The sequence below is a fragment of the Puccinia triticina genome, chromosome 13A (assembly GCF_026914185.1).
Source record: "Puccinia triticina chromosome 13A, complete sequence".
Taxonomy (NCBI): Eukaryota; Fungi; Basidiomycota; class Pucciniomycetes; order Pucciniales; family Pucciniaceae; genus Puccinia; species Puccinia triticina.
Window position 1 is genome coordinate 1,928,991 of NC_070570.1, and position 139,797 is coordinate 2,068,787.

At 47.1% G+C, this 139,797-nt stretch overlaps 27 protein-coding genes across 27 annotated transcripts; 14 read left to right on the plus strand and 13 right to left on the minus strand.

Annotated features, from left to right (window-relative positions):
• Positions 1-953: 953 nt before the first annotated feature.
• PtA15_13A189 (uncharacterized protein) lies at positions 954-5,238 on the plus strand (the record flags this gene model as incomplete). The annotated part of the gene is made up of 11 exons (XM_053162361.1): positions 954-1,564; positions 1,675-1,972; positions 2,066-2,080; positions 2,154-2,645; positions 2,811-3,065; positions 3,123-4,058; positions 4,206-4,272; positions 4,342-4,457; positions 4,584-4,843; positions 4,911-4,937; positions 5,127-5,238. 11 exons carry the CDS (start codon positions 954-956, stop codon positions 5,236-5,238), a joined length of 3,189 nt encoding a protein of 1,062 aa, XP_053026345.1.
• A 1,968-nt stretch (positions 5,239-7,206) lies between these two features.
• On the minus strand, positions 7,207-9,346 carry PtA15_13A190 (uncharacterized protein; the record flags this gene model as incomplete). The annotated part of the gene is made up of 5 exons (XM_053162363.1): positions 7,207-7,299; positions 7,406-8,776; positions 8,848-8,950; positions 9,023-9,243; positions 9,314-9,346. 5 exons carry the CDS (start codon positions 9,344-9,346, stop codon positions 7,207-7,209), a joined length of 1,821 nt encoding a protein of 606 aa, XP_053026346.1.
• Positions 9,347-18,810: 9,464 nt separating this feature from the next.
• Positions 18,811-19,872, minus strand: PtA15_13A191 (uncharacterized protein; the record flags this gene model as incomplete). Its single annotated transcript, XM_053162364.1, has 3 exons — positions 18,811-19,347; positions 19,625-19,727; positions 19,778-19,872. 3 exons carry the CDS (start codon positions 19,870-19,872, stop codon positions 18,811-18,813), a joined length of 735 nt encoding a protein of 244 aa, XP_053026347.1.
• A 5,145-nt stretch (positions 19,873-25,017) lies between these two features.
• Positions 25,018-25,530, plus strand: PtA15_13A192 (uncharacterized protein; the record flags this gene model as incomplete). Its single annotated transcript, XM_053162365.1, has 2 exons — positions 25,018-25,288; positions 25,415-25,530. The coding sequence occupies 2 exons, from the start codon at positions 25,018-25,020 to the stop codon at positions 25,528-25,530; spliced, it is 387 nt and encodes a 128-aa protein (XP_053026348.1).
• Positions 25,531-27,833: 2,303 nt separating this feature from the next.
• Positions 27,834-28,914, minus strand: PtA15_13A193 (uncharacterized protein; the record flags this gene model as incomplete). Its single annotated transcript, XM_053162366.1, has 2 exons — positions 27,834-28,027; positions 28,752-28,914. 2 exons carry the CDS (start codon positions 28,912-28,914, stop codon positions 27,834-27,836), a joined length of 357 nt encoding a protein of 118 aa, XP_053026349.1.
• Positions 28,915-33,254: 4,340 nt separating this feature from the next.
• Positions 33,255-33,768, plus strand: PtA15_13A194 (uncharacterized protein; the record flags this gene model as incomplete). The annotated part of the gene is made up of 4 exons (XM_053162367.1): positions 33,255-33,280; positions 33,347-33,480; positions 33,547-33,674; positions 33,745-33,768. 4 exons carry the CDS (start codon positions 33,255-33,257, stop codon positions 33,766-33,768), a joined length of 312 nt encoding a protein of 103 aa, XP_053026350.1.
• Positions 33,769-34,106: 338 nt separating this feature from the next.
• On the plus strand, positions 34,107-34,637 carry PtA15_13A195 (uncharacterized protein; the record flags this gene model as incomplete). Its single annotated transcript, XM_053162368.1, has 1 exon — positions 34,107-34,637. The coding sequence occupies one exon, from the start codon at positions 34,107-34,109 to the stop codon at positions 34,635-34,637; it is 531 nt and encodes a 176-aa protein (XP_053026351.1).
• A 3,091-nt stretch (positions 34,638-37,728) lies between these two features.
• Positions 37,729-38,972, minus strand: PtA15_13A196 (uncharacterized protein; the record flags this gene model as incomplete). Its single annotated transcript, XM_053162369.1, has 5 exons — positions 37,729-37,911; positions 37,982-38,184; positions 38,233-38,262; positions 38,337-38,419; positions 38,785-38,972. 5 exons carry the CDS (start codon positions 38,970-38,972, stop codon positions 37,729-37,731), a joined length of 687 nt encoding a protein of 228 aa, XP_053026352.1.
• A 1,183-nt stretch (positions 38,973-40,155) lies between these two features.
• PtA15_13A197 (uncharacterized protein) lies at positions 40,156-40,772 on the minus strand (the record flags this gene model as incomplete). The annotated part of the gene is made up of 3 exons (XM_053162370.1): positions 40,156-40,222; positions 40,335-40,482; positions 40,604-40,772. The coding sequence occupies 3 exons, from the start codon at positions 40,770-40,772 to the stop codon at positions 40,156-40,158; spliced, it is 384 nt and encodes a 127-aa protein (XP_053026353.1).
• Positions 40,773-42,003: 1,231 nt separating this feature from the next.
• Positions 42,004-43,472, minus strand: PtA15_13A198 (uncharacterized protein; the record flags this gene model as incomplete). The annotated part of the gene is made up of 3 exons (XM_053162371.1): positions 42,004-43,002; positions 43,070-43,233; positions 43,298-43,472. 3 exons carry the CDS (start codon positions 43,470-43,472, stop codon positions 42,004-42,006), a joined length of 1,338 nt encoding a protein of 445 aa, XP_053026354.1.
• Positions 43,473-45,208: 1,736 nt separating this feature from the next.
• Positions 45,209-46,569, minus strand: PtA15_13A199 (uncharacterized protein; the record flags this gene model as incomplete). Its single annotated transcript, XM_053162372.1, has 6 exons — positions 45,209-45,342; positions 45,494-45,977; positions 46,085-46,216; positions 46,298-46,369; positions 46,454-46,482; positions 46,557-46,569. The coding sequence occupies 6 exons, from the start codon at positions 46,567-46,569 to the stop codon at positions 45,209-45,211; spliced, it is 864 nt and encodes a 287-aa protein (XP_053026355.1).
• Positions 46,570-46,900: 331 nt separating this feature from the next.
• Positions 46,901-47,849, plus strand: PtA15_13A200 (uncharacterized protein; the record flags this gene model as incomplete). The annotated part of the gene is made up of 2 exons (XM_053162375.1): positions 46,901-47,123; positions 47,836-47,849. The coding sequence occupies 2 exons, from the start codon at positions 46,901-46,903 to the stop codon at positions 47,847-47,849; spliced, it is 237 nt and encodes a 78-aa protein (XP_053026356.1).
• A 4,534-nt stretch (positions 47,850-52,383) lies between these two features.
• PtA15_13A201 (uncharacterized protein) lies at positions 52,384-53,544 on the minus strand (the record flags this gene model as incomplete). Its single annotated transcript, XM_053162376.1, has 3 exons — positions 52,384-52,418; positions 53,269-53,419; positions 53,488-53,544. The coding sequence occupies 3 exons, from the start codon at positions 53,542-53,544 to the stop codon at positions 52,384-52,386; spliced, it is 243 nt and encodes an 80-aa protein (XP_053026357.1).
• A 617-nt stretch (positions 53,545-54,161) lies between these two features.
• On the plus strand, positions 54,162-54,986 carry PtA15_13A202 (uncharacterized protein; the record flags this gene model as incomplete). The annotated part of the gene is made up of 1 exon (XM_053162377.1): positions 54,162-54,986. One exon carries the CDS (start codon positions 54,162-54,164, stop codon positions 54,984-54,986), a length of 825 nt encoding a protein of 274 aa, XP_053026358.1.
• Positions 54,987-56,375: 1,389 nt separating this feature from the next.
• PtA15_13A203 (uncharacterized protein) lies at positions 56,376-58,435 on the minus strand (the record flags this gene model as incomplete). Its single annotated transcript, XM_053162378.1, has 7 exons — positions 56,376-56,415; positions 56,598-56,836; positions 56,910-57,006; positions 57,083-57,156; positions 57,906-58,032; positions 58,138-58,309; positions 58,405-58,435. 7 exons carry the CDS (start codon positions 58,433-58,435, stop codon positions 56,376-56,378), a joined length of 780 nt encoding a protein of 259 aa, XP_053026359.1.
• A 1,185-nt stretch (positions 58,436-59,620) lies between these two features.
• On the minus strand, positions 59,621-60,511 carry PtA15_13A204 (uncharacterized protein; the record flags this gene model as incomplete). The annotated part of the gene is made up of 3 exons (XM_053162379.1): positions 59,621-59,976; positions 60,092-60,310; positions 60,406-60,511. The coding sequence occupies 3 exons, from the start codon at positions 60,509-60,511 to the stop codon at positions 59,621-59,623; spliced, it is 681 nt and encodes a 226-aa protein (XP_053026360.1).
• A 22,927-nt stretch (positions 60,512-83,438) lies between these two features.
• Positions 83,439-83,696, plus strand: PtA15_13A205 (uncharacterized protein; the record flags this gene model as incomplete). The annotated part of the gene is made up of 2 exons (XM_053162380.1): positions 83,439-83,510; positions 83,568-83,696. The coding sequence occupies 2 exons, from the start codon at positions 83,439-83,441 to the stop codon at positions 83,694-83,696; spliced, it is 201 nt and encodes a 66-aa protein (XP_053026361.1).
• Positions 83,697-83,766: 70 nt separating this feature from the next.
• Positions 83,767-85,434, plus strand: PtA15_13A206 (uncharacterized protein; the record flags this gene model as incomplete). Its single annotated transcript, XM_053162381.1, has 6 exons — positions 83,767-84,114; positions 84,188-84,348; positions 84,434-84,682; positions 84,753-84,878; positions 84,961-85,137; positions 85,212-85,434. 6 exons carry the CDS (start codon positions 83,767-83,769, stop codon positions 85,432-85,434), a joined length of 1,284 nt encoding a protein of 427 aa, XP_053026362.1.
• A 675-nt stretch (positions 85,435-86,109) lies between these two features.
• PtA15_13A207 (uncharacterized protein) lies at positions 86,110-87,818 on the plus strand (the record flags this gene model as incomplete). The annotated part of the gene is made up of 10 exons (XM_053162382.1): positions 86,110-86,152; positions 86,290-86,314; positions 86,430-86,568; positions 86,658-86,730; positions 86,836-86,879; positions 86,960-87,032; positions 87,111-87,261; positions 87,402-87,488; positions 87,574-87,617; positions 87,721-87,818. 10 exons carry the CDS (start codon positions 86,110-86,112, stop codon positions 87,816-87,818), a joined length of 777 nt encoding a protein of 258 aa, XP_053026363.1.
• A 789-nt stretch (positions 87,819-88,607) lies between these two features.
• PtA15_13A208 (uncharacterized protein) lies at positions 88,608-90,181 on the minus strand (the record flags this gene model as incomplete). The annotated part of the gene is made up of 3 exons (XM_053162383.1): positions 88,608-88,924; positions 89,004-89,584; positions 89,664-90,181. The coding sequence occupies 3 exons, from the start codon at positions 90,179-90,181 to the stop codon at positions 88,608-88,610; spliced, it is 1,416 nt and encodes a 471-aa protein (XP_053026364.1).
• A 958-nt stretch (positions 90,182-91,139) lies between these two features.
• PtA15_13A209 (uncharacterized protein) lies at positions 91,140-95,790 on the minus strand (the record flags this gene model as incomplete). Its single annotated transcript, XM_053162384.1, has 15 exons — positions 91,140-91,535; positions 91,607-91,713; positions 91,792-91,931; positions 92,010-92,155; positions 92,237-92,622; positions 92,692-92,863; positions 92,951-93,049; positions 93,141-93,608; positions 93,681-93,745; positions 93,819-94,060; positions 94,133-94,223; positions 94,309-94,381; positions 94,447-94,617; positions 94,721-95,253; positions 95,337-95,790. 15 exons carry the CDS (start codon positions 95,788-95,790, stop codon positions 91,140-91,142), a joined length of 3,543 nt encoding a protein of 1,180 aa, XP_053026365.1.
• Positions 95,791-95,976: 186 nt separating this feature from the next.
• On the plus strand, positions 95,977-97,481 carry PtA15_13A210 (uncharacterized protein; the record flags this gene model as incomplete). The annotated part of the gene is made up of 3 exons (XM_053162386.1): positions 95,977-96,067; positions 96,163-96,805; positions 97,004-97,481. 3 exons carry the CDS (start codon positions 95,977-95,979, stop codon positions 97,479-97,481), a joined length of 1,212 nt encoding a protein of 403 aa, XP_053026366.1.
• A 719-nt stretch (positions 97,482-98,200) lies between these two features.
• Positions 98,201-99,778, plus strand: PtA15_13A211 (uncharacterized protein; the record flags this gene model as incomplete). Its single annotated transcript, XM_053162387.1, has 3 exons — positions 98,201-98,297; positions 98,379-98,959; positions 99,305-99,778. The coding sequence occupies 3 exons, from the start codon at positions 98,201-98,203 to the stop codon at positions 99,776-99,778; spliced, it is 1,152 nt and encodes a 383-aa protein (XP_053026367.1).
• A 972-nt stretch (positions 99,779-100,750) lies between these two features.
• Positions 100,751-102,156, plus strand: PtA15_13A212 (uncharacterized protein; the record flags this gene model as incomplete). The annotated part of the gene is made up of 2 exons (XM_053162388.1): positions 100,751-100,841; positions 100,937-102,156. 2 exons carry the CDS (start codon positions 100,751-100,753, stop codon positions 102,154-102,156), a joined length of 1,311 nt encoding a protein of 436 aa, XP_053026368.1.
• Positions 102,157-108,381: 6,225 nt separating this feature from the next.
• On the plus strand, positions 108,382-109,802 carry PtA15_13A213 (uncharacterized protein; the record flags this gene model as incomplete). The annotated part of the gene is made up of 2 exons (XM_053162389.1): positions 108,382-108,487; positions 108,580-109,802. The coding sequence occupies 2 exons, from the start codon at positions 108,382-108,384 to the stop codon at positions 109,800-109,802; spliced, it is 1,329 nt and encodes a 442-aa protein (XP_053026369.1).
• Positions 109,803-110,871: 1,069 nt separating this feature from the next.
• Positions 110,872-114,573, minus strand: PtA15_13A214 (uncharacterized protein; the record flags this gene model as incomplete). The annotated part of the gene is made up of 6 exons (XM_053162390.1): positions 110,872-111,079; positions 111,175-111,998; positions 113,136-113,213; positions 113,293-113,452; positions 113,635-114,027; positions 114,260-114,573. The coding sequence occupies 6 exons, from the start codon at positions 114,571-114,573 to the stop codon at positions 110,872-110,874; spliced, it is 1,977 nt and encodes a 658-aa protein (XP_053026370.1).
• Positions 114,574-134,192: 19,619 nt separating this feature from the next.
• PtA15_13A215 (uncharacterized protein) lies at positions 134,193-134,843 on the plus strand (the record flags this gene model as incomplete). Its single annotated transcript, XM_053162391.1, has 2 exons — positions 134,193-134,204; positions 134,274-134,843. The coding sequence occupies 2 exons, from the start codon at positions 134,193-134,195 to the stop codon at positions 134,841-134,843; spliced, it is 582 nt and encodes a 193-aa protein (XP_053026371.1).
• Positions 134,844-139,797: the final 4,954 nt, after the last annotated feature.

Here is a 139,797-nt window from a genome sequence, read left to right on the forward strand (position 1 = left end):
CACCCCTCCCGGCCCTCCACGCCTCCCCGGAGCCCGAGCCCGAGCCCGAGCCTCCCAGACTCGCCCGCCCCGCCCGGCTCTCCGACGAGAACCTCCAGCGCCAGTCGAGCGCCGGCCTCAAGGAGCGCGTGCGCAAGAGCATCAAGATGCGCGACACCGAGCGCTGGGCCCGCCAGACCTCCGACCAGCACGCCGTGCCCTCGAGCCCCTCCCCCGACAGCCTCCCGCGCCCGAAGATCTCCCTGCAGCCCGTGCCCGCCTTCCGGCCCGTGCCCGTCGCCGCCGAGCCCCCCGGCGAGCCGAGCGAACACGCCTCCGTCAACGACTGGCACTCCGAAAACAACACCGCCGCCCTCCACCGCGCCGTCCTCCAGCTGTCGCCCGTCGATGTCCAGGCCGTCGGCCACACGCCCTCCACCGCCGACTTCGCCGCCTTCCCCCGGCCCGCCAGCGCCTCCGTGCCGCCCGGAACACTCGTCGGGCCCCTCTCCCCCTCCGCCCACTCGCCCGCCCAGATCCACGAGATCCCGCTCACCCCGCCGCCGCACCCCCAGCCGCCCTCCGACGCCGACCCGCTCGTCCGGGCCCGCCTCCATCTCCAGGAGGCCCTGTCGGCAACCCCGCAAGCCCGGTCGGCCTCCGCCAGCCCCGCCGCCTCGCCCGTCCGTGCGTTCCATCCCCACCATCCCGCCCACCACGCCGGAAGCGAGGAGGAAGACGACGACGAGGACGAGAGCCAGTCCGGCCTCAGCCCGATCAAGGAAGACCGCACCGCTGAGATCGCCGCAGAGCACAGCTGGCCCGTCCGGCACCTCCTCAGCCCCCGCCTCGTCCTCAGCCCCTCCTCGTCGGCCGCCGCCGGCCACCGCCGCGCCCCGCCTCTGCCCCTCGCCTTCGCCCTCTCCCCCGCAGGGCCCGACCATGCCGACCCCTATGTGCCCCCTCCCCCCCAGATGTCCGCCGCGCCGACGAAGAGCAACGACAGTCTCTCCTCCGAGGGCGACCCCACCCAGATCTCCATCAACCCGCCCACCTCCTCCCACTCGCCCTCCCGCCTCGTCGACTCCACCAGTCCCGGGCACGCTGTCGGCCAGCACCCGTTGCCCCGCGACGAGCACGCGTCTTCCGGCCCTCCCCCACCACCATCAGCTGCCCAGCCGCCCCCACGACCACCACCAGCTGCTGCAGCTTCCTCTCAACCACACCAAGCGTCAACCCCGCGCCCATCCGCCCCCGAGCCCATCCATCCCTCACCTCTCCCGCTCACCTCTCGCCGCCAAGTATCCGCCCTGACGGTGCGCACGACCGCAGGCCCAGCCAAGTCCGCCCCGCCTCTCTCGGTGCCCGCGAGTGCCCGGCGCCCGGGCCCCACCGACGTCCTCCACCGGCTCGAGATGGAGGAGTGGCGCAGCCAGACCGGCGTCGACGACCGCCTCGCCCTCGTTCTTCCCGCCCGCACTGCGGCCACTGCCTCTGACCCGGCCGCCGGCGAGGAACGCAGGGGGATCAAGGACCGCTGGGGTAACAGCTGGGGCTTGGAGTCGCACGTCTTGAGCCCCCTCAGGTCAGTCCTGGCTCACCCACACACTCTCAGTCCTGGCTCACCCACACACTCCCCGTCCCCTTGCCTGACAAATGTGCCCCCCCCCCCCCCCCCCCCCTCTGTTTTCATAGTGAACGCACCGAGCGATCGTTGACGACCGTCGGATCGCTGGTCTCCCTGTCCACAAAGAAGTCCACCCACTCGCTCGACTCGACCTCGAACTCGCTAGCCCAACGGCTCGAGCAAGCGGACACGGCCACGAACGCCCGGATGGTGCTGAGCAAGCTCGGGCCGAGCGCGGCCCCGATGACGCGCTCGGTGTCCAGCCCGCTGGCCTCCTCCCCGCTGGTCCGCGAGTTCCTGGGCGCCAAGGATCCGCAGCCCCATCTGTTGCTCGAGGAGAAGAGGAAGAGGAGGGAGGAGAGACGGGTGCGCAGGGAGGGCCAGGAGATGAGACGGGCCATCGAGAGGGGGCAGGCCGAGGGGCTGGCCAGGAAGCAGGAACGCAGGCGGCAGGAGAAGAAGCGCAAGGAAGAGGTCCGTCGGCTTCGTCCTGAGTCCTGGAGGGAGTCCCGGCTGACATTTTCTTCTTGTTTTTTGGGGGGAAAAGTTCCTGGAGAAGAAGCAGCTGATCTTGCAGCGGCTGGCCGAGGATGGAGAGAATGCGCATCTAGTACGAGACCTGGGGCTTCTGTACCTGCGAGCGAACGTGGGGGTAGCCGGGATAAAGCTCGCGATCCGCCACCTGGAGACGTCGTTACAGATGGACGAGGGGGACGCGTTAGCATGGTCGAGTCTGGGCCAAGCGTGGCTTGCGCTGCACGCGGTGCCCGAGGCCGAGCTGGCCAAACTGGGCCCGGACGGCCGGGACACGACCAAAGGACAGCAGATGCACAACGCGACGATCGGGCTGCGCAAGGCGATCATCAACAGTCGGACGGCCGAGGATGCCCGCACGTACAAGCTGCACTGGGCCCGCTATCTCGAGAAGCAGGGCCGCTGGCGAGACAGCCTCGGCGTGCTCGGCGAGCTCATCAAGCATGAGGGCAAACACAGTCCTGCCTGCTGGGCCGCACTCGGCTTCGTCGGGCAACGGCTAGTCGTCGGCTGGCCGCCCTTGGCCGCCCTGGACACCGACGACCTCGCTCAAGGCTTCCTCCCCGACCACCACCACCACCACCAGCAACAACAACAACAGGACCAGCAGGAGGGGGGCAGAGAGACGGAGGGCATCAGCGGGCCTGATAAACAAAAGCTGGTCGCGCAGGTCGACGCCGCCTTCGTTCGTGCTGTCGCACTCATCGACGACCAGATCCTTGCCCTCTCTGCTTCCCCTGGTAAGGGTAAAGCTCCCGTCGTCGGCCCTCATCATCAGGAGCCGGATCCACAGGAGATCGTCGTCGGTAGGATGCACGCTTATCGCGACCATTATCGGAGACAGATCGGCAGGCTTGGGCCGGCTGATGGGGCGGGCGAGGAAGGAGAGGCGTCTGCGCCCGGCGCCGGCGATCCATCCAAGAACGTGAGTATCTCTGTCGGATGCACAAATACATCGGCTGATGCCGACTTGCTTGCCCAGGCGCAAGCCCAGCCGGCCGTCCCGGCCGTTGCAGCCACCAAGAACGACGCCGACACGCTGGTGACCGAAGAGATCCGCGAATGTCCCTCGTCGTCGGTCTCTCGCCGGAGCACGCCCGACCACGCGGCGTGCGGTGTGCCCGTGTGCGAGGACCCGGAGCCGACGGACTACGCAGACCTCAGCGGCGCCCGAGCCGAGCCCCGATACCGCGAGATCACGGGCGCCGATTACGCGGACATGGATACGCCCACGACGCTCTCCAGGGCTGCCGGGGGCCCTCTGTCCGAGCCCTTCGACATCCGCACGCTCGCTGCCCAGCCCGGCTTCCCCCGCGAGCCTCGCCCTCTTGCGCCCTTCTCCGGCTCCGCCGCTTCCGACACCGGGCCCGACATCGTCGTCCAGTACGACGACCTCGACACCACCAACGACTACAGCGAATCCAGGACCTCCGACCCCTTCAGGCCCTCGTCCGCCCTCGCCATCCACCATCACCACCACCCGCTTCTTCCGTTCCCGAGCCAGACACCGCCCGGCTTCGCGCGCCCGGAGCTCGCGCACGGCTCCCCCGACCCTCCGACCCCTGGCCCTCACATCCCGCTCCCCTCGAACGGCAACGAGCATGGGGAGGAGGTGGGCGATAGGGAAGAGGAAGAGGCCGGCCCTGCCCCGCCGCCCGCCTCGGACCATACTCCCCCGGTCCATCCCGACGACGGCCACCCACATCCTCCGCCTCGAGAGGCTCGCCATTCGCACTCGGGCAGTCTTGCTAGCAAGCGCTCTCTGGGCCGGCTCGAGGCTGGCTCCTCGACCCACGCTCCTTCCGGATCCCTCGAGAGGACCCACACGCTTGCGTCGGCCCCCGACCGCGCCGGCGCGCAGGACTGCCCCGGCTGCTCGTCCCGCCCGCGCACTCAGTCGTCCCGCCACGATCCTTCCGCAGCCTCCCCCAATACCTCCGGGCCCCATCCCTCCCCCTCCTCCCAGCCCTCCGCCTCTTCTCCCCGCTCGCCCCGCCCCTGCTCCGCGTCCGCCCGCGCACCCTCCGCGCCCCATTCCCTCGAACCCGGCCTCGTCCTCGACGAGCACCAGGCCCATCTGGGCCCCCTCCTCGACCGCCAACCCACCGCGCTCGACAAACAAAAAGTGCTCGGTACGTCTCTCTCTCTCTTTTCTCCACAGCTCATGACCATCTCGCTGATGGGGATGGTTTCGGGCACAGCGTTTCTGGAGATGGAGAGCGAGTACCATGCACGGGTCGGCAGGCTGCGCAGGAAGCTGGTGCGCATCGAGGAGGAGCGGGAGGAGAAGCGGCGGCAGATGTTTTCGGCGCTGGGCGTCGGCGGCCCGGAGGGTGCCGGCTCTCCGCCGGAGATGAGCGGGCCGTGCTCGGAGGCGGAGGCGGAGGGGTGTGGGCGGAAGGACGGGGGGCGGAGGGAGACGGCGGCGGCCGGCGCGCGGCAGCGCCACTCGGCCAGCCTCTGCTCTGCCAGCCCTGCCGTGCCTTCCATCCATCGCCGCTCCCACCCGCTCGCCCAGCCCACTTGCTCGGCCGGCCGGCCCCGCACGTTCTCCCTCGACCAGCCCTTCAGCCACCCGCGCCGGCCCGGACGAGCCTCGCCCGCGTCCTCGTCGCCCGTCGCGCCCCTCGACACCTCCTTCGACTCTTTCTCCGCCGCCGCCGGGACTCTCGCGGACGGCCAGGCGAACATCGCCCTCCAAGGGTCCGTCTCTTTCTCTGCTCTCCGTAACACCCGCCCGCTGACCTGCGCCCCGCCCGCGTCTCGCCAGCATCGCCGCTATTCTCAAGCTCGCCTCGTCCGCCGCCGCCCCGCCCCAGGGCCTCCCCAGCGGGCCCAGCCCCGCCCCGCCCGGCCTCCCCCATCGGCCCTCGTCCACCAGCCTCCCCCTCCCCCATCCTTCCTCCACCACCACCACCACCAGCAGTAACCCGTAATCAAAAACAACCCGCGTCGCCGGGGGCCTGCGATCCTCCTCGCCGCTCAGTGCCCCGCTTCCTGCGGCCCGTGCCTGGCCGCTCGGCGGCTCCTGTCCTTCTGCATCGTGTGCTTGTATTTGTTTTGCTTGTTTTTATGTGGACCGCCCGGCGCACGCTTGACAAGCTGTCCCTCTCTCTTTCTATCTGCCTTGTCTCGTCTATCTCATGTCTTGTCGCGCGCTCATATCACATACTCCAGCGGTCCACATTGTTATCATCTATATGGTCTTGGCTTCTTGGCTATGTCAGTCGGTGGTTTCTTGAAACTAACTAGGTGTATAGAGTTACGGCGTTCAAAGTTGGACCTCTATGCATGCACACAAGTCGTGTGAATCCCAGATTCATCGAACTTGGTTTGCAGGGCATCTCGCCCATCTGCTGATGCAATCCTTGGCTTTCCCAGCCACCAAAGTTTCATGAATTTACTATTTACGCATCCATAATTTTCATCTTGAACACCATAATTGGCTGGTGTGCTGCATTCAGGAATCATGTGCAGCTCTGAAAGCCCCCATTCCTGGTGTGTGTGTTTCTCAAAGAGAAAATGCCCTGGCGGCTCTTTGGTTGCACTGCAACTTCACAGTGTGGCCATGTTGTACCCAGCAGGTACCTGGCTGCCCTTGCAGCTACAAACTTTGGCAGTACTCCCTTTGAAGTTGGCAGGCAGGCACCCCTTGTGCAAAGTGCAATCCTCCAAAGGGGGGACTTGAGAGTGCTTCAACCCAGTTGGCTGGTGTCAACCTTTGACACCACACCACAACATGGTATGAGCTGTGGCGCAGGCTCTGCAGCACAGGCTTCCATGTACATAGCTTACACGTACGTGTCACAGACGGCACTCTCAAGGCTCAAGAGCCTGGAGATCCCAGACTGCTTCCTCATCCTGGATCAGACCTCTGCTCCGCAGATCCTCTCTTGCTCATCCTGGTTGGCCCATTCATCACATATAATAGGGCATCCAAACAAGGCCATAGTCGTTCAGCTGGACAACATGAGTGAAATGGCTACATGCATAGTAGGGTGTTGCAAAGCTAGGCATGTGTGACTCTTAGTCAGTGTTCAAGTTTATTCATTAAAACTAAGTTGCAAAAGTGCATGCAAGCCATGTTGCATTACAACCCCCAGGCAGCCTGCTTGACTGTTTTTTTGTAAGAATGCACCCTTTATGTGATTCCAGAAATGATGTGCATCTTACCAAAAATTTGAAATTTTGTTGTTCATAAAGGCCTGAAGTTTACCTCCAACGTTTTATAAGATTCAACTGTGAATCCCCCTATTATGCAACACTGTGCTTTGTGAATTTGTTTTTTGAAGTGTTTTTGTGGCCACTACTCTAACATTACATTTACAATTGCAGCTGTAAAAGTTTTGAGAAAAAAGTGCATGCTTAGCTGCAGCAGCTAGCTGTTTAGCTGTAATTTAGTGCCAGAAAGGTTTAGCGGGATGATATTAAAGCTAAAGCTAATAGTCTGGGGATTCAGTGGCTCTCAGCTACATTCAATTTCTAGCAGAGCTAAAGCAATGCAGTGTAATATGTGTGGCCTTGTTCAACCAAAAGCCTCTTCCCTCCAACTATCTTACCCATCCATTTTGAAAGGTCTGCCAATAATATGATCTCTCAAAAATTCTTTGGACACTCACCTCATTCATCCCTACATAGTACAGTGTACCAGACTCTTTCTGCTATCGGAATATTCAAAACCAGCCCAACCTCTGAAAGACATCCATATCCCTCTTCTTCATATATTCAAAAAACATGTATTCTCTACCCCTCTCCATATACTGTTACAGCCATAGACCCAGCCATCCACATCAACCCAGAACACAAACCAAAAAGAGTTGAATAAATCTGATTAAGGATAAAAAAAGGGCGAGAGAGGTAATAACAACAGTAATAATGATAATCAAGGGATGAAATACAATACAACCAAAAGAAGGAGCTCGATTTATGTATAAATATGGATAGTAAAAGATAGAAGATCAGGTCCGCTCGACACTCTCAACCCACCCATCATGATATACGACCAACGTAGAACCCAACAAACGAAAACCAATCCATTCTTGTCTATATATAGGAGGAGGGGGGGATTATTCTTGAAAGTGATTCACGAAAGCGTAAGTGACGAAGCCTAAAAGGGCGACACCACCAGCGGCGGAAATGAACTTAAGATCAGAGAAGTTCTGTGATCATCCATCCGCCGAAATGAAAAAGGGGGGCGATGACGTCAGCGGGGGGGAGCAGATAAGGGGAGGGGAGGGGAGAGAGCGAAAGAGGAAGGAGACAGACGTAGATGAATGGCCGCACGTTTGAGTTGGTCGATGGATGGTTTTTGTTGGTGCTGTTAGACAGTGAGTTAGGCGAGGGTTTCTGGGAGTCGAGGGGGGGATCGGGGAGGTTATCGAGGGCGACGGGGGGCGGATGAGGTTTGAGTGGATGGAGGAAAAGGTCGACAAGGGAGGAGGGATGGTCTGTGTGAGCAGGCTCGGGGAGGGCTTTGGAGGATGAGAGGGAGGGGGACGAAGGCTCCGAGGGCGCGTCGAGGTCGGCCGACATCGTCGCAGAAAGCGAGGACTTCTTCTTGCGGTTGCGCTTCGAGGAGGTCTTCGACATCGACGAGGACGCGAGTGGCCCGGGAGGAAACGGCTTCTTATCCTCGACTACGCTCCCCGAGGGCTCAAGTGGATGCGGCTTTTGTTCAAGTAACTTGGCTTCGAGGTTGTGGATGATTTTTTGCAAGCTTTCCCGCTCGTGCTCCCAGCCGGCTTGCTGTTCTTTCCAGCCGGCCTCGAGACGCTCGGACCAGACGGAATACTGCTTCTCGACCTTCTCGATGATCCTTATCTCGATCGATTCGAGTGTCGACGAGTCGGTGTCTAAGCTTTTGGGCTGATCCTCACTGGGGGGCTGTTGGTCTTTTTTGAGCTCTTTGATCTCCCTCTCGAGCTCAGAGATCAGATCGCTAGATTGGTTGTGTCGTTCGAGCAGGCTCTGGCCCACTTGGACTGTCTCATCCAAGCTGACTGAGATCGCTTCGATCCTCTCGCTCAGCAGATGGTTCTGTTCGATGATCGATTCGACCTGTTTGAGATCGATGCCTTGCGGATGAGGAGAGCCAGGTGCACCGTTGGGCTGGTATGATTTGGATGGAGCCTTCCAGGTCATAGTCGTTTCATTGCTAGCCGTGCTCATACAATCGTCATCCGCCTCGCCCTCATGCTCCATCGACCCGCGATCCTGCTCCGATTCCTGGAGCTCCAGCATCGCCGCTACCGGGGAAACCCTTCCGGCGATGTCACGGTCTTCGGAAGACTCGGCCGATCGCGGATAGCTCTCCTGGGCTCGGGCCGGCTCGATCTGCTCTCTCAGCTCGGTGAGCTCGCGTTTCATCTGTTCGTGCTCCCCCAGGATCGCCTCGAGTGCCTTCATCTTCTCCGCATACATCGCCAACGAGGCCTGCGTCTCGGCCAGTTGGGACTGTAGTTGAGTTTGTTGCTGCCGCTGGGGCTGTTGGACTATAGGAGGGATCCGACCACCATAGTGAGGCGGCAATGGGGGCGGGGGCCCATTTCCTCCTCCTAATGTATCGTGTATCTCATTCATTGTTGAGTTGAGTGTGTTCAGTTCTTGGCCGGTTGCGCGAGATTTTTCTAGTTCACTCTAAGTAAGGGTTCTTTAATTAGCTTATTTTTCGGAGCTGGATTATATCTCGTTACATTTAGATATCTTACTTGTAATCGGTTCAGCACATGATCAAAGCCTCCGCCACCAAATACACCAGGCCTGCTGGCACGGCGATTGAGCGAGAGATCAGGTCCATTCGAGCGATAAAAGCTGGAGAGAGAGGGAAGGATCCGATCAAATCAGAAAAAAACACGGCGAAGAAGAAGATGGATCTGTGCTAACCTGGTGGCGGCTGCAGCATCTTCGGCGTTCAGGACCAAGAAGACCTTGGTGGCCACCTTGTGATGAACGATCGACTTATTATCGTCAGCGATGATGTCGATTCCGAACTCGACTAGATCGTCTGAATGGAGCTCGAACGCCTCCGATTCGACGCCCTCTGCTGATAATCGTTCGCCGTTGATAAACGTCCCGTTGGATGACTTGACATCCCTAATTAACACCTATTCAACAACATATGAAGTCAATATTTTTTAGGTTTTCGTGAACTGATTTGATCTTGATCGTCCTCACTTTTCCGTTCTCCGTCCAGACTTCGGCGTGCATCCGACTGAGTACTTTCGAGTCAAAGAATCCATTGGTGCTATTCGGAACCGATTTCTGGTTAGTCTGTCTTCCGATTTTCACTTTAGCGCCGTTCGGGTTGAGCACGATTTGTTTTGGGATGAACGTATCGTTAACCGGATGCAGATGGAGGGCAGGGAAGGGTAAGTGAAGCTGTTGCTGCTGCTGCTGTTGATGCTGCTGCTGGGCTTGTTGCTGCTGCTGCTGTTGCTGTTGTTGCTGTTGCTGCTGTTGCTGCTGCAGGTTCGGTTGGAAATGGTTCGGATGTTGTTGCTGCATCGTTCTTCTTGTGTGCTTTTTTTGTTTTTTTTTTTGTTTTTGTGATGAGATGGTCGTTGTTGGTGTTGTGGTTGGAGGGTGGAAGCTGTATGTCTGTGCTTGTGCCACTCCACCCGCGTCATGTCCTCAAACCCTAGCACAACACCATCAAACACCCCTCCAAAACTCATGTCTTCCTTAAACAATTATACACGTTTGCACGGGAAATCATGCGTTGCTCAATGCGACAAGCTCGAGTAGGACCAGCTCGCTGCTACACATCCCGCTTGACACAGGTCAAAATTGCTGTATGTGTCGATGGACGGCCTTGGATGGCCTATGCCCGTTCATAAAGTTACCGGCACCTCCTACTGCCATCACACAAAGCCCAGTAGAAGATGTTTTTCAATTTCCGTCTTCTCACCATAACAGCCCTCTGCTGCAGTGCCTTGCAAATTGCTTTGGCCCATCCAGCTTTTTATTCAACAGACAGTCCTTGGTTCACTCCCAGTCTTGATTCCAACACAGAAGACTTGGACCGGATAGTAAACGATGCCAAATCTACCAGCCAAAAACGCCCAGCACCAGGGGATCAACTAGCAGGTAACTATTATCAACAAGACCACTCGGGCAGTGATACTTGTACTCAAGAACACAATCGTAATTCTCAGAGTAAGATCTCTCAACTTTCTCCTGTCAGCTATGAGATGAAAAGATATCACCAGTATAGCCAATGTAGCTGATTGCTTCTGCATCTCTCATCAACAAAGTGAATTGGGAAAACTGTTTGTGTTTGAGCCCAGCAAAAAGACAGAAAACTGCTCAAAATTGCTATGATGTAATCAGTTTGCAGCCAAGTATGGTGAAAGCACCTTCATCATGTCAACTATCCGGATCCCCCATAACTGAGAAATCTCCACTTTCTCTAGTGTCAAATGTCGAGCCACACAATAGAGGATCTGTAGCAGCACACCAAACCAATCAATTTCCAATACTAGAATCAGCGTCTGTGTCCGCCACAGCAGGAATTGGGAAAGTTGGGAGCAAAGAACAAGCCCACAACTATTGGCTATTAGAACCATCCTCTGCATTGGGAGAACTTGATCAATTAGACTTATCAACATTATTTGATGAGCTAGAAAATAATCCAAATTCATCTGGTCATTTGGAAGCCTTTGGTCAAACCCATTATTCACCAAGGGAAGAGTTCAATGTACACCATCATACCCATCTTTCATCACATCCATCAGCTGAATCACAAGCACCCAATAATCTAGATTTTCCAACACTATCACCACCCTTCATCAATCAAAATTTAGATCCATATGTAGATCCATATCTAGATCCATATCTAGATGGATGTATCAATGGATTTCAACAGCAAAATCATCATTCATTTTTGGACTTGTTGAGCCAAGGAGATTATAAAAGCCAAAGTGAGACCAAACAATCTGGTCTAGCCTTGTTGAAGATAAACCTAACCATATTATGAAATTTATTTCCCATCTTTGTTCCAGGTCCAATTTCATGGCTGCAAGGAAATTTTGATAATTGTCTTTCTCCAGGATGTATGGAAAATATAGCAGTCACAAAAATCAATGAATTTGATCCTATGAAGAGTCAAAGCCATGATGATATGCAACATCAGGCTCAAGATCACCACTGCCAGGGAGAAAATCAAACAAACTATGGAAAGGTTTTCCCACAACTACCAGGGAATCTAGAAAAAATGGAAGCCAAGGTGAATCGACATAATCTTATGCAGAACCAGATTCATGACCCTAAACAACAATTTCATCATGATCAAGGTACAAATGATATGGGAGATGGTGAAAATCATTCTCTAGGAGATATTGAATACGTAGCAGCCACCAAAATTGATCAACCAGGGCCCATGAAGAAAGATATTCACCATTATATACAGAAGTTTCCCAATGAACAAGAGCCAGAGCACCAGGAAGAAGCTCATTCATTAGATGATGATCAAATTAAACTGAAGGCATATGTCCAAAGAATTCTTGGGAGTTTTAAGATGACAAGAAAATTGAATTCAAAAACAGTAAATCCTAGGAATCGCATCAGTGATGTATTTTTGTTAGGTTTTACCAAGAGATTCATTGAAAGAATCAGTTATGTAATGAAAATAAGATCTGGAGGAATCAACCTTTACAATCAGGGAAAATTTCCAATCAAGGTAACTAAAGGCTCACTTTTATATTTAATCAGAATTTCTTCAAAGAAAAATGAAGTTGCCAAGGCAGAAAGAAATACACGCCCTCAGAAGTCAACCAGACTGTTTACCAGAAGATTCAATTCATTGATTGAATGGCTCCTCTTGATCAACACATCACTCCTGATTAATCTCAATCCCAGTAGAAGAAATTATGAAAATGAGATGCATTCTCATAATTTGATGATTTCATGGCTTTTCCAAGAAACATTTGATCCTGGGGAAGGGCGGTTTCCTCTTATGGGTACTTTTGAGAACATGGACAATGGAATACATTTTGGGCCTTGCCAGCAAGTATTGCTTGAATTTCTAACAGATGATTTTGATGTGATCAAAACTATTGATCCAGCCGTGAAAATAGCTCAGATTTATTATGAAGATTCTCAGCCCCATATCCTGGAATCTTTAAGAAGCCTGATTAGTGACTTGAAAAATTTTGATGTGGAGAGAGCATTGAAAACTTTCACATATCATTCCATTAGATCAAAATTGAATATCCATCAAGCTCTAGATCAAGCTTCAACAAAAGATCTTGATCAGGGATCTACTACCAGAAAGTTTAAACCTATTCCATTTGAGAAGTTTCCAGGGAGTTTGCACCTCCGTGGTCTCAGAAGCAATTGGATAAACATCAAATATGACCCAGAAGAACAAGAGATAATGGATAAATTTAATCAGATTTCATTTTCAGAATACAGGAGCCGTATTCATCATGATAGTGAGAAATTCAATGGATTTCCCATTGTAGTGAACATGCTCCAGAAATACATGGTGGAAGAGGATTCATGGATTGGATTATTTTTGCTTTTCAGGAATAGAGGAGAGCTGGTCCGTAAAGCAGACCTTGATCGCAAACTATCCTCATTGATTGTACACTTAAAATTCTGTCACCTATGTCTGGAATTGTACTCCAAATTCAAACATCAAGACACCACTCACCAAATCCTACAGAAGCAAGCATTTTTCAGATGGATCCAAAGTCTTTTGATGCCAGAGTCAGTAGATGGAAGATTCCCAATATTTGGAACATTCTCAGCACCAAAGAAATCCAGAAATTTTGCTAAATATCCACTGACTGATTCAGATTTCTCAGAGGAACAAATCCTGTTAATTTATTTCTTTTCTGAATCAGATTCATATGCTAGAACCTTATATATAGCACTACGTTTAATTGGTTATTGGTATACAGACCAAGCTCATGACCTTAACTTTGGTTCACTATTTCATGATGAGAATGAGTATTGGGCTAAAATGATAGATCTTCTACAAAAATGTGTTTCTCCAGAAGGCTACTATGAAGTGAAATACATTACAAAATATTTATCAAGTTAATTTTCATGTTTCAACTCTCTCATCATTCCACAAGCATACATATATAATTCCTTTTATCTCTATTCCAAATCTGTCACTATAATAAAAACTCTAGAAACTATCAGCATTTTACATGCAGAAACTCAAAAGAAGCTTGGGGAAACAAAGAGTAGTTATGCCACACTATGTTATCCATGTTATTTGTGTAACATATCTTCCCTTGTTATCTGCTGCTACCCATTATGTTAGAAGTAACAGGGTCTTTTCTGGCCTTGGTTGTAAGCTAAAAGCCCTCATTGTTTGAGGTTTTTGTCAGCGTTATCCCGCCCATTGGGGCCAGGATAACACAATAAAAAGCATGAAAGGCTGTTTCAGGCCCAACCTTTATTCATTTATCTGGTACTCTGTGTGCTCTAACGTAAAGCTAGAAGAAAATAAATGCTCAGGCAACCTGATAACATACCAAACCATCATTAGGAGTAGTTACATTAATGTTATGTTACCATTATATATAATGCAACTGCCTGTTGTTGCTGGGGGTGCCTTAAGGTAATTCTCAAGCATTTATCAAAGTTTATGTCAACTAAGCTTCAATACATTCACTTTCCTCATTGTAAAATCACTGTGCTCATTTAACAGCTGCTGTGCTAATTGAACATTCACTGTGCTCATCGCACAGTCACTGTATAGCTCATTGCACATTCACTGTACTGCTCATTGCACAGTCACTGTGTATGAAATTTTATGATGTAATCATGGAGTGTTAAATTTACAATGACAATTGCAATGGAAAGGGTCAATAGCACACAAGTCCCTCCTGCCTAGGGATGTCAGAGGCTTGCTTTGCAAAACAAACACCCACATCTTGAAGACATCTGCATCCACTCACATAAATACAATTGAGCTCTGACGCAATGGTTTGTTGTTCACTACCCATTTCTGCTGTCGGTCTACAAGTAATACAACAGTATGGCTGTAGTATGTTAGAATCAAAGCTCCAGCACAGCTTCCAGCAGGCTGTACCAACTGCCCAAATGATTCCACCTCAAAAATTCTGTTTGGGACTTGGGAGGCTGGCTCTGTTCTTCCAGAAACTAGCAAGGATTTCCCCCTTGAATTTGATGCTGTCCTTGGCCAACATCCCCCTCAGGACAAATGGCCATTGGAAACAGCTTGCGCTCCACCGGCTTGGCCAGTTGCTGCATTTTGGACTTCAGCTGGAAATCCAGCTCATTTCATCCTGCAGAGCTACAAGCTCATCCGGCCTGGGAATCTTCCTGCTTTACTGGAAGCTTCCCAGAATATGTAGTTTGACAGGCAGGGCAGTTTTTGCCCTTACACCATCATCCAGAATATTCCTCCCTTAGTGCATTTTGAGGGGAAAGAAAATAAAATGTGTCACCAATCAATCCCAAAATGGTGTAGGTGAAGGACCAACATGCTATAGAAAATCTGGTTTATTTCAAATCCTTCAATTACATTATGGTTTATTTGGTTTTCCCCCTGTTGAGGGGGAAGGTAACTCCTTCATGTTTTCCAGCAGTCATCAGGATGATTTTGCCAGATAACAATAGCACATTATCTGGTAAGTGTGGGAAATTTGTTACAAAAATCACTCTGGATAACAAACTTAAGTAACTTGACATTTTTGGTTGGTTTCAGAGGATATATAAATACATGTTTAAACCCAAAATCTTGTGTTTATCAATTCAATGTGAAAAGCTTGCTACCACACATCCTGATTGACACAAGTCAAAATACCTGTAGGGTAGTTGGATGTATGATATGCACTGTTCACATCAAGGCAGCAACACCAAAAGAGCCCTCTGTATCACAGAAAACAAAATCTGTCCTTGCCACCATCACATAGATCCAGTAAAAGATGCCTTTCAAAGTTAATCTTATCACTCTATCAGCCCTCTTCTACAGGGGCCTACAAATGCTTTTGGCCCGTCCAGCTTTTCATTCATCAGAAATTCTTGGCTTCACTCCCAGTATTGATTCAAACCCAGAAGACCTATACCAAATAGTCAAAAATGTCAGATCCATCAACCAATTGCAAAAGCGCCCAGCCATGAATCAGCTTGCAGGTAGCTATTATCAACCAGAGAATCCAGACCACTCATCCATTGGGACATGTACTCAGAGAGACAATTTTGATGGTCAAAGTAAGATATAATTTTTCCTCAAGGCTTTTAGATGAAAGAAATATTGCAATTATACACAATTTATCTGATTGCTTCTTGCTCTGTCATTATTGAAGCAAATCTGGAGAAAAATGTGTGTCTGAGTCCAGCAAAAAGATTGAAAACTGCACAAAATTGTTATGATGTACTCAGTCTGCAGGAAATTATGTTGCCAGCACCTTCAACATACCAAAAATCAGGATCCCCTACAACTGGAAAATCTTCAATTTCTCTAGTGTCAAATGTTGAGCCACACAGTAGAGGCTCTGTAACAGTACACCAAACCAACCAATTTCCAAAGCTGGTAGCAGGTTCTGGGTCAGCTACAGGTGGAATTCATGGGGAAGGAGGGAGCCAGGAACAAGCCCACAACTATTGGCTTCTAGAGCCATCATCTGTCTTGGGGGAGCTTGAGAAATTGGACTTGCCAACATTATTTGACCAACTAGAAAATCAGACGAATTCATCCTGTAAATTGAAAGTCTTTGATCAACCCCAGAATCATCATCAAACCTTGCAACATTTGAACCAGGGAGAGTTTCACAGCCAATGTGAGATAAAAAAATCTAGTACAACATTGTTAAAGATGAATCTGACCTCACTTTGTAATATATTTCACATTTTGTTTCAAGGACCAATTTCCACTCTACAAGCAAAATGTGGCAATATTATTTCTACAAGCCATATGGAAAGTATAGCATTTACAAGCTTGAATGAACTTGACCCCATCAAGAGCTACAGCCACATTTATAAAAAGGATATTCCCAAACATTAGGGACAAGATTACCAGGAAGTAATAAAAATAGATACTAGACATGTTTTTCCACAAACTCAAGGGAATCTTAATAAAATGAAAACTGAGATGAATCAGAAAACTACCACAAAGAGCCAGATTCATAATTCAATGCAGAATTATCATAATGCACAGATTCCTGCAAGTAAAGGATCTGTTGAAAATCAAGCCCCAAAGAATAGTTTTAGTATGGCAACCACCAAGATCAATCAAATCAGTCCCATGAAGAGCCAGATAAATAATGATATACATATTTTTCCCAATGATCAGGAGAAGGATTTCCAGGAAGCAATCCATCTATTGTACAATAACCGCACACAAGTCAAGAGACACATTCAACAAATGCTTCTTTCATTCAAGATGTCTAGAAGATTAATTTCCAAAACAACCAATCCAAAAAATTGCATTAGTGATACATTTTTATTTGGTTTTACAAAGCCATTCATTGAAAGAATCAGTTCTATAATGAGCACAAGATGTGGATCAAACAATCTTTACAAAGGGGTAAAATTTCCAATCAGGGTATCTAAAGGTATGCTGGATAGATTTTATGCAATCAGAATTACTTCAAGTCTGAATCAAGCTGCTAATCCAGAAAAAAATACATGCCCTCAGAAATCCAGAAGAGAGTTGACCAGAAGAGTAAATACATTGATTGAATGGATTCTCTTGATTAATACATCACTATTGGTTAACATAAATCCTGGAGAAAGAAATTATAACAATGAAATGCATTCTCATCATTTAATAACTTTGTGGCTGTTCAAGGAAGCATTTGAGCCTGGGAAAGGGAGGTTCCCTATAATGGGTAGTTTAAAAAACATTAATGATCACATAAATTTTGGGCCTTGTCAGAAAGTATTGCTTGATTTTTTTTCAGGCAGTTTTGATTTTGTCAGAGCAATTAATCCAGCATTAAAGATAACTAAAATTTATTATGAAGATTCCCAATCCCCTATCCTGGAAATTTTAAGAAGCCTGATTTTTGATGTGAAAGATTTTGATGTGGAGAAAGCAATGAAAATCTTCACATATAATTCCATTAGATCAAAATTGAAATTCCATCAAGATCTTGAAGCTCCAACCAGTGATCTTCATGAGCAATCTGCTACTGAAAAGTTCAAATTGTTTCGATTCAGAAAATTTCCAGAGAGTTTGCAACCCAAAGTTTTCAGAGGAAATTGGATACACATAAAATTTGACGCAGAAGAACAAGAGATCATAGATAAATTTGATCAGATTTCACTTTCTGAATACAGGAACAGTATCTGTCATGAATTTAATAAATTAAATGGATTTCCCATTGTATTGAACTTGGTGCAGAATAATCTAACAGAGGAAGATTCAATGATAGGATTAGTATCAATTTTCAAGAATAGAGGTGAACTGGTCCGTAAACCAGACCTTACTCGCAAACTATCCACATTGGTTGTATATCCACATTGGTTGTAAACTTGAAAGTTTGTCACCTATTTTTGGAAAAGTACTTACAATCAGAAGATCCAGATACTACTAAACAAAACCTGAGGAAGAAAGATTTTTTTAAATGGGTCCGTAGCATCTTGATGCCAGAGTCAGAAGACAGGAAATTCCCACTATTTGGGACATTTCCAATATCCAAGGAAACCAGAGATTTTGATAAGAATCCCCTTACTTGTTCAGATTTCTCAGTAGAGCAGAACATGCTCATTAGTTTCTTCTCTGATTCAGACTCATGCACTAGAACCTTATATCTAGCACTCAATTTGATTTTTTATTGGTATACTGAAGCTCATGACCCCACATTCTATTTGCTATTTCAAGGTGAGAGTGATTATTGGGCTAAAATGATAGATCTTCTAGAAAAAGGTATTTCTCCAGAGGGTTACTATGATGTGAAAAAGGTTAAAAAATATCTGTCAATTTGATTTTCATCTTTTGACTGTCTCACCATTCAACAAGCATATTTTTATAAATCTTTTATCTCTAACTATTTATTTTGAAGATCCCATTGTATTATTTTATACTCAGAATTGTGTGATCATGTAAGAATTTCTTTCTGCATTGCCATGTATTTACAGATTTTCACAGAATCTGAAGTTTTGTACTCTGGAGTACAATTCCGGAAGGCGCTGTGTACAACAATTTAATATATCCTGTGATGATTTGAGCCTGGGATAATGGGAAAAGGACAATGAGAAAGGACTTAGGTGACACAGGATGGGTCTCAGTGTGTCATGACTCAAAAATAAAGAGGAGAAACCATCCAAATTCAATGGATGACTTCCTGTCAAGCATGGGAGCCTCCCAGATCTCAATTTATACACCCAAACTCTTAATTTTCAGTAAAAATGAAAAAAATCCTAAGCCTTTGGTTTGCTTTCATGAGCACTGTTTGTGGTTTTGGTAATTGTCTTAAGTTGAGATGTAGAGGTTTATATAGAGCTCTCTAGAAGTCATCCAATAAAGACAGAGAAAAACAGAAACAAAGATGAAGGTTTCCCCCTACAATTCACCAGAACACAAAAAAATGTACGGTTTTTCTTAGAGAATGTAAAAAGGTACCCGTTGCTACACACCGGGACAAGTGGGTCGCCCACCAATCGTCCTCCGTGGCGCCCGGCTGCCTCTGCAAAAAATTTACGCCTGCATGGCGTGATTTTGCCACATGTAGGCTGGGCGTTGCCACTCACCGTTCATATGTCGTACAGGTCAGGCGCCCCCCATACAACCATTGGGCGAAACCTAGAACTTGCAACGCAGAGGCGCGTGGCAAATCCACGACGGGCGCACACCCGCTGAGGTCGTTGGGATGCTGCCTGCATGGCGGGTGACTGGCCGCATGATGACATGGGCTCTGACCTCTTGGGGGGCGGGTGGCGGGCAGCTCTCCCGGGGCCTGGGGGTCGTTGGTTAGGGTATCATTTGGGCGGCCTCTGGGCTGACCAATTGGCTTCCCATCGACGCTTGCCTGGCTTAGTCCCGTCGGGTAGGACATAGGCGGGCCCAATAGAGGGCGGGGCCAAGGGCGCGGGTGAGCTGGCCATGTGGTGGGGCCTGGCTGGCCGCCGGGCGCCAGCTGCTGCGACATCGTGCACGACGATGGGGGATGGTCGCCCACGGCCCCGGCCGAAAGGGCGGGAGGACAACTGGTAGGCGGGTAACGCTCTCGGGCTCCGTCAGCCGTTTGGCCTGGGGCAGCGACCGGCAGACCAGCCACAGCCGGCTGGGAGGGGGCTCAGGGGGGCCATGTTAATCACACTGGATTCGTATTGCGCAGGCTCGCTGCGTGATTAGTGGTATGCCAATGACTGGCTGGAATCACATTCATTTCGCAGATCGCTGGGGTACAAATCATGCTACGTAATCATGGGGCGGAGGGGGGGGGGGGGCTATCTTCAGATGGGGAGCATAGGGGGGACTGCATGGCGGAGGTCGTGGGAGGAGGTGTCATGATCGCCGGGCTGGAGCGTTCATGCCATGAGCGCCACCTGCGCAGTCACCTCGGCATCAGTCGGGCACCGGCAGCTGAGCCTGTCGACCTCATCTACCAGGGGGGAAGAGCCAAACAGGTCGTGATCCTTCTCAACTACGAGTACGGTCCACCTGATAAGGTACGCAATGTCAGCTATAGTGTCACATAATAGACAACTTACACATTCACAAAATCTTCGCTTCGGGTTTGGTTGGCATTGAGCTGCGCGGTCATTTGAAACTGGAGGGGCCGAGGGGGGAGTGCACTCACAATCATCTTTGTTTGGAGTGGCCGGCCGGTGGGGTGGACAGAATTGGGATGAATGACATTTCAGAAGGGTGATGCAAGTCTCAGGCGCACATCGGTGGCGGGATACCGGGTGGTGAGTTGGATAACTGTGACAGCCTCAAAATATAGTATGTCGTGGGTGACTAAAGCTTCCACTGTGGGGGGAATGGGGTGTATATTGGATGGGTGGGATGGAAATTTTAGGGCTGGACCCCGGGTGATACCCAAGAGCCTCCAGCCCTGCTGTGGTAATACCCGTTGGGAATACCCAAAGAGTAAAACCGGAGGTTTTGCTCCCGTGGAAATACCCGCGGATAACGGGTTGGGTAGATGCGGGTATTTTTCGCGGTGGGTACCCGCGGATATCCCCCAGAACTATAGGGTATACCCGCGGGTACCCCGTCTCTTATGCCTATTTATCGGACTTTGGGACGTTTATGCCTGAGACAACTTCTCCAGGGCTTTGGCATCAGGTGTGAGCACCTGGATGCCTATTCATGCTGTGCCTCGGGCGGCCAGATGGCGCAAAAAGTTGAGCACACAGGCCTTGCGCCGCTGCAAGGCGCAAGGCCTGGCTCTCAACCCCTGAGACCAAATACCCGTTGGACCCCGTGAGATCAGCAGAGTGTCCCAACTTTTATACCCGAGAATGCCCGACGGGTATTTTTTGAAGAGAACACTGCCGGCCCCCGACCCGTTGGGTCGGATATCCACGTATACCCGTCCACCCCGTCTTTGGGGTCCAGCCCTAGATGGAATGCTGGCGGGCTGGATAGATCGCTGCCAGATTGACTCGGAGGGGACCTATCGGAGGACTTCCTGCCAATCTGGAAACCCAGATTTTCCCAGATTTTGCAGGGAAATCTGGGCAGATCTAGGATTTGGGAAGATTGAGCCCAGATTTCCCCGCAAAATCTGGAAAAATCGGGGTTCCCAGAATGACAGGAAGTCCTCCATTAATACCCTATGTGAGATGGGTTAGGGTTAAGTAGGTCTGGACAGTGCCCCCCTCTGTTTGTCACTACTGTGGTGCCCCCAGGGTTGTTTGCGGATGGCACGCATGGGGGCGGGACCCCCGGTGGGACTCCCGTGTCTAGGTTTAACTGTAGTAATACCGTGGGGCCCGGCCCACCTGGCTCGCGCGCCAGCCGGCCCGGGCCCGCCGGTTGATTTTGACTCTAAGTCCCAGCATCCCTGGCCCAAGGTAAATACACGTTGGGGGTACTTCCTCGTGAGCAGGTCCGTGGATGCGACAAGGAGCTGCTGATTGATGGAACCATAATCCGGAATGGTGTAGCTGCTAATTAGCCCTGGTTTGGATGTCTTGACAAGGAGGTCTGGTTTGAATCCCCCTGGGGACGTTTTTATGTGCCTGGCCTTTTTCACCAGCTCGGTACGCAGAGGCCGGTCGGCCCCAGGGGGATCAAACCACAACTCACTGGCCGGCGCATCCTGTTGCGGTTGAGCTACGTGAGCACTTGCATACACGTGGCGCCAAACAGTTGATGCCAACTGCTGGGCAACTGTGTGGCACAGCGCTCATGTCATCTATCACCGGCGCAATCATGACCGGTGCAAAACGGGAGTGTCATTCCCTGACGCTGCTGTGGGACGCCGCCCCAACCAAGACACTTGGGTGGCATCGCCCACGGGCGCCGGACTGATGGTGTCAAGGGCAGCTGTCCACCTGCGGCCTCTACTGGCGCCACCACGGCCCTCACGACCCAAGGCGTGTCATGGTTGCGTCAGTATGCCTCCTGGTCATCCTGGCGTACTGTACCGCCCACCTGGCGCATGTACGACTGAAGCGTCAGGTGGGCGCAGGCGCTTTGTAGGTACCCGGCACCGCCTGGCAGGTACCGCCCACACCCGCCCCGCACCCGCCCAGCGGTGCCGGATGCGGTGCTGGGCCCATTTTTTGGCAAAAAGCGGTGTGGTACCCGGGTACACAGCAGGTCGAACCCAACGCCCCGGGGGCGGCTTCCAGGGCGTCGCCGGGACCCTGCGGGCATGGAACGCCCTCAGGGCGCTTCGTAACTTGCTGCCCCCCAGACGCCCTGATGGGGCGCATCGGGGGCGAGTCTAATGGTCCCAGGAGCGCCCCGCCGGGTCGCCCATGATGCGTTTCTCACTTTGAGGGGCGCAACTGTGACGCCACCCAGAGCCAGCTCTGCTGGGTCGAGAGGGAGCCCCGAGACCAGTGAAGCCAAAAATGTGGCTACTGCGGGGCTCAAACCACCTAGTCTGTGGTCCGAACTAACCAAGAGGCCGCTCCTGACAGCTGCCACTACAGGCATGTAGCTGTTGCTGCGGGATGCAGCGTCACCCTGTCGTTGCAAGCCCACGTGACTGCGCAAGTAGGCGCAGTCACTGCGGCCGCGACCCCAAATGCAACGTCAGGTGACGCTGCGGGCCGCAACGACACCTATTTGCCCCTAGTGTGCACTACACTGTACAGCTACTGCGATGTAGGTCAACAGTAATTTGAGGGATGATAACGGACTTCCCTGTGTTTTGCAACACTTTTGGGAGAAAATCATGACAAGTCAAAAAAAAAAAGTTGTTTTCTCGGGCTCTCACGTGGCAGAGCATCTTTTGAGGTGGTTGTGAGAAGAAAAAAAAATGAAAAAAATGATGCGAGAGGCCTCAGCGACCTGCATCAAGGCCGTGTTGTTGACTTGCAGTGGTCACAAGGTGATCGTTAGGCCGTACCTGAGGCTGTGGGGGGTGGAAATCCCTCGGGGCGCTTCGGCAGTTTGCAGGGCCCCAAGGGCACAACAGCCTGACCGCCACCGGGGCAGCGACCAGGTCGCCCCCAGGCCGGCACCAGTCTCCAAGGCGTACCGAGGGCACACCAGTGTCGCCACCGGCCCCGGGGCCGAGCCTGGGTAGCCCTGGGTGCGTTCAGGGAGCGCTGACTGTAGGGCCTCAAGGGCGCAACAGCCCGACCGTTGCCGGGGAAGCCGCCCCCAGGCCAGCACCAGTCTCCGAGCCGTACCGAGGGCGTACCGGTGTCGCCACCGGCCCCAGGGGCGACCCTGGGTAGCCCTGGGTGCGTTCAGGGAGCGCTCACTGTTGGGGCGCAAGTGTGGCGTTTTGGGGGCGCGCAAGTGGCGCTTTGAGGCTGTGACACCCGCGGGGCGCGCCGCCAATTCTCGATTTGCCCCGCTGTGCAATTCTTGATTTGCCCCGCTGTGTACCGCCCCCAAGTACCGCTCATCCCCGGCCGGGGAGCGGGGTACTCCGGCACGCGGCCACCTTTGGCCGGCCATCAAGGGGATCAATTACTCCTCTCAATGGCCGGCAGGGGAGCGTGTCCTCTTCTCGACGCCATTGAGAGGAGTTAACCATTCCTTTGATGGCATCCAGAGGGGGATGGACTCCCATTGGTGCCATTGAGGGGAGTACAAACTCCCCTTGATGGGATCAAGGTGTGTACTCCCCTCAATGTCATCGAGAGGAGCGCCCCCCCCCCCCTTGATTTCATTGAGAGGACACACTCCCCTCCATTGAGGGGAGTGTGTCCTCTCGATGACAAGGGGATTGCGTCCTCTTGATGACACCAAGGGGGGTTGTGTATTCCCCTCAATGTCATCGAGAGGACACACCCCACTCGATTCCATTGAGGGGAGTGCACCATCCCCTCAATGACCGAGGGGAGCCAAGGGGAATATCTAGAGAGTAGAATCCCTCAATGGCATTGAGGGGATTATATCTTCCTCGCGATGCCATAAAGGGGAGTGTTTCCCCACCCTTAATTTCATTGAGGGGGTGCACTCCTCTCAATGACCGGTCTCTGCCGGCCATCAAGAGGGTAGTGAGTCTTCATGCCCTCCCTTTGGGGCTTGGGAGTGAGTTTTGATAAAAAAAAACCAGCTGGTACCCGCCTAAAAGACCGCTGGTACCCGCCTGGCGGTACCGGATGCGGTGCCGGGTGCCCGTTTTTCTCAAAAAACGCGCGGGTACCAGCGGTGCAACCGGTACCCGGGTCCGTTTTGACATTCTCTATTTTTTCTCTTTCCAAATAATAGGGGGTTTCAAAGTTGGCCAGGTGCAACTTGCATGTAATTTTGCAAGTCAGTGTTCAAGTTCATTCTTGAACACCCTAGCGGGGTCAAAAACAGTGGAGGACTTCCCATGCAATCTGGGACCCCCGCAGAGGATGGTTTAGACCCAAAAAGTTGTCCAAATTCTGACTTCATCTTCCGCTCACATTATCTGTCTGGCCAAGTGGCCCCTGTTTCCTGTCCAACCAAGTGGTCAAATCCTGTCTTGTCCTGTTTGACCGAGTGGTCCTCCTGTTCCTGTCCCCTGTCCTGATTTGTATGTCCAAGTGGCCATGACTTGTCTCCTGTTCCCTGTCCTGTCCTGTCCATGTCACCTGTTCAGTAACCTGTCCAGTACCCTTTTGTCCTGTCCCCAGTTCTGTCCTGTCCTGTCCTGTCCCCTGTTATTGTGGTTAGGCCCCCCTTTGGATCTTGCTGGGGGGCTCTCTAGTTGTCTGGTTAAGGTCTGCTCCTCGGACATGAAATAAATATCATCAAGTCTGAGCCTCAACAACCTCAACCCTGCTCCTTGGTCCTATCTGTTCACCTCAAGATAGCCCCCCCCCCCTTTTTGTCGCCTCCACTTTTAGAGTTGAAATCTTAACAAAAGTCTAGATTTTTGCAGGGAAATTTAGCTTTTTGGGCTCTAGAACACTTCTGGGAGACCCGCAGATCCCGACGGGAAGTCACCCAGGGGGTGGATGGCCCCACCACATTTGACTGCATCTCCCCTACTACATAGCCCAGATACAGGGCATTTTGAGCCTATGTAGGGGGAGACACCCCTTGCAATCCCTCACACGCGACCCTCTACATTGCAAAAATTTACATATCTACATACAACATCAGCAATCAGTCTGATTCAAAGTCCAGCCGGACCAAACACCTTGGGGCAGATCCGATAGCAGTTAACCGCCGGGATGATCATACCGGCGGCCCGCCCAGTTCCACAACATTTGGCCTCGGCCCAGCCTTCGCGCATCTGGCACCACCAGACTGAAAACACTCCATCATCCAACCACCTCTGGCTACCTGAAACGCTCTTAGCATGTCTCCCAGGACGACAGGTCACAGGATTGTTGGGACGATGGCGAGTGGATCCACCAGACGACCTCAAGCCCGGAGACCCACCCAAACCCAGATTGCTGCCGAAGCTCGCTTCCTGCAGAACGTTGAAGCAGGTCGTCGAATGGGTCTGATTCCTGAAGCGCAAACACCTCCAACAACCAAGGCAAACGGTGACACAGCTATGGGAACGGAAGAGGCAAACGAACCAGCTCACCAGCCCGCTTTTAAAGACAATCAACAAAATCAGTGGGAAGATTACGACCCCATTTTGGCCCATGCAAACTATCATTGTATGCGTTGTTATGCCAAGCGGCAAGAGTCAATCAGTGCACAATGGGCCCAACTAGAAACCGCAGTAACATCAGCATTTTTAGATTGTCAGTACAAAAAATTGAACTGGACCTGTGTCCCAACAGCGGTGGATGTGCCCTTGGACTCGTGTACTTGCTTGCCCAATGAGATTGAAAACCATAAAGTGGACCTGATTGACCTGCTCTGTATGTTCTTCAGCTCCTCTCATGATCTCCCTTAAGACATACTTTTCTCATTGGTGATTGCACATCTTGCTGTAGACTATTGTCCACACTTCTTGATCCCTTTCTGCAAATGCATGCCTGATGCAGTTTGATTGATTCACTACGGTTATTTTGCCTCATCTGCTGACAAACCACAGACAGCCTTTGGAATCCAAATGATTCAGTTTCATCACCATCTATGGGAATCGGCCATTGTATCTGCTTCTGCTTTTGTAAAAGCTCTCTTGTCCTTCTTGGATACTCGCAGCAGCCCAATAATGTTTGCTTGGGGGAACAAATTCAGAAAAAGGAATCTTCTGATCCCATTCAACTTCAGTGCCAACCTTCATTCCCGCATCCTTGCATGCCAGAAAAATATTCTCAAAGATGGATTAGAGCTCTCAAAAGCCAAACTTTGGTCAGACAAGTGCCCTCGATGTTTTGGGCCCAACTTACATGTAGTCAAATCTAATCCAAATGAACCCAATGTGATCATAGCCATGGACAGAAATTTTCAACAGCGCCACTATGCTCACGCCAGTAAAGACTCTCCTTGCAAAGAAAATTATCCGGTAGATTTTGTCCGACCGTCTGCACTTAATAGGGATGTTGAAGCTGTAGAATCAACTGAGGCTGATGCTATCGGAATTGATGTCAGTAGTGTAGTTTCTTCACACTCCAAGGCAGACACATACACTTACTCATCTTTATGCTCCAGCCACCGTGTTCTGATTCCCATAAGGCCGCCAATGATACTCGAAGTGGGACCAGCTGGGAAAAGTGTGATGATAACGGGCTGTTTGCCAGTGCATGTCATCACAATGCCCCGTTTCTCTTTGCCAACATCTACCAGACCGGAGAAAAGTGAGTCAAGCTATCCCCTTTTCATGGTTTGAAAACATATATTTATGCCTTACATTTATTAAAACCTACAGGCTTTTACACCGAGTATTGATCATCAGGAAAATCATAGCTGAGTTCCCCAATCACAAATTTGGGATTCTCTACGACCTTGGCTGCCATCTAGAGACCCATGTGAGGAAGGTAGGCAATATTTAAATGTTACTTGTGACATGTGTTCTAACCATGCTGACCAAAATTTACACAGCAGGGTTTATTGGATGATTGAATTGACGAACTGATCTTTGGAACATCAGTGTTCCATGCTTTTGTACATGAATGGTCATGTCAAGTTAAATACAACCCCCATTTGAATTCGTGGTGGGGTTTGTCAGATGGCGAAGGCCTTGAGCGACTCTGGTCGTTTCTTTCATTGCTAGTATCTTCACTTCGGGTCTCAACTTGGCTACATCATCTCACTCAACTCCAGGCCAGAGCCGCATATTACTCTCAACAACTCAGCTTCTTGTCAGCACAATGGCTGTTCAACAAGTTAATCTATGCTACAGATGCAGTAAAAGCCTCTGTTTTGGCTCTCAGTCAGCTACATGGCCAAGCAAACTGCTTTGCCCCGGGAGAGGACTACACAAACCAGTTCTTTGAGGAGCAATGGCAGCTTGAACAGCAGTATCACCGTCAGCAGGGAAGTTGCGCTATCCGTAACAAAAAGTAACAGATAACGTAACTGAATTGGTGCCGTTATTGTTGCGCTAACGGCAGTGTTGTTTTAGTTACGTTATTTTTTTCTCTCATTTTTTCTGTTTTATTAGACCTGTTACGTTATCCCCTGCAATCTGAGGAGGATAACGTGCGGATAACGCGTTTTTTTTGGCAATTTTACGGTGCTTGTGTGTAAGCTCTCAACGAGGAGAGCTTCACTGTGCGATGACGAGGGCAAGGGGACGAGGCTGAGGACAAGGCTGAGGCCTTGGGAGGACTTCTGGAATCAATTTTTCCTTTGATTGCGCAATCCTAGCTCAGGAGAGATGGAAGGAACATCTCTGTTAGACTATGTACAAGCTGAGAGGAAAGGAGAGAGAAGAGGAAACTGGGCGGACTCACCTATCTCAGGAGAGATGGAAGGAACATCTCTGCTGAACTAGGAGGGGCGGGGGAATGGTTGGACTAAGTATGGGTCTGTTTGGGATCCTGTGATCCATCTTGTGACACCCCGAAGGCGGGGGGTTACATTCTCCCCCCCTATAAAACAAAAGGGAAGATAACAATGTTGTGCATGGGGATGGGAGGAGGGGGGACATTGGGTGGGCTGGAGACTTGGATTGAATCTGGCAGTCGGGGCACAGGAAGATCTGAGGATGTGGGTGGGACAGACTGGGGAGGGTGTTGGTGATGATGCTGTCGAGGAAATTTGGTGCGGCTGGGGTGTCGGGAGCAGAGAGCAAAGGGGCGGGGAAGCAAATCAGGAAGTGGATGCAGGAGTGGGTGTTGCGGGTGAGGCTGAGTCAGTCATTTCATCTTTGAGGCTTTCTTGATACTGGGAATTGATGTTGATTTGGTAGGGTCCAGTACCATACTTGAGGTCCAGTTCAGCCTCGAACGCCTCCCATGCTTCGTCCAAGGCCCTGAGATATTCCTCATCCTCTGAGTTGGGGTCTGCTTGAGGAGGAGGCTGGGGGCATGAACTTGAAGGAGGTGGGGGTAATGTTTGGATGGGAGAAGCCAGGGACTTGGCAATCTTGTTGGTGGAGATGATGGTGTTGATCTTGGGCGAGCTCAATGGGGCAGGCGAGGAGGTAGGCGGCGAGGGCGTTGAGGGTGTTGAATATATTAGGAGAGCCTTTGAGTCTGAAGGGGTCGACGGCGCGCTGGATGAGGAAGAGGGGGCGGGGGATGAGTCTGAGGATGAGTGGGCCGCTGGTGCGTGCAAGCTGGCAGGCAGCGGAGGAGACGAGGGCGGTGAGAAGACAGCTGAGCGGGGCAGCAAAGCAGATTGGGTAGATGGCCCCGATGAGGATGTTGAGCAGGGCGGAGAGGTCCTGCTTGCTCTGGATGAGCTTGAGTGAGGTGGGCAGGGCGTGTTCAGGGATAGAGTTGATGGCGGGTAGCTTGCTTTAGAGGTGGCCAAGATCAGCTCTCGGAAGGCGGAGGGGGAGTTCTGGGGGGTAGGAGGGCGTGTGCTTTCTTTGACTGGGGACGTGGCTGACGGCGCGGGCCGCAGAGAGGGCTTGTTTGGAGAGGTTGGAGGTGAGTTGGGTGAGGAAGCGGAACACAACGGAGGGGATGAAGAGCAACACAAATCTAGCGATGCCGGGGAGATTGATGGCGTAGGCGGCGTAGGCGGCGCAGGCAAGCGCGGCAAGCAGACAGTCAAGGGTACCGTCCCAAGGCTGGTTGGCCCTGGACAGGTACAGTCGGGCGGCAAAGGCAAACGGGAGGCGGTGGTGGGGACAGACGGGCTCAAGGATGGCCTTCTTGCGGTTGCAGGTGCCCGTGCTGGGTGTAGAGCTGGAGGCGGCAAAGGTGCTGGGCGGGAGAACCATGGTGGGCGAGTTGGCCGTGGAGAGGCTGCGGTGCCATGGCGGATTGGATGTGGAGCTGCTGGGGGGAAGGGGTGGCTTCAGGACAGTGTTTGGTTGGCGGGAGGTGGAGTGTACCCAGGCTGGGCGGGGAGGCAAACCAGATTGCGGAGATGGCACCAGTGAGGATGTTGAGGAAGCCGGTTCCGTGGCTGGAGAGGATGAGGAGCCGCTTCGGCTGGGAGAAGAGCTGGTGGATGGTGCCCCGGAGTGGCAAGGAAAGGATGGCTTTGAGTTCGGGGTTAGAGTGGGTAACGGAGGAGTGGGTGGGGAACATGCTGAGGCCAACAAAGGAGAGCGCAACGTAGAGGATCTGGGGGTGGAGTAGCTTCTGTAACTGCCGGCCCAGTGCCTGGCAAAAGGAGTGGTAGGCGGCAAACGTTGTGGCGCCAATCGCCTCTCTTGCCAACTAGTAGCCAAGTACGTCACTGTCTCATTGGATACCAGGGGCTCAAGGCCCCAGTCAAGCAAATATTGAAATGATCCAAAGGCCTTCAATGGTGGCAAGGCTGACCAAGGAGAAGGAGTGGCGGAAAGGGCAAGTAAGGCTTTTTCCATGCGGGCAATGCGCTCCTTGTGGTCGGCAGCGGTTTGGTTGGAGGGAAAGCAGCTCGAGGCAGGGCCGAGGTTCAGATTCCTGGCGCCTTGAGGGTGAAGGGATGGCTTCTGCTCAGGTTTGATGCGTTCACACCACTCGGATCTACTTCTCGGCGGGTTATTGGCGGTGGGAGATGCTGGTGTTGGGACTTTTCGGCAGGTAGGACACCTTTGAGTGTAAATCTTGATTTCATCGCGCATGCGCGGCCAAAAGAACGGCCCACAAAGATCACGAAACAGTTCAAGGAACCTGTAAGGGTCCGGTGGACCCTCACTGGAGACGATGAGGAAAGCGGGCAAGTGGGACAAGGCCGGAGCCTTTTGAGCTTCTAGTTCCAACCAGTGGGGCTTTGGATTGCAGAAGGCTAGCCGGGAGAGATGTAGGGGGCAAGATCTCTGTGGTAAGTACAACTAGAAATAGAGGAGAAAAGGAGGAAAAGGAGGAAGGCTTACCTAGCCAGGAGAGATGTAGGGGGCAAGATCTCTACCGGCTAGGATGTGGAAGGAGGTGTGGGCTAAATACTGGAGTCTGTGATACTCTTTGTGAAAGCTTTGTGAGACCCCAAAGGAGGGGGCTTACACTCTCCCCTCCTATAAAAGAAAAGAGCTTAAGAGAGGGAGAATCATAACTGAAGATAGGGAAGGGAGGCAAGAGTTGATGAAGTTGAGATGTCACAATTGATAAGGTGTGAGGCCGAGGTTGAGGTTGAGGACAAGGTCAAGGGTGAGGTTGGTAGTGGGGTAGGTGTGGGGGACAGAGGATGACGGTATCAAACATAAAATAAAACCGGGTTGTTGGGAGTTGAAGTAGCGTTAGGTGACTTCTTCTTCTTCTTCTTCTTCTTTGAAGTGTTTGTGGTACCGGCAGGTGGGGAAGTGGGGATGTTGGCAGTGCAAATTTACAACATTTCTTCGTCGGCTTCTTCATAGCATAACTCTTCAGCATTATACTCTTTGAGGAGTTTGAGATACTCAGCAATGTTGTCCTTGTAGAAGCGGGTTGTCCTTGCATCTTCAGATTTTTCAATTCCAACTGGTGAAATATCATCATCATCCACTATGGATATGCCTCCCATGGCAACTGTCTCCAGATAAGAAGTTTGAGAAGGAGCGGGCGACAAAGAAGGTATTTTTGGAGAGATCGGGGGCGATTTGGGTGATGGAGCGGATTGTGGCGGAGATGATAAGGAGCAAGGCAAAATTGGCAAGGGCGATACGGTAGGCGGTGGGTGGTCAAAAGGCGGTGAGCAGGTAGCCGTGCGGTTTGACGAGCTAGGGGTAGAGACGGAAGATGGCCGTTTGGCGAGGGCGGGCTCGGGTTTTGGAGTTGGAGGCGGTGAGGGCGCTGAGCGGGGACAAGGCCGGAGCCTTTTGAGCTTCTAGTTCCAACCGGTGGGGCTTTGGATTGCAGAAGGCTAGCCGGGAGAGATGTAGGGGGCAAGATCTCTGTGGTAAGTACAACTGGAAATAGAGGAGAAAAGGAGGAAAAGGAGGAAGGCTTACCTAGCCAGGAGAGATGTAGGGGGCAAGATCTCTACCGGCTAGGATGTGGAAGGAGGCATGGGCTAAATACTGGAGTCTGTGATACTCTTTGTGAAAGCCTTGTGAGACCCCAAAGGAGGGGGCTTACAGAACCCCGGGTGTCCCATTTTTCTATTGGCTCTGAAGACCAATTCAAGTAGGAGTGCTGAGTCTGCTGGGAGGATCAGACGTCCATCAAAGAAAAGGAAATTGTCAATTATTGTGTAGTCTGGACGCAAAGAGGTGGCCTTCCTAGCTGCTTGACAGAAGGAATCAGCGGCATAGCCCGACCTAATCCTTTTCTTGAGACGGTCAGAGAGGCGGGAAAGTAATTGAGATTTTTGGTTAGGCATTGGACAGGCGAGGGCGGGGGGTCAATCGGGAGCGGGCAGCAACGGGCAAAGGGCGAGGGGCGAGGGGGCCTTATGGGCCGGTTGCAAAGTTTGAAGGCAAGGGGCTTTACGGGCCAGTTGCGAGGTTCGAGGGCAAAGACAGGCCGTATGGGCCAGTTGCAAGGTTTGAGGGCAGGCCGGGCTTCTTTTGGAAGGCGGCCACGAGGTTGGTTCAAGAAAAAAAAAATGTAAGCTCTCAACAAGGAGAGCTTCACTGTGCGATGACAAGGGCGAGGGGACGAGGCTGAGGCCTTGGGAGGACTTCTGGAACCAATGTTTCCTTTGATTGCGCAATCCTAGCTCAGGAGAGATGGAAGGAACATCTCTGTTAGACTATGTACAAGCTGAGAGGAAAGGAGAGAGAAGAGGAAACTGGGCGGACTCACCTGGCTCAGGAGAGATGGAAGGAACATCTCTGCTGAACTAGGAGGGGCGGGGGAATGGGTGGACTAAGTGTGAGCCAGCGTCTCTTATGTGACGTGCGGACACAAAGGAAATAAGGGGCAATATGTTGTAATTTCAAAGATAAAGGTATTACAACTTGTAGAAGAGGAATAAGATGAAAGTTTAGACTTTTATCAAGCTTTTAGTTTTTCTTTGAGCGCTTTCAACTTAAAGTTGAGCGTGTATAAGCGAGGAAAGAGTCACTAGCCTCTTCTTCAAAGGAAACTGAAGAAGGTCTGATTCAGGTAAACCTGTAATCAGCCCTAGTTTTTTAGACTAAAGGAAACTAGTCAAGGCTTTTTACTTGGAAACCTATGTGGTTTTCAGGTTGTACCACCAAACACAGAGAAAATAATAATTGTCAAGTTTGATTGGATATTCAATTTCAAGTTATTCAGGCGCAAGGCGCATAATGGAGAGGAGAGAGGAATAAGGGGAGAGGGAAAAGAATGGTCAAAACATGAAGGGGACTAGGAAAGAGAAAAGAAAGGTATTCATAGTTACTAGGGAGGTTACTTACTTGCAAGTACTGTGCACTTTAGTGGGAGTACTTGGGAGTAAGGCCTTCGAGTTTAGCGGATGGAAGCGCTGGATGTAACTGGTGAATATTTTCTGGTCTGATTTCGAAGTGGGGGAAAGTCTGCCCAGGTCAGGAGGGGCGGGTATAAGTGAAAAATTGAGGAACTTCCTCTATTTTTCCGGAAATTCCTATTAGTTTCACATAATAGTGCGCTCTACATTGCGCAATAGAATATGGATTGAATACAATTCAATTACATTGAATTTATATGTATATATAATATATATATGTAAAAGCACTTATGTAATCCATAGCGCAGGTCGCGGAACAATTCTATAGCGCTCCTGTGCTTCAGAATACAATAAATAATAAAGTAATAAAATAGAATAAAATAAAGTATAAAAACATTAAATATTATCAATAATTCATTACTATTATTATATCAATATTTAAAGGGATAAAAGGAAGACTTTTGGACATGTAAACATGTCTCTAAGGCTGACACTAAGTATGGGTCTGTTTGGGATCCTGTGATCCATCTTGTGACACCCCGAAGGCGGGGGGTTACATTGTAGGCCAGATAACGCGGTTAGCGCGTTATTGGCGTTATTTTTTGCGGCATCAAGTCGGAAAGTCCCCTCCGTTACGTTAACCAAACAAGCGCAGGAACGTTTCACCAGATAACAATAACGCGTTATCTGGTAACGGTGGGAAGTTACGTTACGAAAATCCCGCTGGATAACGTAACGTAAGTAACTTCCCATTGTTGTCACCGGCGTACCAACCTCAGTGTGAAGAAGCAGAAGGTTGAAATTGGGCGGCTTTTATGCATGGAAGAATCTCTTGGTACTGCGTGGTAAGCTAATCAACCACAATCCAATCCCACATGATGCAATTCCCTGAGTCCCTCCTCCAATCACAGGAGGAAAATTGCTATTACGCCTGAACAAGCACTTGCTTGTGCAACTACCTGTGCTACTATAACCCGCAAGATTGCCGAACAAAGGGCAAAGGTAGTTGAAGACTTGCTGACCGCTTTGAGTGGGATAGAAACAGGTATGTAGTTATTATGTCCCAATAAATAGGTCTGTTGAAACTGACAAGTTGATTGAATAATGGCAGTGGAAGAAAGGGACTTGCTCTTAATGGTTTGGTACAACAAGACAGAACTCAGGCAACGGTTCTTAGCTTTAATGGAGGAGAAGCAGCCGTTGTACGCGTCCGCCGTGCAGGAGAAAGCACCTCAATTGGTATGTCATTGCAAATACTTTTCATTCATTTTAGTTTTTCTTGACTGACAGTTCTGATTTTTGTAATTAGGTACTCGTGGCCAGCAAAAGCTAATGACGTTGCTGCGCAAGCATGCCAAGAAATTGCAAGTTTTACTGGCTTCTTACACTAAGCAAGTTGACAAGTACATAGCTGTGTATCCAACTTGGCCAGCTCCACCTTCCATTGGGTATTCCGAACTACTCAAGTTGGATTCCAATGACCCATTCTGGAATGATGGGTTGTTTACTGAAGGTAATGGACCATGGGCAATTGACCGGACAACTCAACTTGGCATTTGGCATTTGGCACCTGGCTTGCTTGAAACGTGGCAATGAGGAAATACGTCTTTGGGATGGGAAACTAGAAGGGTGATGTGATGGGCCATCAAATGCCACAAAAAACTCAAGTTGATGATCAGCTTGGTTCAGGAACTACTTTCAGGCGATCCGGATGATGCGGTTGAGCTCCCAGATTCACTGCGCGCCATTGTAGGTCATGCTTACCTCATAGCAAATGGCGGCATGATCAATAGGCTCAAACGTGTTTGGGTACTCTTTCATGGGGCGTATATCCAAATTATGGATCTTCAGTTGGCCTGGGACCCCCTTATCAGCAAGATTCTGTCAATTAAATTGCCTCAGGATGACGACAACAACATCCATTCATCTTGGGAACACCAGATCAAGCATATACTTCAGCTTCATCTCTCAAATTGCTTCTCCGGAATCCCAGGCGACATGAATGATGAAACTCTGAAAAGAAATTGGACTGAAATGGAAGAAGAAATGCTGACAGAACAACCCTCACCCAATCCGCCAACACCCGCAGAGGATGACCTAGATCTAGAGGAGGAGGATGGCCAACAGCCCTACCTGGAGGAAATGGAGAACCAGTTATTGGCTACCATGCTTCAAGATTTAATTCAGCAAGATGAGAGTTGATTTTTTTATTCATGTTGTAAATTCAAAATCTTGTTTTTACTCCCAGCCTTGTAGCTTCCTGCAGTAACAATTGAACTTTTTAAATGCTATGTTTAAATAAAAATTCCAAAAATCAGTATGCAAAACAAATTACCTGATTACACTTGCAATGGAGTAAAAGAAATTGGTACAATTGGGATTTTTGAATGTGACTTGCAGTGCATACTTGAAATGACTATGCAATACTGTGTTGAAGGAGTACAGAGCCAATAGAAATGTGCAGATTATACAAAGTGTTCTACTAAGTTGCTTTAAAAATTTTATGAATTAAGACTAGAGGAATTGGAATTTTCTTTTCATGTGTATGATTTGGCATGATAGAGAATGTCAACCGGTACCTGTTTGGTGGTACCCAGCACCCGCGGGCGGGTACTGCCCGCACCCGCCGCGCACCTGCCAGGCGGTGCCGGATGCGGTGCCGGGTGCCTGTTTTTTTGGAAAAAGCGGTGCGGTACCCGGGTACCGCCCCCAAGTACCGCTTTCCCCGCCGGGTTAATCAGGTAACCCTTGGACCCCCGGCCCTTGGCCCGCTTTGAACTGCTCCCAATGACTGACAATAGACTGGTCATCGGCCAGGACCGGCCATCAAGGACGGTCCCTGGTGAAATCATTGAGGGGAATTGTTACTCCCCTCCATGACAAGTGTGTGCTGGTCGTTGGGGGAGAACCCTCAACAACCATGACCGACCTGGTTAATGACTGGAACAGGTTGGACATTGCTGTTCTGGTGTCCTCCCCTCAATGACCAACCTGTTCCGGTCATCAAGGGGAGGACCTCTTGATGACGCGTCCATTCCAGTCATCAAGGACACCTCTTGGTGACCTTTTTGATGAAAAAAAGCTGGAGCGGGTACCAGCGGTACCTGCCTAAAAGACCCGTGGTACCCGCCAGGCGGTGCCGGATGCGGTGCCGGGTGCCCGTTTTTGGAAAAAACTGCGCGGGTACCGGCAGTGTAAATGGTACCCGGGTACATTTTGACATTCTTTATGGCATGATGTATTCCATGGGATGCCATTATTACTGTGAAATATGAACAACTGCCAGTTAAACTGTACACAGCACCCTGGGTGAGTTTAAAATAAGTTTTCATTTATTCAGATAGTTTTCAAAAAATAATCCCAGCCTTGGAAGGATGCAGTTTTGATGAATAAGGCATGAGTGGCTAGTGTTCATTTATTGTGTGTTGTCTTTGAAGAACATCTCATTTACCAGCAGGCACCCACCATGCAGACAACATAAAGTCAGACTGCATCTTTCCAAAGCTGTGATTAATTTTTGAAAACTATCTGAATAAATGAAAACTTACTTATTTTAAACTCACCCATGGTGGTGCGTACAGTTTAACTGGTATTTGGTCATATTTCACAGTAATACTGGCATCCCATGGAATATATCATGCCAAATGACATAAATCACAAGAAAATTCCAATTCCTCTAGTCTTAGTTCATAAAAATTTTAAAGCAACTTGGTAGAACACTTTGTATAATCTGCACATTTTTATTGGTTTTTGTACTCCTTCAACACAGTATTGCATAGTCATTTCAAGTATGCACTGCAAGTCACATTCAAAAATCCAATCTTCATCACTCTCAAACCATTCACAAATCCTGTAATTTTATTTCAGATTCAAAATCAACTACCTTAATCTATTAAAACATGAATTGTGTGTCCTTTTCAACACATTGATTCTCCTTCTACATGATCCTACACACTTCAATTGACCAACTTCCCTTAGCCGCATCCAAACTTCAAACCTCCATAACTCCCAAGCCACTCACAAATGCTGCAATTTTATTTCAGTTTCAAGATCAGCTCTTGTGAAATAACATTCTATTAGGTGTATGTCTTTAGCATAGCATTAAGGCTACTCAGAGAGGTTCATTTGAAGATGTGAGATGAACTCATCAGTTGGAGCTTAACCCAGATAGTGACAAGGTCTTGAATGGGAATTGAACCCTTGACCTGGGGGATGGCTATATGAATTCACAAAAGGGGCCATTTTCAAGTGTCACTACAGGCATGTAGCTGTTGCTGCGGGATGCAGCATCACCCTGTCGTTGCAAACCCCAAATGCAATGTCAGGTGACGCTGCAGGCCGCAATTACACCTATTTGCCCGTAGTGTGTGATGTGTTTGGTCAGTAATGGTGGAAACACAACACCTTCTGTACACAATCTTGTCTAGAGTCTGCTCAATGCATGGGAATCTGGAGATGTGCAACATTCCTGCTCAGCTTAATAGCCGGGCAACAATTATTTTTTGTGCCACGCTTCTACTGAGCGCGGATGGCGATGTGATACAATGTAGATTTGGTGGTATTGGCCTTGATACAGACTGCATTGCATCAGTGACACATTGAATCTGTAGCGCATTGGCAGGCCGATGCAATGCGCTGTATTGGCCAGCCGATGTGATGAGCTGTATCGGCCAGCCAATGCAATGAGCTGTATCGGCCTATGCAATGGATGTATTAAATTGCTTTCATCTGGAACTGTTGGTCTTTTTTGCTTGATTTTTTAATCATTGTTGAGTTTCACCTAAGTATACTACTACTAATTGCTTCCAATAAATAAAACAAAGATTTCAACTAAGGAGTGCATGATCATCACAAAATATCTGACCGAGTGCAAAACTACTCATCAACAGCCACATTGGTGGTATGCAAACTTCTGTTACTACGTACAACATCAATCAAGTTGTTGTCCAGGTCAAGATGCAGCATTTTTACATGATTGGCAGCAAGGCTCCTACTTGGCTTCAGAATCCATTCACGTTTCACCCGTGCCTCCGGCGCAATGACCAATTTGAAGCCGTTTTTAGCCATGTAGAAGTCGGTCCTTATCCAAGGCCATTGTTGCATAACACCTTCAGTTTTGGAAACTTGAAATGAGAAGCAAAGCTCATTCAGTAATAATTCTGTGTTGGATGTAAAAAAACCTACAAGCTTACCAATCAGTGCTTTCATTTGCTCGGTTATCTTGGTACAGTGGGAAGGGTCTTTTTGTTTATCTTTGACTAAATTTGCTGCTAGTGTGGCAAGCTTTACCAGACTACACCCGGTGAGACTGGAGGCGAGCTGCATAATGTTGTTTGGCATCAACATCCTGGGTATAATCCAATGCAGTGCCTGCACCAGGGGTACTTTGCGAGATCTGGAACATGCTTGGACCGAGGTGCTTTGAAACTGCAAAGATGGCGAACTCAACATTGCGACTTGCAGCAATGTGAGTGGACTGCAATGCAGAACAAACTCAGTTGGTGGTGTTGCTAGCTATTAAAAGTTGGTGGGGGAAAGAGGCTTACCTTTTTAACAAAATTGTTCACATAAGACTGGACAAATGCATAATTGTTCTTGAACGAAGCCTCTCTGCGAACATTTTGACCTCCATTAGTGCCAGGGGTCTGGTCAGCCGGTGGGGATTCATCCGAGTCATTGTCATCCAGGGCACGTTCCTCAGCAGTCAGTCCATCATTGAGGGGGTCCGCCAAAGACACTCGGAAGAAAGCTTATTTTTCCTCAGGAGTGAGCTGTTGCCACAGCTCTGAGACCTTACGCATGGCCGACTCATGATCAATCCCATTAGCTGTACAGTTTCAAATTAAAAGTGGTTTGATGTTACTGGATAGAATTCAAAAGCAGAAAAGATGAACTACTCACTTTCTCGGAATATAGCATGAGCTTCCGGATTCTTGAGGTAGAGATTCCAGCAGTTGGGCCCCTTGAGGGCTAGCCACTTTCCCCTAATTTTTGGATGATTCAGTCAGTTTTACAGTAGGGTAGGATTGGGTGGATTGGTATTGGAGTTACTTACAACAATCCGTCAACCATGGGCATTGATAGAGAGTGTTCAATAGCTTTGATTACAAACAACTTACTCTGCTCCTCAAAGAACTCAAGAAAAAATTGACGGTCAGCCTCAGACATTGATCCTTTGGAATTTGCAAAGGCCATTGCAGCAAGTTCTTGATACGTCTTCCCAAGCAGTTTCTCGATTGACTGGGGCTGAGAAGTTTCATGGTCAGGGTTACACTTGCATTTCTTGCTTGCCGCTAGAGTGAGAGAAGAGGAGAATGGGGTTCAATCAATTGTCTGGGTTGGCTCCAACCAGTTTTTCGTAGTCATATTGACAGCAGCATTTTCAAAGCTCTCTACAGTCGCGACGCTAGTACCAGTGCTGAGCATGGCTGAATGGTTGAGTTGGCTTGGAACTGGGGCACGGCCATCTTGAACAGGTGCATGGGAATGATCTTGGTACTGCGGTGGGAGGATGTGATTTGCAGAGTGAGGTGGCATGCTGACAATGAGATGAGGGGCGTAAAGGTGAGGCAGAGTGGCGAATTTGAAAATCCAAGCCGGCCAACGGGGAACAAAGACACAAAATGTGGTGGGGGAACTGGCGTAGATGTGGAGGACTTGATTCCAGCGGGCTGGGCCTTGAGAGAGGGGCAAAGTTGAAAATCCAAGCTGGCCAACAGGGAGCAACGATAAAAACTGGGCGTAGACTGTACTTGATTCCAGTGGGCTGGGTGTCTGTACCGGTTGGTGCGCAGCCGCATCCTAACCCAGGTGGGGTCACCCAAACTTGGACCATTCCTTGTATGTAAATTTTTGCAATGTAGAGGGTTGCGCGCGAGGGATTGCGAGGGGTGTCTACCCCCCCTACATAGGCTCAAAATGCCCTGTATTTGGACTATGTAGTAGGGGAGATGCAGTCGAATGTGGTGGACAGCCCCCAGCGCGCCGCAAAAGCATTATGCAAAGGGGAGCATCAAATTAGGGGGATTCAAAGTTGGCCATGCACGACTTGCATGCACTTTTTCAAGTTGATGTTCAATGCTTTTATTGAACACCAAATTCCAAAAAAACATTCAAGAAGGCTTAGGGGGTGTAGTGTAGCGTGGGTTGCATGCACTTTTTCAACTTGGTGTTCAAGAATGAACTTGAACACCGACTTTCAAAAAGTGCATGCAAGTTGCATCTGGCCAACTTTGAAACCCCCTAATATCTCCTCTCAGACTGTGCAAGTGCCACTGGCACAGCGCAGGCTTGAGACCGACCCCAGCGTCTGGAATTACAGGGCTAGGCCAGTCGAAAAATCCGGAATGCACTGTAAATACTCGTGCTCAACTTGGTGTTTTCATTATTTGCTCCCAGCTTCCTCTGAGAAACCCACGTTGATGGAATTGGCCAGTCATCTTCTTGTTTTTGTCTCTCCAGCCAAGCTTTGTGAGTGGATATATTGGGCGGACTGGGCGCAACCCTCAATATGACACGGCAATCTGTTAAAATGCACGCGGAACATGATCGAAGTTGGAATGCATACTACGATTACATCAAAGTCTGTGATCTCCGACCGAACTGGATTGAGTGGTAGCCAGGTTATAAACTCCAGCATGACTTGAATTCTAAGAAGAGTACAGTATAGTATAATATGTTTTCTTGGCCACGCTGAGAAAAGAAGGAAGGTAAAAAGAATTCAAGATTTCTCATAAGTTGGCTTTTCCATTTTTGCTTCAGCTTCTTGTCTTGCCCAAGTGGTTATGCTATAGCAGGACATGTGCGTCGTCGTTGTCAAGGAGGGGGGAAATGCAGGGTCGGTTGAGCAATACAGTCAGAATGGTAGAGTAGATGATGAAAAAAGACGCGGGACTCAACGATCGATCAGGCTTGTAGATTTGCATGATAATTCCGACGAAAGTGGTGCCCCAAAAGCCGATATACCAAATCAATTCCCAATCTTCTCGGACTCTTTTCTGGCCTGGTTTCAATGGCTTTTCGCCGAACAGCCAACCTGAGGGTTGATCTAAAAGAAATCGGGCCAATACAGTTGGTTGGTAAATAGTAAATAATATGCGTCAGTCAGTCTTCTACTTTCCTTTTTTTTCCCAAGAAGAGAGAGAGTTGAAAGAAGAAGGATACTAAACTGTAATGCGGTTCGCCCGAGCCGAACCTGACTAACGACGGCAATGATCCCGTGATGTGTTGCTGAAGGAGAGGGGTTCGATGGAGCCGAGGAGAGGCGGAGAGGCGGCTGAGAGAGGATGATTGATGGTTCAGCCTGTTCAAGATTCGAGGGATCTGGTGAGAAGCCATGGTGTGAACGGTTAACCTGGCGTCGACTGTCGGGTGGTGATGTCTTTCTTGTCGGCCAAGGTCCGGATTCGACGAAAGGGGTTCTCTGAGAGAGGGCCAGGCCCTCCCCGCTGCCTCGCGTCAGGCCCCCGCCGAGCCCTTTCTAGGGCTTGACCACAGCCACTTGACAGCTCACCACCCCAATAACACTCCATAACAGGAACCACATGTGTTCAGTTTTTCCCCAATTAGGCGGAGAATCGAAGAGCACCCCAGTACAATGTCGAACAGACCTGAACTGGTGTCAATTTGATTAGAATGCAGATGCAGCATCCCGCCATCATCCAGCAAGTGATCCGAACCATGTTGAAATTACTCATATATTCCAACAAACCATAGATATCTCTTGGCTTCATTGGTTCCGGGAGATTTTCGTTGGCTAATCTTTTCTTGCTTCAATTCGCATATTGTGCGTTGGTTTCAAAGCCATAAAAAAGAGACCTTATGCGACCAATCCTTTTCATTTTAACCGTGTTGTAAGAGGCTCATGGTTTGAGCTTTGCGGAAAATACATAATCCAGATGGAAAACTTGCGCACGCAACATGAGTGCCCACATTTATGTGATTGAATGCACGGAAAAAACTTAGTTTTAAATTATCTCCTTTCTTCATAAGTTTGATTAAAAGATGTATATAATAGAAGTGATGACGGCTCCTAAGTAAGTACAAAATGCTACCGTCTAGATACAAATGATAATTCCTAAATCAAAAATGAGAAGCCCTTGAGTAAATGGTCTTTAAAATGGTTCTGTAATCGAAAAAATTAAGGAAAGGAGCCGGGTGTGCAGGCTGTTCAGAATAAGTAATATAAGCTATAATTGTATCTCAAAACTCGTCGTGCGATGGTAGGCGGTAATTGTACTAGTGTTGACGAATCACCTTGAGGGCCAATTTTTAGCGACCGCCATTTAGTCGGTCGGTAGATGTGGGGGGGGGAGGGGGAGGGTTTTAAGAGAGTGCCTCGGTTTTTTTTCGTCTGCACGATCTACTCGAGTAAGCGGTTGGCTTGTGCTCATGTGTCTTTTTTATCCCTTTACTTTCTTCCTCTATTTGAAGTAACTTGGCTTTGAGTAACTTCGTATTTCTTCCGTGTGGGTTGGCGTGCGTTTTGAAATGCTGGGTCAAGTTGCTACAAACATTTTCATTAGATCAACCTTCTTGTCATCATTGTCGAGGGAGGAAGTTCAATAACTTACTCGGATCTACCAAAATATCTCTCACAAATCTCGCATTGAAAAGGCCTAACTTCGTCGTGAGTTGCCCAATGCCTCTTCAAATGTTCCAAGCGCTGAAACGTTTTACCGCAAGGCTCTTGAGCTTCCTTCGAGGTCCGAAGACAAAGGTATTTACCGTCGGCGGTCTTATCGACGGCATGATGATGATCAGACCCTCGCGATAGTGAACGACCAGATCTTTTGGAGCCGCTTGGAGCGCCATCACCTTTAGACAAAGTCCTTGTCGTGGATTTTTGAGTTCTAGATGACAAGAGCTTCCCCGTTGAGGCGACTCTTCTAGCTGGTGGAGGGGAATCGACAATCTTCTCCTCGCAGAAGATACCTTGTGACTCCCAATTTCCGGGCAAAAACGAGGCTTTTCCGTAATTGGCCGCATGACTTGATTCGATTCCTGAGTCCTTTGGTTTCTCGCTGGGAGGTTGAATGCACGTCAAGCTGGTAGGCTGGACATATCTTGTCGTAAAACCCTCACTAGTTGAGAATGTTCGCGGTGGCGGGGGGTGTGATAGAGCAGCAGACCAGCAATTTTCTTGTGATATGATATCAGTCGGGATAGCGGGGTTCGCGGTAGCTGAACCGTTTAGTGGAAAGGGGAGGTCGAGTAGTGACTCTGGCAGGGGCTTGACAGCCTCCTGTGGCTCGAAGATACCATCGGACGGCTGTATCAGGGATGAAGAAGTGTAGTGGAAGGGCGAGCTGTCGGTGGGGTGAGTGTCTGGAGTGCATTTCGGTGATGGATTCCACTCGACTCTAGTTTGATCAAAGTCGGAATAGAATGAAAATCCATGACTGGATCCGAGACGACAGCCATGGGATAAAGAGGAGGAGAGCTCAGTAACAGATGGTGAAAAGCCCATGTCATCGTCTGCCGTGCAGGGTCGTGACGATGAAGGGGACGCTAAAGCCTCGTAGCCAATGGTGGTGGACAACAGGAAGTTGGACGATGACTTGTTGCACTATGTATCCAGTTACACAGTTCAGTTGCACGGCCAACATATTCATCACCAGAGAAAATAAACAGACCTTCCGATAAGCATCATAAATGGCCCCATCCTCGAAGTTGAATGTGGTGCCCTCCGACGCTTTACAAGATTGATCCACCTGTGGTAAAGCCAATGAAAGGGAATAGATGTTGGGCATCATTTGACTTGGATCATCGCGGAGAGGGAGGATGACTTCATGGGGGCCTGCAGATTTTCCCCAAATGTGAGTGTTAATGGCGATAAAGATTTCCTTGCTAGCTCAACTTACCAGAATGAGTATCGAATCCAGTTGAGTAGAAATCTGACATATCATCCACGCCTGCAAGTTTTGCCGCCGAACTCTCGTAAGATAGCAAGCCCGGCGTCAGGTCAAGCCAGCTATCAGGAGAAAACTGTGGTGAGTTACCGTCTCCTAGTGGTACTAGATGGGTAGAAGGCGACATCTTTCCAAACAAAAAGGTAAACAAAGGAAAGAGGTATTGTAAAGATTGTGTGTTATCTTTCCTGAGGAAAGAAGCAACAGGGGTTTTTTTGTATGCGACTTTTGTGTGCAAGTTGAAGTAATGGCGAAGAGGAAGATTTGCTGGTTCTGCAGCTAGCTGATCGGCAAGCCAAGAACCAAAGCAGTCAAATATATAAGTAGCATGATCCTTCCTCGGAGTCGACGGTGTTCAAGGTATGCAAGTAGTACACTACTACGTACCTTCTTGTTGAACACGCGTAGAGCACACAAATTATTACCCGATATATGCAGAAAAGGGAAACATCATCAGATGGCCGATGGTTAGCCTTTCTCGAAGAATATTACATGCACCTGGTTGGCTGGCTCTACATACCTCGCCTTTCGGTTCACTCTACATAGTCATCTCACGACAGCCTGAGTTGCATTCCGCGCCACAGACGGTTGGGCCTTTCTACGAGACTATACTTAGCTCTTAGTAGAAAGAGTAGAAAAACCCTCACCATCTGTGGTGTGGAATGCGTGTCTGAATAGGTCTGAATGTATCCTCTACGAGATCATGCGCAACCATCAGCTACTAAAACTAGCATACATGAGTAACTAACGCAGCAACGACTGTGAGGGGGGATAAAGCGTTGCTCGTCGGTAGATTTTTGTTTGCCAACAAGCAGCTATGTACGTGAAATAGGCTAACAATGCATGAAAGGCACATAATGATTTGAGTGCCAAAGTCATGACGGAGCCGAGCTGGGAGGAATCCCTCCCGGTCAATATGAGGCTTGTATGTATGCAAAGTCTTGTTGACCGGGAACAATGTCTCCCAGCCGGCGAGGTTGTGCAATCTCATCGACCCGGACTGTACGACCTCGCCGACTGGGAGCATTGCATTCTGGTCACCGAGAGTTAACAGTTTGATGACCGGGAGGAATGCATCTCGGTGAACGCTAGCTGTACCTACCAGTCGCTAGCTCGCTCCGCCTTAGTTCTCACTCACATGAAGCTAAGTTGTAGGCTGACCGTTGGCCTCAACCATTGCCGCAGCTCATCTTTTGTTCAATAGGCATTCAATCTTACTGATTATTGTCTACCAGCGAGCCAAAATAGCCATTCATGCATCTGGGGTGGGTACCTTTTGTCAGCTGGCTACAAAGCACGAGCCATCATGACATTAATATGAATAAAATAGCAAAACACAATCATCTATAAAACTAAATAGTAAGGCCCTCTTTGGACACACCGTTGTGTCGGCACATTTATGACATGCAACCCAAAGTTTCGTGAACAGCTTTTTAAAAAGTGTAGCAGTTGCCTAACTTAACCAAGTCCCTCTATTGGAGGCTATTCACCGTCCCGCAGGGACCCTCCTTTGCAGCTCGCTTCGCTCCCCTAAGGAGGGAATTAGCTAAGTTAGAGAAGTTGCTCTGATTGCCAAGGAACACCCAAATGTGTGGACAAATTTTATTTTTATGAGGACAAGAAAAATTCCCTCTGTTGGCCAACAGAAAAAAATGATAATTTCATGTTTTTTTTTTTTTTTTCATTTTTAGTGCGCGAAGCGCTTTGAGCTACCGCGCACTGTGGCCGGGACATCAAGTGGATAACCCCTGCAGTGCGCAACAAGTTATTCACAGTGCGCGAAGTACATCCGCTATGATAATGAATCAGAGGTTTTCTAAGAAACGCCACATACATCTGAGTAAAAAGGAAAGATAAAATAGTTTAAGACATGCTGTGGATCGCCATATTAGGCTCAAGGTGCACGTTCTCCACGATGGCCTCGATGGGGCGAGCCACGCCGATGGGACCTTGACGAGTCCTCGTCACGGCGATGTGGGCGTGGCGAAGGAGAGGCCCTTCGTTGGGACCGTCGAGAGGGGGGAGAACGAGATCGATAGCGAGAACGAGAAGGAGAGCGAGACCGATGACGAGAACGCGAAGGGGAACGAGAACGTCTGGAGCTTGTAGCAGTTCCTTTCTGGGTTGGTGCGTCGCGCCGCCGGGTACGAGAACGAGAGCGAGACCTCTCGCGTCTCCTAGTAGACGATGGCTCTCTAATTGCGCTATCTGAGGCTCTGGCCCCGCCGCGACTCCCCCATCCTGAATCTCTGCCACGAGGGGGGACGAAGTTGCCTCGGGGAGCATAGCCACTCGGACCATCATCTCTTGATCCATTTCTTTGCGAGTTATCATAGCCGTAGTAACCACCTCGACCATTTCCTTGGCTTCGTTCACGACGTCGGATTTCTGCCAGCTTGCGCTCTTTTTCTTCCTCCAGCTCTTGCCGTCGTTTGATCGCAGCTTGGGCCTCGAGATCCGCTTCCTCTTTCTTGCGCATCTCTTCTTTCTTTTGCTCGATAAACAAGGCAGGGACTTTGAGGGGTGACTGCTGAGCAGAGATTAGTAGCGCCCAGAGTTCTGCCATGAACGGTCCAGTCTTCGACTCCAAAAACCCGGTCAGATTTATTTGCATTTTTTTGGGATCGACGATCTGAAAAACGGAAAGAACATTTCAGTTTCAACCTATATGGAAACATAGTTAGATGTCGAAGATTCCTCAGCAAAAAGAAAAAATGATAGCAAAATCGAAGCAATTACGGGACTGGTGGGATCATCTAGCAAGCCATTAACATATTCGACCACTACTTCGTCTTCGAAGCCGAGTAACTCCATTATTTTGTCTGTGATCCACGGTCTCATGACCGAAAGCTCCACCTTCCGCATGTCGACCTAGAAACTCGATGTGCGATCAGCTCTTGATCAATCTTAGTAGCAGGAGAATCGAGATAGAGCAGGTATTGTGCTACATACTTTCTGGTCTAGTTCTTTGGGAAAGTTGATCGACTTGAGAAGGGATTTCTCCTTGTCTTTGAACCGAGTATCCTGAAGAATTAGATCAAAGCAATTGCATCATGATGGCTCAGCAAAAAGAGAATTGTCAGGCTTGTGGGAAAGGGGTGAGCTCACTTGTTCGCTTGATGTGCCTTTGAAGAACCCTGTAAATTATCAAGAAGAAACAAGGAGAATTTTTCAGATCCAAGGGCGAGAAAATCTGTTCGATCGCGCTTACCTGCATCGCCCATTGCTGAGTGAAGTACCAAAATCACGTTGGAAGAGAGGATAAGGGAGGATGCCGAAGTTGGTCAACCGGTCAAGCTGAAATCGACCCTTGGACACCGATTTCACAGCACATTTCACAAGATTTCCTGGGGTGACAACACTGCGCGGGGTAAAAACGAGTGACACCCCAGGTTCGCCTGAGGTTCACGGAGGATGCACATCACTCGTTCATCAGCTCACCTTTAAGGCTGTAACCCGGGGTTCGGGTCGGGGCATGAGGCTCAGCCCGCACCCTGAACCCCGAACTTCCCGAAGTATGCCCCGAGCCCCGAGGCATACCAGCCATTTTTCATGATGTCCGATGGGCCCCTGGCCCGGCTGGCCTTCAGAAGGATTCGCCACTCAGTCAGCAACGTCGGACAGTCTGTCATGCCGCCAAAGCGCAAGGAACCCGATTGCTCCCCACCTCCTAATCGAAATTCACGAAATTCCAAGTCGGCAAAAGTGGTTGAAATTGACGATGAAGAAGAACGCATAATCAATGTCTCCAATAGCGATGGCGAAGCTACCACCAGCAGTCAGATGTTGAAGAGAAGTTGGGTCTGGAACCACTTCATCAAGTCTTCCGAAAATGTCGTCATCTGTCAAGTTGTCCAGAAAACCGGGCGAATCTGTGGGGCTAAGTTGAAGAGAGATAAGACCTGAAATTCAAGCCAAGATATCTCGCTATTTGAATGAAGATCCTGAAACCGAAGGAATCAAGATACTCGACTACTGGCATACACGACAAAAAACTTACCTCCAGTTGGCGTTGATGGCGCGACGCTTCCTCGCTATTCCTGCAACAAGCTGCTCCTCCAAGCGCGTGTTTTCAAAAGGCCAACACATCATTTCTTGGCAGCGATCTGCCTTGGCACCAAGCAGCATTGAGCAGCTTTTGTGCATCAAGGACTGGTATCAGGCCTTTGGTGGGCCTTTATAGCCACTTTTATCGCTCATCTTGTCTCCTTTTCACTCATATAAACACAAACTACATTGTATATAGACACCCGATGGCCAATACTCTGCATACACGACTACAAGCAGCCCAATAAAAACTTAAAAACCTCAATCATGTGCCATTTCCGCATGCTCCCCCCCCCTCCAGCATATTCATCATGCCCCGGGGTTTGGGGCATGGCCAGAGTCCGTCCCGAACCCTGGACCCCGGGGCTCAAACCCCGGGGCATGGGTTCGGGACATGGGTTTGGGTTACAGCCTTACTCACCTTGCATCCTCGGTCAACAAAGAGAGCCTCAACTAAGTCTACTGTATGGGAAAATCCAGGTTTGGGATACATGCAGAAACTGTTTTTTTTTTTCAGCTGAACCCAGAATTAGATATGTCTTGCATCAGTTATGGTATTCAAAATTGCATAAGATTTTTTTACATGAAATCATAAACTGCAATTTTGGCTGGGAGATGTCAGTTTAATTTTATGCACCCTGACATCTCCCAGCCAAAATTGGCTTTATGATTTTATGTAAACAGTGACATATGTATGCACTTTTGTCCTTAGGGTAAAGCTAGTTGAAAAGGGTGAAAGTGCTAGCAGATGATTTTTGAAGATTCTTGTGGTTTCTATTGAAACCAGTTGCAACAGGTTTCAACCTCATGCAACCCTGTACAGTGGGTAGACTGAAGTTTTATCCATTTTTCTAAGGAGAGAGAGGCAACTTGGCAAGGAGTTCTAGCAGGACTTCATTTTATTTTCTAAACCAGAAAAATGGTGGAAACTTCTGTCTTATTGTGAGCAATAGCATGGACCCTGCAGTGCAGGCTCTCATGTACATACCTAAAATTTAAATGTCATAGACCACACCCTCATTGAGAGTCTAGAGATCCAAGCTCCTTCCTCATCCTGCAATATCTACCAACTTAGGATCCAGAACCCCCAGACTCCATCTTTCTCTCCACAGATCAGACCATAACATATTGCATGATCTACATCACCAAGACAAAGAAATCTAATCAAAAAGGACACCAGAAACCAGATTACTCTGCTTCCAAGGGCAACAATGGTTTGCTACATTACACTATATTATCTGGGTCTCCCAGTAGTACAATTATTTGAGTGACTGCCCCACTACTTTACTGCTACCTGTATCAGGGAGTTTTAACTTTAAGAAGTAGGGTAACTTCAGGGGTCATTGATACCCCTGGAAACCAGATACACTGGGAAAAAAAAAACTCAAGAAACTGCTGCAAGTTGACATGCAATATCACAAAGGCACCTTTGTAATAATGCATGTCAACTGGCAGCGGTTTCTTAAGTTTTTTTTCTTTTTCTTTTTTTTTTTTCACAGTGGAAGTGTTGTGCATACTACTAACTAGCCCAAGAGTGTTAGCTTGTCTTCCAGGGCTGAAACATGATTTTTTTATCCAGGATAAAATGGTATGGGTTGATTCAAGTGTGAAACAGGCTCAAACAGCCCTAACCTTGTGAGAGAATGAGATGGCACTTTGCACCTGGGTACCCGGGGCGGGTGCAGGTACCTGCCCAAATTTTCACAAAATTCAGACACCAGCACCTGCTGGCGGGTACCTGCAACGCCAGACAGGTACCTGCCTACAGGCAACAGGTGCCTGCCACACCAGACAGGTACCCACCTACAGGCAACAGGTGCCTGCCAACTGGTACCCAGTGCCATCCCTACCCTGTAGGGATGGCACTTTGCATGCAGGTCCCTGTGGCGGGTGTGGGTACCTGCCTGAAATTTTACTGATATTGGACACCCACACCCGCACCTGGCACCCGTTTCCGGGTACCTGCTCCTGAAAGCAGGTACCTGATGCCATCCCTATTCAGAGAGATCCCCCTTTCTCAAGCCTTATGTGGCGTTGGGATAACATCCCTCTGATGGGGGTTTTCTCTGAGGCAGGGAAAGTGTAGAAGTCATTGCTGTTGTCCAAAAAAATGACTTTACATTATTTTTAAAAATTTGTGATGCATTCCGTAGTGTAACACAAAAATAATTTCCTACCATCCCAATAGTGTAGTTGCAATTAAAAATCAGCAAAAATGTGCACCAATAATTTATTGCACAAAAATTACACATAAGGTAGCAATAGAGACCCAAAATTTGTGGTTTTACCATTGTGAAGTTTTGATTTGAATTACTGTAGATTTAGAGCCAGACTGGAGAAACAAGATCAGAACAGTGAAGAAGGGGAAGATGACATGAGAGAAGAAAAGAAGAGAGAATTACCACCACAAAAGAAATAAGATTCTGAGACAACCAAAGACAGGAGAGAGGAGACACGGAACAATGATACTGGACACTGGAAAAGATAGGGAAAGAAGGAAAAGATAGGAGATTAGCCGAGGAAGGGATGTTCCGAGGTGATTGCCGTTCTTTTCTCACCAAATTGGAGAGAAGAGCCAATTGAGAATTTGAGAGAACTCAAGCGATGTCAAGCAGGAAGGAGTTTGAGTCTTGAGCGATGTCGAGACGAATTGAGAGTTGAGTCTGATCGAAGTCAAGACGAGGGAGAGAGGCAAAGGAGAGAGTTGGATGGGAAAAGGAAAGGGAGACAAGGTCGAGATGAGAAGGGATCAGGAAGGGAGCAGAAGCCCGGGAGGATCTTCTGAGAGTAGATTCTGCTCCTGACTCAGTGCTTTCACATAGCTGTCACAACATGTGCAGCGGAAACTAGCGGAAACTCAACAACCATTACACTCCTGCTACAAGTGTAGTCACCCATTTTAGCCATAACCTTGAAGATACCAACTAAAAAACCTTGTCTATCATTACATTGCACCTCTCCAACCCCATCATCCACTCTCCAACTCTAGAGCAGACCTCAAAGATCAGAACATTGAAGCCAAACCCCTGAAGCCAACAGAAAATCAGAACCTAAACTGATTTGACTCTGGAAAACAAACCCATCCAAACCCATGAAAAATTTTCCATCCCCGATCTGCCCCTAAATCCTAAGTCTCCAACCCAAAATCACTCCTCACACCATAATGGTAGCCAAACTAGCGTAGATGCAATATCAATTGGCAGAGGTGACATGGATGCTAGACAAAAAACAAGTCCGCCACGCCCATGCCAAAGCCCAACTAGCCCATAGTCGCCACCGCTGCAATACCTACAGCAAAAGGACCAAAGATTGGTGTCCCCAACAATTTTGATGGTACCCACGGAGCAAAGGCGTAAAAATATTTTCCCCAAGTGGAGTTGTACATTGCCCCAGTCCTGCAATGCTTTCCACCCACTGGTCCAAGCTGATTTTTTCACTATTGTATCTGACTGGAGCCGCCAACAGCTGGGCCAAGCAGATGAACATACAGCTACTGGGAGCAAACCAGACTTATCTGCTTACCTACCAGCACTTCAAGGACCAATTTGAGGCTACATATGAGAATCTGCAGCAATATTCCAAGGTGGCAAAAGCCCTGTGGGAATTGAAGCAGACCACATTGGTGGGGGACTACACTCACCACTTCATTTTCCTTACCACCAAATCCAGATAGGAAGAACAAATACTCATTGAGCTGTACAAGCAGGGCCTGAACAAGTATATACGACTTGGGGTGGTCATGTCCTCCCCCACATTACCTGAACTAGCGGGAATCTCCAATTTTTCCATCAAGATTGATGTGGAGATCCATCAAGATTGATGTGGAGATCCATCAAGATTGATGTGGAGATCCATCAAGATTGATGTGGAGATCCATCAAGATTGATGTGGAGATCCATCAAGATTGATGCGGAGATCCACCAAGATTGATACAGAGATCAACACAGCGGGTGTGGGAGCATTGGCACCAGTCCAGAACCCAACACAATTGACATCTCATAGTTCAAAGGCCGTCTATCCAACTCCAAGAAGGAGTGCATGATGCAGGAAGGCCTCTGCTTCTGTTGCAGAGCGCAGGGCCACATTTGCCATGAATGTCTAACTTTAACGGGAAGGGACACAGAACTGCTAGGATTTCTGCAATGGAGGACCAGATCTAATAACTTGTAGATGGATGGTGGCACTAAAAGACAATTTGTCAAAAAAATGGAGGAGCTCTGGAATGAAGGTTGTGCTTTTCCTGAGTGGGGTGGAGTTGTCTTGTAGTATTGGTGCTAGTCAAATTTTACATAAGAATCAAAATGATTCCCAATGGTTCATTCCTTGCACCATAACAACTCCCAAAGCCACAACCCAGAGCCCCCTACCCCTGGCCTCCTTCCTGATTGACTCAGGATCAACCCATGATGTCTTAAGCAAATACTATGCCTCCCTGGCGGGGCTGCTTAGTGGCGCCGCTGCCTCAAAATCATATAACAAACCACGCGTAAACACATCAAACCACCTGTTTTCCGCAGCAGGTTTGACGTTGCCGGGCCATCAAACCACTTTTTTTTTTGCGGAAAGACCACATTTTTTTTAGTAAGGCCCAAAAATTCTTACTCAAAACCATTATGACTTGATGTTTTGAAAAATTCATGGTTTCAACTTTGAACACCCCTAGTGCATTCAGTTTGAGTAAAGGCCCTTACATCTAATCTGCGGGCTTTGATGCAAGTCTGCACTGCAAAGCGGGTTAATGGGGCGGCAGCAGTGGACAAAGTGGGTGGAGTTCATGCGCATGGACAGCGGGCTGACATACAATGTGGCTTGCGTTTCTGGTATCCACTCTCCCTGGCCCCGCCAGTTGGCTATGTGAACCTGCATAAAATATTATGTGTCCTATGAGAGCTGAACCCAGGTCTCTTACATCCATGTCAAGTCTACTAACCACTGTACTAACACTGCAGGCATCTGGGTGTTGGTCCTGTATGCCGTGACATCATGACAAATCAGGCCCACGTGACTGTGGCAGCAGGTGCAGTGACTGCGCATGTAACCCCGATGTAAGCAACATGATGTCACAGCAGGCAGCACCAACACTGAGATGTCCGCAATGTAAGGACCTGCAAGGACACTTGGATATTGTTATGGCCTGGTGTATACCTCTCCGGGGGAGAGTTGATGCCCGCTACAATCGTGTAGTCGGGTGGTACCTTTTCTTCCTTCCCCGGGGTTTTTACAGGTTATGAGCCCAGCGTTGTCTCTGTCGCATGTTCAATTCCCATTGCCTGCATCTCGCACATGTCACATCTCCACAGCTTGTAACCCTCACATTACATGACATAACTGTGTTAGCTACTCCTAGTCTTACATACAAGCATATTATTGATTATTGATTTAGGAGTGTGGTTGCCTTAAAATAGTTCCACGGTTCATGGGTGCCAAAAGTCCCATTTTAGGATAAATCATAGTATAGTCTTTAAAAATAGCATTAGTATAGTAGCCAGTATGCGTGAAAGTTGACAGTTAACAAGTCTGTCGGGGAGTAACACTTAGATTTGTATGTAGTTTCACACCAGCCCATTTGGTGTCCAATCCAATATCACCTCTGTTATCAGTGATATTGGCTTGCGGGGGAGTGTTATGGCCTGGTGTATACCTCTCCGGGGGAGAGTTGATGCCCGCTACAATCGTGTAGTCGGGTGGTACCTTTTCTTCCTTCCCCGGGGTTTTTACAGATATGAATGGCTGCAGGTGGGTGAATGAACATCCACTGGTGTCACATGAAGATCCCTAATTGAGGGTAAGACCTGTAAATGACAGGTCATGAATGAGTGACACCAGCAGGTATGATAAAGCCAAGAGTAGCAGAACCACAACCTGACAGGCTACACCTTTGACACCATCAACAAGGTCCTTGTCATCGGCCTTGATATGGGCGGCACTAGTACCAAAGTCACATTTGTGGTTCTTCAGAGAGTTGGATGCGGAGGTGAGCCCGGGAATGAATTGACGGGCGCATGAAACCGAACTCGGTCGGACAACCTCGTGTTGATGGGTGAAGATGGAAAGTCGGTATCAAGCCCTCCCGAGTGCATGCCGCAAGTCGCGACGTTTCCCCGGGGCGGAAGACAAGGCCGGTTCGGGTCAGTTAGAGGGGCGGTTTCCATGGTCCCGCCAGCTTCTAATGAGCACTTGATAGCATGATTAGAAGAGGATGAGCTGGTTCGTGAGTGAAAGAGCAGGGGTTCACTTGGCGACCTTCACGCTGGATTTTATTTCATCGCTCACGGTGCTCCTGTCCGCCTCCCAATCAACAAACATCTTCACACACCATCGTTATCATCGGCCATCTGACAAGCATCCAAGAGCACTTGGAGAATGCCTTATAAGTGCCCCGTTTCTTTTTCCTCTTTACAACCCCATCCCCTCATCCGAAGCCTACCTCCTGCACACATTCAAGTGCAATTTCCCTTTCCTGTCTATTATCTTCTGGTTCGTCCTCTAGCGGCCGACTCTTGTCCATCTTGTTCATTTCCTGTTATCAATACCCTCGGAACTTTGAAAGTTAAACCACTTGTTAGAAACAAGCTTGCAGTATCCAGCGGAACCTCTCGACCCGGCCACTGACTTTGACAGTCGTTCTCCGTGAATCTTTGCATCCTTCGCAATCAGACCCGTGTCCCTCAAACAAATTTTCTGTTAGTCCTTTTTTTCATCCGCGTTCCGTCCCATTTTTCGACTTGACGCTAACCAAGAACCACCATGATTCAGAAATTTGCCCACGATGTTGAAGATGAACGTTAGCTCGATGGTGATCATTAGCCTTGCACTCATGACCGTCGGAGTTTTCGCCTCCCCATCAAACAAGGATACACGCAACACTCTTTCCATCTCCAGCAAAGGCCGTCGAACGACCGGGAACAGGATGGACAGACGGATGGTCCCCCCGCCGGTCGGGCCTGGTGTAGGAGTAGCCGCAGGCCTCAATGCGGCGACTGGTCTGGTTGGGGCAGCTCTTGGGGGACCCGGTCCAGGTCCCGTCGGTGCTTTTGGCGCCGCCCCGATCGATGGTCCGCCTCCGATGGGCGCAGTCGTGGTCCCCGGTGGCCCTCCAGGCGGCATGGTCGGCGGCAGCGTTGAAGGAGGAGCGACCGGTAACGCGGCCAATGCAAATGCTGACGCTGCTGCTGATGCCGCCGCCAAAGGCCGCGGCCAGCTCGGCCCTACTGCTGGCAACTCGGCCGCAAGCGCAGACGCTGCTGCTCACGCCAGGGCAAACGGTGCACGTCCAACAGGTTCGGCCGATGCGAATGGCCCAGATAATCTCACCCAGGAAGGCCCCTACCCCGGCCCTGGCAGCTCGGCCACAAACGCAGACGCGGCTTCCGGCGCCAGGGCAAACAGTCCACATGGAACAGGTTTGGCCGACGCTAAAGGCTCAGCGGATGCCGCTACCGGAGGCTTTGGACGCGGGGCCGGCAAGTCAGCCGCAAGCGCAGCCGCGGCTGCCCATGCCAACGCAAATGCCCAAGGCCCAGGGGCTGTCGATGCAAACAGTTCCTCGGCCAGCAAATCTTCCTCCTCTTCCAACTGGAAACGCCAGTCCTGAAAATCTGCTCCTCCAACTCAACCTTCCTAGGCTTGACCACTCTCTTCGGCCCAACCAAAGCTTTTATCACCTTTGTCTTTTCAGATTGTGGCTATACTGACAGTGTCATTCTGCAATCTCTTCTATTCTCTTTTTTCACCCGAGTATGTAACCAAGAGTTGTATTTATCTGTAAATAAAATCTTTAGATGCTTGAATGCTATCTCCCTTTTTTTGTTTGATTCTTGTGCAGTGTCAACAATGTCAGTAACAGGGTGTTGATCCTGCGGATACCAATTCACATAACAAGAATGTATGATTTCGACACAAATTTCCTCCATGTTGTGCTAATACGCACTGTCCGCTTGAGTTAGCCCCCCCCCCCCCCCTCCCCCCCTCCCCCCCAGAGTTCAAACCCTTTCAGTAACTATGTAGACCACGCCTGAAAACACACAAGACCCAGAGGTGTTCGAACTCAGAACCCGCCTGTGGTGAGCTGGGAAGGTACCCTGTATTGAACGTGGTAGACCAGTTATCTTCTTCCTTGTTGCATTTAAGGTTTGGATTCAGAGTTGAGTCACTGGAGGAATTCCCATGGCCCAAGTGGCTTGATTGAGCAACAGCCACTGGAGCTTATTTGCTGGTGAAAACTCAATCTCAATCAATTCCCACCAGCCGTACTTATTCTCCTCGATGACTGGTCCGTTCCAGCAGTTAAAGCATGTGCCCGCTTCCCGGGGAGGCTACTCGGCATGTCGGTTGTTTTTTTTTGTTGCACATATTTTTTTAGCTGTTGCTGCAAATGCACAATCAAATTGGTGATCTTTGTTTAGGCTTCATTCATGTTTGCGCCAGTAAGGTTGAGCCTTCCTCCAGATCAAGCATTTTCTAAGGCCTTACTTGGAGCCAATATAATCCAGGCAACATATGAGTTTTTGTGCCTGACATCTTATGTGACATCTGATCAGGCCCGCCAAAACTTGATCAGATGTGACAACAATCCACATTATGTCGCGCAATTATATCAGCTCCCAACGAGGCCTCAGCCAACAGGAAGTCCTCCACTTGAGAGACTTGGCCTGACAGGTGTGTTCCAGATTTCTTGGTGTTTTGGCAGGGGAGGAGGAAATCAATTTATTTGATTATTGGGCCGATCCGACGAGCACATTAAATCATTTGATTCCACTGCTCCTGTAGAGACCAAAAAACATGCACAGGACACACGCGGAGGGCCATGTCGGGCCGACCATCGAAGCGGCCAAAAAGTGTGACTAACATTTTGCGGGCGCGGGGTGACAGAAAAGAGGGGGATGGGGCACTGTATATATCGATGGTAGAGCAGGAGGGGACAAGTCTTTGCGGCATGAATTACGGTGGGGTTCGCTTGAAGGGTGTTGGGAACGTGTGTGGTCTAATCAGAGGGCGATTTCTTGGAGACTGAATCGGCTCGCCTTTTCGAGCGGCATCAACCAAAAAAAAAATAGGGAAAGAGGTGTATATTAGTTTTGGATTTAAAAAAATGGACTCCGATGTCAGGAGAATCGATGGATTTTTCCGGTCGCCAATGTAGGAGAGGAGGGGTTAAGGAAGAGGAGGTTGTGAGGGGAAAGCAGTGAAGACATCGGGGATTTACACATCACGGCGAGGCGAACGCTCTCTCTCCTTGCGATCGTAGCCGCGGTCACGTTCGCGGTCCCGGTCGTCACGTGGGGGCGGGCTGCGTCTGCGCTCCCGGTCGTAGCGACGGTCCCGAGGACTGCGTTCACGTTCCCGGTCACGACTGCGGTCACGTGGACTGCGATCCCGGTCTCGCGAGTCACGGTAGCCGCCCGGAGAGCGTGAGCGGTCACGTCGGCCTCCTCCTCCAGGACGCTGTTATCAGCCAAAAACATCAGACCTCAGTCAGCGACCTTGATACTTCGCTTGAAAACAGATGCATACGTACATCTTCGATCAGTGTGACCACCATCCCTTTGAGCTCGGTGCCGTCGAGCTTGCGGATTGCATTGTCCGCATCATCCTGAGATCCGAACTCGATAAGCCTGCCAAGAAGAGAGCCAAAATATTTTTGAGCTGCTGCGTGAAGATTGCTCAAGAAAGAAGAGAAAGGTGACAGACCCTTCACCAGGGAGGTTACGATCGACGTCAGCGCGGGTGACGTTGCCGGCTTGACGGGCAAAGTCTTTCAAGTCCTGTTGGTTCGTATCCAGATGGGGCCAGGAAAAAACGGCAGAAAGAAAGAAACGGTAGGTTAAACGCCAAAATCCGACCAGAGTGTGTGCAAGATAACAGATGTCGATCCAGTGCGGTCAGGAGTGGCCATCCCCAGGTGAAGTAGAGTGAAAAGGGGGAATGAGAGTCGATTGCGGGCCAAGCTTCTTTTAACTCGACGCTCTGGTTGTGAGATTCTTCATTGGACTCCATGTTCCTTTCGCTCCACTCATCCCGCAGGCCATAGAAAGAGGACAGGACCACCCCAAGGCAAGGGACATTATCGCTCCTCCGCCAACCAAAGACCCGCCAAGGAAAGTAAGCCTGGGACCACCTCGTGGACTGACAATCAACTCCCAAGAGACGTCTATTCGATCCACCAAGAATCCGAGACAAGCCAACCAGACTAAGGACGCCTCTTTCGGACTCTGCCACGAATCATCCAAGAAGACCAAGGAGTGAAGTGTTGATGTACCAGGCGACATAGATAGCCGTCGGGTGGAAACATAGACTGAGCTCCTGGTCAGGGGAAGAGAGAAGTGAGGCGGGGCAAGCAGACCGACAGGGAAGTAATGCGAGCAAGATCCACGCCGGCCACTCTAGCCACTTGGGAGCCATGCCTTAGGGAGGGCTTGAGCTAGTCAGAGAGGGATGGGGAGGTAGCTTCGAGGATGGCCACAAGCATGGAGAGTCGTAGGGGAGTCCAAGAGCGTTAAGATCAGAGTCGTACCTGCCAGCTAGTTTCGTGGGATAAACCCTTGACGAGAAGTCGGAATCCACCTCGACGGGGACCACCACTATGGCCTCCACTGTGCATGTCCCGACCTCTTGGGGCCTTGGCAAACTCGACGATCAAGCTACGAAAAAAAATCACACCAAACAAAAATCAGTCTTCTTGATGTTTTTCATCAATGTGTACTACGATGAATAATAACAAGACGATGATCGATCGATCGACTGACCGTTCACCCATAAAGTCACGACCATTCAAGTCGTGTACTGCGTCTTCGGCATCACGAACGGAGTCGTACTCCAAGAAGCCGAAGCCTGCCATGATTCGGACATCCATCAGGGTGCCATAGCGACCGAAGTACTTCTCGACATCAGTCCGAGTAGCGTCGGGTGGGATTCGGCCTGGAGGGGGCGAGGGGGAAAGGACGATGATGATAAGTCAAGAGAACGGAGGATAAGAGACAGATGCAAGAGCTCGGGCGAGCGATCTGACGAACCGATGTAGAGTCTGCGACCAGCGGAAGCCATTTGACGAGGATTATTTATGATGAGATACGAGCTCGACAGAGGACACAAGGTATGTCTTTTGTGAAGAGAGAAGTCGAGACTCCCGAATGGATAGTGTCCTGGGGATCGGGTGGATGAAGAGTGGATCAAGACACCGGTAGTGGTTGTTTCTCAACGAATTCCTCGGTGGAAAGAAGAGGGGGGAAGGCCGAGGGGGGAAGAGGCGGAGGGAGGTGGGAGCAGGGCTGTGATAGCCCAGGTGACACTGGCAATCGGTGACAGCCTGCAAGCCTGAGACAGTTGGCATCGTGGTGAACCACCTGTGACATGGGACTGCAGGCCTCAACACCTCCGGACTCGGTCGTACAACATTAATGAAAACTGGTGATGCCGTGGATGTGCGATCGGATGGATACGAAATAATGACAAGTGCCTTCGGCGGTTGGGAGCCGAGGCCATCCAATCAAGCAATTGTTCTGATGTCGGGAGGCGGCAACAACCATTCTGGAGCACCATCGAAGTCGACGCTGCTGGCGGCAACAACAGCACCTCGGAAATCGACTTCGATCGCACCGCAGCTTCCATGCCATTTGTTGCCTTCAGTTGGTTAATTGTCGGCTGCCAGGCCTGTGCTGGACAATCTGTCATGGCAACAAGTTGGTGTGAGAGGTCCAACCTGCTGGACTTCAGGCAAGGGAATCACTATTTGAGTAACTCGGGCTCAGGTCATGCATATATTTTTATGAAGCCCATCTTACCATGGTTTGGGCTTTCTAGAATTAGGCGCAACAATAAATAACAAAGTAAAAAAGGGAGAAAAGATTATGATTGATGGAATCAGAAAACAAAATCACTCACTGTTTGACCTTGGATTCGGAACTTGTGTTGCAAGGCCACCGTGTCTCTTTTGCCCGTCTCATACGGCATTACAGTTTCCAGGGGCACCACATGGTCGTCGCTGAAGTTTTCTCGACGAATTCAAAGGCAGGTGAGATGGAGTAAGATTGGGCGGGGTCCATGAGTTCCTGGCCTTCAACTTAGATCAATTCTCCCTTTGAGTAGAGCTTAGCTGAGTTCGAAAGAGCCAGCAGAACCCCACGTAAAGAAAATTTGCTTTGAGCATTCAGCCGGTAGATCACAGCAGTATGAGATGAATTTGATAATTTTACCACCAGCCCGGCGGACAGTATTGATCATTTTGACGGCTTAAAGGTGATTGATTCCAGAGTCCAAGCCAATCTTGTTCAAGCCAATGATACCAGCCTTCTTGGGTTCGTCATCAGGCGCTTGCATAGCAGGACTGACATAGCTTGTAGTAACAACGTTCTTCTTGAACTCAATGGCGCTATTGATGATTTTGGCATGATGCATGTAGGGTACAAGGGAGATGATCAAATCATGCTCGGAAACCGCTTTGTCTAAAGCCTCCGCGTTGTTGAGATCGAGGGAGATGCACTTGACTTCCCGGGGCAAGTCAGTGGCGAATCGCTCGGCTTTCCAGAGGTTCAATGAAGCGACTGTCACTTGGTATTCGGGGCGTCGGAGAAGATAGTACGAGCAGGCTGGGTTATAAATTCAGGACCAATGGGCAGGATTTTTTTGCCGGGATCAATCAGATGATTGAGCTGAGGCAGATTTGTCGGGCGTGTCGAGGTTTGCTTTTGCGGCCTCGATGACTTTGCGAGCGAACTCGGGCAGTGCGAACGCAGCGGCGTGTGGGATAATCCCGCCGAGCAGGAGCGAGTTGATGCTCCCGGGAAGAAGACCTCGAAGAATTGCATGTTCCAGGCGGGCAGCGCAGAGCGGATGGCGGAGGTGAGCGCCTAATTGGCATGATCCACAGCGGGGGCAGGTTGTTGCACAACGGGACACCAAGGACGAAGGAGGACAGCGAAGCTGCAAACAAGATTTTTGCGCTTGGACTTGCAGCAGCGTCAGGTTTCCAAAACTTCTTTGGCGATTACAAGTTGCCCACATTCGCCTAAACACACACACAGATCCAGCATCAGTTTTCAAGATTCTGGGTCGGTACAAGAGAGAGTGAGGGGGGGGGGGGGGAACGGACGCTGTTGTTGAGCTGCGCGGCGAGGCACTCATGTCGAGGTGGCCTTGAGGCTCATGAGCACAGGGATCAGGGTGTAGAGCTCAGGGATGGTGCGGAAGGCGGGCAAGTCGCGGACATCGTTGAGCAGGAGGCCTATGTCACAGCTGCTGAGGACAAAGATCCGGAGGGAGGGCAAGGTCTGGACTCTGGAGACGAGTGTGGGTGCGGAGACGGTTGTCGGCTGCGGGTGATGCTGGTTGGGCTGTGGAGGGGCCGGGTGTGCCAAACTTCAATTAGGATAGATTGGGATATGGCCGGTAGTTTTTCTTGACCAGGATATGCACGTAAAGGAGTACTTTGTGATTTTGAGGGGAGGGGTTTGTTAGGGTTTGTTAGATGAAAAATTCAAGCTTATTGGGTAGTCTAACTTAACTAAATCATTGCTTTGCTCCCCCAAGGAGGAGGGAATTTAGTGCACTTGGTGTGGCCAGGTGCATGAAGCCGGATGTTGTTGAGCGGATCAATGGGGAGACCGTTGGGTCTAGCCCTACTTAGGTCAACAGTGATGTAATCTTCCCAGAGGTTATGTTGAGCTGCAAGTTAGAGGCATTGTAAGGTAAGATATTGTAAAGTTAATTGATTGGTAGGTTATATACAGTTTTACATACATTGTAACATACATTGTAACATGCATTGTAATGTGGCAGGTTGTAAAAGTACAGGATAGAGGTCACCAGGGTGTGAATTACAAATTGTGATTTACAACCTGTTACTTTACATTGTGTGGTTGGTAACACATAAATTGCAAAACTAATTTAATTTGGGGTTTTATATATTTTTACAATGCCCCCACTTCACAATGGGGGGGCATTGTAAAAGACAGTTTGTAAAATTCACCCACCCCTTTTTTTTTTCTTCATTTTGTGTAATTGTAAGGGAAGACCCTTGATCTTGATTTTTTTAGTTTTGGAAAAACTGTGTCTTTAATAAACTTGGATTAATGTTTTTGCGTAGTTTTACATATGTAAGAGTAATAATGTCTGTTTCATATGTAACACTACTTTTTCTATTTTTATTTTACTATTTTATGTCACAGTGGCTCTGCCATAGTAGCCAGCTTACAGCAGTGGCATCACTTGCTGCCTTGGACTGGGGGACACTGACATTGGAGGGGAGATCAATCTTCTTGGAATTGGAGGGGATCTTGCTCTTCTTCTGCTCAAGTTGCTTGCAGTAGCTAAGCCATTTCATCAAGGGTGAAAGCACATGATAGCATTGTAGATGCGTGTAGCTGCGCTTCTCAAGCAAATGGTAGAGCTTTAACGCTGCAGTCAATCAATTGGAGTTGGTTGTTCCACTTTGATTTGCGTGAGTGACCTGTTTGAAGCAGCTGTGGAACTTGTTTGTGGCTTGATTGCCACCAATACTTGATGTTGTCAATAGGGTGATCATGCTCGCGTATTTGGGTCATGTATGTAGTGCTTGCAAAATCAAGCCCAGGAAGTAGTGGCCGTCTGGTTTGTGGGATTGAGAGGATCTTCACTTACTTTGAGCCAAGAGCAACAAATCTGCACTTCCTTGTCTTCTTTGTAGTTTGGAGCTTGGACTTTCTTTTCATCACCCTCCCGACCTCAACTTCTACATTCCAAGGAGTGATACCTCCCCAGCGACCCCCCCCCCCCCCCCCGGGTGGGGTACCATTTTGAAATGCAGGGATGTAAAAGGTGTTTACACTTGCAATTTACACCCCGCTGTGGAGATGCTCTAATCTCACAGTTAACTGCCTGGGTAATTTGTATGGATCAATGCAGGTGCTCTGAGCAATGTGAATCCAGGTCAGGATGGATTGGTACAAGTTGCTCCAAGAGTGAACTTTAACACTGTGAGCATCTATACCAGGGGGGTTAAGAAACCCCTGCCCTGTCTTCACCCTTCACTCCTTCCCGCTCCCTACCCAAATTGGCAGAGAACTTGATGCGCTCTCTGCTGACGTTAGGTCCTGAAGGCCCTCCAACGCTCCAATCAACTTGCAAATCATGGGGTTGGAAGTATCTTGTCAATGAAAAAAGAAGGTACAATGCACGGCAATTTTGAAGAAAAACAGCCGTTCATGTAACACTTTGCTAACCCGGGACAAATGCTTGAGCACAGAGCCTATTAGTGAGCTTTTATCTTGCAAACATCAGAAGATGTCCAATTGGTTCATTGAGCAGCTGTCCTCTTGCTGTCCTCTCAATGACCGGTCTGCAATGGTCATCGAAAGGTTTGAATCCCCTTGATGACCACTCAGACCGGTCATCCAGCAGCTTGAGTCTAGTACTGGATGATGGGTTTGTAGCCACTCACCCACCCTTGGAGACCATATTTGAGCAGAGAAACAGGCTGCAGAGGCTGTTTCTCCCACTTGTATTGCCATCCATATTGTTTCAGTCACTTCAGTCACTTCAGTCTGCAGCTGCGCAAAAGCTTTGCAGCTGCGGCCAAAAGCTTACATATGAATTTGCGACCAAAGTTGCAAGCAATTTTGGATATGCTGTAAATGAAAACTGGTGCTGCCGTGGATGGTTGTGCAATCAGATGGATACAAAATAATCACAAGTGCCTGCGGTGGTTGGGAGCCGAGGCCATCCAATCAAGCAATTGTTCCGATGTCAGGAGGCGGCAACAACCATTCTGGAGCATCACGGTAATTGACTTCAATTGCACCACAGCTTCCAGGTTGATTAATTATTGGCTCCCAGGCCTGTGCTGGACAACAATCATCTGACATGGCAACAAGTTGGTATGAGTACCAATGTTCGAGGTCCAACCTGCTGGACTTCAGGCAAGGGAATCACTATTTATGTAACTCGGGCTAGGTCAGGCTAGCTCATGCATACATTTTTATAAAGCCCATCTTGCCACATCTTGCCATCACCAAGGATTTAAATAAAAACCCGCATCACCAAGAATTTTGAAATCTGTACATTTTAGAAACAGCAAAAATGATCTCCTTTAAATTGTTATTCATTGTGATCAGCTCACTCGCTCACAGCGGTATCTATCACATCCACTCTCAGGTGACAAATACTTGATGCCCAAGAGATCCAGTGACTCAGTCTGTCAGCCTTAGAGTCATCACAGCTGACCTAAAAGCTGCCTCTTTTCTACTTATTACATATGAAATTACTTCATATCTTTTTCATATTAAGAGATATCATTGTTTTGACTTCATCTTCTGTTTCCTCAGGCAATTTTAACCCTAGTTACAACTTATCAATTCATTGTAACTATACTCCTTCCCTGAGTTACTGAGTTGTGGCGCGCTTGCGCAGTTGTGACGTGTCAGTGCTACCAGGCGCGCCAAACCACAGGTACATATGTAAATTACATAAGCAAACTGTGAAAATTTTCGTAGTCAGAATCCCCCTTGCCTGAGGCGGATCTACAGACTTCAGCACACCAGAACCACCACCCAGATAACTCCAGGATCACCACCAAAGAGCCTACTATACTCCCAGTATACCTACCGTCACAGGCGCCTAGGATATTGACAGTAAGTAACCTCTTTCACTGAACCTTGTTTATCTCAGAGGTACAACTCTGTGTCTTGCTTGATCTGCTCTTTCTTCTGGTTTTGCCTCCTTCTTGATCACAGGGCTGTCCCTCCAAATCTACAGGCCTTTGCCTCTATCTTGATCACAGGGCTGTCCCTTATTATCACTTGGCCTTTGCCACAAATCTAGGTTGCAGGGCTGTCCCTCAGGTTTCCCATTAAGAACCTTGACTGTCCAGAGAGAAGTCTAAAAAACTGTGGCTGGTTTAAACTTATCTAATCCAGATACCCTCCTGAGAGGAAGCTGTAGCACTTCTAGCACAGATAAGCAGCACTCTTCAGAAGAGTAGCATTGCCAGTGGACGTGCATTCCCACTAGAATAACCTAGTACTTCTCTTCTTCCTTATCCTGCTTGGTTTCCCTTTTCTCTTTCTCTTTTCTCTTATAGTTGTAGTTTCTTTATCCCAAGAAATCCAACCATTGCCCCCCCATTTCTTGTGTCCTGTGGTCACTATAGAGACCCAGGCTCACAATTGGGGGCCTCATCAGGAAAATTACTCACCTTTTCATAATTCTAGACTGCCATAAAGCCAAAGGACTGATCATCCTGACTAAATCAAACAAAAATTCTTAAAAATTTGAAAAAATCTCTTAAAAATTTTTTTTACATATCCTACTAACGCTAAAAATCTTCCAAAACTATCCAAAATTGCTCTTATATTGATAAATTTCCTAACTGAACCCTTGAAAAAAATTTTTTACGTCTTGTGTACTCGTGAAAGTGCAGAATTGCGACTCCTCCGCGCCGCTATTCATCCCTTCGTCGGACTTATCCTCCCCAGAACCCTCCATATCTTCGAATCAAGAGGAGATAGAGAAAAACGGAGTACGCTCAAAAGATTCTCCGCCTTCTTATCTATAATTACCGAAGTTGACCGTAAAAAAATTCGTAACGGCGCAGACTAGCGCAGAAGAAGAAAATTACGACGACAACCGCGTAACTGATCCGAAAGAAGGAAACTGGATCAACAGTTCTTCTTGGACCCCTATTGCTACGACGAAATACCCGAAAGTTCGTCGCCGTAAGGTCACAGCAGCCGTTAATATCTCTGATTGGACTTCAAAATCCTCCGCAAAACCCAGCGCAAAGGAAATCAAGAAGAAAACCTCTGTTACTACGCGTAAAAGCAAAAGGTTATCTTCTAAACCTAAATCCAAAGGTATTTAACCTTAAAAATTCCTCATTCTTTCTTTCCAGCTTAAAATATCTTTATTCTTACGTGTTACCACGATGCCTCCTCACCTTAGAAATGGCCGAGACCTCTCCGAAGAGCTCCGCCACCGGTACCGCCTTAGCCCAGCAGCCGAAGAACGGCTTCGAAGGGCTAGAAGCAGCCTTGCCGCCTCTACAGGAGGATTTCCTCAAGCTCCCGGAAGAGGAGCCGCTCCCCCCAGATACCGGGATACCTCCGGCTCTATACCAGCCGAGAGAGACGTCTATAGCTCTAGCGTCGAGCAGATCCACGCCGGTCCCACGGCCCATAGACAGGGAACAAATAGATTTGACGGTGAACCCTCCTCAGACGAGTCAACTGCCCTCCCAGCCTATCAACCCAGAGGGCATGAGACCCACGGCGCCACCCAATCTAGCCCTCCTTCCGTACACTCAGAGCCCTCGACGGGAGGCGTCCTCCGGTCCCATGGACCTTATCCCGGAAGAGGAAGAGCTTTCCAGCCTCATCAGCATGTTCAACGAACAGTTCGACCTATTTGTCCGCGCCAGGGAGGCGCAGAACACGTTAACCATGAGGCGCCTCCTCTCCCAAGCCTCTATGACGCAGGAAATGATAATAGAATTAGTTGGGAGGAACGACGGTATCCGTCTTTGTCAAGAATGGATACCCAGAGACGAGCTACACAACCTGGAAGCCTCTCTAATGAACCAGAACTCCAAGGCGCAAGTGTCCCGAACTCATTCGCAGCTAGCCTTAGTGCCGCACGCCAGCCAGCAACCCATTCTAGCGACGCCAACGCCGGAACCAACGGGTTCTCAACTACGAGCTATAGCGCAGGAGTTCCAGGGTCCTATCCCCTCCAACCAGGCTCAGTTTCAACCGCAGCCTCAATCCCAGCCGCGTCTAGAGAGCCAACCTTACCAGGGAACTCCTTTGCCGCCGCCGCCACCGCCGCAAACGCTCCAAGTGAGGCCGCCACCAGCTTCTATACCGCGAGAGGTGGTTCAGTTATTCCGCCCCAGCCCGCATCTTCAAACTGGCGGCTACAATCCACCCCCTTATCCGCAAATGCCGCAAGAATTCGCAGGCCACAACCCCCCTCCTCCTCAAAACAACTGGAGAGGATCAGGGAGGAACTGGAGACGCCCTCAGGACGACACTCAGAGAGTTCTAGAAATAGGAGAATACCTGATGAGAGCCACACGAGGAGTGAGGAGAGGCTATGGACGAGGGAGAGCCAGAGGGAGAGGCCCTTATTAGATGAATCTTTACCTAAAAGCTCTTTAAGTACTGATTCCCCACTAGGCCTCAGTTTAGATATTGACAATCTTTCTGATCCTTCAAATAGAGAATTTTTCCTCAATAATCTTAACTCTGAAATGTCTAGAAATGGTCCTTTGTTTCTAGAAGAAAAATTACAAGTCTTGTTCTCTAAATTTCTCTCTGAATTATCTGGCACTGTTGAAACCATTCCTGGTACTCTTCTTGAATCTTGTGTCAGCAATTTTAAAGATGTCCTGAATCAGTCCATTCTTGATCTATTTAAAAATGAATTCATTCCCTTTCTGCTTGACCAAATCCTGAACAACATAGGTGAAAGTGCCAGAGAGAAGTCCGCAGTGAATAACAATGTGTTAGAACAACTGAAAAAACACATAGATGAGAAGTTTGAGACAGTTCAAGATTTAATCCTGGTAAATGAATCACAATGTCATTCTAACATGGATACAATTGGCCAAAATCTGAAAGATTTTGAAGAGAAAGTGGGCAACAACCTTACTTCCATTGGTAATCAGATCAATGACCTTCATGCCAATGAGCACAACAGATTTGAACAATCTAAGAGAAGATTCAGTGACATATCTTCTGTAGTAAACACTGTGAGCTCAAAGCTGGATTCCGTGTTGATACCAGATGACAGAGACCAACCCCCTCATCTCTTATACAATAATCCCTTCCAGAATTTACACCATGAGCAACAACAGGAACACAGACCACCTCCTCCTGTTCCTACTCCTGAACCCCAGAGACCTCCAAGAGATAACTTTCCTAAGTCTGCTAGCAATACTCCTGATGCTAAAACCCAAGAAGAATTCCCCTACATTGATCATGGAGCAATAGACTCTGAAATGAGGAAGGAAATGTGGAAAGGTATCCCCAAAAATGGAGACTGGGAGAAATTCTCTGGAGAATTACCTTACAATCATGAACTTTGGATTGAAAACACTGATATCTTGGTCAGAGACTACTTAATGCTGGATAACATGATAATCAGTAGATTAACAATCCTGTTAACTGACACTGCAAGGAATTGGTACCTGGGCATCAGAGACCAGTATGGGAACAAATCTTGGGCTTGGTGGAAGAATGCCATCAGAAACAAGTTTGGTACTGAGAACTGGAAATGGAAAATGCAACAAGAGTTTGAGAATGATCACTTTGCCTATGATGGGAGGAAAATCCATAAATGGTTTGGTAATCAGAGAGAAAGACTGAAGGCTTATCAACCTGAACTCAGTGAGTATCTTATTTGTGAAAAAATCTTGAAGCAATGCCCTCCAAATCTTGAGCATGCTATTAAAAGCAGATACAAAAGAGATACTACTGAAATGAGTTTTGAAGATATGGTTATAATTGCTGAAGAAGTCATAGACAGAGTCATGAAAAGGAACAAGCCTGTGACAAACAATTATAACACTCCTAATAGATCCCAATGGAGGAACAATACTGCCCCTGAGAAAACTGATAAGCCAACTGACTCCTCCACTAAAAGGAATCCTGTCTCTGCCCCTGAGAAAGAAAAACTCATCTGCCATTTCTGCAAACAAACTGGCCACTTCTCAAGGGAATGCCCTAAGAAGAAGAGCAGAATCAATAATGTAGGAATGGATGATGATGATGATCCTAAGAGTGACAATGGAGAAGATCAAGGTGAACCACACAAATCTGAAACAGACCTAGATGAAGAAGAAGAAAATCATAGAACCAATCACATGATTCTTGCCATGGACAATGGAAATGGTGCCAATTATGACCCCTTAGTTGACTTTGATTTTGGAGCACATGCTGTAGAGTGTGAGATAAACCAAGACTTCTCCATTGCTGAAATTCAAGCTGAAACTCATCAACCCCAGACCTGGGACAAATCTTGCCAGTCTTCCCACATAGAGGATGCTAGACTGATGAAGTGTAAACCTGATAGAGGAAAAGCTCATCTTACTGGAAAAGCAAATCTTACTACTGTCCTCATTTAATCCAGAGAACAATCATGTCTTCTTGATAGTGGAGCCTCTTGCTCAATCATCAGCAACAAATTGCTAGATTCTATATTACCAGAATGGGAAAACAAACTCATGCCAATTAACCATGCTAAATTTCACAGCTGTAGTGACCAATTACAGCCCATGGGCATAATAGAAATGGCTTTGATTTTTCCTCACACTAAAGGTTCTATTAGAATTCTAGCAGAATTTGTAGTCATGAAAAATGCAAGAATTAACTATCTTATCCTTGGAAATGATTATATGTCTCTTTATGGCTTTGACATCACAAACAGCAAAGAGAGATTCTTTACCATTGGAAATGAGAACAAGAGGAAGAAATTCAGCTTTAAGTCTCATCATCTGGAGAAAATGAGCCCTTCAAATGAAATTTCTGCTGTAAAGAAGTCCCATCCTCAACTGCAGAAATTTATTACAGAAGAACTCTGTGAAGCCAAGTTCAGTGATAAGTTGACTATTGAGCAAAAGTAGAAGCTGTTTGAAGTCCTCTACAATAACAACCTTGCCTTCTCCAACACCAACCAACCCCTTGGTGCCATTAAGGGTCATGAAGTTCATATCAAGTTGACAACTGAGAGACCCTATCCTCCTCTCCTCAGGAGACCTCCTTATCCTGCCAGCCCCAAAAGCAGAGAAGCTCTTGAGCAACACATTGAAGAGCTAGTAAAACTGAATGTTCTAAGGAAAGTTGGTCATAATGAAGTAGTTGAGATCACTACCTCTGTAATCATTGCCTGGCATAATGGAAAGTCCAGAATGGTAGGAGACTTCAGAGCTTTGAATTCCTACACTGCTTCAGACAGGTATCCCATTCCTAAGATCAGTGAGACCCTGAACAACCTGGCCAAAGCTAAGTATCTGACTAGTATGGATGTACTCAAAGGTTTTCACCAGAATGTCATTGCAGAAGATTCCAGACATCTACTCAGGATTATTATGCACAAAGGAATCTATGAGTACCTGAGAATGCCCTTTGGGATCAAGAATGCCCCCTCTCATTTCCAGAGAATGATGGACATTGAGTTCAGAAAGGAAATTGATGAGAAGTGGGTCATTATCTACATTGATGATATCATCATTATGTCCAACACGTGGGAGGAACACCTCAATAGGATAGACAGGATCCTGAAAGTTGTCATTAACATGAACATGAAAATCTCCTTGAAGAAGTGTAACTTTGGATTTGATCAGATCAAAGCTCTAGGCCATCTTGTGTCTGGTATTGCCATAGGAATAGACCAGAATAAAGTAGCTGCTGTCCTCCAAAAGCCTGTGCCTAGTAGTAGGAAAGAAATGCAATCATTTCTTGGTTTTGCTGGCTACTACAGACAACACATTGAGAAGTTTGCAGAGATAGCAAAACCTCTGACTGAACTGACAAGGATTGATGTCATATATGAGATGACTCATCATAGAATAGTAGCCTACAACTTGTTAAAAGAGAAACTGACCACAGCTCCATTGCTACTGTTTCCTGACTGGACCCATCCCTTCACACTATATGTAGATGCTAGCATGACTGGTCTAGGTGCTGCTCTACATCAAGTCCAAGTCATTGATGGAGTGAGAAAAGAAGGACCCATTGTTTTCATATCCAGACAACTGAAGGACAGTGAAACAAGATATGGTGCTAGTCAACTTGAATGCTTATGTCTGGTTTGGGCCCTGGAAAAACTCCATTACTACTTAGATGGCAGTGTCTTTCATGTTGTAACAGACTGCACAGCTTTGAGATCACTGCTGAACATGAAGACTCCCAATAGACATATGCTCAGGTGGCAGATTGCTATTCAGGAATACAGAGGCAATATGACCATAATCCACAGAGATGGGAATATTCACAAGAATGCTGATGGACTGAGCAGATGGGCTTTGCCAAATGATCCTAGCAACCCTGCTTATGACCCAGAAGACAAGGATGATGATAGATTCCCCATCATGGGCATACATGTCTCTACTTTCAAGAATGAGTTCTTTGACTCAGTAAGAGAAGGCTACAAGCAAGACAAGAACACTACCATATTGTCTGAACTTTTGTTGAAAGATGCTAAAGATGCCCAACTGAAAAATTCTTTACAAGACCCTTGGAGAAAGCTATATGATGAAGGAAGATTCTCTATATTTGATGGCCTCATCTACTTCAGAGAGAAACACAACTCTGTCCTAGTCCTAGCTGACAAAGAAAGTATCAACACTATCTTGCATGAATGCCATGACAGTGTCTACTCTGGTCATCTTTCTGAAGATAGAACTTTGGAAAAAGTAGCTGATACTGCTTGGTGGGCTAACTGGAAACAAGACACTGGTGAATACTGCTCTTCCTGTGATAGATGCCAGAAAGCAAATAAAGCCACAGGTAAAAGATTTGGACTGCTCATGAAAATTGAGGAACCTTCAAAACCATGGGATGTTATTAACATGGATTGGGTAACTTCCTTGTCCCCTGGAGGAGCTGCTAGTTTCAATGCTTGTCTGGTAATAGTGGACAGATACTCTAAGACCCCTATATTTGTACCCTGCTTCAAGGATGACTCTGCCATGGACACTGCCATACTGTTTTGGAACAGGGTAATGCCTAGGACTGGCATCCCCAGAATCATCATCTCTGATAGAGACCCTAAGTTCACATCTGAATTCTGGACTGGTTTACATAGTATGCTGGGAACAAAACTCTCCTTCTCCACTGCTTACCACCCTCAGACTGATGGATTAGCTGAAAGGATGATCCAAACACTTGAAGATATGATCAGGAGGTTTTGTGCATATGGTCTAGAATTCAAAGACAATGATGGTTACACTCATGATTGGGTTTCACTTCTACCAATACTCGAGCTAGCATATTGCACCAGCATACATTCAACCACTGGAAAACCTCCTGCCATCCTGGAAAAAGGCTGGATCCCAAACCTTCCCAGGAATTTCTTGAAGCAAGACTCTGTAGACATTCATCCTACTGCTCTTGCCTATGGAAAGATCTTTGAGAAAGCTAGAAAACATGCTGAGCAATGCATAACAGAAGCTACATCTTACAACAAAGAGAGATGGGACAAGAGTCACAAAGAACCATCTTTTAAAGTTGGTGATAAAGTCCTAATATCCACAGCAAACTTCAACAACCTGTCTGGCCCTAAGAAGATGAGAGACTCCTTCACTGGACCATTCCTTGTGAAAGCTTTACATGGGAAGAATGCTGTAGAAGTGATACTGACTGAAGAGTTTAGCAGGAAACATCCCACATTTCCTGTCAGCTTGGTGAAACCATACAAAGACCCCAATCCAGACAAGTTCCCTTTGAGACAGAAAGTCAAAGTTGTCATTCCCCCCATGGATAAGACCCCTCAGAGTAAAGTCATACAAAAGATTCTCAGATACAATAGATTGAGAGTGGAAAACAGAGATGTTATGATGTACTTAGCTAGATACAAAGGTATGAGTGCTGATCATGATGAATGGCTCCTTGAGAAAGACATCCCAGACTCTGCTATCCTTCTCAGGAAATTCAGAAGTGAGAAGAGGTCTAACCCTGTGGTTTAATTTCTGACAGAAATCCAACCCTTTTGGTGGTAGGGAATGTCAGCCTTAGAGTCATCACAGCTGACCTAAAAGCTGCCTCTTTTCTACTTATTACATATGAAATTACTTCATATCTTTTTCATATTAAGAGATATCATTGTTTTGACTTCATCTTCTGTTTCCTCAGGCAATTTTAACCCTAGTTACAACTTATCAATTCATTGTAACTATACTCCTTCCCTGAGTTACTGAGTTGTGGCGCGCTTGCGCAGTTGTGACGTGTCAGCGCTACCAGGCGCGCCAAACCACAGGTACATATGTAAATTACATAAGCAAACTGTGAAAATTTTCGTAGTCAGGATCCCCCTTGCCTGAGGCGGATCTACAGACTTCAGCACACCAGAACCACACCCCAGATAACCCCAGGATCACCACCAAAGAGTTTACAACACTCCCAGTATACCTACCGTCACAGGCGCCTAGGATATTGACAGCAAGTAACCTCTTTCACTGAACCTTGTTTATCTCAGAGGTACAACTCTGTGTCTTGCTTGATCTTCTCTTTCAGCTGGCCTTAGCCTTTCTTTTGATCACAGGGCTGTCCCTCCAAATCTATTGGCCTTTGCCTCAATCTTGATCACAGGGCTGTCTCTTATTATCATTTGGCCTTTGCCTCAAAATCTAGGTTCAGGGCTGTCCCTCAGGTTTCCCTTTAAGAACCTTGACTATCCAGAAGGAAGCTAAAAAATTGTGGCTGGATTAAACTTATATAATCCAGATACCCTCCTGAGAGGAAGCTGTGGCACTTTTTAGCACAGATTAGCAGCACTCTTCAGAAGAGTAGCATTGCCAGTGGACGTGCATTCCCACTAGAATAACCTAGTACTCCTCTTTTTCCTTATCCTGTTTGGTTTCTCTCTCTCTTTCTCTTTTTCTCTTATAGTTGTAGTTTCTTTATCCCAAGAAATCCAACTATTTCCCCCCCATTTCATGTGTCCTGTTGTCACTATAGAGACTCAGGCTCACACAGTCCAATTGCAAAACGTATGTCAAGTCTTGATTCTCTCCTTCCTCTGGCTTCACTTCAAGCATTAATTCCCAAATTGGCCAACACATGCATGGTTTGGCTTACCTGCTATGAATGAATTTTTAATATTGATCTGAAACAGGGCTTACGGCAAGATTAAGTATAATAATGACAAGCTTACTGTAGATGAACCCAAAATTGATGTCAATGCTGGAGACTGCCTTGTGAGAACAAAAGTTTTGCTGTTGTTTTTGATGCTTTGAACCTGTAAAAACAAATATGTATTACCCAATCAACAACTATGCTAAGGAAAATTTTGCTTTTCCATCAGATCATTGTTCTAAATGATAAAAAGGGGTAATTGAATCTTCCTCCTCCAACTAATTCAGGTCCTCAGGAGATGGCAGGTATGTATTGATAGAGCTTCATATGTCCTCATTTACCAGTGTTGTCACAAGGAAAGATATAGAAATTTCTATAAATGGAATTTTCAAATGTCCTGCAGTATTTGTGTGTGATTCCACTACTTGACAAATATTATTCAGTTAATCAATCAACTGACCAGATTCAATCTTTAATGTTTTTAGCCAGCAGAAGTTAGGAAGACAAACTTTGCAGTTAATGTTAGAAAGATTAAATCTGATGATGCACCATTTGGTAGCAATTCAAAACTTGGAGTTCCAACCTGTGGATTCAAAAGCAATTATATGGTCACAACAAATCCAATTAAACCTGAAGATTGCTTCCAGTTTGTGACTGTATATTTTAACAAAAATAAACATGAGATTTGTGGTTGGCTTGTATCTGACAACTTCTTATTACAGGGCCTTGGCTACAGTGAAGAGAAATTTGGAAACTGACGTAATTTGGAGTCAATTTGGAACATGTACTGTAAGTCATATTTGATGTTGAGCAAATTTTTAATCATCCTCACTAACAAATATATCTACTATTCAAAAAAAAAAAAAAACTGTTTATATTCATAGCTTAAGCTTAAATCAACCAGCGGTTTGCCTATTACATTGTCAGTATTTTATCAAAAACTCTAAATAGCTGTTATCATAAGTAATTTATCCTCAAATTGATATGAATGATTTTATCTATTCCTATATTTCTGTGGAGCAGAAATCAGGGAGGTTTAAATGTTCTTCTCAAGAAAATAACAGATCAGTGCAAAACTCAGGTAAGTAAATTGGAATCTGATCTGCATAAGTAAATAGGAATTGACTTTTATAAATCAATTCAACAGAATGGGGTTTTGATGAATATTGGTGGTAGCCCTGCACCAAATGCAAAAATAATAGTTGAAATAGGCAATACTCCTATTCAACGTTAGAATTTATCACAAGCTCCGGGCCTGATAAAAACAGCCCTTCCTGTCTATTGATGTACCATCAACCATCAATTCTAATGAAGTTGTGTATGATAGCCAAGATTTCTTCACTCTTGGTCCTTGTATGTGTTTTTTCTGATCAAAACTCACAGGGTGCAGCACATTTCCCCTAACCTCTAGGCCAGCAAACCTTTTTGTTTTTATTAAATCATGGATTTTCATTTTGTTATATAGTTTCAAACTATATTTCAAGGTTGCTACACCACTGCAATTGAAGGGTTTTATGCTCCCCCTTAGATATCTGGACCCTTAATCCAGAATTCAGAGAGGAGGGATAAAACATTTTTATGCTTCTTATCATCTGAACCAGATGTTGATCTAGGGGATACAGATTTTTGTAAACCAAATCATTCTGTCAGAAAACAATGACAACTGTTTATTCACATGCGGATTATAGCCAAAGATTGACTGGAGCTTCTGCTTCCAGCTCCACAATCCCTTAATCAATTCCCCTGACATAGCATTTTTCCAAATTTAGTCAGCATAGGTTCAGATCCCTCATACCATAGTTGCTTAGGCAGCCACCTCCACCATCCCTTAATAAATTCCCATGACATAGCATTTTCTAAATTTAGTAAGCACAGTTTCAGATCCCTCATATCATAGTTGTAGGAAGCTCACTGTATTCCATTTTAGCTGCAATATTTGTATAATTTTTTGGAAAGATTGCAGCTAGTCAAAAAAGGGTGGGAAGGCATGGCATGATTTTTCAAAAAAGTGGCAAAACATTATGGAGGATTGAAGGGGAAATCTGATGGGCTTGTCCAGCCAACAAGGGCTGGTGCATAATGAGCTAATAGAAGTGACTGTCACATCACTGCCAACATAGCTCCGGGTGTTGTGGTGATTTATATTGATGAGTGTGATAGAATGTCCACTTGGCAGTAGCCCGGGTGGGAATGCACAAGCAGCTGAGCTCAGTGCGCATTTGGTGACATAAGCACTGAGGATGATGTAAGAAAAGCTTACAGAAAGCACGGATTGTGGACCAGGTGGTGGATTGGAGCAGAGGGTGAGAGCTGGACTGTGGCAGACCAAAATGCGGGGGTTGATAGCAGCAGCGCGTCAGCAGGTGAGCCAGAACAGCTGGGGCGGAGGCGCTGGTGAGAGACTGACTGACAGAGGCTAGACAGAGGACGTGGGAGGTCAAGTGTTGGAGAGGAGTGGAGCCTGGGAAAGTGACATGCAGAATTTGGGCAGAGATGGCAGACTAGTGCGGGAAAGAATCAAATTGCAGGATCAAGTGGTAACAGACGTGCATGGAGGGCTCATGGTATATCTTCTATTTTTCTTTCTCATAATCTAACTTACTACTCATCATCTAAGTTTATTAAAACCACAGATTCACCAAAGAATAATTCAAGGGTTTCCCCTGTACATGAGTTTTTCAGAAACAAAAAAAGTGTTTTCCCCACAAGTTAAACAAAAAAACAAACTAAAATAACAGTTTAAAAATTTCTAATGTACATGATAAAAGCAACTGATTTTACGAACTCCCAGCCTGTGACAGGCCACAGGTGAAATGTGAGCCTGAGTCTCTAAAGTGACTACAGGACACAAGGAAAATGGGGGACACTGGTTGAATTTCTAGGGATAAAGAAATACAAGCAGTGGAAGGAAGAGAAATAGAAGAGAGAAACTGAGAAGAGAGAAACTTTATCTTTTGATTTATAATTTGATATGGGCCAAGCTCTACTTAGAAAAGTAGGCTGCCAACTGTGCTAGAGATGCAACAGTCTCCACTTACACCAAGGAAACGGTGGTGGGATTCAGAAGTAGGTTGACTACTCTGCTCTGGTTTTAAAGGTCTTAACAAGAGATAACCTATAGATCTTTTGAAGTAGAAGAGAGAAACAGAAGCAAGGGAGAGAGCAGTCAAGAGCAACAGAGTTTCCTCTGAGATAAACAAGGTCAGCAGAAGAGGGTACTTACTGTCAATATCCTGTAGTGATACTGGGAGTGAAGTGGCCTCTGGTTAGTGATCCTGGGTGTCTCTGGGGTATGGTTCTGGTGTGCTGAAGTCTGTAGATCCTCCTCAGGCTGTGGGGGATCCTGACTTCGAAAATTTTCAGAGTTTGCTTACATAATTACATATGTACAAGTGGTTGGCGCGCCTGGTAGCGCTGCCACGTCACAACTGCGCATGCGCGCCATAACTCAAGAACTCAGGGAAGGAGTAGAGTTACAAAGAAGTGATAAGTTGTAACTAGGGTTAAAATTGCATGGGAAAACAGAATATGAAGTCAAAACAAAGTTATCTCTTAAGATGAAAAAGATATGAAGTAATTCATATGTAAAAAGGTAGAAAAGGCAGCTTTTAGGTCAGCTGTGTTGACTCTAAGGCTGACATGAAAAGAGACCGGATTTAACCCGCTCAGCCTGGCGCAAGTGCGTGGGGCAAAAGTCAGGGCTGGAAACCCCTCAGCCGAGTGCAAATGCAATCGGGGAGGGGGAGGATGACCACCAGTCTGCTGCAAATGCAAGCGGAGGGAAGGTCACCAGGGGGGAAAGCTATCCTGAAAGATCTGGTGAGGTTACATACCCATCAGACCAACTGAAGTGCGCATGGTAAGTTGTACCTTGCAGTACATCCAATACAGGACAACGGTGGCGCGGGTTGTGTGGCTGATGCATGGTTATGCCTGGATGAAACATCAATCTGTTGCGCCCTGCTGTTGGTCGGTCCGCACCTCCCTGCCACAAATGATCAAAAACCATGGCAACAATTACATTCCCTGCGAGGTTCTTCGCCATCTTCAACTCTTATCGTGGCCCCGCCTCCTTATTAGGCAACCTGTGGCGACTCATCAAAAGCCCGGCTAAGTCAAGTGGACTCCAACTACCTCAACACATCCTCACTCCGCCGACACACCGAGACCCACACAAAGTTTACCAAGAGGGCTGAAGATGGCGTGCAGCAGCTGACAGGGCCACCCAAATTCTGTGAGGCCTGCTGCGAGGGCTAATGACCAGACACCTGTTCAGGAGAGCCCGGAAGCGCCGTTTGAACTGGCTTGAGCTCCACACCCACTTCCATTCGCTGCTCATCGACCACTTCAACCCGAGATCTCTGCACACGCCAATCTTCCTTGCGTGGCCCTTGTGAACCGCCTGGCTGTTGAGCTACCTGTCTCTCCTTCACTATTTCTCTCTACTTATAACTGAAACCGCTTTGCCTGTTCTATTCTCTTCAACAGTCATCCACAGAGAGGGAATGCGGAGCCAGGCCGTATAAGCAGAAAAGACTGGCAAGTGTTGATACTGGCGAGTGATCAGGTTGCTAGATGGCAGCCAGATTTTTTATTAAATTCTCGCCGCCGAACCAATTCTCAAACAAGCATGACCCAACCCCGACCTACATATTGGCTTTGAGGGAATCAGCTTGCTGTGGCAAGGGATTCTTCCTACCCCATGGTCACCATCCCTGACCCAGACCATGTAATTTATCTGTTTGGTCATGATATGCTCCGCTCAGGCTTACCCAATTGACATTTGCTTCTGACGACCCTCCCACTTCCCCCTCACTCTCAAGGCTTAATCCAGAAGGATACTCGGTAGAGGGGTGAGCTGTGTGGGAGTATATTTGGAAACTAACGTCTTCGCGCACGGGCTAATTTATCTTACCCTCTCCCGCGTTGCCAACCTAGAAAACTTGCTTGTGGCGAGGCAAGAGGGGAGGATTGGTATCATCAATGTTGTTCACAAATCAGTCTTTGCTTTCAGGTTGCACTTAAAAACTATGTGAATTGTGTCTAATGTGGTCAATTAAGGGCGTATTTGATGGTTGCAATCTAATTTGGGGTTTCAGCCAGCAGGCTAATGACTAAATTTAGACAACTTAAAGTTGGAGGTAGGACCTGACTGGTCATGCAAGGGAGCAAAAAAATTGTTGGATCTTGTGTAAGATTATTTCCAAAATTGAACATTTGACACACATTGGTTATCATACTTTGTTGGTGTTTATAACATGACCTAACCGTTGATAGTAATTTCCCATGAAAATGGAGTTGAGATTTGGATGGCTGTTGCTCCGGCCACAAAGAGCAAGCTCCCTCAATGACCGGGACTGACTGGTATGGAGCTCTGCTTGGTGCTAGGCCGGCAGCAGCGCTGGGAGGGGAAAAGGTGCTCTGGAAGCTGCCCTTACAGATGGTCTGGATGGGTCGTAGGGATTTGGGTTGATAGTGTTGGGGAAGTGGTTTTGAGATGTTTTGCCGGGTTTGGATCCTCCGCGGCAGTTTGGTTTTGTTGGGAAAGGATTCTCAATAGGGAGTTGGCCTCTTGGAAGGGAGTCTTGATGATTGGACTCAGAAAAATATCAATAATATTGATAACCCCTGACTTGGATCAGAACATGATGCTATGGCCTCCCATCATCCAAGCCCGCGCTGGACTTGGAATCCTGGAGGCCTGTCACATACATTTCATCATCTCCTCCGCGCGCTACGCGCACGCACACGCACAACAAAACAGCAGAGAGAAAGAAAGAAGAGAACAAAGAACAAAGAAAACACAACACAAAAGAAAAGAGGAAAGAGAAAGAGAACAACCAGGACCGGAGAGGGAGAAAGAGAAGGGAGAGTAAGATGAAATGGAAATCAAAAACAAAACAGAGAATAAATCCACAGCAGATGCTGTGTTAGGACCAAGAAGGATGGAATGGAAGTGGGTGAGGGGGAGACAGTGGAAAGAAAAGAAAGAAGTTTGAGGATGGGAATGGAAAAGTGGGGGGGAAAGAATTTGAAGGATGAGAAAGAGATGGGGAAGGGGAAAGTTCTTGAGGATCTTGAAGTCTTGAGGATGGGTGAGAATCTTGATGGCTGCTTTTAGATCTTGATTCTTGCTGAGTATCTTGCTGATCTTGATGGTGGTGGCGGCAGACTGCTTCTGAATATCTGAAAACCAAATGGGCCATCACACCAGCTATCAAGTGGGCATGCACACATTCATCTAACTGTGTTCCGGTCACCCGCGGTTTAGACAGTTTTTGTTCTTGAGGGGTAGATGTCCACCTAAGTTGTGTAAACGTATCAGTGAACTGTCATTTATTGCCTTGTCTTGAGGTTGCACCTGGCTTAACTTGAATAATCTGTTACTGCACCTTGGAACTTTGGAAGTGCAGCGGCGAAGCCGCCTTGGGTGCTAGTCTAACTTACTACTCATCATTGTACTTATACGGACGTACTAGAGTATTAGAAGATTTTTACATGACCCTTATTTTGCTTACTTGCTTCAGTGCTGCGGTGGACTTTGTGCTAGCAGGTTGCAGAGCTTCACCACTTGCAGATTATTACGCTATAGACCAGGCTCATTGGGGAGCGCTGAAGGCTAGCGGAACATAGCAGTGCAGAGCCAAGAAATCAATAATCACTCAAGCCTGGATAAAAATTCTTGAAGGAGGCAGAAGCAGTAATTTTTACACACTGCCCAACCTTTATTTCTACGGTGTAAGCTACCCAGTTGTCAAAATACATACAGGGGATTTTTCTGATTCCTCCTTAACTTGATCATCTCAACACCCATAATTTCAAATGCTCACATGCTCAATTGAGGCAGGAGATTTCCTGAGCCTTAGGTTAAGAACCATCAAGTGTACTGAGGCTAGGTCAGAAATATGGCTTCTGTTTTGGTAACAGGGTGTTATAAACCTGCTTGCAAAATCCACCAGACACTGTCTTCCTGTTAAACCTGTGACCATTTTTTACTGCTCAAAGACAAAGACAAGAACGTGAGATGACTAATTTAAGATAACAATGTCAAGAAAAAAGAAAGAGAGACCAACCCTGGAGAGAATATAGCTATATCTATGACAGACAACTGAAATAGAAGATGACAAGGACAAGGAAGCAACTGATGGTGGATTTGAATAGGATTAGCCAGGTTTCTGAGAATTGAAGAAGAAAAATAAGAACAAACTTTATGTAATAGGTAAAATAAGATCCAAAAGTAAGAAGATGAGTGGATAGGTGTCAGCTGGCTACTATAGCAGAGCCACCGTAACATAAAAATAAAAAGTAGTATTACATGTGAAAGAGATATTATTACACTCTTACACATGTAATACCATAAAATAAAAACATAAAAATAATTACCTATGAAAGAGACATTATTACTGTCTCATACATAAGTAAAAATCTGAATATTATTTTATATTCTCAATCTACGCCTAAATTAACCTAGGGGATCCCACTCACAGGTACCCTTAATTCTCACTGCTTCATTGTGTAATCACCCAATTAAGAATTTACAAGGTATCCTAGAATTGAGCAACCTCTATGCTTGTATACATATGTACATATGCTTATAACACTTCAATAGCCACAAAACTGAAGTGTTATGTAGTTTAGAAGATAGCCCAACTCAGGTTGAGTTAACTCTAAACCCGCGGGCTGCGCGCTACACCTGAAGACGGCGCAGAGCTCTAAAAATGAATGAAACCCCAAAAGGGCTACCTGTACATTACAGCACGCCCATCAGGGAAGTAATGACATCAATTCTGCCCCTCCATGTGAAACACTACACACATTACATAAGCTGTACATATGTAATGATGTCACATGGATGCAAACAGAATATTCCTGACGCATTAAAACAATTCAATACCTAATGCATACACAGTACAGACCAATTGGGAAGCACTGTGGCCCATTTGAATAAATATGAGACATGTAACAGCTCATCTGCCTGGATGAGGGAATCCTGAACTGTAGGCGCCCACAAATGGCCAGTACACATTCCCAAAGAATACTAGCTTCTATGGCGCCATCAGCCAGGATAGAAATCCGCCTGAAGGCGCCCAAATAGGCTAGTACATCTTCCCAAAGAAGAATTAGCCCTTGTAGCGTCAACAGCCTGGCCAAAAAGCGCCCACAAGTTGGCCAGTGGCCCTGTAGCTCCCCCAGGCGCCCCAGAGAGCTGCCACGGGTATTTAAAGGGCCCTCTGGCCGCCCCAAAAGGCTTTTCCTCACGCTTTTACATACCTACTTGAATTTACCCGCCTACAACACGTGCTCAATAGCCTGTTTCTAGCCTGGTAAGTCCCTTAGTAGTTGTTTTTAGCCTCATTTTGTCGCCAGAAACTGCCCAGTGTCAACCCAGCCTCCAGAATCAACCTCTTCAAGCGCTTTCAAGTGCCCAGTTTCTACCCTGAGGAACCTCAAGACTTCAAGGGCTTTTTACTAGTAAGTTCAAAACCCTTTCTCTTGAGATTCTCCGCCATTCCTTGCTGGGATTTAAACCACACCTGTTTACAGGCCCCAGTGTTTGCTTTTGAGGGATTAAACACCCCTGATTTTATCAGGCCCCTCTTTATTTAATTATCTTAATTTTATTACTATAATTACACCATTTTTCATATATTTTACGCCATAATTACCAATATATCCATTGGAATTATCCCTTATAATTTTGTCTTAGAGTTTTATACTCTTTCATCTTATTCTTGCACCACGTGTAGCTAGAAGGGTTTGTCCTTGGCATCACGTAGGCTGACAATAGGGATCTGAGAGATAAAGAAGAAGAAGTTAGTATGGTTGAGTGTGAAGAGGAAACCATTGATAAGAAATCCAATGAGGTTCATTTCTCACTGAGTTGGAAGCTAATCAGGCTGTCTGAGGTAACAATTCGCCAAGAATTTCCAGGGAGTGATTCAAGTGAAGAAAGTATGAGCAGTGTCTTGATCTTTGAGTAATCAAGGATAGCAGTGTTGGCAAGTGAGTTGCCAAGCTTGAAGCTCCCCAGTGCACAAGGTGAATTGAGTTTGTCAAGGGAAAAAGAGGATCCTTCAACTGAGAATAGAGAAAGGTCGAGATACCTTGAGATTAGTTTTCATTGAGTGAGATTTGAGTGTGCAAGTGTTGAGTGGATCCAAAGCTGCACCTGTGCTCTGTGAGCAAGAGTTTCAACACTTCCCTCCATTTCCTGTCTACTCTGTCAGCCACTGTCTTCCCTCCATTTTCTGTCTACTCTAGTCTCTGTCTCATCCACTTAACTCACCTTAAGTTTAACTATGTATCTGGGCAATTTGTATGGATCAATGCAGGCGCTCTGAGGAATGTGAAGTCAGTTCAGGATGGATTGGTACAAGGGGTGAGGCTTCAAGACTGAACTTGAACACTGAGCACATAGAAATTATGAAAGCTTAAAGCCCATTTTGAGGTGTTCATCAACAAATTTTCAAAAAATGTAGAAGTTGCTCTGACTGCCCAGAAATGCCAAGATCTGAACATCTTGTAAGGGCCATAAAATTGGCTTTAGAGTTTTGTGTGAACCCAAAAGTTGTTAGTAAGGGCCATAAAATTGGCTCTGGAGTTTTGTAAAATCCTATGGAGCCTTGAGCTGGGGCAACCATAACTTTATCAATAACGTTAACGTAACACTATCAAAACGGGTTTTCGGGCGTGATTGTTTTGTTACATACTGGTAACAGCGGTGCAATCAATACTGCATTGCTCCACGATGAGACCTTTTCTTGATGGTTGTTACGATATCTCAGCGTGGAACTGCTGATACTGGATCCTCGTTGCTTGTTGTGACGAGCGTTCCTGAACGAGTTACAACCTCCTCAAAAACAGATACATATGTACCCGGTACGATACGCACCGGGCCAGAAGGTCGGTTGTTCCTGAGCGGCGGGAACGGTGCCGGCGCACGGGCGCACTCACGGTCCGAGGAGATCAGCCCCGGACATCGACGGCAGACAAGGTTCAGAAGCTCAAGTTCCAGTGGTGAACCCAACAAAGTTTGGGGCAAGTGGATCTGTAAAAACGTACCACCGACTACACGATTGTAGCGGGCATCAATTCTCCCTTGGAAAGGTATAACACCAGGCCATAACAGGATCGAGTCGTCCCCCGGAAAATCTTTTTCGAGAGCTCTGAGATGAGTTGATAGGGCATTGTTTGAATTTCTGTAGGACCCGTGCTATGCCATTGCGAGGTGCGATGCAGGGTAAACGTGGATGATCGGTAGTTGCTTGGGGATTGTGTAGTAGACCATGAGGCCTTCTACTCAGCAGAGACAGCCATTAATCGATGGTGAAACCGACTGGTTCAGCTCCAAGGCGGATGTGAGGTGGTGTTGGGTTATGTCCGGTGACTGGGGCTTGAGGCTGACTGATCTTTAGGGGCGGGGGAGTGATCGGTCGGGCAGGCCGATCAGCGCGGCAGATGCCGGGTGGACTAGGATGGTCATGGCGGATGACGAGGGCGTGGCCATGGCGGCAGCGACGAGCCCTGGAAGGCCAGCCGCATAAAAGAACCCAGCCAGAGCCACGACACGAACCCCATCCCCCACACGACGACAGCAAACCCCCCAAAGAAACCATGGCCGCCTTCTTCTCCTCGTCCACCAAGGACATCCCCGACTCGTCGATCAACTGGTCGCTCCTCGCCGGCGCCGAGACAACCAAGCCGCCCTCACTCACAGCCACCAGCAAGTCCTCCGCCTCAGATGACCAGGACTCGCACGACCTCCTCTCCGCCCCCTCCGCCGCTGCCTCCCCCATCCCCCCCTCTTGCGCCACGAAAAGTGCCCGCAAGGCCCCGCTCAAGGCCGAGCCTTGGATGCCTAAGATGGTCGGCTTGTCCCAAGACCCCAACGATTGGCTGTGGCAAATGACCGAGGAACCCCATCGGAGTCGGCGCAGGGCCATCCTCAAAGACCATCCCGAAGTCCGTCGTCTCTATCACACCACTCTTAATCACCCATCTTATTTACTTGTCTTTTTTTTTTTTTTTTTCTTAGGTGCGCAAGCTAATGGGATATACATGGACGACTAAATGGGTCGCCTTGTTCGTCGTCTCCGTCCAACTCTCAATCGCCGTCTTTTTCGGTCTGCGCTCGAAGCACCAGATCGAATCGGCATGGAGCTGGAAGTTTTTCGTGACTGCATATGTGATCGGAGGGTCAGTCGTCGTCCCCGGGACACGCCCGTTCCCATTCAACACGACGATGATATGCTGATGTTGAGTTACCGTTTTGTTTTTCCAGGACGGCGAACCAAAACCTGTTCCTTGCGATCCACGAAATCACGCACAACTTGGCATTCAAGAAGATCGTACACAACAAGCTGTTGGCCCTGTTCGCCAACCTTCCGATCGGCGTGCCCTATGCCATGGTATTCAAACGATACCATCTCGAACACCACAAATCGCTGGGCGAGGATGGAATCGATACCGACCTGCCCACCCGCTTCGAGCTGCTGTGTCTCAAGAACGTGCTCGGTAAAACCTTCTTCGCGTAAGCTACTGCACTCTCAACCTTTGTGTCTACACACAATCACTTGGTTCCTAACCCCTGCTCTCTACAGCACTTTTCAAATTCTATTTTACGCGTTGAGACCCGGATTCGTCAGATCACAGAAGATCACCGGCTGGATAGTTGCAAGTTTTGCGCTCCAACTAGGGTTTGATTACGTCCTATACAAGTATTTCGGGTAAGCCAGCTTTGCCTTTCCTACTCTTCACCTTAAAAAAAACTTACGCTGAGATGTGGATTTTGGTTGGGCAAAATAAAAGATTGGCGGCGTTGATGTATTTGATACTATCGTCGTTTTTGGCCGGCTCGCTGCATCCATGCGCGGCCCATTTCATCGCCGAACATTACGTATGGAACTTGACAGGCGGGGAGCAAGAGACGTGGAGCTACTACGGCCCGCTGAACATCCTAGCCTACAACGTCGGATACCACAACGAGTTAAGCATCTCCCTCTCTCTTTCAACCCGGCCTCCTCATTAACAAACAAAATCCTCTTTCTGGGTGTGTCCAGACATCACGATTTCCCATCGATTCCTTGGACTCGGTTGCCCGAACTCAAGGCAATCGCCCACGAATATTACGATCCTCTACCCCAACACTCCTCGTGGCCTATGGTCATCGTCAAATTCATCTTCGACAACAATGTCGGCTTGTTCTCCCGCGTCAAGCGGCTCCCTATGGGCCCTCATCTTCCTGTCGTCCCTTTCGAACAAGAAAATCGCAAGGATATTTGAACCTTCTCCCTCTCTCTTCTTGCTTGGCATGACTTTCTCGTCTTCTATAAGAGCTTGTTTATTCCCCTCACCCCTTTCTCAACCATTATGTGTCTATTTGTCTTTCTTCTACATGCCTTATGCTTGATTTATTTTAAATAGATGCGGCATGTTGGTCGAATCGTCCCAGCTATCTTTAACATTGTATCTACTCCCCATTGGTATTATAATAATACCCACTCCAAAAATAAAAAACCCACCGTGAACATGGTTACCACCCAATGAGATATACATACGAGAGGATGCTTGATGGTCATTTCATAGCAGGAATTAAATCAACGAGTTACTTATAGCTCTTTGAAGGATACAAGTCCCAATCGACAAAGCATTTGTTTTACATTTTCGTGTTTTCTGTTTTAAGGCCAGGAGATGGGATTAGCAGTGATTATGTAAGCGAGTTACAATGTATCACATGACGTCATAACACCAAGTCCCCTCTGGTCCGCAAACCATTGTAAAGAACCCAGAGAATCATTTCAACAAGGTGAGTCCGTTTATCTTTTCTCTCATCATCAGATCTAGGTAGACGAAGAGAAGAATGGAATACTGATGGACGTGATAAACACTCTGCTGGTCTATACAGAATTTCCTCTTCGCATTCCCTTGGACTCCAGACCAAAAAATCGGCGAAAAGTAATGGCTAATCGGGTGCCGATCACGACCGTCATTTTCGATATCGGTCAGTCAGCTTTTAGTGGAATTCGATCAGCACAACATCCATGGAGAAGATTTTGCGATATGCTCGAGATTTGATTGGTTTCTGATACTTTCCCCATTATTCGACATTGTCTTTTTGGTATCAACGGAGGAATATAGGAGGAGTGGTCGTCAAGTCACCTCTGTGAGCCTTCCTTTGCTCTCAAAGAGCCATCTATTTTTGTGGAGAATACACGTCCAACTCACCTTCTTGGTCCTCGATTTATAAAACAAATATCGTGGACTACATGGACTGCAAGTCTTGGGATAAACAAGTTCGAGAAAACCCACGGCTTACCGCACGATTATCTGAACGTTGCTATCACTGCTCGAGGATCTGGGGGGGCGTTCCAAAGGCTTGAAGTCGGAGACCTCGAACTGTCCGAATTCTATGCGCAAGTTGGGTCTTAACTGCTACTTTGTTCACTTCTTTCGGGCTTGAATCTCCAAAATACGAGTTCCGGGTCTGACGCCATTGACTATGGCAGTTTGGGAAACAGATGAGCGACTTGGATTTTAATAACGCGGCGTATGTTAGGTTCTGCTCGAAGTCGAAGAGAAGTAAGGTGACCAAACTGCCATATTCCTTTGTCTATTAATCCGCTATGACATTCACTACTCTGCCTGACATTCCTCCTCGACCTTTGCTGATGGATTTGGCCTTAGGTTGTCCCCCTTTACCGAGTAGCTTACGTGTAGACGGAAAACAGGTCAGTCACGACCTTCGACCCCCCCAAAAAAAGACCGAGAGATTGGTGTTGATTTCTCTGATCCCGATACCATCGAGTAGCTATGGAAGCAGATGATGAGTGAGGCATCAACTCATAATCTTCCGATAATTAAGCTCATTAAGCGTTTACGAGGTAAAATTCATCTTCTCCGCATCTTTCCAGTGGCGTTTGGTCTGTCATTAACATGATCTCCTTCAACGAGCTCCTTAGAATCGGGAAAATATCGAGTGGCCGCCTTGACAAATAATTTCCAATTACCGGCTGGTAAAGCCGAGGGTGACCAGGAAGCATTGGGGTCAGCTCCTATGGAGATCAAAAATCTTTTCCACGAGTTCATTGAGAGTAGTCAAGTAGGTCTACGGTGAGCCTCTTTTCATTCTTCATTTGAAATCTGTCACGGAAAGATACTATCTGTGTGTGTGAGCCTCAAGTAATAATGACGAAAGATTTTGGTTTGATTGTGGTCACCCAAATGGCTTCTCGTGTTTTGAAAAATCTCAGCAAGCCGGATCCCAAGTTTTTCGAGTATGCTCTAGACCTTCTGGAAGTGAGAAGTCCCAAAGAGGTCGTGTTTTTAGATGATCTGGGGTAAGTTAACCTACTCATTTCAATATTGCCACTTTTCCTGTCTCCACAGCTAGACAAAACAAAAGGCTCATGTTGGTGTTGAAAGTATTAATTTGAAAGCAGCTGAGAAACTAGGCATCAACACTATCAGTAAGTTCCTTTTTTGATTCTCGTGTTCACTCATCTCATTCAATCCGAGCGCTCATCCCATGTTATCTCTCTTTGACACTTTTTCTGCGACAATCAATAACAGAAGTTGGGATATATGATGTCAAACCAGCATTAGAAAACTTTCAGAAATATGTGCCAGACATCGAGCTCAGCGACATAATCAACAGTGCAAAATTGTAACATGGAATTCAGATTTGCATACTAGCAATGGCGAGGATTGTATCATTAGAAAGGCTCAACATCTGGAACAAATACACCCTGTATCCTTAACTCCTCATCAAGCAAAAATGCGGACTCTGATTGATTCTACTGCAGTACCATCTTGTATCCTTTGTGAATCCGGATCCTTGGATAACATTGAAGAGTAAAGACAACAACAAAATAATAATAGGCTTAGCCAGCAGCAAACACCTGGAACTGGGGTATTTCATTGACAACAACTTGGTTACTATTTGCTCAAATATTTCTTCCCAGAGTCAAAATTATCTCAACCAGAGGGAAACTGTCTAGTGCTTGAGCTGCATGAATTTTCCAAACCATTTGGTGGTTCTTAAGTCCACATCAACAACTCAACTTGCTGATGATCTAGTGAGCCACTTTGGTTTTGACGTTGTTTTCATCTACAGGTGAGTGTTTTTTGTTGCGTCTACTGGATAAACATTTCTCCAAAAATAGCCCAAATATACCAAATGGTGATTTTGTGGGCCTATTTGTTTATGTGACACAAAGTCCGGAGAAGGATGCCATTGTACAGATTTCATTGATTTCTTCCAAAAATAAGATGACAAGGACCAATGTGTAATAGAATATTTTTAGGTTTGATGGAAAGAGCTTGTTGCGGTAAAAAAACGCTGCCAAGGGATCACGAGAAAGAACTGTTGGGCAGTATCAGATCTGAAGCAGCCTGATTGGAATGGAAAATAGAAATACACGATTACATTTAGCACTGTCACAGGAAGCAAATTTTGACTACTTGGTGGCAATGGTCCGAGAAGAGAGGGGGCCTGGGATAAGGATTTCAACCCATGTCCATTCTTGAAGAGGTCGAAATTGGTTGAACAATCCCGGAGGGCGACAAGCATCACGAGTGAAGAGTGGAGCGGTAAGCAACAAGAACGAGGCCGTCCAAAGCTTGGCCCCACCCAACTTCTTCGGCACATGTGGGATAACAAATGGCTCGAGAATCACCCCGAGTGCTTGAGCAAAGAAGAAAATGAAAGTGCCTGGTAGGGTCTTGAACAATTCTCGAGGATATGGATGGGGCTCCCGTTGGAAAGCATGCAGGGCTAGATAAAATGAATCATCCTCCTTTTAGATCAACAATGGTGAACCGTTTCTCAGAAATTCTGTCAGAGAGCAGCTCACGATATTCATGAAGAAGTCCACTGACAGCAAAGACGGCGAAGACCCCACAAACCTTTTGCACCTCAGGCGAGGCACCCAATGCTCTAGCTAGTGAGATTGCCGGTTTACCGCCGCAGAAGAGGAAAGCACGACGGAACTTCTGGTGCCAAGACTTCCCCCAGAAATGAGCCAAGGAAGAGAGTTCGAACAAGGAGCCGAAGTAGGGAGGCAAGCCTGCTGGATTAACCAACTCGGATAACTTGGGAGAAAGGCCCATTGTTTTGGCGATCGAGTATACCAGATGAAAAAGTAGTACCGCGATGGCACTCGGAATCTCGACAATGGTGCTGAGCGCGGTCATTGTGCCAACGGAGTGCAAGCATCCTGCTATGAAGCCGAGACCCCGAAATGAAGGGACACCCAGCCTTAGCAGCGCTCCTCGCGGATCGATCTCGTAGTTGGCCCAGTCCTCAGAGTAGAGCACGAAGCCTAAACTTGGCAAGAGAACCATTTGAAGCCGTACCAGTTCGAGAAGCGCTTGCGCGAACGAATTCGTGTTCCCTTTGCTCTCAGGTCCCCACGACCATCTCAACCCGCGTTGACTGTTGAAGGAGAAGGACAAATGTTAACCAACGTGGCTAGAAAAGCTGTAAATAGTATTGCACAGATACCGCAACGCACGAGGTAAATAGCAACACCGTCCATAAGGCAAAGTCACCCAAACCAGACTGCCTTTTTTCCAATGAAAGTTCGTCCGTCGAATCCTTCTTCCAAACGGGCACGCCTTGGACAATTTTCAAACTACGGATGTGGTATGGCCCGGAGGCGAAAGTCCATTCGAGCGATTTGAAGATCATGATTGCGGCCATTATCCCGGGAAAGACTGATCGATCTTGGATCGGGAGGGCGGGCAGACGAAAGGGATAGGATAGCCACCACCCAATGGTCAGTGGTCCCAAAGATAATCGGGTGAGTCGGGCGGAGGTCGAGCCTTGGAATTTGGGATGAAGAAGGGCGCATTGGATAACCATCAGACTGATGATAAAGCTCTTCTCAAATATCCCGGCCGGTGCTATTCCTCGGACTGGTTCTGCTGAGCTCGATTCCCAGCTTGATAAAGTTGCATTTACCGCTGACCAAGGGGACTTGAGACCTTTCAGAGGGAAGAAGTTTGTCTGATGGGGATTGACACTCTCCATACTGCAACGAAAGTAACAAAAAATTGATGGTTCTTAGTGATATGTTTTTGGGGTTTCTGGGAATTTTGTCCCTTAGACTGCTGGATAAAACAAGCAGGAAGGGCAAAGGTCCTTTTGAAAAAAAAAATCGAGCACCTAGCGTACGAGCACGTAACTCGGAAGGCAGCCAAGTAGAACAGGGCTATCCTCTTCCGAAGGCACCTTGATCCAACCCATCCTATTGGGAAGCAAGAAACGCTGGAGATCCTCGGCTTGTTTATCCCCTACTCCCGTTCCGGCAATTTGTAGTTGAAAATAAATGAATAAAAGCTTGCGGCCATTTATAAATAAGGGTGTGCGCTGGCCTAACTCGTAGGGTCTTTGTGGCATGGCGTGCCCCTCATACATAAAGAGAGGGATTCATTTGGTCAAGTGATAGCTGGACACGGCCCTGAATCGACACCGCACAGCTCCGATTCATGGAAAATTGCTTGGTGGCGGTACTCACCGTTCCGATGTGCAGTAGTACAGCCGGCTGCACTCGGCCACAATCTTCACAACCTTTCACAACACGCTCACAATTTCTTCATCTTTCTTCAGGTAGAAGAAGCTCGTTCGGTTTTTCCGTACCGGGGGATAGTGGAGCCGGCCTTGCCCGTCTGTCAGGGGTTTTCTAGGGTATAAAAGAACCTGCCTGACTCGCACTGCAAGTGCCTCTGCAATCTACATCAGCCAGATACCATCGCACCAATTAGCGCTCTACTTCTAACTTAAGACAAATTCCCCCTTCGGAGGGCCCTGGTACACAGCCTGGGCTGGCGCGAAGCGTCCGAAGGAGGGACTTGGGATTAATGTCCAATCTGACTTGATGTTCTCATCAGCAGGTTTGCTTGAGCTCCAGATTCCAATCTCTTCTCTTTTCTTCATTTCCTTTCAATCGTTTTATTAACTTCATGATGATGTAATGTTGAAGATATCATCAGAGCGATGATGGATTGAAAACAGAAGTAGTCAACTGTCTTCTTTCAACACCAATCCCAGCCAAGAAGATGCAAGGATTGTGATTTGATCGATAAGCATGTTTGCCAATCTGATGCGTAGAATGATTTGTAAGATCAACTGCAAGATCTATGGAAGTACAATCAGCGACGTCGGTGTGGAAGATGTTTAGTAAATCGATTTGCGGCGGACTGTTTGCCTTGGGCGTCGAATTGATAGACCAAACCTTGAGCTTTTGGTCGGCGGAAACGCTGAATAGTGTTATTCTATCTTTAATCCCCTGCTCATCGTCGAGAGAGTGAAAACCTAACATAAAAACATCTGGAATCATCGCTTCATTAGATTGAGGTCTTTGGCTGAATCCAGAAATATCATCCTTTTAGTAATTGGGAAGTCAATGAACAAACCATTAATACAACTAGCGTGTGCATGAAGCTTCTTCGCTACAATGACATTTGCTTCCAGCGAACCAGTCGACCCCCTTCGAAAGAATTCCAGGCACTGTACAACTAAAGAGTTATCGTCCCCTCCAGTAGCAATAATCAGTCGCTTATCTGTATAGATGCGTATAGCAAAAGCCTCTATTCAACGAACTGCTTAAGAGTAATTTTGGGAAGTGCGAGAAAACTCACTTTGTGAATAGCTTTTTACACACCTCACACCACTTTGATGGTGAGGCAGAGTCAACAAAAGTTCTATGGTCTGAGATTCTAGAATCTTGCCCTCCTTGATTGCGGCGAAGTCAATTTTTGGCAGGGTCAAAACACGGACACTTCCCATTCATCAAAAAGAAAATCAGCAAATTGATGATATTATGGGCGAACAAAAAAACAGCTCAAGAGTAACATACGTCCCGTCAGCCAATCCGGCCAGTATCAATATTTCCCACACATTCAACACTTCGAGATGAAGCAGTTGGATGGAGAAGACGCAATAATGAGTTTTGTATTGAAAAAGAAGCTGTTGCTCCTTTTTGTCTACGTCCAAGGTCCATACCTGTGCTCAAGATAGATAGACAATGTTCATTCAGCCGGGAGAGTCAATTATGGGCTTAAAAATGACTGGATAGGTATTTACTCTGATATTTCCATCGCTTTGTGAGGTCGACAATAACCAGACTGCATCACCCAAATGTAAGGGATCCAAATCCATGATTCTAACTTCGCTTTCTTCCGCAGAACGTTGACTAAAGCATGACCATGGCATGACGCCCAAGTCGATTTCGTTTATAGAGCTCGCCTTCGGATGCCAATCTAAAGTGATTTGAAATATTTGAAACATTTCTCGGGAGCCAGATATAACCAAAAAGAGGGAGTCCCTTTGAACCTGAAATCCATTGCAAAACTTTTGCGTAACACCACATTGAGAAGAATTTTTCAACCATGCCAGGCACTTGACTGCAAAAGGAATTCTAGCATTCCTATATACTCTGATTAGTGGCTCAGAAGTACTCTGGCGTTGATCTGTAAGAGATGTATCGTCAGTTGAATAAATCTGGAAAGGAAGTATTGGGTTTCCATGCGTTCACTCACTCAGAGACAGCTCCAAAACTCCGTTCTCAGAACCAGTGGCTACTATTTCAGATAGGCCTTGAAAAACAGATGCCACTTTTAGACAATTAATCTCTCGACCATGAGTCCCGAAGTCGGGCATAAAGCTCATGGGACTACTTATGCTCGGAAGCGATAGTTCGTCTACCAAAATCTGTAAGAAAAAAAGTGAGACCAGAAGGTCAATAATTTGATAAGACACGTGTCCGCAAGAAGTCGCGCAAGAAGCGATAAGACTTACAGATCCTTTTTGCTGATAGAAAAGAAAGCTTCGATTTGCACGGTTCCGACAAACCCACATGTTCGGCTTTCCGTTGCAGGCAACTTTACAACTGCCGATCTAGTCGAGGGAAAGAAAATTGAGGACATGTTTTTCAACAACCTTCTATATCCTTTAATTCAGAGGTAAGTGCGGTGGGAAAATAAAATACCATCGAACCAGTGTGACGATCGAAAATCTTCCACCAAGCCTTTTCAAATCCAGCGATGTAGCGCAAGTTGTGAGGATAGTCGAGAAATGTTTCAAGACTGCCTTTACTGATCGGATTTTGATGGATCTGTAAGATTTTGATTTCGTTGTTCACGACTTCCACATAGCATTTTGTTAAATTTCCATCATGTCCAAGAGTGCTTAAGCTCAAGCAATTCTTGTAGCAATTGAATGAGTGATCTTGTTTCTGGTCAAGATCAATATCAAGAATGCCGTTTTCGTGCAGTGATGCAATCGGACCAATGCAGCTCTCCTTCTGCGATACCTCGCTCACGGCTAGACATCCGGTGACATCACCAGCAAAGACCAATAAACGTGCTGGGTCCTTGGTTTCCAGAAGCTTTATGCAGGTGGGAGTCTTCATAGACCGGAGGCACATCCGAAATATTAGTTCTGGATCCCTGTTTTCCTAGACGCTTCCAGAAAGCTAAAATATTAGTGAAATCTCTTGATGTGTTCAATCATGGGAAGACAAATTTACCGAAATCTTGTAAAGAAGACAGGCATTTTGCTTGCAGTCATATATCAAAGCAAATACGTTTAAATCTAACATGATCAGTAGCATTGCACCTGAATCAGTATTCTTGATCATCAATAGCAAAAGGTTTTGTGTACTTGCCTGTTGTGACGCAAACCGTAAACATGGTAATTGTATGCCCGAGATCATGAAGTTGAGTCTTTGGATCAGATTCTCCTATGTCATGAATAGAAAGCAGATGGCCTTGGTTGGTGGCAATAAATGCCGCGCGATCGCATCCTGGTACAAATCGTACATGGCATTGTGAACGGAAAGCGGAATGATGACGGTAGACCAAAGTTTCGGGAGAATTCTTATCGAAAAGAAAACGTGTATAAATAGATCTAGAAGACAATTTATCATTGTGAAGTTTTAGCGCAGGAAAGATCATCAAGGAACACGGGCAAACCACTTACCCATCTTGGCATACAAATACAACTTTGCTTGCGTCCGAACTAACGTTGAAAGCTTTGATGGAGCTTTGATTGGTACTGCTGATCTTTTTGGCTAGACGAGAAAAAAAAGGGGCAGCATTTTAAAATATCAGATAGATCATATAAAAGTGTACCATAGTTGAACAAATGAGTCCTACAGATGATTTCGGCAGTATTATTATTTGGCTCTATCAAAGCTGAACAAATTTTTCCGTCGGCTCCTCCGGTAAGCTTCAAGAGATACATGAGATGAGTTTAAGTATATTTATCAAATTGTTTGTTTTCCATTTACTTACCAAGTAACCAGTCTTTTCATCATGCGTGACGGACCAAATGGACCTTCCGTCATGAGCGGATTGTATTATGGAGAATGGTTTAGGGGAAAATTTTGTCCGGTTGTTGCTGCCAGTCTCTAGAGTGTCAGGGGTTCTAGGTGTGGAAATTTTCCACGTCAAAGCTCGACAGTCCTGTTCCGCGGGCCGAGTATGGGATTCCAAAGGCAGTGAGTTTTTATTGTGATGGTCACAGATACGCCAGGAAGATTATTTTTTGAAAAAAGGGAAAACTGACTTCTCCTACGCTGGTCAGCTGCTCACTATTCCACCAATGAACACGCCAAACACGTCCCAAGTGGCCCCAGAGGACAAGAGCGGGAGTGCCTGGATTTGTGAGGTCCCAAACGCGTAGAGACCTGTCCTCTGATGCGGTACAGAGCTTTTCTCCTAGAGCCGAATATGACAGATCGTATACAGCACCTCTATGGCCGATGAGAGTGGTTTGGATTGACTGGATAGATTGACATTGATTGTCGGCTTTCCATTCCCATATCGTCACATTGCCTGATATAGCTCCACCTGCTATGCAAAAGATGTCGAGTTGGTCTTGCTCTCGAATCAGAATCTGGCCTGACAGCAATAGCGTGGTGTCTTGACAAGCAACAGAGGATATCTCTTGTAGGTGTCCACAAGCGTCTAGTCGATAAATTATCAATCGATTGTGGGCTGTAAGCAGAGCAATCTGCGTGTGCCCGGTGGAAGATCGACCACGGTAGTCAATATCTATTATCCAATCATCGATGGTAAGAGCCTTCAGTTTTTTAAATACTAAGCTAATCAAGTAACCCAGAACCAATCCAGTTACGGTGAACCGGTGTGAGGCAAAACGATGTGATCAAATTGAAGCATACTGAAATCGCGATATCGACGCGCAAAAAAAGGCCAAGAGGGATTCGACAAGTTGAAAGTTTCTGACCTTGCGGAATTCTTACACTCTTGGGCGTCCACATTGACAAGGGAGCTCTCAAGAGAGCAGATAGCGAATTCTCTTCCCCCTGCACAGACAAATGAGCCGCTAAGAGTGTCAATGGGTCCTTCTACATTGCCTTTGGGATATTCAAGAGGCTTGATACGGTGGATGCGATCATGAGTCAAGACCTTGCGATATAGCTTTGGCGGCTCAGAATTTCTTCTGGAGGGAAGATGAGTTGAGGGTGCCAAGCTGAAAATTGACAGGAAGGATCCCGATCCGACTAGTAGAAGCTGATCGCTGGCCTTCAGTGGGCTTGAAATTATTCGCAGGGAGGTAATCGGACCCACAAAAGACCGATCGTTCGACGAGAGCTCCCGTGTCTGCTGGGACATGATCTGATGATAGCCTGAGATTGGTCTGTAGGCCTGTTGTCTGGCGCAGCAGGCCGTTCTTTATCAAGCGATCCGGAACCCGCATATCCGCCGAAATGTGTCGAACCCGCGGACAGGTGCAGGGTTCGTCCTGGTTCGTCACTTGATAAAAAAGTGTGTGAACATCACTTAGCCCTTGCAACCACCATGGCCGGAAACGCCGGAATGTCCGGGTTAATCAACTCATTCGAATTACTACAAAGCGAAGACCAAAAAGAAGAAGCCCAAAACTACGAGGGTAACCTAATCACCATGCCATATTATCTACTACGAGCCATAAGCGAAGACGGGAAGACTCACGAATTTTCTGGTTTGGAATGCTTTCCACTGCAGGTCAAGTTATGAAGGAAATCGTGCGCATCAATAACGAATATCATTCGATCTGGGACCGGATCAATTACGGGCAGGAGCCGCTCGCCATATTTAACGAAATCGCAATACGAACTCAGCTCTTAGCTAAACTACAATCGAAATCGCTGCCTAGCTTACGCCGTCACGTTCTCGCGCTTTCGAGAATTCTGCTTCTTCGCCGATCAGATCCGCCACTTGATAATCAGCCAATGCCTCTCGTTTACAAATGGAAATTGATGTTAAAAGTTTTATTAAAACTGGAGAGCACCTTACGAGACGTTAAATTTGCGATCGCATGTATCAGTCCAGCTCTAGATAGCAAAGAAATGAGAGATGATAAAGATTTCAAGCAGTTGAAGTTCTTCAGATCTTCTCGTTTAGCATTAAGAACGTACGCGGCAACCGGAAAAGTTGGTGCATTTCTTCAAAATTCTTATAGATTCATCTATGAATCCGGACAACATTGTTATGAAGACCCTTCGAGGAGACATGAGATCGAGACGATGGCAATTGCGTGCTCGGAATCAATCAACTGGACGCTCATCTACATCAGCAAATCCGAAGTGAATGTTTTCCAAGACGCTTGGGAAGGAGCTATCGAATCGATAAGCGATTCGCTGGGGAAGTTTGTCAAATTTCTCAATGGATTTGAATCAGAAATCGAAGAAGAAGAAGAAGAAGAAGAAGAAGAGGAGGAGGAGGAGGAGGAGGAGGAGGAGGGGCAAGAGGAAGAAGAAGAGGATGATGAAGCAGAACGTGAAGAAGAGGCGGAAGAAGAAGATGGACATTCACTCGCTAATCGCGATTCAACTGGCCCTCAAAGCGCCCGTCCTGTGAATGATACGTCCGATACGCCGCCGCAAGCCGATCATATTCGACTCTCGCATACGCCATTATCAATAATATCGGTCATAAAGCTCTCGAGAATATTTGTGGCAAAGCTACTGAAGATTTCGACTGACAAAGAAAACTTAACGATGGTAAGCGATCTGAGTTCAAGAGAGATCGACATGTTCGGCAGAACGACCCAGGCAATTTCAGAAAGCATTGCGAGACTTGTAAATGCTCTGCGCGCAGCCAACCCGGACGACCAAGTTGATGATTCTGAGATCATGACGAAATCGATTTCCGATCTGCTCGGTGCTCCTAGAGTTATCTTACTACTCCTCCAGCATATCTTTCGTCCTGTTCATCCCGATCGGCTTTGGTACAAAATTCATCTCAAGGCTTGGTTCTATCAGTGGAATAAACTGCATCGCTTGGCCACTCAGCAATTCCTCGACGATATCACTATGTCCTAATTCCTCCTACCTCTTGCATCTTGCTTGATAGTCATCAATATTCTTCCCTTTTTCCAACCAAAATCTCCCACAAGAACCCTTGAATATTTTCACCTGAATATGAACACTTGAAGCTTGGATCCATGTATAGTAATGATATAACTTATCTTGCCTTGATAAAAAAGGCGTAAAAGAGCCAGTCATTTCTCTGTGAAAGTTGCTATCAGTCTCTAGAGTGTCAGGAGCTATAGGTGTGGAAATGTTCCATGTCAAAGCTTGACAGTCATGCTCCGGTGGCCGAGCATGGGATTGAAAAGCCATTGAGTTGTGATTATGATGCTCACAGGTACGCCAGGAAGATTACTGATTGAAGAAAAAGGAAAACTGCCTTCTCCTACTGTGGTGAGTCGCTCACTATTCCACCAATGGGAGCGCCAAACACGTTCCAAGTGGCACAAGAGTACAAGAAAATCACCTGTTGTGGGTATGCCGACACCCCTGAACTTGAAGTATTTTTTGGCAACATTCGTCTTGAGGGCGCTGGGGCACCGCGATCCGGGCAGAATGTGTCAAACCTGCTGTCGGATACGGACAGTGTCCGTTCGAGTTGACTCCGCAATCCGCAGCACCCTGCGCAACACTTCGGGCAAAGTCTGTCCCACAACTTGTCGAGACCCCACTCACTCCCAGCATCGCACCCTTGAAGTTTTGAACCCTGGGTCCCACAACAGTTGAGCACAATGTCCGACTCTAAAGACGGCGGTATGTCCGGGTTGATCAACTCATTCGCAACACTACAAAGCAAAGACCAAAAAGCAGAGATCCAAAGCCACGAGGGTAACCTACTCACCACTTCACATTATGCACTATGAACAAAAGACTGACAGAGTTTCTCTTTTGGACCGCCTTCCATTATAGTTTTAGTGACGAATGAAATGATCCGCATTCATAACGAATATCTCTCGATGTGGGAGCGGATCAATTACGGTAAAGAGCCACGGGTTCTATTTAACGAAATTGAAATACGAACTCAGCTCTTGGCTAAACTGAAATCAAAATCGTTACCTAGCTTACGCCGCCACACTAATGCGATTTCGAAAGCACTACTTCTGCGTCGATCGGATCCGCCACTTGATACTCAACCGACGCCGCTCGTTTACAAATTAAAATTAGTCATGAAAAGTTTATCGAAACTGGAGAGCACCTTACGCGACATCAAATTTGCGGTAGCTTGTATCAGTCCAGCTTTGGATGTCAGAGAAATGAGGGATGACAGAGATTTCAAGGATTTGAAGTTCTTCAAATCGGCTCGTTTGGCACTAATAACCTACGCGGCAACCGGGCGAGTTTGTGAATTCCTTCGAATCTCTCACAAATTTATCAAAGAATTCGAGCAACATTTTTATGAAGACCCTTCGAGGAGACACGAGATCGAGAAGATGGCAAATACTTGCGCGGAAGCGGTCAACCGGGCGCTCATCTTCATCGATAAATCCGAAGTGAATGTTATCCAAGACGGATGGAAAGCAGATATAAAATCGATGAGCAATACGCTTGAGGGGTTTGTCGAATTTATCCATCGATTCGAGAGACAAATGAAAGCAAAACAAGAAGAGCAGGAGAAGGAGGAACAGGAAGGAAAAGAAGACGACGACGACGACGACGATGATGATGATGACGATGATGATGATGATGATGATGATGATGATGATGATGATGATGATGATGATGATGATGATGATGATGATGATGATGATGAAGATGACGAAGATGACAGCCATTCGCTCACTAATCGAGTCTCCACTGGCACGGAAACCACACACCCTGCGAATGATACAACCCAGATGCCGCAAGAAGTCGATGCTCCAGACATTCCGTATAGGACAGTATGTTTGTGGTCGATCATCAAGCTATCGAGAATCGCAGTGGCAAAGCTATTGAAGATGTCGACCGACACAAAAAACTTGACGATGGCCAGCGATCTGAATTCAAGAGAGCTCGAACTGTTCGTCGGAGCGGCCAAGTCAATTTCAGAAAGAGTTGCGAGTATTTTGGGTTCTATACGCGCAGACATCCCCGACAACGAAGCTGGCGATCTGGAGATCCTCAAGAGAGCACTCTCCGATCTGCTCGGTGCTTCTAGGGCTATCTCGCTACTCAGCCAGTACATATTTCGCCCCGTCCATCCCGACCAGCTTCCGTCCAAAATTTGTCTCAAGGCTTGGTTTTATCAGTGGAATAAACTCTATCGTATGGCCATTCAAAACTTCCTCAAAGATGTCTTCGACGAGAATGGAAACTACATCGACGATGCTTGACGATGTCGGGCTCACTCTGACCTAATCCCTACTACTTGTTGCATTGATCTTGGTTTTGCTTGATAATCTTCCATTTTCTTCTCCTATTACAAACTCAGACAGTTGAGGTTTTCAGCTATGTATAGCAATCAAATAGCTTGTCTCTGTGACCTTGAGGAAGCGCCAATAAAAGGCCCACAACAGTGAGCTGTCCCTACGACGCAAGGGCCGGAAAGGACCCTTGGTGGTTGACCAGGTGGTGCATCCTTGTTGCCAGTCGGGATTCTTTCCAGTTGGCAAGATTCCTCCTCGCCGGTGGGCTTGTGCAACTAATAAGTATACCTCCTGGTCAGGCCTTGTCGACTGGCCCGGTGAAGATTTCTTTCAGTGCTTATCGGTTTAACATTGCGCGATGCCAGTCCAAGCCAACGCGAGTTCCATGTCCATTTCAGCCCTTATTGCTGCGAAGCTTACAACAAGATGACAGTCTAGACTCTCTGACGTCCACTTGGACAAGGGATCTCTCGACGAGACCATAGCAAATTCTCTTGGTACAGATAAATGAGCCGCCAATCCTTTCCACAGGTCTTTCTGCATTGCCTTGGACTGATGCCTGATGTGATGGATACGCGAAATGTGCGAAACCCGTGGACAGACACAGGGTTCGTTAGTTTTTATAAAGCAAGTTGCATTACTTGTAGATAGACCCTGGACGCCTCGAGCGACCCCAGACCAGTTGGTCATGGTGTACGGCTCGCCTCCTGTATCCCCCGGGTATATAAGCCCGTGAGATTTTCCTCGTTGCTCCATCTGCCCAGTCATCCAGGTTCTCATCGCATTGATTTCATAGTTTAGCATTTCTTCTAGGCATTTCTTTGCATCGCATTAGCATTCAGCGTTATCCGCAGCCGTAGTCAGCTTGTCATACAGTGTTGTTCCAGCCCTGCTTCTCTACGCCACACTCACTAGTGGCGAGTCGCTTTACCCTTGAACATGGCCGAATCTCACGCCGGCAGGATGTCCGGGCTAATCAACTCATTCGAAGGGCTTCAAAGCGAAGCTCAGCAGATCCCAATCTACGAGGGTAAGCTACATACTTGCCACGTCATATTGCTACGAACCATAAGCAAAGATGGGAATATTGAATGATGTCTCTTTTGGTTTGCCTTCCCGCTTTAGATCAAGTTACAAAGGAAATGGCACGTATCCATGAAGAATACCGTCAGATCTGGGATCGAATCAACTACGGTCGAGGACCACGCGCCCTATTTAACGAAATCGCAATTCGAACACAGCTCTTAGCTAAACTAGAATCGATATGTTTACCTTGCTTACACGGTCACGTTTATGCGCTTTCGAAAGCACTTGTGCTCCGTCGATCGGATCCGCCGATTCACAACCAACCATTGCCATTCGTTTCCAAATTGAAATTGATGTTGAAAGTTTTATCAAAACTGGAAAGCACCTTACGCGACATTAAATTCGCGATAGCTTGCATCAGTCCAGAACTAGATACTGAACAAATGAGGGAGGATAAAGATCTCAAGCAACTGAAGCTCTTCCCATGCTCAGGTTTAGCATTAAGAACGTACGCGACAACCGGACTAGTTACTGAATTACTTCGAATCTCTTGCGAATTCATCAAAGAATCCGGACACAACTTCTTTGAAGACCCTTCGAAGAGAAATGAAATAGAGTCGATGTCAGCTGCTTGCTTGGAATCAGTCAACCAGACGCTCATCTTCATCAGTCACTCCGAAGCAAATATATTCCAAGGCGGCTGGGAAGTAAATATAAAAAAAATGAGTGGTTCGCTGGAGAAGTTTGTCAAGTTTGTCAATCGAACTCAAGCAGAAATAGACGAAGAAAACAGACTGTCGCTTGCCGATCAAGTTTCCACTGGCCCTGAAACCTCCCGCCCTGTGAGAAATACGTCCCAGCCGCCGCAAGAAGCCGAGAATCCACGACTTGCGCATGCGACGATATCAGTTATATCGATCATAAAACTATCGCGACTGCTTGTGGCAAAGCTTCTGAAGATGTCGACCGACAAAGAAAACTTGGCGATTGTCAGCGACCTGAGTTCCAGAGAGCTCGCACTGTTTGTCACCATGGTGGACGCTCTTACAGACAGTATTGAGAAACTTGTGGATGCTCTGTGCGCAGACATTCCCGAAGATCAATATGATGATATTATAGTCATTAACACATCGATCTGCCATCTACTCACTGCTCCTAGGTTTATTTTGCAAGCTGTCCGGCATATCTTTCGCCCCGTCCATCACGATCAGCCTTTGGAAAAAATTCACCTCAAAGCTTGGTTTTATCGGTGGAATAAACTCCATCACTCGACCGCAACCAACTTAGACAAGATTTTTGGACTCAACTTGCCCTTATAACCTCTCCTACCTTCTTCATTCATCTTGGTCTTGCTTGATCTTCACAGTCATCCATATCATTCCTGCATTCTACGACCAGTATATCAAAGAAACCCCCCAAATTTTTCCATCTGGATGTGAATACTTCAGTTTTGCAGCCATTTTGATAAAGCTTAATATCTTTTGAGAAAAGAGGCAGACAAGGCCGGTAAACCAGTCGTTTCTCTCCAAGAGTGGCTTCTACCACAGGATATCTGGGGCTCTAAGCCTCTAGGCGTGGTAATCTTCCATATCAAAGTTCAAAAGTCCTGCTCCGGTGGCCAAGCATGTGATTGAATAGCCTATCAGTCTTTCTTACAACGCTCATGGAGTAACATTATTTTTTTTAAAAAAAGGAAAACTGACTTCTTGGCTGGTGAGTTGCTCGCGCCAAACATGCCCAAGTGACCCCAGAAGACAAGAAAAAACATCCAGTTGTGTGGCAACGTGAACTCTCCTGAACTCTTTTTGGAAAATAGAGATTAGCCTGGAGTGGAGGGCTGTTGTCTGGCGCTGAAATGTGTATCATTACAACAAAAACTTGCTGAACTGCTAGCAGTTCACATGTGGGTTACTGCTGTGGAACTGCTCTTCTAGCTCCACCCAAACACACATAAGCTTTTTTTGCACAGTCACTGTGCATGCATTGAAGCTTGGTCAATATTAAGCCTTGACAAAGGCTTGTGTAATACCTTGCTTGGAGTTCTCCATTTCAACTGATTTTCCAGTCCAAGTTGTTATCCCACAATCTGGGCTCTGCATATCGGCCAAAATGTGACAAACCTGTGGACAGAGGCAGGGTTTGTCAGTTCATAAAGCAAGTTTGGTGTGCCAGTGTGTGCCACACCACCAAGGCTCTGCCCATTAGACCCTGGGTGCCTCTCCTTGAACCCATACCAGGGTGACATGGTGCATACAGCTCTCCACTTTTCAGTTGTTGTTTCTTCTGTATCTCTTGGTGATAGACCCGCAAGCTTTTCCCTTCTCCCTCTGTCAAATCATCCAATGGCACATATCCATGACAAATATCTGCCAATCAAGCATTGGATCAATTTGATTCAAGACCAACACGTCCGATTCAACCAGATTGGAATGCAAACTCAGCTCTTAGCTCAACTAAAATCAAAATTGTTGACTTGAGTTGTCACACTCATCCGCTTTTGGAAGCACTGCTTCTCCCTCAATTGGATCTGCCACATGCCCGTCATTTACAAATTGAAAATAGTCTTGGAGGTTTTACCAAAAATGGAGACTGCCTTACACAACATTACATTTTTCATGCCTTATTTCTTTCCAGCTCTATATTTCAAAGAAATGAAAGGCAAGTGAATTTGCAAGCAAAGTTCTTCAAATCTTAGTACAAGTATAACAAAAGAAATATTTATATCTTAAAGGCAGATAAACCTGTGTGATATCTTAGAGATAACAAGTAGAAACTAAATATAATATGTGATGGTGATTTTGTTGAGTATTTTTGCTTGAGATAAGTAATGTTTCTATGCAACAGAACCAAAGCACTATTGTTAGTATTTAATCTAACAATCAACTATAGAATACATTTCAATATCAAATTGAATACTTTACTTGAAAAGTTTTGGCATCAAAAACTTTGATAACACTTTTAGTTATTCTTTTCAAGACAGACTGATAGCAAGAATATTTGCTTGTCAGTAGTTCTTGGTTCCTTTATTTTCTTCAAGGATTAGAATCAAGAGCTTGCATTGATTTTGATCTTTGATCCTCATCAATAATGAATATGAAATCATTCACTATTGAGCACATCACTCCTTTTCCAATTGGCTGTTCTTCTTCAGAACAAGTCAAATCTGCAAGTGGGCACAAATATTGTAATGCAATGCATCAGCACAACATTTGCAAGAAGCATTGTATTTTAGCTTGTTTAGCTGGTATTAGACTTAGTTTTTCTTATTTGATAGAAGCCTTTGGCTCTATGTAATATGGCTTATCATTGCAAGAAAAACTCTAGAAACTGCCAGCAGAAGTGGAAGTGTGGCATACTCCAGTGTAACTGCCATTGTAACTGCACATAATTACATCATCCCCTTTCATGCACTGTCACTGTGCAATGCAAAAAGTGACTGTGCATTCCAACTTGGTTTAAATAACCTTTGAGGAATGCTTGAGTATCACCTCAAGCTTCTGCATCTCAACTGCTAGCAGTTTCTAGAGTTTTTTGTACACTTTGGCAAAAAGGCTAAGGAATTGAGCCATGTTGTCTCTTACAGCATTTCTCTGTTTCTCTTTACATCTAGCTTGGAAAATATACTCACAAATGATTTCTCCTTCTATTTGAGTGGAATTGGCTCTGCTGGTCTTTCCTTGTTTGACTTTATCTAAAGGGTGGGATTGAGGCATTAGCTCTCATCGGATAACATTCATATTTAATATTCCAGCCACTTAACTTTGGCACTTGATGTTATTCTTTCTGTGAGTGACTTGAAGCTGAGTTTTTTCTCAAGCCTAAACTTCTTGCTTGTGTGGGTAGAACCTGTTGAAATTACAGTGTCGCCGGTCTCTCTTTCCTCCTCTTTCCCTTCCATGTCACAATTTTTCTCTCCCTGTCACTCCCTCACTCCCTTCAGAGGCATATACAATGTTCACCTTCTGTCCCACAATCCGTCCCCAATATTGTAATAGCTTGAAGACCCCCAGCTTAGAAAAGAAACAAGACCCATCTGCTTTCTGTGTGCTTTTCCCTGAGGTCTCTACAGCATACAACCTCTTGTAGCGTGTGCTCTTTTTTGCCACGCAAGCTAGCAGCTTCCAGCCCTTGTTGAGGGCTTCCTTGGCCCCCTTTGTTGTTGTACTCTGAGTATCCTCAAGGTTGTTTTAATATATATGGAGTGAACTTCTGAACACTCCAATTTAACCCACTTTTGGAGTGAAACTTTGTTCACTTCAACATTTGTTGGAGTAGACACAAGTTCACTCCTTTTTTGGAGTGCATGTAGTAAATATTTGGAGTGCATAAAGCCGGCCCCTTATTCAAAATCCATTCAAACAAAACTGAAACAAAAACCAATTCAGTTTGGACATCAACAACCCTGGTTGGACTGGAAATTTCAAATATCTTTCAAACTACATTCAATCCTTTGGTGAATTTTTTAGTTTATCTCAAAGGCTTGTCCAAATGTACCAAGCAGTGCACCTTTGAAGTTTTTAAGTGAAACCTTAAAAGTGCACCTGTGGTGTAGCCTTGGTAGCGGCATTAGCCGGAATCTTTGGCTTTGGTTGCAGGGGTTGGAGCCATTTGGACCCGGTGTGGCCCTTAATTGGTCCGGCCCGGGGTTTGCAGGGGTGTCTCCGCTGGGGTTGGACTCAACTGCTTTTTGTGACCTGGTCACCCAAGCTTAACTAAGCCTCTCCACGGAGGCTCAAAACGTCTCCAAATGAGAGGCTTGGGACTAAAGTCACATTCTTTGCCTGAGGCTGACAGGCTTTTGCACAGAAAATCACAAGTTTGGTTTTTTGCATCTCTATTGCATCTCTCTTAAATTTCAATTCAAAGCCCCGTATACCAGGTTATAGCCCTCAATCTGAGCTGTCTTGTACATATTTTTCCAAGTAAAACCATCAAAAACTGGCTATTATTATGAGTGTGAGGGCTATTTTTGAGAGTTTTGTCCCTTTTTTCCTTCAGCTATTAGCTGTAGAAAATAATGCCTTTTTCTTTGGCTAAAAGCCAAAGGACAGCGGAGCTGGCCGGGCCAGCTCCACTGGAGCTAGCGCTCTGGCTGGCGCTGGATGAGCTGGCATACATTGTATTGGTGTATCCAATACATACCAATACAATTTATTGCTGTATCCAATACAAAGCAATACAATGTATTTTTGTATCCAAAAAATAGCAATACATTGTATTGATGTATCCAATATGTACCAATATGTGCCAATGTATCCAATACAAGGTATATTTGAATTGGATACGTATCTGATACATACCAATACATATCCAATACACAACAATACATATCCAATACAGTGTACTATATGTGAGAATTCCAGCTTAGGGGAAAGGGGTCTAACTCATAAATTGAGGAAGACACCCGGAACCAAAATAGCTGCGGACTTTGGCAAGCAAACACAAACCACTTCCGCAGTCTAAACCAGCGCCGCAGGGGGTCGTGAAACTGAATTCATCACTTTGATGCAAACAGATCCAACGCAGGTGAGCAGTAAGGTTAGGCTTGTTGAAAATCCCGGCCCATGTTTGCTCATTGAAAGAATCTCAGCTAGCACCAAAGGTAAGCAGCTGCAGAGATCTAACAACAAGCTGTTCAGATAGTTTCTAATGCACTATCACGTTTTCTTAGACAGAACTGTTGAAGAAAAACAGACCAATCACACCAATACCGCTCAAAGAGCAGGAGAACATATTGGTGAGTGACTTGTGTAGCTATATAAGCAGAAGCAAAAGGCAGATGCTGATGGAACGTTGGACTATCTTAGACAACATTGCATTGCTTCTTTGCCGTTTTGCCAAAGGCAAGTGAGAACTCACTTGGGTCCAAAGAACAATTGTGTAAGGCACAAATACACCTGTGGGAGAAACTAAGAGAAAGACAAGAAACTGACAAATGTCATTTCTTGCGCTAGACCGTTGCCAAGCAATAAATTTTCTTATTTCATTTCTATCCTCAATCTAAAGTAGAGAGTGGCACTTGTACCTGCTCCTATATAAATTTTCTATCAATCAGGATGTTTTCTTTTACTCAAATAATCAGATAGTCTATAGAGTCTGATTCAAATATAAACTCCTAGTTCTTTAAAGTTTTTCACTATACACCTTGCCAAGTGTTTTTTATATATGTAAAACCCTAACCCCTGACCCCTAAGCCCCAACCCCCAAAAAACTGCCCCCTAACTCCCAAATGGGGCATGGGGGCATTGGGAATTGAACTGGCAACCTTGCTGTAAGGGGCTTGTGGAAAACCACTAGGCTAACAACCATTGGCTGTGTTGCCCAGGTTTTGTGGCTAGGTTCCTATAAACTCAGCTCTGCTAGCCCAGGCAGCTCCAGCGCTTGTTTGGCTTTTAGCCAAAGAAAAATGCACATTTTTCTTCAGCTAAGAGCCAAAGAATTATATTGCCACTGGTGATTCCTGAGCAATAGAAATAAGTCATTGGATCATCCAAAGGTTGAGGTTGGACACACTCTCACAGTTTTTTTCAGAATTGAATCAATATTGGCAGGTTTCTCAAGGGCATAGGTGAGGAGTCCAAAAGGGTATTGAAGTATGATTTCTAACCTTACTTTCATGTGTTTGGGCCAGACTGGCTATCTGGTTTACATCAGGCCGGATGGCTCTCAGGTGGAATTTTGACATCATTTTGTTAGGGGAGGGTGGTAGGTGTTGTTTTGGACACACAAGAATATCAACAATGAAATTACAAGTACAATACATGGAGCGTATCTGGTAAATGTTTTTGATTGAAGATACAGACCTACAAGTCCTATTTTTTGTTTTTAGCCCTGATTATGTATAGGAATCGGATGGCTGAAAACAAAAAATATGACATGTAGGTCTCCATCTTCAATGAAAAAAATTTACCAGATAGGCTCCATGTATTGTACTTGTTCCAGCGTTGAGAATATGTAGAAATAAAATCAGACTCTGAAGGTGCCGGAGGCTGTGAAGAAATTCAATGAGTAGAGGGTGATTCAGGGGTTAGAAGGAATTTTTCAACATTTGGCTGGGCAGATGTTGGACATTAGGCAAAAGTCCCTCTCGCAAACGGCAGGGTGCTTGCGGGGTAGGGAGGGACTCGTGTTTGTTGTGACTAGAAAAACCGTTGAATCTGTATTGCTCCTCCCCAACCTCCTCTTGTCTCCCGCATACTCCAAATGTGGAGTTTGTCCACCCCACACTACAACAGTGTTAAGTTCGCTGGTCACCGGGTTGTGGGAGAATTGAGACATGCGTAAGATCTGATGCTTGGATAAATAAAAAGATGTCGGAGACTCGGAGTGGCCGGGAACCAGGTGGCTGAGCTGGCTGAGCGCGATTCCATGAGATCGAAACGTGGACTAAAAACTGCCCGGACACGAGCGTCCGGACGTTTGTCGGACAGAGGCTGTCCGCCGAGTTCCGAGCTCCGGACCCGGCAAAGGCTGTCCGCCAGCAGCCCGGACCGCACATTTCTGCCGTGGGGGAGACCCCAGCATCGTTGTATTCCGAACGCTGGATGCGCACGATGGCTGACGCTCAAGACGGCGCGATGTCCGGGGTAATCAACTCGTTCGAGGCGCTTCAGAGCGACGACCAAAAGGAACAGATCCTAAACTACGAGGGTGTGGCACGACTCCGTATTAAGTCCTATGAACCATGAGCAAAGATGGCGAGACTGACGGGGTGTCTGTTTTTGGACTGCCGCTCACTGCAGGTTTGGTCCGGAAGGAGATGACCCGCATCCATGACGAATATCTGTCGATCTGGGATGGGATCAATTATGGCAAAGAGCCACGGGTTATATTTGACGAACTCGCAATCCGAACTCAGCTCTTGGCTAAACTGCAGTCAAAATCGTTGCCTAGCTTACGCCGTCACGCCAATGGGCTTTCGAAGGCCCTGCTCCTCTGTCGCTCGGATCCGCCACTCGACAATCAACCAGAGCCCGCCGTGTACAAAATGAAACTGGTCTTGAAAGCTCTGTCGAAACTGGACAGCACGTTGCGCGACATCAAATTTGCGATCGCTTGTATCAGTCCAGACCTGGATATCGAAAAAATGAGAGACGATAAAGATTTCAAGCAATTGAAGTTCTTCAGATCGTATCGTTTAGCCGTCAGAACTTACGCGGTCACCGGAATCGTATGCGAACTCCTTCGGATCTCGTGCGGACACGTCAAAGAATCGGGACACATGTTCAATGAAGACCCCTCGAAGAGACTCGGGGTCGAGACGATGGCGACTGCTTGCTCGGAATCAGTCAACCAGACGCTCATCTACATGAGCAAATCCGAAGTGAATATCTTCCAGGACGCCTGGGAGTTAGACATCGAATCGATGAGTGATTCGCTCGAGAAATTCGTCAAATTCATGCACCAATCGCAGTCCGAATTGAAAGAAGAGGAGGAAGAATACAGCCATTCGCTCGCCGGGCGAGGTCCCCCTGGTGCTCACAGCGCCCGCCCTGCGAACAACGCATCCCAGCCGCCAATCCCCACCGATCCGCAACTTTCGCATACGACAATATTCGTGATATCGATCATAAAGCTGTCGAGGATGTTGGTGGCCAAGATACTGAAGATTTCGACCGGCAAAGAGAACTTGACGATGGTCAGCGATCTGAGTTCCAGAGAGCTCGAGCTGCTCGTCAGGACGACCGAAGCGCTTTCAGACAGCATCGTGAAACTTGTGGGTGCTCTGTCCGATGACGACCCCGACCACCAATTTGATGCTCTTATGACCATCAAGAGATCGATCTCGCATCTGCTCAGCGCTCCCAGAGTCATCCTAGAACTCCTCCAGCATATCTTTCGCCCCGTTGATCCCGATCAGCTTTCGTCCAAAATTCATCTCAAGGCTTGGTTTAATCAGTGGAATATACTGTATCACCTGGCCACTCGAAACTTCGTCGGGGATCTCGGATTCCCCATACCCTGAGCACTCCTACCTTTTCCATTGATCTTCGCAGTCATGAATATTCTTCCAGCATTCCAATCTAACTAATCCAAAGGACACCCCCGAATATTTCTATCTGAATGTTAATAGTTGACGTTTGCAGCCATGTATTATAATCTTATCATAGCTTATTTCTGTGGTCTTGAGAAAAGTGATATGCAAGGCCGACAGAGGCCGTCGTTCTTCGCTATTCATTAACGCTTTATTCGCCTCGAGTTAAACACTCCTCCTGCCGTCCAATGCTTTCGACGCCCAATCGAAAGTGGCATGTAATCAGGAGCTCGGGTGATGCCGTGCAAGGAATTGGGCAGCGGACTGTGCACTCTTGCCCTGGAAAGATAGTGTCTTCGAATACCCTCTGCTCGTCCGGCCACAATGGTAAATATTGTCCAAATAGAGTCTCAACATCTTGCTACACACACACACCCTAGGGCGCGAGTTCACAAAACACGTCAAAACAATCACATTTGTCTGTCTGATTACCGATCATTCTCCATTCAGTGGGCTAATTACCGATCATTCTCCATTCAGTGGGCTAATATATATCTACACGGTTGGCTTTTGGGCAGGATTGTATGGCTGCTTAGAACACGCACCAGCGTTTTCTTTGATGTCAATTCATAAGAAAGATGAGAGAAGCAGAAAAGTATCGAAAAGATGGGGTTTTAGGCCGATGTACGATAGTGAAAAAGGCAAGGCAAAAGATCAATCATGCAAGAGGGGCGGGACGTCGACAATTTGTTTTTCGTGATCACGCCCTGCTCCTTGACTGCAGAAATTTTTTTTTAGCTACTGATGATCAAAGATGATTAGAGAAGAGCATCGAATTTTTTTGAGGTCGATTTATACTTTAGGAAGAAAGGCCAGACGAAAATGGAAGGTCAACCAATCACGCAAGAGGGCCAGAAAGTCGATGGATTCGGTTTTGCGGCCGCGCCCTTCGCCATCTTGATGCGGAAGGAATTGTTGTTGCTGCTGATGATCAAGGAGATAAGAAGTATCGAAAAAAGGTTGGAAAGTCGATTTCTACAGTAATGAACAAGGCCAATGATCAATCATGCAAGATTTGAGGGATCTCGACGAATTTGCTTTCGTGGTCAAGCCTCTCTTCCCCGTCGTGCCGCTGGAGCAAAGGGTGTTGTTGCTGAAGATCAAAGGGCTCGATGGGCTGGAAGATGGCCGGGCCGAACGGACCCTGGGCCGACGTGTTGCTCGTCTGGGTGTCGGTCGCATAGCGTTCCTGGACCGTGGTCGTGGCCCTAGATGGACAGCATTTTAACGGATCACAGAAAGAGAATGTTGTTTCAAAGTGAGCTTCCGTTCGAATGAGGGAGACGGGTGGAGAGGAACCTACGCTTGGGGAGATGGATCGAGGATAGGCGGCCCGTCGAGGGGAGATTTTTGGAGACTGAGCGCAGCCGAGCCCGGCGGAAGAGTGCCACCACCAAGCCCATCGCCGGCCTGCTGTTGATGAAGGTGGAGAGCCGGCAACGGGGGCTGGCTGGGAACGGGCTGATAGAGTTCGTGGTGGTGGTGATAATAATAGTAAGCGGTCGATTTCTCGCAGAACTCGCCGGTGGGAGGGCCGGGCCATCCATGAGGCGTGGGCGGGAACTTCGCGGGCGTGGGAGGCACGCCGACGGAGCTGGCCGGGGAGGCCTCCGAGCCTGGCGAGAAGTTGAGGCCAGGGGGATGGAACCAGCCTCCAGGGGGATAGAAAGGCAGCAGCGGGGTCGCCGGGCCCAATGGAAAGAGCGGCTGGAGCGGCGGGTCGGCGTATGTCGATGGGGCAGAGGCCCCGGCCGTGAGCATCCTTGAGCTGTGCAGGCCGCCGCTGGGCATCGGACCCCCGCCATGCGTGGGATGGAACCCCGGCATCAGGAATCCGCCGGTGGACCCCAGACCAACCACATGGAACCCGCCCCCGCTCAGCTCGAACCCGGGCTTGTTCTTGGCCGGCTGCGAGACCCGGGCCGTGCTAGTCCGGCGTCGGTCCGAAGGCGCCATATAGTTCCCGGGAGCCGAGTAGCTCTTCTGCGTCACTTTCTTGCTCCGCCACTTGAGCTTCGGGCCCTCCACTGGGCCGTCCCGTGCCCAGCCTTCCTGCGCAGCAGGTAGAGCTGGCGGGGGCGGGGCGTCTAATGTCAGTTGCTCTTTGAAGGACGATCGGACATTTCGCTTCCATCTGGACCGCAAAATGATTCCATCAGGCCAAGTCAATCAGAGCGTCTACTTTCGTGAAAGAAGTCCGCCTGACTCACTCCTTCTGCGCTTGACTATCGGCCATGCGACATTGCAGATGACACTTCGTCCCCGGGATCGGCATCCCATGTAACAGCTCGACGAAGTGCAAGGCATCGGCCCGACACGCCAACCTAGCACACACCCGATATCACAGTGGTAAATATCTGGCAAATAGGAACCGGGTGTCCTGTCTTACCTGACAAATCCGACGCCTCGACTCGCGCCAGATCCGACGGCTTCATCATCCCGATCGCGCAAGAGTCGAGCCTAGAAAACAACAAAGTGAGACTATGAAGAAAAAGGGAAAAAGGGTTTGGTGATGATCGACGAACGGAGGCGATCGGCGTGGTCCCAAACAGAGCCTTGACGTCTTCCTCGCCCCAATGGAAGGGCAAGTTGGAGAGATATATGTTGGCGCTTGTGGGGTCGGCAAGACTGGCAAGCATGCCCCTCGAGCTTTCGCGCTGTGCCCGTGATATCTCCGTCAGTCGACACTCCAAAAACAAGCCTCTGGTTTGTTTTTTTGGCGGGGTAGAAGGACATCACGTACCGCATAGCTCGCCTGGTATCCATGCGCTCTTAACCCTTTGATGCAACAGGTAGACGCCTCGACTGAGTTCCATAAACAGAACCCAAACCCTAAAGAACCAACCGTCAATACACACATGGATGAGTTCCGGATGTACCGATGCGCAGGAAATAACCAGGGCGCCAGTTTTGGCACGAAGAATCCGCACGATGCGGGGACGAGTTTATGTACCTTTACAGGCGCCCAAGGAAGCTTGATCTTCCTCTTCGAGCATGACCTTAACGCTGAGGATCCTGAAGTTCTCATTCTCAGAATACTCATCACCTTCGTCGTCGTCGTCGTTGGGGGATGAGACTCTGCCTCCGGGGCCGGCAAGCAGCTCTTCGGGCGGGCTGTGGTCGGAGGAGTGAGCCGGGTCGAGGGTGAGCAGCTTGGGCTGATGGTGGTCCAGTGCTGCTGCTGACGATGCGGGGCCCGGACGGCGGCGACGACGGACCATGGACATGCATAGTTCGTGCAGCGCAAGCGGGGTGAAGGTCGACGGCAGCGGTCTGAGATAGATATTCGAAGACACAAAATTCGCCGGGTGGCCGCCGGGCCCCGTTGTCGTCGTCGATCCTCTGCAACCATCGCCCGGAGATTTGCATCAGCTCTCTCTCTCTATCTATCTTTGGCATAGAGTAAGATGCATAGAGGGACCTGGTATGGAAGCTGCTTCTGCTGCCCGCGTTCCCCCTGAATCTCCCCCCTTGGTGCGGGTGGACACGTGGGGAATCGTGCGGACTGTGGTGGGCGAACGGCGGTGGATGGACAAGGGCCGAGAACGAGCCCTTGTTGCTCGGCTGGTGGAGATTCGTGACTACATGAAACCGACACATAAGAATCAGGATGGATGGTTGGTCTGGGGGATTGGAGGACGGCTGTGGGACTGAACTTCTCTTTTTGGATGAGCAGAAATTAAAGACATCTCGCTCTTCGTGAGCGGCCCCATCATCATCATCATCATCGAGCCCATGATGATAGCCGGCCGGATTCAAGTACCGGTCCGGGGACAGATCAGCCTGCAGGGACAGGGGACCATAATCATCAGCTGGAGCGACGAGCTCGGTGTTTCTCCTGGGACGGAGGTGATGGTCAGGAGCCGGCCACTGGTGATAGCCGGCCTCTCGAGCGCGCCCGTCGACGTATCCGGACTCCCATCCGCCTTCCTCCTCGTCGGCCTCCTGGCCATCCGACGAGGCGGCCGAGTGGGCCTCCTCAGACTCCGAGGCCCACAGCGGGCGCCGCGGAGTGGCGCTCAGGTCCAGCCAGTCCCATCGCTTCCGCTCCTCGTACTCCTTCTGCCAGTGACTCTCATGCCCCGCCGTCGTCGTCTTCTTCCGCTTCGTGCGCATGCCGATCAGGGTCGAGGAGGATGTCGAGGAGAGAGAGAATCTACGCAAGCCCGGTCTCTCCATTATTTCTAAGATCTATCTCTATATTTATTTATTTATGGTAGTTTGGACGAGGGTGAATCTAGCAGTACTAGCAATGGGGATCGGGAAGAAGACACTGTCCTGCGAGCAGCCGGCTTCTTCCTGCAACGTTCTTTCTTTTTGGGCAAGCGAAGAAATATAGGAAGCGGTCTTGTGGGGTCTAGATTGATTCTGCAGTTCTCATCACTGACGAAAGAGTGGGTCGAGGATAGTATAGCAGAGGGGAGAGAACAGCCGGCGGGTTTCCCTCGCTTGGCCGGCGGGCATCGAATGACAAGCTAAAAACGCATATATGATCCTCGGCGCTTTCTCCAAGATCATCAGCACCCAACAGCCGTTTTTCCCGGCTGAGGGATGACGGCATGCCCTCGTCCGATTTCACTGGGGGTGGCTGGCGGTGCATAGAATCACCCAGTCTGTGAAGGCAGAGTCGATTCCCGGGGCAGCTTGGAGATGGGTTGCTCTTGATTGAGCTCATCTCGAAGCGCAGAAGGCCACCCCTCATCTCATTTCCGAGTGCGCATACAAGAAGAGCCTTCTCGCCGGGCGGTCATCTGCAGCAAGATTTCCCAAAGCTCCACCTGCTCACCGTGCTCATGGGCAGTGCCTGGATGGCTTACACATGCCCAACAGAAGCACTTCACATGAAAACGGGCATGTTTTCAGACAGATTCGATCGCGCGGTAAACGGTTGTAGTCTGGTTTGATTGAGGCTGTTCCATGACAGAGTAAGCCACCCCTCCACATAGAAAAGAGAATATCGGCCCGGCATCGGCACAAGATCTGCTATAAAGAAATTTCACTAATACAAAAAAAAAAAACATCGAGCCGACGGCAACGATCAAAGCAGTGGGGCGGACCAGAAGCGCACCGCCGAAACTCGCCGACGAGCACGACATCACATCAAAGAAGAGTAAAGAGAACCCATTTGCCACCTTTAATTCTCTTGGAGCGAAAGTTTTCAGTGAGAAATGATGTGCAGTTGAAAGCACACAGCCTGCAAGCGTTATGTATTATGTATACAGAAAAAATGAATATTACAATCAGAGTGAGGATTGCGGGGCGGCTATGATGAAGCAGTCTGAGCGACTGTGATGGCGGAGGAGAAGTGACCGGTGGTGAGGATCAATTGAGGGGGAGCATATTTGGTGAAGCAGCCGCCGTGCGAGCAAAAAATACCCTTCCATATACTCAGCACTGAGCGAGCAACACACCCCAGGTGGACAGGGCGGCCGAAAAAATCATGTGGGCGGCCGGAATCGAACCGACATTTTCACGGTCCTGGCAGAACCACAACGAGATTTCCTAACCATTAGAAGACGCCCACAATGTACATTGAGTGGGCGCAACGTAAGAATCATATTACCTTTATTCATGAAAAGTATCTCTCATTCCCTCGTAGTCCAGCGGGGCAGGGCCATTCTAGAGTCAGAAAATAGGCTTCCTGTGAGAAAGATAGGGTGCACAAGTGCGCGACCCTCGCTTTGGCATTTTGTGCACGACTGCTGCGCGCGTGCGAGGGGGAGAATCCAAAATGTAGGGGGGTCCAAGGCAGCCGGGTTTAAGCATGAGTGGCTCGCACATTTCGTTTGAATGATCCAGGCACAGAACCTGCGCTGCAGCTCTACTGAAGGTGACGTTTAGGTAGTGTGGTCGCAGCTTTGGTAAAATTGCTGCCGACCAAACTCGTCCTGTCCACCCGTAATGACCCGGCATAGTTCAAGTATCAGGACCTGTTCGGAGAGTAGCTGACGGGCAAACATTTTGTTTGAAAGATCCGGCATCCAGGTGAGGCAGCCAATCACAGAACCTGCGCGCTAGCTCGGCTGATGGTGGACATCTGGCGGTGTGGTCACAGCTTTGGTGAGATTGCTGCCGACGAAACTGGCCTCGTCCACCTGCGGTAATGACCAGGAAATATAGCTCGAAAAGCAAGAACTGTTTGGATGGTAACTGTCCCGCCGGGCAATGGTTAAACAGTCACGACTCAGACCCTGAACCTGCGCGGTAGCTTCGCTGTCCAGTTTGTCCGAGCAGCTACGTATTTGGCTTGTGGGACCGGCTTGCCCGGACGCGCTTCAAGAGCATACGGCTCGGACAAAGCTGCCCGATAAATACTGGGCAGTTTATCTTAACGAGTCTGCACCCTTGTAGGGTGGGGCAGAGGCGGAGCTCTGTAAGCTGTCGGTCTGAGTACGTATTGTACTACAAGTGATGGCAGTGACACTGACCACGTGGCACGCAAGTATCATGCATGGGATGTTGATATTTCCAGTCTCCACAGGGACAGGCTTTGGAAACACAAACCCGGCTGCGACTCGCACCTCTTCCAGCTTAAAATCACCGGCCGGTAGCTTCAGCAAATGTCAGCAGCTAAGCATTTGGGTTCTTCCTGGGGAGCAAAGATCCCAGAGCTTCTTTATCTCATACCTTGTGATCTGGGCTTCAAACCACTATTTTCTTGTGTTTATTATTGCTATTTCAGTACCATTACCAGGCTAGCGTACTTGTGATGCTCTATTCAAAAAAATCATGCTTCATCTCGGCCATCCTCATTCTTCAAGGTTTGATTTGCAGGCCCATGGAGGACAGCCTTTTGGGAAAAGTTGAGGCAGGAATTAATGCCAAGTCTGGTAGGTTTTCAAACTCTAGAGAAATTACCAGAGTATCCAAGAGCTACTATATTCATGGGATGAATGACCAAACTTCTACATTCATTCTCAGAGTTGATGGGAGGCAGTCACAATGAGCTGTCTGAGATAACCGTTGGTAAGTCAAATTTTCTTCTGTCAGCTATTTGATCAAGAGTTGAATTTCCCTGGTTTTTCTAGATTCAAAGCAAAGGGATTGGGAATTAATGGTCAATTATCGTGACCGTCTGGAGGGAGACTATGCAAGAGTCAATGTCAAGGAATATGAAGATGAATACCCTGATGTGATAAATACAATAAGAAAAACCATTCAAGACACAAGGAGCCTCCATGAGAAGATGGAGAAACTTTTTGGAAAACCAGGTATGGAGTTTGAAAATGCCTTGGAAAAGCCACAAGGATTTCAGGACTACAGCAAATCCATATGGGAGCTTTTTGATAACCTTGGGAAATTCCCAAAATATCCAAAGCCAATCCATCATATTCAGGTAGCTGAAAAGAATTGTATGTTGGAAACATTCAATTACATTCGCAGGTACAAACTTGCTACGCCTGATGATTTGAAGAGACTTCAGAGGGAATTTGAAAGTGAGAATGGTTTGAAGTGGATTTCAAATGCCATTGATTCAGTATGCAGAACAGAAACAGAGATTTGGAATCAGTTTCTTGATTATGGGTTTAGTGAAGAGAGACTGAAGTACTCTCTTCATAGAGAACCCATTTAAAATGCATACAAAGGTTAGTGAACCATACCTGTCTGGTTTGTAAGAAAGACATTTCAACTTGGTATAACATCATACATGTTGCTGAAATATTATGCAATGGAATAATATCTCTGTAGACCTCAATAAAATACAGAAAGATTTTGTTTTATTTGCTCTACTTGTTGAGGGACATGGAATACAAACAAATGAAGATTTTTGGAAGGACATCCCCATTTCAAAACAATACCACAAAGCAACAATGGAACAAATTCCCTTGTTACTGAAAATGAGAAAATATCTTGAGAAGCAATTACAAAATGAAACCTTGCATGAGGGCGCCAAAAATGAATTCTTTCATGAAGCAGAAGATGATTTGATTAAGCTTATGGAATGGTACTTCAAACCAGATTACCCTGATGATCAGTCCGCAATGAAGGAATTTGAGTCAATTTTTGCTCTCAGATCTTATACCTTAAGTTATATTACTGAGAGGATTGGCTCAGATTACATAAAAATGTTTGAGAAGAAAATCATGAAGGAATCCAATGAATATTCTCCTAGTTTGGAAGCTTGGTATAAATTGCACCACCTTATACATGATAGCACTCAATGGAAACACATGTTGATGTATTTAGTTGAGTATGCACCAAAATCCATGACAAGGGGGAAATATCATGAGTTGCCTGATGAATTCCTGGAAGATAGGCTAAAAGTTTACTCAAAAAAGATACATAATAATTTTGAATCTCAAAACAGGTCAATAACTGAAATAGGAAACAAGGGATTGGAAGAAATGATGAAATTCAGAATTTACAAAAATTTCATTCATAACCATCAAAAGATTGTTGAAAGCTTGCCTAAGCTGGAAGAAAAATTGAAGTCCTTCATTAGTGATTCTCAGGAAACCCACAAGAATTTTGAATGAATGGACTGTTGGTTCTCTGGAGTCTTTCTGGAATATTTAAATGGTATATTCAGATGTTATTTATTTGTTTCATTTCACCATTGATCCCCACTCTTCATTATCTTTTTGGTATTTATTTCCAAAATGAACAACCCCTTTCATGGGTGCTGCTTGGCATGAGGTTTCTTATTTTTTCACTCATTTTACCTACTTTCATGAGTACTCAAATCAGCAGGTACAATTGACCATAGGATTCCCTACTAGATTTGGATGTTGAGATATGCTTATATCCTGATATTAGTATGCTTCAAAAATAACACAAAACAATCTTGTACATAGTCTACACAAGATTTTTTCTGGAGTTTTCTCCCTAAGGGAATCAGAACCCCTTGTTCTTACTCACCAAAGTGTCACTGGTCTGTCAACCGTGAACTTGGGTTTCTTCATCTTGCATTGCCCACAACATAGAAGGGAGTAAAAAACTAACTCTTTTTCTGCACCATCTTGCATGGGACCAGAGATGAAGCATCTGAAGTTCACAGACCTAGATTCTTGTGACACACGTGGGAGAGAAGAAATATGGGTTTGATTCAATGAGAGAGGAAAATCCAGATGGCAGAGGCAACCAAGTAAAGACTATATGCAAGTTTTTCTGTGTTATGGCTGAAGCATACCACATAGGGGATATAAGCATACTATCTCAACGCAACAAACAATTTTTTTCTATTTTTTTTTTCTAGATTTTGTTATCTTGAGAAGCTTATGTTTTTTCTTACCATTATTGAGTGTTACTATGCATACAGAGGAGGATCTTGGTATCCTAAGATTCACCAGGGAGGGATTTGTTACACTCTCTAGAGAGTGCCAGACCGTAATTTTGTCAGTTGCTTGGTATGAGGCGAGGTCAATGTCATCTGTAACTTTGTCCAAATTCCTTCCCAATATAGGGTTAACTGTAGGTGAAGTCGTTGTGAAATGATATGTCACTCAATGTCAACACATCATTATCTCTCAGTTGAATTTTTGTGTTTGGTTCATCATGATTTCAATTTTGTATGCAAGCTTCAATGCACAAATGTTTTGCCAAGAATGTACCTATCCTTATGCTAAAATATTTCTTTAGCCAAGTGACAGGAAATGTTTTGCATTGTGGAATGGTTTTTATTCAAAAAACAAACAGCACCACATTATGAAAAAGACTGGTATAGCAACTTCAGAGGATCAGCCAACCGGCGGATGAATCCTAGTGAGTGATATATTTACACCATCACATTAATGGGCAAGGAGAGTGTTTTGAAATCAAATTTCTATTCTTCAAAAACAGGGAAAAAGCTAGGAAAACCTGTGTAACATGCAATTTGACTCCCAGAAATATGAAATGTGAAAATACTGGACTTAGTTTTCCCTAACATTTCTACAAAGTGAGGGAGAATTTAAGAATTTTGAATTCTGAAGTGTGAATAGCTTATCATTTGGGAATATGCACCTTGTGTAGTACAGGACTACAGAGTGTACAACTTTCATATCTTTACCCACAACTTACTGAAAGATGCATCATCTGGGGCCTTTGGGCCCCAGAGAAGCTTGCATTGGCCCTCTACGCGCCCCTTTGAGCCATTATTCGAATTTTTTTGAGTATTTGAGCTTAAATTTGCCCAGGCATTATTTGACTCGAATTGAATTTGAATACAAATACTCGAATTGATTCGCTTCGATGTGCTATGCCCTGCTCAAGTGGAGGGTGTCTCCACTTGATTTCCAGTACACACTGGCAATTGGAAGATCCCTGTGTGTACCAGCAATTGATTGGAGAACCCCAATAGTTGAGTTTAACTCACCGTAAAACACAAGATTGGATATGGAAAAACTCAGTATGAGCTCAGTATAAACATATAGCTGACCCACAATTGATTTACACATGAGGAAATGGTTCACATCTGGAAGACTTCCAGAGAGAAATTATGGTCTGGCACTCTCTAGAGAGTGCAACAAATCCCTCCCTGGTGATTAATTTCACCTACATCCATGGTTATTATGAGACAGTGCTGTTTTAAAGCCTGAGGTGGGCTGGTAATAGAATTTGACAGCCAACCAACACAAGATCTGCAACAGGAATTGGATCCTAAACTGGTTAAGCAAAGATTCTTGTAAATATGAATAAGAAAAAATAACATATTGCGGATAAAATTTGTGTACAAGGATAGCCAAAATTGTGTGAAACACAAAACCTCACTGTGGAGCTCCTACAGTGTCTACCATAGGCAGGAAAGGGAGGGTAAAGTGCTGTGTAGCTGCCCTTGTGATGGTCTGTAAAACCTTGAGCAGAAGACGGATGAAAGCAATAGATAGTGCAGTTCGGGGTGGATTTGTTTGAGAAGAAGAAGAGGGATGGATACCCTTGGTGGAAGTGGGTGAACAAGAATCAAGGAAAATAAGTTCCAAAAAAGGGTGCCAGAGAGGTGGAGAAGGGAATCACAAGGTTCAAACTATGAAGATGGTGGGACAGGAGAGTTTCAAATGGGAAAGGGATCAGGTAATAGGCTCAAAAACTCAGAATTTCTCCTGTTGGAGGGGAGGCAGAACTCAGGAATTAGGATAAGGATTGTATGGGTCAAAATAAAGGGAAGTTATTCCCCTTGGATCAGGATGTAAACTGCATTCCCTGAGGGGACTTGTCTGCACTGCCAGCATAATTAGCTGGGTTAAGGTTATCCCAGTTAAACTGGGATGAACTCAACCAATTTAAACTTGGTTGGTCTCAACTGATGAAATATAAATCTAAGGTACCCCCCTTGGATTTATATTTCATTGGTCAAGATCAGCCCATTTTAAATTGGTTGAGTGCATCCCAGTTAAACTGGGATGACTTCATCCCAGCCAAATATGCTGGCAGTGCCAAGCTCAGGCAGAGCTTGAACTATAGTCTAGGATGAGTGGCATGAATCGAAATCTTGCTTCTGATGTACATCTGCTACTAAGAAAACAAGATGCATGGTGTGGTTAGATCAATCAAGAATAAAAATTGGGTCAGCCTAAAGGAACCCCAAAAATTTACTTCATGTACACCAAAATTTTGGTGTACCCACATGTGCACCCCAATATTACTGGGGTGCACTTCTGGAGTACCCCAATTTATTGGTGTGCAGACCTGCTTACCCCAAAAACATTGGGGTGAGGGTGTTGAAACCCCCAGACTGCTTCAATTTTTGGGGTGAAATTTAATGTACACCAAGTGAAATGGTGTACATCAGTCGCGCACCCCATTGAGGGGAGTTACTCCCCCACCCACCCGCCCGACTTGTTAGACCTGCACACATCGGTCATTGAGGGGAGTAGCACCCCTCAATGACCATTACAGACCGGTCATCAAGGGTGCTACTCCTCTTAATGACCAACAGAGACCGGTCATCGAGGGTGCTACTCCCCTGATGACCGGCACAATCAGTCATTGAGGGGAGTAGCACCCCTTGATGACCAACACAGACTGGTCATTGAGGGTGCTGCTCCCCTCGATGACCGGCACAATTGTTCATCGAGGGGAGCTACTCCCCTCAATAACCAACACAGACCGGTCATCAAGGGGGGTGCTGCTCCCCTCAATGTCCGGCAGAATCATTCATCAAGGGGAGTAGCACTTCCCCACGATGGCCGGCACAGATTGGTCTTCGAGGGGAGAGTAGCACTCCCCTCGATGACCGGTCTGTGTTGGTTATTGAGGGGAGGTGCTACTCCCCTCAATGAATGATTCTGCCAGACACCGAGGGGAGCAGCACCCCCCTTGATGACTGGTCTGTGTTGGTTATTGAGGGGAGTAGCTCCCCTCGATGAACAATTGTGCCGGTCATCGAGGGGAGGTTCTATTCTTCTCAAGGACCAATCTGTGCTGGTCATCGAGGAGAGTAGCACCCCCCTCAATGACTGGTCTGTGTTGGTCATCAAGGGGAGGTGCTACTACCCTTGATGAACAATTGTGCTGGCATTGAGGGGAGTAGCTCCCCTCGATGAACAATTGTGCTGGTCATCAAGGGGAGTAGCACCCTTGATGACCGGTCTGTGATGGTCATTGAGGGGTGCCACTCCCCTCGATGACTGTCGATGTGTAGTCGGGCGGGTGGGTGCGGCACCCTAGATACATCTGGGGTGTTGAGTGGCTCACCCCTTTCACAGGGTGACATATTGGAGTACTGGGGGTTTGCACCCCAGTATGATGGGGTGTTGTGGCTGTGTACACCCCAGATTTCACTGGTTTTGGGGTACCCTGTGGCTCACCCCAAATTACTGTAGAGACTGTAAAATGAAGATGTGTGTAGAGACTGTAAAATGAAGATGTGTCTGGTGAGAGTCGAACTCACAACCTCAGCTATGCTGAGACACATACTAGAGTGCTGCCTTTACCAACTAGGCTACAGACGCTTGTGGCTGCCAGCTGGGTGGTTGGTTGGTAGTGCTCATGGGTCAATCCGACAGCCCTCCATACTGTGGTGATACATCATGGTAGCAGACTAACAGACAACTCAACACCCCCCCTTGCTACATGATGGGAAGTGGGGATTGACCCCAAGAGAGAGTGGGAATGAGACCCAGGAATGATGATCAGCGTAGGGATTGAACCCGTGATCTAGATGTAGGCTTATAGGGGTTTGCGTGGTCTTACAAGTAAGCATTCACAAATTCATCAAGTCTCTATTGTAAGCGAGTAGCGCTCAGGTAGCTCTGGGCTCATAACCTGTAGAGACTGTAAAATGAAGATGTGTCTGGTGAGAGTTGAACTCACGACCTCAGCTATGCTGAGACACATACTAGAGTGCTGCCTTTACCAACTAGGCTACAGACGCTTGTGGCTGCCAGCTGGGTGGTTGGTTGGTAGTGCTCATGGGTCGATCCGACAGCCCTCCATACTGTGGTGATACATCATGGTAGCAGACTAACAGACAACTCAACAATTACCTGGGGTATGAGGTGCTGTACCCCATCTTCACAGGGGTGCGCAAAAGTACACCCCAAGTGGTTTGGGGTACATTTCAGCAGCACCCCCTTTTGGTGTACATGAAGTAAATTTTTGGGGTGCCTTTAGGCTGACCCTAAAAATTTAGATAGTGTATTAAATCAGCCTGGTTTGTTTTGGCAAATTCAACATCATTCCTATCACCTTTTATCATAACATTTACACAAATTTTTCAATCATCAGAAAAAGTAGTTTCACAAGAATCTGACCAACTTGAAAAAAAATGAATTTTTTTGATGGCAAATTGGATAAAAGTGGTGTTGAAAATTCAACATGAACTGGGGTGTACCTGAATGTAGCCTAAGAAATCCTAAATGAATATGGTTGTCAAGAATTATGTAAAACTAAAAAAACACAACCATGGATGAGCAATTACATAACTACATACCCTTTCATAGCCAAGCAAGCACACACCGGGATTTCTCACTGGCATGCTGGCAAGGCATGACCTCTGGCTTCCCAGTGGCATGCCCAGAAAGCGGACACATGTTTTAAATTCTTGCAGGAGTCTTTCCCAGAATCACCGCCCAACAAGCGGAAGAAGCTTCTGCTTGCTGAGGCCCTCAGTGAACAGGTACAAGGTATTGTGCTTGAGGAATCTTTCCAGGCAAGCCAAAGAGATTCTATCCTAACCGGGCGGGTACATAAAGAACCTTTTGGTTGAGTATTCTCATTGGCGAGAACGCAAAATGAGACCACCAAGGAGGAGACTTTTGAATTTTGAATCTTGCTTGGATTCCGGAATCATTCCCGGCAAGCGGAAGAAGCTCCAAGCTCTGCAATCGCCTGGAGGATTCCTCCGGCGCAAACACTTGGCACCTGCTTGGCAAGAAATCATACATTTCAAGCAGGTTGTAGGTCAGCATGAAGGAGCTGAAGAACATTCATCTCCGCCAAGTACAAAGGCACATCCATTTGGAAAGCCTCCCCAGAAAGCGCATGTACCTGCTTGCCCACCTGGAATGATTCCTGGATCTTGGCAAGCAGGTGCCGGTTGCCCACCCAAGATACGTAGATAATCTAGTATGTACATAAATCTTCTTTTTTCAATCCAATAACCATGGGGATGTACCCAAAGGAGAATTTTTTAGGCTGGATTCATCCCAGCAGAAAATCTCTGCAGAAATGATTTTGTTTCTCAATCTAGATCAAGCCAAGTGATCTCAACCCAAAGGAGCAATTTTTTTCACATCAAATTGTACAGCTTTCCCAATCAGTAAATCACTAGAGTACAGGGGCGGCTATGCCGCCAGCTCCAAGGTCCTCAAGACATTATGAATTTTATGCATTACTACAAAAATAACTATCTAAAAACTACTTTTTTTACAAAATTTAGAACTTCTGATTCATCTCTTTTGCCTATTTGTACAACTGAAAGGTTACGCACATCACGTACACGGGAAATTCCTACGTATAACTGCCCATGCGCAAACACTTGACTGCGCAAGACCAACGCCACTTGCTTCATGCTTTGCCCCCGACATTTTTTTGTTGTCATGGAAAAGGCTAAGGCAAGTGGAAATTGATACCTATAAAATGACACTTTAACAAGAGAATCTCCCTTGTGCAACAGTGTTATTTTGCGTACCAGATAATAGGGGCAACACAAATCCACAACATGTTCCACTCAAGAATGAGCTTAAGAGCTGAGTCAAGAGATGATTTCATTAATGCACAGGAATTTACCAAACGTGTGTATCAATAGATGGTGCGCAACATCAGCTAAAGGGGAGATTCAATTTCTATCTAGGGCATCCTTCAAAGTCATCTACTTTCATAAAACTTGCAACAGAAGAGCCAAATCAGTGCAAAAAACCCCTTTGACTTGAGGGAGAACACAATTCCACAGCAGTCTCTCCTTGAGAATGAGGTTAGGGTTGTTATGCCGAAATGAATTTGTTGCGCAACAGTATTTTCCCAAGGCTGCACCTAAAAAAATACTATCTAGGGGCCCCTACAGTCATGCTTCAAATTTGCAGGAAAAAATGGCAGCCAAACTTATATCATTGTCTCAACACTGATACTCTTTCTTGTACACTAGGCAAAAGCTAGAAATTATTAAACTTCCATCTCAAGATACTTCAAAACATTTCAAGCTGTTGAGAAGAATTGTTTGATATATGAAAATCTTACGGATCATGAGAAACTCACCTTGATGTTTATAACAGATTCAACCCAAGATTCAATATCAGCGGCCACTCAGAACGAGTCCCCAATGGATAATTTATCTAGCTGTTGTTCAATTGACCCCTGAGATAAATACAGACAATTTATTTGGGCTTACTTCCCGATTTTCAGGGTCAACATCTCAGACAGTTCCATGATTGTTGAAGACAATCAGAACACCTGTCAACTGGGGGTAAGTGTGACTGGCAAAGGAGGCAGGAACTGATTGGTGAAAACTGGAGGCGTGAGTTGTGAGACTAATGTTAGCCTGTTTATGTGATGCCAAGTGGAAAGATCAGTCCCTCAAAAACAAGCCAAGATGCAGGGTTGGGACCTGAATCCATAGGGGCAGCAGTATAAATATTGAAATGTAAATTATAATGAGGTTGTGATTCCCCATCACAAATAAACCACCCAAGAACAGAGAGGATTTTGAATAAATTATTTTGATCAAACCAGGGACGGTGAGCAAAATAGGTGAGTGAGCGGACGGTTAGTTTGGTAAATGGCATCGCCAATAGACTTTTGACAGATGAATTGATTTTTAAGAAGAGCCTTTATGAAAGAGGCTGAGGAAATGCTGAGAGTAATTTTGCAACTGGAGTAGCAATGGAGCATCAAAGGAGGATTGTGAGCAGTTGGGGACAACAGAAAGGAGCATTGCAATTGGTTGGGAGGTATTGAACCAATGCACAAAAGTGGAAGGTGCTTTAACAGAAGCGCAATTGTTGAATTCTCACAATGAAAGGACTTTTGGAGATGAGCTTTGCAGCGGTGTGGTAGTATCTTTGTAGTTGCACAGAAACAGCAAGTGTTCAGCAACAGGGCAATAGGTGAACCCCTTCTGAATGTGAGGAGCTGAACAAAAGAAGAGCCCAAAGGAGGAAAAATACTTAATTGCCGGGGGGATTCAGATGCTGTGTGAAGTTTTGTAGGTTTCTGGAGAGCGGAGAATGTGAGAGAACTAAGTTGGGGAATATGTTGCACAGCTCAAAGTCTCCTTTTATAGACAAGAGGTTGGTAGTGAAGCATAGCAAGGGGTGAGGAGAACACAAGAGGCAAGGGATACATCCCATGAGATGGGATGATACAAGATAGAGGGTAAGAGACAGATAAAGGTGAAGAGGATGGCCGGACTTGGAGAGGTCCGTTTGCGGCTTAGATTACTAATGTACATGCTTTGGAGAGATAAGCTATAATAAGGGCAAGAGTGCCGTTTATAGAGATATATGGTATATGCTGTGAGCCCCCCTCCTAGGGTGTCACACATATGTCACGAGACCCTGAGCGGGACCCATATAGTCCCGACTCCTCCACCACCTAGCTGGCTTGGAAGATACATGGTTCTCTCCTTGCTAGGTACTCCCTCTCCCATTTCTCACTTCCTCACTTCCTCTCTCTTCATTCTGTTTGTAGATACTGAAGAGAGACATGGTTCTCACCTTGCTTGGTACACCCTCTCTCCCATTTCTCACTTCCTCTCTTCCTCTCTCTTCATTCTGGTTGTAGATACTGAAGAGAGACATGGTTCTCTCCTTGCTAGTTGTTCTCCTTTAGAAATACATGAAACTTGGGCCCTGAAACTTGGAGACAAACTCTCAGCACCCTCATTTGATCCTTTAGTGAAGAGTCCCATTCTGGACTCTTACATATACATGGCGGGCGCGTTTTGCCGTCAGGAGGACAGAGATTTCCCGTACTCGGGAATCTGTTTGACCCACCAGTGGTTGACAACATGATGGGGGGGCGCACAATGTCTGCCAAAGAGCCGGCAGGCACACCGGTTGGATGGCCGGTGTAATAGCAGTGACAATGACAGCAAGCAGATTGTCCACACGGCCAGGGCCGTCTTGATGACAACAGAATGGGTGGTGTTGTGAAAAGTCCCCCACATGCCATAACCTTAAACACCAACCCCCAAAGTTGATCATAGGCGGCAGAATACTGGCACTCAGACCTGGGTGGGCCGCGAGCCCAATTGGCAGTCTTATTGATGGACAGTGATGATTTTTACTTTAGCAGATTGATTTTATTATCCAAACTCAACTAGCAAAAAGATGTTAAATTGTGGACAACTAAGATATTTATTTCTTGTCAGATTCTGAGTGGAAAACTATGTACAATTATAATGACTTTGATTCTGTTTAAGTTGAAATGCCAATTACCTAAGAGCAGGCAAATTTGCCGTGTCTCTGAGTTTTATGTATAGAGTGGAAATTGGGGCACGAAGCCTGAGAGCAAGAATTGGGAAGAAGTGGATGAACTAAAGAGAGGGATAAGGCTGTATCTTTCTCTTGGATAACAAATTGACACGCTGCGTTAGCATGCTGATTTATGATCGTCTTAATGCGACTAGTGAAGGTTGTTTACCTCTTGAGTTCAGCGCACTCGTGCCTACGCTGTTGAGTCTATTAGACTGTGGATTGGTTCCTGTGGGAACTGCGGATGAGCGGTGCTCAAGTTAGCGAACTGTTGCCTGAGCACTTCGTAAGTGAATGGCTTACTTGTTTGTCTTGGGGCTGATACGAGCTGATAGGTTATCTGAACTGTTTACACAGCTGGATATTCTTTGAGACAGTGAGCTTTAATATGTGAGCGATGATTAGTCTTGGGCCTCATTCTAGATCTCAAGACTGCTCTTTAAATAATCACGAGACCAAAGATTCAGGAATCGCGGCTGCCTTGGAGTAGTTAGCTCTTTCCGTTGTGGCTTGCGCCCTCGGAGTCTGGTTGCTTGTTTCACCTGCTGTGTTTGGAGATGGCACAAGTCGGAGTTAGCAACTGTCTATGTGGCTTGGTTTGAGCTAGTGTTTGAGGGGATGAAACTTGGAACTTCCGTTGCTGTGCAACATAGTCTGTTTGCCCCCTGCGCCCGCAGCTGGCACTGTATTCTGACAAGAGATAATTATGTACACCAAGCTTATTGACAACTACAAAGACTTATATTACAAATTTTTTGAGCTTATTATCCGCAATAACGGGCCGATAGGCAAACAAAAGGAGAGCAAAACAAAAGCAAGAGACAAGGGAGGAGCAAGCAATGGAGGAGCGAGCGAGCAAGGAACAATGGAGGAAGGAGTGATGGTGCAATGTGTTGGAATATATGCTTCAAGCTCCATTTGAGGGGCCAAGCTATATGATCTAATATCCAAAAATCACCAGTAAGACCAACTGTGTGTTTAGCTCAGTGGTATAAGAGCAGCTCTCATGAATGTAGAAGGTTGTGGGTAGAGATGGCACTTGGGTACCCGTTTGCAGGTACCCGGTACCCGCTGGCAGGTACCTGGAACACCCACTGAGCACCCGCCGGCGGGTGCTGGGTGCGGGTGTGGGTGTCGAGATTTTGGGAAGGAAAAAAACGGGTACCCATCTGGGTACCCGCCCCTCCTGGTGGGCCATTTTGGCCAGAGATATCGTGCACAGCACATATGTATATGCATCATATATATACATATTACATAATATGCCCGCCCGACCTGGTCTCGGAGTTTGGCTGAAGCTCACCGCTGCCACATATCAACTCAGAACCTCGCCATGGCCGCCCACACCAGGAAGCGTTGCAAGCCCCCCGTATCAACCAACTCCTCAAGCCCTAGCATATCTTCCCGATTGCAAAATCCTCCCCCACAGGAACAACAAGCGAGGAAGACCTTAGTTGTCGATGATTCTGATGAAGACCCACCAGCCACTGATTGTTCAAAGTCTCAGGGAATGACGACAGATGAGCAAGAGCTAAGTAGGTTTTCTTCTTCTTTAAAACTGTCATTCATTGGAATATACAATTCATGAAACAACAAATGGTTTTTTTTGCAGAAAGGGCACTGAGAGTGCATAGCAACCAACTCAGCTCGTGTTACGCTTCCTATAATCCACCACAACTGTTGAATCAACTCGACAAAAACAATTGCAGGATGATATCATACTCTTGTAAGATGTCAGTAGGTATTTCTAATTGTCTCTGGTTGATCGATCGGCGAACTGAATCTGCTGGATTCTTTTCAATTTGAAGGTGTGGTAGTACCATTCACCGTCCAATCCATGACACATCTGCGTCTAATCTCTTGAAGCATGTCGCAACTGGCCTCAAGAAACAACAAGATGCCAAGAAGAATGAACAAAATCTGGCAGTGTGGGAGTCTTGGGCACTGGTGATATCGATCCGCGGGAGGCAAGTCTGGCATTTTGTTTTATAATCCATTCCCCCATTCTAGTCTGACATGAAAACCCTCACAGGTGCCACAAATCTGTGCAATCTGGTGTGCTGAGGCTGCTCAACCGTTTTCGGCTCTCACTGAAACCTCGCATCAAGCTCTCTTACACCCCAAGGTTGTCAAGAATTTACCGACAAGAAAGACAGTGTCTTGTGACATTGGCAGGTCATATACTGCAGTTCAGGAATCATTCATTGAAAAGCTTGAGGTATTTTTTCATTTCATTATTTGAATTTATCTTCCCCACCTGATTTGATCAATAATTTTTTAGAAGCACAAAGGGGCACTATATTTAGGTCTTGACTGTTAGCAGTCACCTAACGGTTTTGAAATTTTAGGGACAGTTGTATATCGCTTGGTTGAGGATGCCGCAGGTCATTATGATCTAGAGGCAATGCCTCTTGACTTTGTGTTGTTAAAAGAAAGTCATACTGGAATCTATCTCTCTGACACCGTCCGGCTTATCGTGGAGAAATTTGGGTTGCAGAACAAGGCAAGTTCATTACTTCACATTTCTACTTGCTACGCTGCTGACTGTGCAATTTTTGTGTCACAGATATGCGGTTTCGTCACCGACAATGCTTCCAATAACCAGAAAATGATCGACAAGATCCGAAAATTCAAATGGCCCCGAATCAAAGGCAAGGGGCAGTGGATTAGATGCTTTGCTCACATAACGAACTTAATCGTTCAGGTGGTATTGCGTCCGTTTGGCAGCTACAAAAAAATAAAAAGAACAACTACTTATTGATCAATGATGTTTCCGACGAGAAAGAAGACGATGAGGCTGACAAGCAGATCAAAAGGTATTCTCTTGGGTCTTTCTTCTCACTTGATCTCACTTCATTGATTTTTGTTTACTCATTGCTCACAGGTTTAACATAGACGAATATAATGAGGAAGATGACAACGAACCAGGCAATGACAACGACATATCCGTGGATGACTCAATGCTGGCATGCAATCTTATCGATGATGAAGATATTGAATTGGAGGAAAGCGATGTCATCGAGATGAGCAATGAAGAAGAAGATGACCTCTACACGTCTCAATTGTGTAGAAAAACCCTAGCTAAGGTAAGCGCTCATTCAATATTGCCTTGTGTTGAATTGTAACTGATTGAAAAATTTCCAATCAAAGTTTCAAGCAATTTCTCGGAAGCTCAATAAGTCCCCAAACTCGAAGGCCGTTTTTGTGGAGTTCTGCCGGGAAAAAAAATGTCCAAAGCCTCACAACATCAAACGCAATGTGAAGACCCGGTGGAACTCCACTTTGGTGCAATTGAATGGTATCTTGCGATGTTTGGAAGCAATGTGAGTTCTTTTAATTTTTTTCCTCTAAGTTGTTGACAACTACCAACATCAAATCACCTGCACAGCATGGAATTGCAGAAGGACAGACGCCATGGACCTCCTTGAGAACATCAAATCACTCAGACCGATTTAAAATTAGCGCAAGACCTGGTTGAGGTCCTTGAGCCGTTCCACGAAATCACTCTTCAAGTTTCAACTTGGGGGGCCGCTCAAATATCGCAAGTTGTTGTTTTTATTGACCACATCACTTCCCATCTATCAAATGCCATTTCCAACAGGCAAGACGGCTACCCTCCAGCTTTGTGAAATGCCTGCCATGCAGGGCTTCAATTAACAAATAAGTACTATACGCTCACGGACGGCTCTCCGTTGTATCGAGTGGCTATGGGTCGGTGATTTCTTACTTCATCTTTGATTAGATAGATAACTCATACATGTTTTGTTCTTTTAAGTTCTGCATCCATCTTTCAAAGATGAATATTTCTGGCAGCCTGAGTGGATTAACAAATCGATCTGGCTTACCCGGGAGATGTGGGAATCCTATTACAAGCCCGCAGCTCCGTCAATCTTATCCCAAGAGCCCAATACTCATCACAAGGTTAGTCACTGATCTTACCTCACCCGCCATCATCTCAGATCTGATTCCTGCCAAAACAGCCTCCAACAGGGATTCTTGCTGGGCTCAGCACTGCCTCCAAACCGCGTTCAGCAAACACCTTGACTGATCCCCTCAACATATGGCTTGCTGGCGGGTTGCATCTTCAGGATGGATCACCGGTTGACCCCCTGAAATGGTGGATTCAACAAGGACGCGCCGGGAACAATCACGGAGGCCTCCTTCAGATGGCACTTGACGTGCTCAGCTGTCCAGGTTTGTAGTTTTACTCATCATTTTTGTTTTATTTCTTTGATCAATCACTGACTCAAGTTCATCTTCATCAGCTACAACTGTAGATGTTGAAAGGTCGTTCAGCTTTGGCCGCAATTATGTTTTGGCCCGAAGGCACCGGCTCAACGCATCTTCAGTCACTTGGGGAATGACTGTAGCATTTTACTCAAGAAATGGTAAGATTAAACCCGGACTCTTGCGTCAATGGAAGCAACAACAGAGAAAAAAGAGTCGTCAGAATGAAGAGTAGTTAGTAAAAAAGTTGAAAAATTAAATAAATTTACTTTTGATATATTGCTAAAGAAATGAGAATGAGTTTTTGAGTCGAGTAGAAGGTGCTTTACAAGCAAGTACTCGCCCCTACACCCGGGTACCTTCCCCCAAGAACCCGGGTACTTGCCCTGGCGGGTGCGGGTGCGGGTGCGGGTGCGGGTGTCCAGAATTTGCAAAATTTCGGGCGGGTACCCGCACACGCAATGGGTACCCGTGTGCAAAAGCCCATCAGTGAATTGAATTAAAGTTGGCTAAACTCTGTGAATACTTGATATTCATGCTTCCATATGCATATGCAATATTCAATTTCCTAATTGTTATGCATTAATCATTATCTATGATGCATGACAAACATACATGATTTGCATATGCAATATTCATAGTTTGTTCATGGTGCATGAAGCAAGGGGGTGTGTTGGAATATATGCTTCAAGCTCCATTTGAGGGGCCAAGCTATATGATCTAATATCCAAAAATCACCAGTAAGACCAACTGTGTGTTTAGCTCAGTGGTATAAGAGCAGCTCTCTTGAATGTAGAAGGTTGTGGGTTCAAATCCCACAACACACAATTCTTTTCACCTGAGTAATTTCAACACAATGGGGGGAGGATGGAGGAGGGAGGGAGGGAGGGAGGAGCGAGGAATGGAGGGAGGATTGAGAAGCGCTGGAGGGAGGAGTGAGGAGCGAGGATGGGAGCAGCAAGGAGCAAGGATGGGGGAGAGGATGATGGGGGACAAGAGCTGCTCATGCGTTTGTACTCTCAAAGTCAAGAATATCTGAAGCAGGTGACATCACCCCTGCTGTTCAAAGTTGCCCCAAGGACTTGTGCACAGGACCGACTGCCATCTGCCCGGGAAACTGACCAAGTTGAGCATCTCCCAACAGGTCTGGCATCATGACCAATAATATTTGGTCATGATGCTGGTCTCTAGCAAAGCGGATGTGGTTTTGCCGGGGTTGGGTCCGATCTCACGTCCTGGCCGTCAGAGATGGGTCAATGCGTTGTGTGCAGGGTCCTGATCAGGCAATTTGCTGTCATCTGGGGTCATTTTGCCATCAATCCGGCCCCCACGTTGGCTGGACGGGCTGGATCATCCTTGATCGCTCCCGCTGTGTACACGGCGGGAGCGATCAAGGACGATCTGGCCCGTCAAACCAACGCACAGGCCGGTTTGACGGCAAAATCACCACAGATGCCGGCAATTTGCCAGATGAGGGCATTGCAGACGACGCGCTTCCCCATCTTTGACGTCAAGAGTCATATTGACAGGCTTGGAGACGTGATGATGGACGCCAGGCGCAAAAAACTTGTCTATGCATCCTCATCCGTCAAGCCGGCCGGCATGACTCTGTCATTTGAGACTACATAATACCGGCCTTGCCACCTTCCCCTGGCCTTCAAGAGTCAAGCAACCAGCGTCTGAGACAAGGTGAGATCATCTTGATGACATGCCAGCCTTCACTGAGAGGCGCCAAGAAGGACACCTTTTCATGTGATCTGTGCTTGTGCTGACCCACTTTTGTATGGTGCTCTCTTTGCCGGGAGCCTACACCATAAAGGTGAGCTCAATCCTTTGTCCCTCAGTCAATCTGGCCCACCCTATACTTCCATCCCCCCACCATGTCCACCAACCCACCTAATCTGCCTGGTTTTCCTGTTGTACTCAATTGACGTGCCTACCTTCTCGAAGTTGTGGACTGGTATCATAGAGTACAGTGGGCCCACAGCAAGGCGTTACCAACAATGGATAAATATGAGACACTCCACCAGTACCTCGGGCGCACCGACCAAAAAGACCACCTCAACATTTTGCTCTGCAGTATTCCATTGGAAACTTGGGTCTGAGAGTTCCGTGAGCTCATGCGGACCTTCTTGGTAAGTTCAGTTTTTCCTTGGAACAGACATTGAATATTTCTTGAGATGCTTCCTCAATTTTTTAGGCCATCAATTCACTCAACACAAAAAACCCCCAAGACATTTTGGCTGGCATCCTAGTACATTAGAATATGACAAGAGAGGTCAGTAGATTCCCTCTTGACTCCTGTTTCCAAATCCGCATCTTATGCTGACTCTTGGCTCATAATCAGCTCTACCTCTGTCTCAAAGCGTGTTATGACCAGGTTGAGCCCACACCGATCAACCCGGCTTGTTGTTTAATTGAGATGGCCAACAGGGACAAGCCTGCGGTTGGCCAATTTGAAGATATTGGCAATGAGGTCATTCACGAAGCTGGCAGGACGGCCACCAACCCATTGCTCATCGAGGGCCCCCCACACGCAGCTCCGGGCAGCTCCGCAAGCCACCCCGTAATCATTCCTGACACTCCCAATCCACCAATGGCGTCCATATTCATCACCAAGTCAATAGTTCACAAACTGCTCTGTATGATGTCGGGAATTGTGGAGCGGTCTGAATCCCAGTTAGCCAACTTCAAGTCAAATATCAAGTGCAAAGAGCAATCCTTCCAATCCTCCTACATGTCTTTGGTTCAAAACCACAAACAAGAGATGGATCGCTTACTTGCCAGCCAGATGGCCAAGTTGGTTGTGCAGACACAGAAGCTGGCCCAGGCGCACCAGGAGATCCGCAACTTGCAATCCAAAATGGCAAAGGTGACCGATGGATTTGATTTGAGCTGGTGTCGTTCCACCCACTAGTCTTGCTCTGCATTGCTCCACTCACTAGTCCAATTTTCACCATTCCACCCACAAGTCCTGATTAACCTTGCCTTCTGTCTCATGTCAAGAAGTAAAATATACATGTAGCTTACCTTGTGCAAACATACTTGTGAATTAACCTGTGGCACCAGAAAAGTGGTGCCAGAGAGCAATCATCCATTAACCTTTTTGGTCCACATATTTGTCCAGTGAGGTTGCAAGACCAAATAAGTACATTTTGAACTAGCGGCGCCTGGCGTCATGCATACAGCTCACATAACCGGCTCAACCTTGCGCTTGAACATGATTGTACAGGAGCCGGTCTAGCCTTGTCGCGGGTTGTATGCCGCCCTCTGCCCAGGGGCCAGCAGCAACCCAACAAACTGTGTACAACTGAAACACCACTGATTTAATATTAGGAACATACACATGTTCCTAATCAATTCACCCAAATGCAGGGCTCCAAAACTCGGGCAAATTACTACAGGCACAGGGTCCGCGCGCAGGCGAACAGCCAAGGAATGGAGCAATGATCACAGGTAATAATGGTGTTTGAAATAATTCATGTCAGAAAGCTAGTTACAACTCTTTTCCCGGACATTTTAGACATCCATGGCCTCCCGCCATTTCCGCACGCCGCGCTCAATGGCAGTGTGCCAACTGCTGGGGTCAACAGGTGAAAATGACAGCGCGGCAAGTTGTTGATGTGAAACCGTGGAATGCAGAGACGAGGAATTTAAAATTTAATTCTGACTGTCAGAGTGTTGGATTCTATTTGGGCGGGGACCGGCCTTGTTATCTGGAGAACTAGGAGTGGTGTTTTGAACCATTCAACAGTGTCCGGAAAAACAGTCATGCTGGAAATTCAGACACGCTTTTATGTCCTATAAAAAGTGGAAATCAATCATCTCCCCAGGGTCCAATTTAATGAACTCGGAGCTTTAAGGTTTAGTGATATAAGTAACTACACAAGTGTACAACTTAGTACCACAAACAATCACTAACCTGATAAGTTGTGATGAGAGTTAGCAAAGAGTTGTTTGATGAAAATATATGAGTTGATTCCTTTTTGCACACCTTTAAGGTGTAGTGATATAAGTAACTACACGAGTGTACGACTTAGTACCGCAAACAATCACTAACCTGATCAGTTGTGATGAGAGTTAACAAAGAGTTGTTTGATGAAACTATATGATTTGATTGAGAAAAGAACCAATACATGATAAGAACGGAGTTTTATATGATCAACTAGGTTTTGGAACAACTGTGGCACAACTACACTAAAGGCAGGAAAATGAGAAAGACCCAAAAGAACTACTTTAAGTTCAACACCCCCCCTCGTTCTCAGTTTTCAGACTTGAAGTCTTGGAGCTGGTATCGGAGATAACAAAGAAACATTTTTGCCGGCGAGTCAATAAAAATTTAGTGAATCCGTCAGACTGATTGTTGGAAGTTGGAATTTAATTGATTTCAACTTGATTGTTTTCAATGGCTTCGCGAATGAAATGGAATTTGACATTGATGCGTTTGGAACATTGTTGAAAAAGAGGATTTCTTGCCAAAGCTATCGCGCCTTGATTGTTGCAGAATATAGGGATTGGATAGATTGGCAAATTAAGTGAAGTAAGAAGAGCGCGCATGGAAATAGCCTCTTGAACACCGTCATACAAGGGCTTGTACTCGGCTTTGGTAGTGGAGGATGCGACAGAAACTTGCTTTTTGGCACGCCAGGAGATGATAGAGTTTCCCAAACAAACCAAATAGGCCGAGTAAGAGCAACAAGTATCAACACAACTTGCGTAATCTGAGTCAACGTAGATGAAAACTCAATTATCATTGCCGCCAACATTTAGGGAAAAATCAACCGTTTTCGAAAGATACCAGAGAAGGTGGAGAAAAGCACGCCAATGAACAATTCCGGGGTTTTCCAGATGTTGGGAGAGTTGAGAAACGGCAAAAGTGATGTTGGGTCAAGTTGCCACCGCCGCCCAGTTTACTAGACCAATTGCCCTTCGGTAACTTATATTTAAATTTTTGAAGGTTTGGATTTCTTCTGAAGTTGCTTGTACCAATCTTGTGTTGGGAACCATCGGAGTAAGCACAGGACGACAATCTGCCATGTCGTATTTGGCCAGAATTTCAGAGACATAATTTTCTTGAGACAACTCAAGATGATCATTGGTGCAAGATATTTTCATACCAAGGAGAGAGTTGATTGGACCTAAGTCGTCCATCAAAAATTTATTGTTAATTAACTGTTTGAAACGACCAACATCCTCTGAGACCACAACAAGATCATCCACATAGACGTGAACAAGACAGGTCCAATTGGGATCTGCAGAACTGAAATTAAAAGACAGGGATCATTTGGAGAAGGGAAAAAATTGATTGATTTGAAGAAGGCGGACAATTCACAATACCAAACTCTTGGTGCTTGCTTCAAACCGTAAATTGACTTTACCAAATGAAGACAGGTCCCAGGCGGAGCATCCAAACCTTGCGGAATTTGTAGGTAAACTTTTTCTTCCAAGGTTCCATTTAAAAAGGCATTCTTGACGTCCATTTGATGTATATCAAGATTGTTATTGACACAGTAGCCCAATACAGAGAGAAGAGCTGGAAGGCAACCAGTAGGAGCAAAAGTCTTGTTGTAGTCAATTCCATCTTGTTGCGCACTGCCTTGCGCACAAAGTCTAGCCTTAAATTTTACGAATTCACCCGCAGCATTGGTTTTAATTCTGAATACCCACACTGTGCCTAGAAGAATGGCGTCGGATGGTATTGGTACAATTTCTCAAATGTTAAGACGATCCATCACAGAAAGTTCAGCCAAAATAGCTTCTAGCCAATTATGAGATTGAGCTGAGTTGACTGCGGCTTTGTAGGCTTTGGGAACCAAGTTAGATTCTTGAATGGAAGAACAACACAAACTTTGATTAAAGAACGGCACAAACCAAGATTTGGTCGTCAAAGGTTTGTTGACAAGGTGAGCTCTTTGTTTGGTGGTAAGGATGTTATTTGGGTCAGTCGGGTCCGAAGTGATATTCTTAGGCGCAGGCTGGTTTGCGGGAACGTAATGCCAGCTTGGTTTTGGCGCTGATAACAAAGAATCACAAGGAGACGGAGTAATTGGAGCGTGGGAGGAAGTGGGTTGCGCTGATGATGGTAGCTCACAGGAGAGTAGCGGATGTGGGCCGGTCCATGGAGTGGCGACCAGTGAGCCCAACACGCGCGCGTGCAGGCGACGTAGCGCAAACAGGGAGGTGTTGCGGCTGCGGGCGAAGAACCACGGCGTGGATGTCAACGCCAAGGTCCCGGCAGCTGAACCTAGAAGATCTAGGACCCAGCGCCGAGGACTCATCGCCGGATCAGCATCTTTTCGCCGTCGCCAAAACCGCAAAGAAAAATTTTGCCCAATGGCCAACCGACTATCAAGCCTCGCAAACCTCGCCAGATCCTCGATGACGGGAAGCCGACAATCACTGGATCACGAAGGAGGACCGACCCAAACGCAAGACGAAGACCACGATGCCCAGCAACCACCGATCCTTCAAGAAGGCGAAGAAGCAAGGCAGGCCGAGAAGGGGAAGGCCAAGGCCCCTAAGAAGGCCATCCCTCCAACGGACCGCGCGACAAGGTCATCTTCCAAGACACCGACGGGATCGAACACACCCCGAGACGATCACACCATACAGGAAGAAGGTCCGTTGACCGACGGCGCCCCCCCAACAGCAGCGCTCTACCAAGACCTGCTGGGGGATAAGTCGCAGAAATCCCGGGCGAAAGGAACCGCAAAAGGTAAGCGTCCGAACGGTTCAGATCAATCCAGCGGAATAACTGAGCGCATGTTGCTACCACAACCTAGCTGCCCATCTCGTCGACCACGACGAGATCGAATTGTGGAACCCACCACAGCCCCTTCCCCAGGGAGCAGAGGTCCAAGCAAAGGTATCCCTCATGGTCGATCGAGTGCTGGCAGCGGAAGCAGCAGGGAACGCCGAACTAGCTCTGATGTTCTTCAAGATCAGCGAGAACCTTGGGAAGGCCGAACCCAAACCAGACCGTCAACATGCACCTCTGACCGACCCAGTCAAGCGCTTGTCGGAGAGGGTTGGCGCACTGTCCAGCAGCAACAGGCCAGTCACCACGATTCCCACGCCCAATCCCACGGACAACCAACCAGGGGACGCGATTCCTTCCATCGGCCCAGTAGATACCATGCCGTCTGGTGTAGTTTTTGACGATGCAGCACAACCTACTAGCGGCGACGTCGGCTTCACGCCATTCTTCGAACGCAACCTCCGGGAGTTGCGGAGCCCGCTGCCTCTGACAATCTTCAATGAAGTTTGGCAGGATAAAGCCATCATCCATTACGCAGAGAAGCAATCAAAAGCGGATGAAAACAACGCCGACAAATACCGGTATACCGGGTACCCATACCCATGCGAGTACACCCAAAGGTACGCCGAATGGTCCATCAACCACCAAGGATTCCTGGCGGCCTTGATTAAAGTGTGAAACTACGTAAAGTTCGCAGGGTGGGTGCAAGCCCACAAGAAGATCTGCGACCAACTTGTCACCCAGTACGGATTCATGGCAGGGCTCCGTTATGACATTGACGTTCGGATGAACGCCTTCGCCCACTGTGTTGTCATGCCAGACGGGAAGATTTTCATCAGCAACATCTCGGTCAAGAGTGAAGAGATTGCCCAGAAGATCATTGCCCAAACGAGGAAGTTTGAAGAGCTTGACTTCACCAAAAACCCATATGCGAAAGGCGGAGAGAGGAAGACGTGGGATCCGGTCACCGCACAGGATCCGGCAAAGGCCACCAACCAAGCAAACCCTGGCGCAAACCAGAAGCACATCAACAACAACCAGGCCCGGCACCGACAATTGAGCAGAGCACATTCGCCGGGTGACTGAGGGCCGAGCAGAGGCAAGCAAGGGCGAA